Source organism: Harpia harpyja, chromosome 22 (genome assembly GCF_026419915.1).
Source record: "Harpia harpyja isolate bHarHar1 chromosome 22, bHarHar1 primary haplotype, whole genome shotgun sequence".
Taxonomy (NCBI): Eukaryota; Metazoa; Chordata; class Aves; order Accipitriformes; family Accipitridae; genus Harpia; species Harpia harpyja.
This window is the reverse complement of record NC_068961.1, coordinates 17,433,199-17,577,377: the sequence shown is the minus strand read 5'-3', so window position 1 is coordinate 17,577,377 and position 144,179 is coordinate 17,433,199. Positions and strand designations below refer to the sequence as shown.

At 42.2% G+C, this 144,179-nt stretch overlaps 2 protein-coding genes across 8 annotated transcripts; one reads left to right on the top strand and one right to left on the bottom strand.

The window, feature by feature from the left end:
- The first annotated feature begins 43,756 nt into the window (after positions 1-43,756).
- UXS1 (UDP-glucuronate decarboxylase 1) lies at positions 43,757-106,456 on the top strand. Of its 5 annotated transcripts, XM_052773762.1 has the most exons (15): positions 43,758-43,962; positions 57,928-57,955; positions 60,662-60,710; positions 62,452-62,495; positions 66,538-66,598; positions 72,687-72,867; positions 81,173-81,277; positions 82,625-82,684; positions 85,032-85,153; positions 95,578-95,697; positions 98,116-98,159; positions 99,349-99,409; positions 100,874-100,931; positions 103,442-103,545; positions 105,610-106,456. In XM_052773762.1, the coding sequence occupies exons 1-15, from the start codon at positions 43,866-43,868 to the stop codon at positions 105,739-105,741; spliced, it is 1,266 nt and encodes a 421-aa protein (XP_052629722.1). In that variant the 5' UTR covers positions 43,758-43,865; the 3' UTR covers positions 105,742-106,456. The 5 variants fall into 5 exon arrangements, with proteins under 5 accessions (XP_052629723.1, XP_052629722.1, XP_052629725.1 ...); XM_052773763.1 differs by lacking the exon at positions 66,538-66,598 and having other exon boundaries at positions 43,757-43,962; positions 72,785-72,867; XM_052773765.1 differs by lacking the exons at positions 43,758-43,962; positions 57,928-57,955 and having other exon boundaries at positions 60,686-60,710; positions 72,628-72,867.
- A 7,885-nt stretch (positions 106,457-114,341) lies between these two features.
- On the bottom strand, positions 114,342-132,368 carry ECRG4 (ECRG4 augurin precursor). Of its 3 annotated transcripts, XM_052774021.1 has the most exons (6): positions 132,152-132,360; positions 120,002-120,066; positions 119,216-119,316; positions 118,463-118,510; positions 116,668-116,825; positions 114,342-114,729 (listed from the first exon to the last, which is right to left on the bottom strand). In XM_052774021.1, exons 3-6 carry the CDS (start codon positions 119,301-119,303, stop codon positions 114,568-114,570), a joined length of 456 nt encoding a protein of 151 aa, XP_052629981.1. In that variant the 5' UTR covers positions 119,304-119,316; positions 120,002-120,066; positions 132,152-132,360; the 3' UTR covers positions 114,342-114,567. The 3 variants fall into 3 exon arrangements, with proteins under 3 accessions (XP_052629981.1, XP_052629982.1, XP_052629980.1); XM_052774022.1 differs by lacking the exon at positions 120,002-120,066 and having other exon boundaries at positions 132,152-132,368; XM_052774020.1 differs by lacking the exon at positions 132,152-132,360 and having other exon boundaries at positions 120,002-120,215.
- Between the last annotated feature and the right edge of the window lie 11,811 nt (positions 132,369-144,179).

Here is a 144,179-nt window from a genome sequence, read left to right as displayed (position 1 = left end):
TCCTTCCTCTCGACTCAGTACTGGTGAGGCCATACCTGAAGGGCTGGGTCCAGTTCTGGGCTCCCCAGTACAAGAGAGACATGGACATACTGGAAAGAGTACAGTGACAGCTACTGAGATGATGAAGGGACTGGAGCATCTTTTCTATGAGGACAGGCTGAGAGAGTAGAAAATGCTTACAATTCCTGCCTTGCTCATTTAGCTAATTAAAATTATTATGTATTTGGCAGGCTAAATGCATATGAACAGCCCCCCACCCCTTCCCCCAAGAGAGGGAGTCTGCCTATTTACAGATCATGAGGGTCAATTTATCCCGGTTATCTGCTTGATTCCTTGAACAGACTTGCCCTTTCCAAAACTCCGTTTTACATAGCAACTCCATCTTACAGACCAGCTTACACATCTTGCAATCCTAACTCATAAGGAGTGTTTCCCCACCAGGTACATGTTTCCAACTGCCATGGAGACATGGCACAAGTAAGGTGTAGTTCCCAAAGAAGATGACCACAGCCACAAGCTGAAACCAGCTACGTGGGAGCTACCAAGCAAGACTGCAGAGGAGAGGACAGAAGAAGCTGCAGGTTTTCCGTGCAGAAAGGAGACTCAACAGGGCTTTGGCTTCCAGCGGGGATATGAGCAAACCTCATTATCAAAGGGCTGAACTCAAGTGAGCATTTTGGTCTAGCAATGTTTCTTTTGCATTAGCTTTCCTAAGTTGAGGGAAATTCTGATATGAGAGAGAAACTAAGTGCCGTCTGCTAGAAACTCCTGACTTAAAGCACTACAAGACAGAGGACATACTGCAAGTAAGACTGGTGGAGGGTCTCATCAAAGACATGACTCCTCAAGTGAGTTCCAACAGCTGGAGTAGCAATGTGGATGCAGTAACTGCATTCAAAACAGAGCTAGCCCTCCACTCTGTGAGCTGGAGAGGTCGTTTTGATTTATTTCTCATGTGTTTCTCTGCTTCTACATCTGCACTTTAGAGCTATAGACACTGAATATGTGCTTTCTATAAGCAAACACTGGACTCTTCAGAAAGATGGCAGTGGAGAATGACTTTTATAATGAATGCAAATGTATGCATGGAAATTGCTGGTCTTCAGTAGCAAGCTAAGGGTTTTGGAAGCATTATAGCATTTGTATTTGATTGTGTGTTTAACCAGCTGTTGAATGTTATTCTGACACACTGTTCGCAGAGCAAATATTTCTTTGTTTTAAACACAGAGGCAAATATTTTGCAGATTTGTGGATTTGCAGGCTATGATTATTAATGACTATCTTCAGTGTAAGTTGTGATACTGAAGTTCTCAAATATTTTAGTCAACAAAAATAAGCAAGCAGAATTTGTTTATTTTTGATCAAAAGTAACAGGAAAGTTGAATTCAGCCACCACTTGCAGGACAGATGTAGCTTCGCCACACATATCGGGTAGTAGATTCATTTTATAAAGCTACCTTATAAAGGAAGCATTAATTTCCTTATTTTAACAATTTTTTTCTAAAGAAATTACTGTTCTTAATCTAGAATATCCCAGAAGAATAAAAACATATGTAAAAATGACAAGTGTATTGGTGGGCAGAAAGAAGCTGACAGCTGAGGTCATCAAGACAAAACCCTACCCCACCAGAAGGAACGTTGCGAGTTCTCCCACATTATGCTGGGGGGGGGTCACAACCAGCGTACCACACGGACACAGGTGACCATAAAAGCACCGTGACAGGAACCAGCCAGCCACGGTTTCTTTTGTCTCTTTTCACACTTTGCACATTATGCTTTTACAAATGCCTCAATCCTTTTAGCTGTTTTTGTTGGTTTTAGCACTTTTCCTATCACAACATTTCATGCTGCCATTCCAAATCAATTCCACTCCTCTACATTGGATTCTCTCCTTTTCTGACCTTTTCTTTTCAGAATGAATGAAAATAAACACAAACAGGCATATGACTCTGGGAAAGTGTGTCCCCACATACAGCTAATCAGCAGTAGCTGCAGTACATTGAATTCACGCTTGAAAGAAAAAATTTAGATTAATTTTCAAGTAAAGCTGTGCTTGGAAAACATTTTAGTTCAATTTTCAAGGATATAATAAAAAGTAAGTACTTTCTACCACAGCTTTCTTATTACCCTTTCTGTCTAAAAACTAAAAATTAAAAGGTGCATTGAAACAACCATCAGAGGGTGCATATACACCACCCTTGGCTTGATCCTTATTTCAGTCTTAGGTCCCAGTACTCTAGCTGCCCATACTGTGTCCATACCAGCTCTGCGACACCGAGCTCCCACCAAGCTTGACTCACTCTCCCTGAGGATTCAGCCCCAGCCAAAAGGATGTGGGCCAGATCTCATTAATTAGTCTGAAGGAGCAGGGCTTCCAGCTCACAAAAACTGTATGGATGTACTCAAAGCTTTCCTTTCCTAAAAGAGAAGGACTTACCCTTAAAATCTATAGATTGATCCAAGTGTGAAGGATGTTTCCATCTCTGTTGACAGATGCTTTGAGATAAGAACAGACTTGCAAGGTATAAGTCATTTTTTCACTTTCTACTACATAGCCCATGAAAAGAGAATCAGAGGAGAAGGACTTAAAATATAAACGTGGTGATAATTTAAATTGCTGCGTACCAATTCAGGGAAGCATTTTCATTCAGGCCAACATTGCAAGTCTCATTTAAGGTAGCAGACTTGAGGGTATTTTTAAATGTTTGCATAAATCAGGACATAAAAGACTAGTAACATTTATACGCTATTTATACACTAATATTTATATACTACATTCTCGGACTGTAGAATATGGGGTTGTTAATAGAAGAATAAAACCCTGGAAACTTTGGGGTCAGTAATTTCTGCTGGTGCATCAGTAGCACACAATAATTAGGCATCCAGACTTTTGTTAAAATATTGAAGTAAATTATAGATACACTTATTTTGTATACGTGTAGGTCTATACATACATATAAACATACATGCATATAAAAAAATGAGACAGACAGGTCTTTTATGGTTGAAGATTTAAAGGGCTCACTGATTTCTTAAATGAACAGCTTGGTGACCTGAGTTACTTGCTCTCAGCAGCTTGACAGCATCCACCCAGTCTCAAGGTGTAGTCAAGGCTAGAGGTAGAATCTCAATATAAAGAAAGGAGGAACCCAAAGAAATCCAAAATAAAAATAAAGACAAGATCCTCAAGAAGGACTTGTGATTCCTTATGCCTTCGTTACTGCTGTGGTGAATAGGTTAATAGCGAACCCCCAGCTACCCATCTCTAGCTGGCTTTAAGCCAGGTCGTGGGTCTCACATGGTACCACGTCAGTAGATACGGAGCCAGGAGCTACCAGAACTAGAGAACAGGGAACTCTGTCCGAAATCACGTAGGTTTTTCACACTTAAGCATGCACCTGCGTCCAGGCTGCAGGCAGGCACATGCGTAAGACCAAGATTCCTGGTCTACATGTCTGACTGTCTGAAAGAAGGCAGCATTGGTGATCCTTTCAGAAAATGCCAGGACCTTCTGTTCTGTACTGGTAGTGCCCAGAAGACCAGCCTGAGAGTCCACTTCTAATGCTGTGCTTCAGTATGTCACTTGCCAGGCTGCCCTAGATGCCTGGCTGTTAGCTGTTCTGAGCAGAGCTGAGGCTGAGGGAGATCTGTGCCATACTCAGGATCAAGGTTCAGCTGCAAATCCAGCATTTGGTAGTTGTTAATCCGAGGAACTAGGATTTTGTTTTTCATTTTCCCCTCGCCCAAGTATGGAGCTTACATAGCTGCAAGCAGCCACCAGGAAATACTTAAACGTCCTCACAGCCCAGAGCTCATTGCTGGAAAGTGAAAGGTTATAAATGAGTCGTATTCAGATTTTTCTGCAATGGTCCAGATATCTCCCAGTCACATGCTACCACCTACAAATGTCAAAAGCTGCTATATTAAAATTGAACAGAAACTTTAAACTATAACAAGAAGCAATCAATCAGGAGAAAAGCAAGAACTCATGCAAAAGTTACAATGAGACACTTTTATGATTTTGCAGCTGGGGTAGTTCTCATGATTACTGATCTAGCCATGACTCTCTTTCTATGGCTATTAAAGAAACAAACTCAAACTTGTCTTGTTTTGTAAACTTCATAAAGAAGTTCCAGCTACAAAAGAAATAAGGTACGAGTTCTCTTATCACATAAAACGAGACAGACAAAAATTTTCTCTTGGACAAACTCACTGGCACGTATGTGGATTTATTTCACAATCTTGTTTCCCACGATTCAAAGAGTTTTACTCAGGTCAACAAGGAAGCGACATACCAAGTTTCATCTTCAAAATTTGGCTGTCTTTCATTTATGGCTGCCAAAAGACAGCAAAAACAATATTGTTATGCTAGAGGGGGAAATTAATTTTTCCACTCCCTTCTTGATTGAAAAAAAATAAATTGAGGGTTAGTCATGTTTTTCTAAAGCAATCTATTGTTGGACTGAAACCAAGAGAGAATGCCATAAACTGAAAAGTAGCAACCTGATAATCAAGGGTTTGATCTTTCACTCTTGATGTCGGTGGAAGTTCACACTCTTACTCCAAACTATGTTCTTTGAGCCCAGTTCAATACAAAATGTTGGACGACACTTGAAGATAGACTTGTTCTGAGGTGGTCTGCTGAATAGAGGTAGTTTCATGGCTTTAGCTTATGCACACACCCCCACTGCTTTATGTTGTTTAGCACATCCATAGATCCATGTCCATAGATGTGCTAAACATCCATAGATAGAGCAATGCATAGAAGTATAGTCTGATCACAGGAAATGCCTCTTTTATAGCAAATATTAAATGTAGTGAATTATAATAATGGGTTAGGTTAAAGAATCTGAATACAGAATCACAGAACTGTTGAGATTAGAAGGCACTGCTGGAGACAGTCTAGTCCCACCCACTGCTCAAAGCAGGGTCAACATAAGCAACGCTGAAGGCTGACCAGGAAGGGTTTGAATATCTCCAAGGATGGAGACGCCAGAACCTCTCAGAGGAACTTGTGCCACTGTTTGATAACCTTCACAGAAAGGTTATCAAGAGAAATAGATTTTCTTCTATTTAAATGGAATTTTCTGTGTTTCAATTTTTGTCCATTGCCTCTTGTCCTGTCACTGGCCATCACTAAGAAAAGCCTGGCTCTGACTGCTTTACTCCCTCCCTCACACATTTATACAGTTGACTAAGATCCCCCTGAGCCTTCTCTCCTCCAGGCTGAACAGTCCCACCTCTCTCAGCCTCTCCTCATACGAGTGATACTCCGGTACCTTAATCATCCTAGTGGCCCTTTGTTGGACTTGCTCCAGTAAGTGAATGTCTTTCTTTTACTGGGGAGCCCAGAACTGGACCCAGAAGTCCAGAAGGGTTTCATCGGTGTTGAGTAGAGGGGAAGAATCACCTCCCTAAATCTGCTGGCAATGCCCTTCCCAATACAGCCCAGGATGCTGGAACTATTGTACAACTTTCTAATATTTACAGTACTAACATCCTACAGAAGCTGTCAAAAAGTCAGTGTCTTCACAGGCACTTGACTTTTTATACAGGAAAACCAACTGGTTACATACACAGCAGTTATATAATAGAATCCAAATAAAGGAAGACCTCTGCTTCAAGAATGTACAGCTTGAAGAAAAAAATCCAGTCCCCTCAATAACTAAAATCCTTTGTCTTGGAGCAACTGGGAAACACACAAGCCGCAGTTATCTTTAGACAACAGTATCTCATAAAAATCAAACCTGATAGTCTAAGCTATTTATAGCGCCTAAGATTATACAACTTCAGAAAAAAGTCAGTCATCAAGAAACAAAACTCTGCTCAGTTTCCCCAGTGTATTTCTGAAGTTGTTTGATCTACATAAGCCAAATAAATAAATTTAATTAGTTGAAATAAAATAATAAAACTGTAAATATGATCAGAAACATCTTTCTTTCACCTGGGGCCCAAAACTAGATGCAGATATGGTGCAACATGCACTAAGTAAAAGGGAATAATCACTTCCCATGATATATGACAGTGCTTTCTGTATGCTTTCTTGGGTATTTCTGCTGCAATTTGCAATGGAGAAATACCCTAACGAGTGGCAGAGGCTGTAAAATCTCTCACCTTAGAGGTTTTCAAGACCTGACAACTAAGTCCTAACAAACTTGGTCTTATCAGATAGCTGATTCTGATCCAGCAAGTGGCTGGACTAACAACCCCCCAAGCTTTCTTGCAACCTGAATAATTCCATGATTCGATGGTTCAGATGATTAGATTTCTTCTCTTGCAATATATATATAGTGTTTGGAGACCTGAAAGGCTATGCATTCCCATATTAAAAAGAAGTTCTTTTTGCAGCTTTGTTGTACCTTTCTTACTTTATCTGTAACTCTGCTGCATCCAAAGGAGCAAGAAATATTCTCATTTGAAAGTGGAAATGTACTCAGAAAATTCATTGATGTTACTTACAAATAATTTCTTCTTTTCCTCAACAGCGTCAACAAAAGATGAATAAGCTCTAGTATGACCATCTGAGGAGATTTTCAGTTTTTGCAACCTGCCAAAATGGGAGATGGGAGAATGTATCAGAGCCTTGTCCTATCCACTGATCCTGTCAGAGGATGTGAATGTCCTATATGTGTCATGGATTTAGTCCCATTCCTACTGATTTTCTCTGCAGCCTCTGGTACTCAAAGAATTAGGTTCATCTTCCCCTGCACCCCCAAAGTAAGAAGTAAGATATGGAATAGCTCCAGAAGGAGAGGTATCTCTCTAGCTTAAAACACATGTGCTTCCTTGAATATGCTTGCTTTTTGGATAATAATTTCACAGAGATGGAATTTTACATTATACTAAAGATTTTATGAAGCAAACACAACTGAAAAGCTTTTAACAATTGGGAGCAATAGGAAGCTATACTCTAAGGAGAAGAAGCTGTTACAGGATAAGAAAAGCTTTTACAATGCAATCCAAAGCCAAACATCCATTTCACTTCAAACTTCCCTTCAGCCTTTCCTCCCAAGTGTTTTGCAGAGCTTTACAAAAAGAAAAATAAGTTTAGTACAGAGTAACCTTGGGATAAAAACTCTGGAATCAAAATACCATCACTGCTTTAATCAACTTTTTAACTAGATCTGTCAAAAGTGAAATTTGCAAAGAACTTTCCTCTGAAAATTTCCATTAGGAAATAAGCTGATTCTAATTTAAATCATTTACATAAGGAAAAAAAAAAAGATTCAAGAAATTCTAGCCAAGTGAAACTGCTAAACTTCACACAGCTTCATCTGTGAAGGCCTATTGACCTAGTATCCCTAGAGCATCATACTGTTGTCTTTAAGATTTGCTAAGTATCTGATCTGCAAAATAAACAAAACAGTGAATCACACCAATGTAGTTTAAGGAGTGAATTTAGACATAGCAGGACTAATTCAAAGGGAAGTATGAAACTCAATTTGATAATTACAAATATTTCAAACTAATGGGGAAAGTTGAAGGATTTTTTTTCCCTTCGCTGTGCCTTCACACACACATAGTACTGACCTTCTACCGTAACCTCCAGCTCTGCAACTCTCTTCCTTCTTTTCTCACGTTCTTTCCCCCTGCAGACAAGAATCCAAATCTTGTGACTCCTATTTATCTCACTTCCCAACCATTCCCCCACAATCCTTACCAAATGAAGTAACCATCTGCTTTCTCATCAAAATAAGACTGTGTCCAACACGGTCCTTTTTCAGCAGCTTAACTATATCTATTATAAAAGCCAACTAATGCTATACCAGCTCATTTTTTTGTAAACTCAAGCCTTCTCAACCAGCTGTGAAAATTGACAGCGATACCAGGCAGGTAAAGCCACGTTGACCTCTGCATCTATTATTTTCACTGTTCAAGCCAATAATCCACATTAGCATTTAGGATCTTCATTACAACGGAGTGGTTCCTCTCCTCTTAGTCTGAAGCACTGGAGGTGACATTGAGCACCAGTGCTCACTAGCTCCAGTATTGTAGGCAGACAGAAGAATTTCATACATATCACTTAGCCTTTTGACAGGTTTATCTGTGGACAGACGGCTTAAGACAAAGTACATTTACCTCCTGGCATGTCATTGTCAGGCCTCCGACCAAGGGAAACCACGCGATGCCTAAGTGAAACAGCTTCTATCGCATTCACTTCGTGCTGAGCAAGGAGAGATTCAGCCTTGCGTGCCTCCTCAGAGCTATCGTCCTTATTTCTAAGCATGTGGGTGCTCATGCTACCCTGTGAGACCCCCGGTTCACATGGGAGCCGTGTGTGTGCGTGTCAGTGTTTATGCCACAGGCAGTGTCTGCGTGTACGTGCCACAGCCAGGGCAGCCAGAGAAGGATGCCTGTCCAAGAAGATAGCAAAAGAGGGCAAACTTATTTACAGAACAAAATCTTCCTCCTTAATCTGTGTTTGCACAAGGGGCTCAGCAGGGACGATTCTCCATATCACCTTTCATCGAATACAGCCTTTTTTCAAATAAGCTTAGGAGTTAGAGCCATCACCCTGACATCCAGCCCCAGGCACCACGATGCCACCTTGGCACAACCGTCCGTGTCCGTGCCGGGGTGTACCAGCGAGGCCACGGACCTACGGCCTGTCCTGCATGGAAGCGGGAGAAGCTGGCTCAGGATCCAAGTCCCTGGCTTTCCCTTGCCACAGATCAGGAAGGTGACCAGCTCCAAATACTTAACTGTCCTGGTTTCAGCTGGGATAGAGTTAACTGTCTTCCTAGTAGCTGGTACAGTGCTATGTTTTGAGTTCAGAGCGAAGAATGTTGATAACACTGATGTTTTCAGTTGTTGCTCAGTAGTGTTTAGACTAATGTCAAGGATTTTTCAGCTTCTCATGCCCAGCCAGTGAGAAAGCTGGAGGGGCACAAGAAGTTGGCACAGGACACAGCCAGGGCACCTGACCCAAACTGGCCAACGGTGTATTCCATACCATGTGACGTCCCATCCAGTATAGGAACTGGGAAGTGGGGGCAGGGATTCGCCGCTCGGGGACTGGCTGGGTGTCGGTCGGCGGGTGGTGAGCAATTGCACTGCGCATCATTTGTACATTCCAATCCTTTCATTATTGCTGTTGTCATTTTATTAGTGTTATCATTATCATTATTAGTTTCTTCTTTTCTGTTCTATTAAACCGTTCTTATCTCAACCCACGGGTTTTGCTTCTTTTCCCGATTTTCTCCCCCATCCCACTGGGTGGGGAGGAGTGAGTGAGCGGCTGCGTGGTGTTTAGTTGCTGGCTGGGGTTAAACCACGACATTAACAAACAGGAGCAAACAGGTGCCAAAGGGGAAATGCAAAGAAGCAGTTTTTAAAAGCAGTTTGCAAAGCCTCTCTCTTCTTATTTATTTATATCCAGAATAGCAGAGGCCAAAGATTGAAAGAGGGAATGTCACCAGGGAGTGACTGGAGACCAATAAATATTCTGCATTAGAAAGCAAACAAGCCAAAACAAGGTGCTTTTTGCTCTGTGACTATTCCCTGTAGGTCTCATTAACTGTCAGAAATTAAGCAAAGATATAAACATTTTCCACAGCGGCTCTTGCTGCTGGGAGCATTCACATTGATGTCACCATTTCTGAAGTGACTCAGAGCAACTTGCAGGCAGCAGTCAGACAAACTTTCCACTGACAATAATACCGTCTGCTGTCATTTTACATTTTAATTATGTTCCCTGTGCTGCAGCAGTGCTCAGCCCCTGTGACCTTGCTGGTACTGAAGTGTCAGACAGAAAAGCCCAGGCATGGCTTTTATGTTTGTTTTTGATGAGTTCTCACAGTGGCCTTGCTCACCCTGGGGAGAAATGGGCCAAAAGTTGCCCTTTGTTGTTACTGCCGTTTAAACTCTGTCTCTGCTAGCAGCTTTGGGGACCCTCAGGTAGACAGTTATTGGTTTTAGGACTGTGCCATGCTCTTTTTCAGCTCAGCTCTTCTGGCACTGGAGTAAGAGGGGAGTTATGCTGGAACACCCCTTTTATTTCATATTCCATGCCTCTGAGGCACAGATACTCAAAAGTACATCAGTGGCTAATGCAGCCCAAATAGACAACCTGGCAATTCCAGGAGGTGCCCAAACATTTTTAAAAACCCAAATGAACTACGGAGGGTGAACACACATGGGTCAAGCTGAAGGTAGCTAGGACTACAGGAATCTATTCTTTGATAAATTCAGTCCCCCTGCGCTTACAAAACAAATACTCTTAATAAAATTAAGAGGCTACCAGCCCAGCTAAGAAACAGCTCAACAACCATGTTATTTACAGCATTCAGCTCTTCTGCTTCTCACTGTACCTGGCATTACTGCTCCATAGGGAAGGTGATCATGAATAGTTTTCATCAGCGAAAAGAGAACAGCAGGATGAGGAACAAGAATCTAGGGCACAGAGTCACTGTGGATAAGATGAAACCAAACGAGTTAGTTGCTGATTTGCCATTTCTCAACTTGTTTCAAAAAGCAGGAGTATTAGCAATCTATACATTTTTAAAGAGAAGTAAAATGTATATGTTGAATTACATGAGTGTGGCAGTAGCCCAGTTAATATGCCATCTCTGCTATATCAATCCATCTATTATAAGCAATAGAAAAATTTTATCTTTCTGAAAAATATAATTAAGTCTACCAATGAATTTTCATCACAGTGCTCAAAGAACCTATTAAACAGGACAAAAGCTGATTCTAGAAAGGTCTGCTCCTCTCTTGATGTGGACACCCTGCTCTCACCAATCCTAAGGAGAACTGTGTGTACTCGGTAGCTTGGCTTCACTTAGAATTTATTATTACAAGTCATATTGTCAAGATCAGTAATTCTTCTGTGAAAGAACAATTTAACTAACCTTGTGTAATTGGCATTTAACTTGAAAGAGGGTACTGAGTATAGCTGCAGTCAGGTGTTTAGAGCAAATACCAAAGGAAACCGACAACTTTGCCTACGATCTCCATTAGCTTCCAAGGGATTGGTCTTGGTTTTGTCTGTTTGCAGCAATGAATAAGTGAGCAGTGAGAATTTTCTTAACACTTTAAAATCTAAAAGAAGTTTGCAGTCTAATTTTGTTTTCAGAATCTGAGCCAGAGCTTTATAAAGCCCTATTCTAGTATGGCTTTATAAATAATAGAACTTTAAAAGTCCTATAAGCTCTATTCTAAAATAGCTTGGAGTGATTTCTTTCAGAACTGAACTTAATTGGATATGCCAGATGTTCTCTCAGCATTTTCTCCAGCACAATTTAAACAGGTAAGAAAAAAAAATCCTGTGGCCAGCAGCTCAAAGCAAAATGAATAAGATTACTGCAAATTAAAACACCAAGTTTAACCTGGTCACTCTTTTTGTTGCACCAGCTATTAAATAGAAAAAGACCTCAGAGTCAAGCAGGAAGTCCCATGTTGTGGTTGGAAGAAATCCAGGGGTGTTGAGTTTACCTACGTATAATTTGTGTAAAATGGAATTTAATCCATTCTCACTGCCCAGCTTTGTAAACACCAAACAGATAAGTTTTAAGATACTACTACCTCTGAGGAAGGCACCCATCAGTCACCTCATCCAATACGGCTATGTACTGCTCCTTCATTCACACTACATGTAGATTAATGAGAAAGATTGTTCATATACCCTTTCTAATCCATTAAGTAATTCTATATGGGTCCAAGAATGTATATCTTACAATAGCAAAGATGCAGGGCTTTGGGGTTTTTTTGGGGGGGGGTGGTGCAGATGGTCATGATGAAAAGCAGTGGTAGGAAAATGGAGACTCACATTATATTGCCTCACCTCAGTGACAGGGTGTTGGTAGGAAAAGTCAAGCCTCAGTCCTATGCAATTTATTATTTATTCACTGGTAGACTAGTACGTAGTTTTAGCAGCGAAAAAGCAATCTGGGTAGAAATAGAAAGCAGTAGTATACAGGCACATGAAGATACTGGCCAGAGGCAACTCTAATTTAGAAGCATTAAAGCAAGATTGTATTATTTTTTTAATGTGTCCACAGGGCTACAACGTACACCACCAAGTAGTGCAGCACAGGAGGCACTAATGAGCACGGGACAGCAGTTGTGCCTGGCTCTCTCTACGGGGTGTCACCAGGGGGGTTGGTGGTGGGCTGGGGGGGTCTGTGGGAGAAGTGTGGGGGGGAGGCAGCTCTGAGGTTGACTGCTCAATACATTTTTAAACTGGTAAGTGTCTGTATCTTGCTTGTGCAAACAGGTGGAAGTTACCCAAAGAACCTGCAATGTAGGATATCCTGGAGCAAGTCCAGTGGAGACCACCAAGCTGGGCAGGGGCTGGAGCACTGGACATATGAGAAGAGGCTGAGACAGCTGGCTCTGCTCAGCCTACGGAGAAGACGGCAGTTGTTCTTGAGCATCACAAGGCATGAGCAGCAAAGGTCTGCAGGATGCCATCTTGTGAAACACATTAACCATTGTGCCATTCTCTGTCACAAAAAGGGCAGTTACTGAAGGTCTATACTGCACAGCAACCTCCTCTCAAACGTGGAGCCACTCTTCATCTCCTGTCAAAGATTGCTGGACCTGTTGCTTTCTTCACTGGATATCAAACTCTTTTTTCTCTGACTGTGACCCCACCTCCAAAAAGGAAAGAAGCAGCTTCTCATATGTAACAGAAAACATGACATCTCAGGTACCATGAGGCATGATGAAAGGTAATTCATAGGTGACAGGAAGGTGGTGGGAGAACCTTTACTTCTAAACTGGCAGAGTATACAGTGAAACAGCTGAAGTAACCGAATATGGGATGATACAAGAAGCTATTAGTGGGCTATCACCTAACTTCCTTGTCTAAAAAATAGGTGTCCAGTCTGAGTCTAAACATTTTCTCCAGTCAAGAGAGAGCAACTGGCACCTCCACAGGGCAAGTCCTTCCAGTTATTTTAGATACTTGCCTTGAGATGATTAAGAAAGACTGTGAGAAGTAAGTAAGATCAGCTGCCCAAGTCCAGCTGAGGTGGATCCATCCCTTTTTCATGCACTGAAACAGAAGAGGCAGCTTCGTGGTTACGCTTTGCAAGAGGTGCTGGCAGGGCAGCCTTGCCAGACAGCCTCTCCATGGAGGTTGGGTCTTCCTGCCAAGCACTTGCCTACTGAGATAACGCTTTTGTGCAGGCCTTGCTGTCCGAGGAATGAAAATGACAAACGGCTCCCCCAGATGTGTGGTCTCTTCTGCAAGAATCCCTTTGACAAGCAAACAGCCTGTTAAAATTAAAACTCCCACTTGACAAGGAGTGCTTTATGGTGTTGGTGGTATTTTAACAAACTGTGAGAAGAGCATTAGATGAAGATGCAAAGGGAATTACATTACAAGCTTTCCGGTTGGTTCTGCAGAACCAAGCTTCTACATCTTTAAGCAACTCTTGCTTATGTAAATGCCTCTTTGTTCTATTATTTGTTTGAGTAGTATTAGTAAAACTCTTAACATTTCTTCCTCTCTGAAATGTCTGGGTACAGCCTGAAGATTGTGGCACAGCTAGCAAAATGGACTAACCGAAAATATCCAATGTTTTAGCCATTCTGAAGAACGTAACTTGCAACGGGCAAAACTGGCTGAAACAGCAAGAAAACCACACTGATTCGAACACCACCAACTTCTTCAGGTCCACAGTATTCCAATGTTTTTTGGCTGCAATGTTGGGACTTTCTCCTAGGAGAATGTTGCTGTTTTTAAAATACCCTTTTGACTGGACTTTATAGAATGTTGTTACTGATGTTTTGCTATTGAAAGGCCTCATCATGAAAAGCAGCTCTTTCTGTCACATATGGAAGGACCATGCAGGGATGTGAAGAATTAAGTTGCAGTTGATGGTAAATTTAAGCCCAGCAAGATGTTGCTCTAGCACCTAAGGGCAAAGACAACAAGGGAAACAAGTGGAATTAATCTGATGTAGAATAGGTGCTTTTGTATTTCCAGATTTACTCTGGGAATCCGGGGAACTATAAACGAACAGGCACAACCATTATAAAGGCTAGGACTGATTTTCCCTAACCATGAGATAGAGACTTACAAAACCAGTAAGAAATACATCTAGTTTCCTAGTAAGCCAAGAAAAAGAAAAAACGACTCTGAAAATGCATAATTCGCTTGCTAAAAAGACTGACATACTTTTCGGAAAACTTAATTGTTACTTTATTGATATTTATCAGGAGTACTAATGTGATGGACTACATGCTGAGCTGATACCAATGGGGTACAGCTCCACTGACTTGACCAGAACTATTTATGCCCAAAGATTTGGATGACTTTCTTTTTGTTTTTTTACAAAAATATGAAGCATTGGAACTCTTACTACAGCAAACCTTTCTGTAACTAGTGTGTATGCCAGCTGAGCAACATTCAGTAACAGCCTATGCTACCTTAATTATGCAAAATAGAGTTCTGGGTACTGTGAGCTGAAAGTGAGAATCACGATTACGACACTACGCATTGTGAGACAAGCTTTTTATAAATCTTGCTCCTCACAAAGCATTCTGTTTTGACTGTGAAAACTTAACTGTTCTCATTAACCATTTGTGCCAGACAGTTCATTACTTTATGTTATTACCCTAACAGCCATTCAAGGCAGAAATGGCACAGGTGCTTTATTCTGTATTATAATAATCTTACCATTCCAGATGTCAAAATCAATCCTTCATGTGTACCCTGGGTCATTGGAACTGATTGACTCAGGTAGGGATTTTGAAAATGTGCTCAAGAGCTCAATCAAAAGTAGATTTTGATGATACCTTCCTGAGTTATAAAGTACTTTTCACAGCTTTGACGATGCTGTGCAAATATCTTAGAATAATACACATTCAAAACAACCATAAATACTCAAGAAATATTTAAGTTTCACCCTACAGATATTAAGCGGATTCATTTGAAAAAGTAAATAAATCAGAAATTATCATTAGGAGGAAACCAAAATCTTTAGCAGGGATTCATTCTGGCACTTCTTACGCAACAGAATTTCATAAGATTGATTTAAATACTTTCAGTGCAGTGTGAATTACTATATGTATCAGGCAGATTTTGGCAGCTGATACTGAAGGCTGAACAGTATCTTGGGAATAGCTGGTACAGGGCTTCCATTCCCCATCCTCGGTGGCATATTCTGGCTTAAGAGCATGTGCTGCTTTTTATCTACTCTGCACTTTTATACACATACTGCAAATTCTGGTCCAAGTCTGACACAAAATCTCTGCCTCCTGTCCAGCCACTCTGATGTGCATTCTCTCAGTTGGCAAAAGGGACTGGATAGGAAATGGACTGTACCATGCTAATCCTTGGGCTTCCCTGAAAGATGATTTTTGGACTGATATTTGTGAATGAAATAATACAGATTTCCTCCCATGGTCCACAAAACAATTTTAGTTAGGGTAACAGCATGAGCAGTGAATTTGCAAGAAGTAAGGAGTGTAAAAGTCTCAAGTAACGAAATACAGCAATGTACAGCAAAATACCAGAGCACTAACACTGGAGATGTTAAGTGAGGTGAAAGAATAAATCTCATAAAGCATAACCACAAACATTCTGCCTCTGGTCTTGTAGAAAATTATCTCTTTGCTTCCCTTTTCCCTTTGGACCCTTGTCTAGCAGTACATACTATGCAAAGTTTGCAATACAAGATACTGTAAAAAGATCACGCTAAAACTACAGCTCCAGTGAAGTACAAAAGTTTTGACATTACTAAACTATGTGAAGTGAATCAAACAGAAAACAAATTAAAACACTTTCAGCACACTGATGGGTTCATACATTTCCTTCCTGAGTGATGCTGAGAAATGTTGAATTGCAAATTCTGTCTTCACACTTAGATATGTTTATGGTTTCACCGTACATAAAGCTTTTCACAGGGAGAAAGAAATACTGCATCTTTTAAGAGTTTAAATTTTGTATTGTAAGCGTACATAAAACCAGAACAGACTGCTGTGACATGGCTCTGAGATGCCTTATTGCATTAGAGGGTTAGAATTTTGTAACCAAGACCATGTGGGCAGAGCTCTGTTCATTTTAGGCTCCCTGTGGGCACTGCGTTTAGTATCTAATTATCCAACCTCAGCAAGATCAGGAACAAAACCAAAATGAAATGTACGATGAGATAAACTGTAAGGTCTTCAGGCAGGTAAATTCCCATCCCTTCAGATACAAGTGCAAGGCTAGTCTTCCACTGTTGTATATACACAAAGATTAGTGTTTCTGCAGTATTTCTTCCTCGCCCACTGCTCCCATTGGCGATAGCATGTAATCAACGGTCTGAACTAGGAAAGGACCTATTTTTAGTGTGGTCATCTAAGGAAATAAAGCTTGTGGAGTCACATTGTGTGTTTGGTGCTCCCATTAAGGGGAGGTTTTACTCTCCATTAGACACCAAAAATTCCCCTAGTAGGGGTGAGGAAGCAGGGAAGAGATGAGGAGAAGCAGACACTGGAAACTGGGTGACTTCAGTTCTGTGGTGCACAGAATTACTTGCTTCTCGTGTTTTCATTGACAGGTGGTCTTATTAGACACAGTTTTCATCCTGAATGAGATGACTGTAACACTTGTGCCTTTGAAGAGTTAATTAGAACTACATCACTGAAAAATGCCTTTTCCTGTGCCCCTTCGGGAACTGAATGACTAAGGCTGCCTTTGGATCATGTCCGTGGGTTTCTCTCCCTGAGGCTTTCTACACCTCCAAATCATCCTGAAGCTGCTGTGTTCTCCAGAAATTACAAGCTGAGGTGAAGCAAGAGTCACCACATCACAAGGCAAGTCCAGACTATCTAGTCCCCTAAATTGATTGCTGACACCTCAGGGAAACAAATTGTTATGTGCAATCGGGGGGACGAGTGGCTACATTTCTATCAGGCTGTGTCCCCAAAATCTGCCTGGAATGGCTGATGTCCTATGAAAGCTTGAACCTCCTATAAGAGAATTATTCAAACTTCACGTGGCATTTGCATACTCATCTTTTTACGCAGCTTGTTTATTCAATCAGTCACTAGGTTTATGCAAAGTATAGTTCACTGAAGACACACTCTTTAATCCTCTCTTATTCTCTAGCATGGCCCAAGCCCTCCGGGGTTTCCTCAAAATACTACGTGACAACTGTGCTATGTGCCACCTCACAACCCACGCTTATCTCTCCTCCTGCAGTAAAAGTGTGCTTAGCACAGTCCTTAGCAGTAACACCTTTTTATAATGCTTATCACCGATATGCCAGGACCCTCAATTCACAGCAGTTTTGCCACTGCCAGTCACTGGCAGAAAGACCACACTCCGGGAGCAAATACTTATTTCACCATGAGGCAGCATGGAGAGATCTACTTCTTGTTGGTTTGTATGACAGTTCTCACTGCCTAAACCACCCTTACAACAGTGTTGGCCATCTGAGAGGGACCTGTATTTCTTGCTTTTGTAATGGCCCCTCTGAGCGACTGCAGAGACACAGAGGTCCTTAGTTTAAAACCACTGAACCGCTTGCGCAGCTGCACCCCGCTCATTCCCAGCAAGGGGACCCCTGAGCCGCGGGCACGGAGCAGGACATCTCCGGCACCGAGGACGCTTTCCCGTGTCCTACTGCTCTACAAGCACTATGCCTTGCTCAGAAAAACAGACTTCTCCGCTGATTTCTTGTTATCCTAGCTCTGTTAAATCAAATGTGGGTGCTGATATTTGCTAACGAAGGCACATTCAGCAGTTATTTTTGCTAATATTTGCTAATGAATGTACATTCAAAAAATATCCTATAGCCACTATTAATTTAGAGTTACCAGGTAAAGCATTCATTTGCTCACGATATAGATTACAGGGTGGGGGGGGTGTGTATATAGGTATGCGTGTGGTCTTTACATGCCTATAAAGTAAATACAATGTGTAAATGAACCACATTGTCCAATTTAGCCATTGAATTGGTCTCATTTAAAAAAAAAAAAGAGAATTGATAAGATTAAAACACAGGAAACAATTAACAATGGTAACGATTCAGAATAATAGCTAAGCCTTCTGCATATCTTGAAAACACTGATGCCAAAGTAAGCATTTCATTGCTTTCAATTAGAACTGGCTCCAACCTAGCAGTCACTTGGACTCCGAGGAGAGTAGCACTCACATGCATTAAAAAAATCTTCTTTTGGAAAAAAAAATAGAATTAGATTAAGCCTTAGATTTAGATTAGTCCAAGGAGCAAAGGTGTATAAATAGGAAAAGCCAGAGGTGACATCGTGAAAATAAAATGCAAAATGCAGCAACATTCTGCTTTTCATAAAATAATACAAAAATGCTGTGCTAGCCAACTAATTACCATTTCATTTTTTCCTGAAGTGTTTTCCCACTCAGATTGTCCATTTGTTCTTTTTAAGCTACTACTTCAAATCCACTCAATTATATGATTGCATTTGTAACACATATAGTAATGCAGTTGGCATTAAAAGGAAAATCATGTTCAGAACAAAAGTTTTAATTACATCTAAATATAGAATTATAGTTATTTCAAAAGGCTTTTGAATCATCAGAGGTTAATTGTCAACACAATACTGATGTGATTAAAGGGAATAACTATGTCACATTGACTTGGCTCAACTATAACCCACTAAGTAAATCCTAAATTACTGCATTCCCTCTAAATCAGCCTGGTTATTGAAAGTAGGTTCTTAAAACACTATGATGAAATTATCTGCTTCAGTCCCAGAGATTATGGTAATATTGTTCTAGATAATTGGAATGCTATATATCTGAACAAGCTGTCAATGCATGAAGGTATTGTGCTGATTTAGCAAAGCACTTGCTAGGTTGGGAAATCCCATGGGTTTTGAGTTCTTTCTGAGGCATTTTGCTTACGTGAGGACAAGTTACTCAATCTGCAGCAGAGCTGAGCCCCAAAACTCTTGACAGTGTTTAATTTGGATGTGGATCTTGTATCACTGAACTCAACTATTTTTTCAAAGAAATGCTGGAATTACACCTGGTGCTGCCGAGATGACAGAAATTGCTGTTTCCAAATATTCACAGCAGCAGCTGATTCTCTTCACGGAGAGGCAGGGCCTGGCAGTGGCAGGCAGCAGGGATCGGATGGGTCTCAGGCTCTTGAATTGGCACCGTGCTAGCTGCTGTGTCTAAACCGAGCACCCAAAATGAGGGGATGTGACTGCGGGTACACAGCCGCCACCCCAGTAATAACAGGATTGTCCTAGACACCTCTAGAAAAAGGTTAATTTAAAGTATTGCCCCCCCCCAACTTAATGAGGGTGAGCATTTCTTCCATCGTTGGGATGGGTAGGAATTTCTTCAGCGTGGAAAGCAGTCCTTCAGGTGCCCTTTGTGCCAGCAGAGGGAAAGAGGCACTTGGAGGTGGAACGCATCCCCAGCTGGAGGTGATGACCTCGTTCCCTGGCCTACAAGGGCAACTTGGAAAAAAGACTAGACATTTCACATTTGTGGATTGCTAAAATTAGCCGAGAAGATTACCGCTTTGTGGGTCTAACTGGGTCTAATGTGATTCTTCCAGCTCGTATCATGAGCAGGCTGGTGCTGGACCAGCGTACTCGGCAGAGGCAGGCAACGCTCTCGGGAGTTCCTGTTCCTCCTTGCTGGTGCTCAGGGATGCAGCAGGCACCGAGTAAAGCAACCGAGTGCCTACTGCTGCCGTCCCAAACAGGTTCCCATTTCCCCACAAGAAAAGCCCCGAGGACCAAACAATGGAAAGGACACAAGCTCTTCTTGAAAAATTCTGTATGGCTTTGTAGCCAGCATTTTTAGCTTTGGTGAGGGCTTTGGGGTTTTTTTAGGGGTTTTGTTTGTTTGCTTGCTTGTTTGTTTTTTCTGTATTCAAACACAGCAGCAGGGAAGAGTTTTCTTCCAACTTCAGCACATTTCTAAATTCCTAGAGCAGGGAAGCCCCAGCCTGTCTGAAAACACACTCCTCTCTTTCCAGCTATTGCTGCAAGACCACTCTAAAACTTGCAAAGCAACTTTAACTATATCAGGTGCAACTTGTCTGTCATTGGCCTGTACCAGTACCTAAATGTGCTGTGGCTGGTACCACTCTATAACCGCTGTATACAAAACTGCAATTTTTGCATATACAAATAAATACAAAAGCTCCAGAGCATCTGAGGGGAAAAGTGGTTGTAAGAAATTAAAAAGTAGCCACACAGCACAAAATTTAAAAAGCTGGCATCCACCGCTAAATGTAGGCCACTTCCTCCTGCCCAAGGAACATCACTAAACGGATTTTGGTTTATCTGCTTCTAAAGATGCAGGGGAAAGGGTAGAAGGGTTTGGCTAGAGATATGCTGAAGGATGGAAAGGGAGTTAAAAAAATCACTAGCTCACTTTGTGAGGAAGCACAAGCTTAAGAGGGCTGGAGCTGCGGAGCCCACTGCTGTCAGGGCAACTGGGGCACCCACAGGACAGCGCAGGCGGATGAAGTGGTGCTGGGTCATGAGAAGCAGATTCCTGAGAGTGGATAAGAGCAGGTACAATACCTCTCCCAACTATCGCTCCACATCCCACAGTTCGCATTTGTCTTCTGGCCATTTGTCCGGCCCTCCCTTGAACCTGTGTAAAGTTTTAATACCCAATTACACTGTCTGATAATCTAAAAAGATAGTGTGGGAAGGAGATTGAAGCAAAACCAGTACAAAAGGTCTAAGAACAAACTTCCTACACAAACTGTAACCATCTATGAGTGACATATAAACAAAATCCAGTCAAGGGCAGAGATGAAGGCTTGCTGCAGTTTTACTTCAAGCATATTAACATTTAATAACATTTCCTGAATTATGCCTTTGTTACACTTTTGCTATACTGTAATATGTAATGTGTTAAGCTCCGTAAGTAATCCGCTGAGAGTGCCTTGTTCCCAAAGAATTTTGAACATCAGCTATTGCAAAATGTGTTAGAAATGTAAGTCAAGGGAAGAAGGTAATTTATAAGCAAACGGCTTCCTCATTTCGTGCCACTCCACTTAACAGGGAAATGGGCATTTCAAAGACACAAAAGTGATACGCAAAACCTTCCAGGAAGGGTAAAAACAAAAAATAGAAAGTGATAAATTATGTTTAGACAACACATGTAAACTGGAAACTGGAGAAGTTGCCCGGGCCACTGGTTTGTTTCCAAGAACAAATCAGAAAAAAATAAGTCCTATTATGGCAAGGGGCTAGTGTATGTATTAATGAAAAAAAGGGAAACAGAGGCATGTAAGAGGCGAAAATAGGGAGATTAAAATACTTCATAGAAAGTAAAGAATCAGAGGCAATGTCTACTTTAGCAAGGACTCAGGTGTAGGAGAAGTGGCTCAGCATGGCAGCAATCAGTGCTTATCTTACATAGCTATACGAGATGGTACAGGGCTTTTACTTCAGATCAAATTTTACCCATTCCCCTGGCTGTGGACTGAAGTTGTCCAAAGCACTGTCATCATTGATTCAGACCCTTAGGTCTTTTAGGTGTTGAGGTGCACTTGATGCACAGCAGGAGCACAGCTTATGGTTTAATATTCATCAAAAGGATATTGGGTTTGCACACATCCAACTGCTCTACAAGCCAAATCAATCAATGCACATATAGGGACAGCTGGAGGAATTCACTACATAGCTTCAATACTGCATCAAAGCAAAGTGTGACGTAGATGCAGCTATAGATCCCCATAACGTGCTCCAGCAAATGTCAAGTAATGTCTTGTATGACCTGCTTGTCTTTAAATCAGGAGAATTAGTACGGAACCATTGAAAAATTGGAGATTGAAACATAACTTTTTGGTGGGAACGTTAGTATTTTTTCATATCTGGTAGGAATGTAAAATATTCATGTAAATGAGGAGCTTGTGTGGGGAGGAGGGGATTGTGGAGATGAATCCCACTACTGCTTTCAATTTAAAATCACAGTAAAACCAGTACAACTTTGTGATTTCACACTGAATTTTGGACAGACATCAAATCATATGTAAGTCATATTGGATAAAAACTCAACTTGCAGAAAATTTCTTTAAAAGCAGAATAAACAGAATCTGTGAGGAACTGCATAATTTTTCAGTCATTGTTCTCCTGGTTGAAAAGATTTAGAGGTTATTCACTGTGCATGTCATCAGTTTTGTCTGTCACATTAAAAAATAAATAAATCAGTTTTCAGCCACATGAGAACTTTTTCTAAGCTGAATTTTCTGTCTCCACAATGTGTTCTCTTCCCAAAGTGGGATCCATTCTTCCTGTTACTGATTCCACAAAGCAGGTGCTTGTTTAACTTCTCCCGGGACACCCTTGGAAAGCTGTTGGTGTGTATTATTAAGATAATGAATAAATAAAATACAAAAATCTCAAATTCTAAGTACAGCTTGCAGAATTTCAGTTTCCTTGTTGGAGACAGTATTTCAAAGTCCACATTTGTGAGTTCCTTGTTCTTTTTGTATGAGTTTGGGATCAGAGTGTATTATTAGACTTGCGAAGTCATGTTGCCCTTCATATTCGATACATGGCTTTTGGGCTTTTTTTAGATTATATAAAAAAAAATCCATTAATTTTGGTCTTTGCCAGACTACAGCACTGGATTTAAACACATATATACCTGGTTTCATAATTTCTGTTTCAATTTGAATAATCAGTCCAACATAGCTACAGTTTAAAATATGTATTCAAACTTTCTTCATCATTATCTGCAAAGCCCCAGAATAAAATTGCTTTGCAAGCAGTGGATTGAACACTGGCTGAAAAACTGGGCAGAATAGGAAAGATGCATCAGCAAGTGGAATTCATTGCTTTCAGTTTCCTCTCTGATTCAGCATGGCAAAATGTGCTGAGCAACTGATGCCAAATCAAACAAGGACAAGGTGGAAAGTGGAAAATAATGACTAAGCAGAAAGTCTTTGCTTCAATATTAATTTTTTCTTATCACTTATCATGTGAAAAATTAGGTGTTATGAGTTTTTCAGGCTTATTCTTGGTCAACATGTTCTCCAACCATCTATCTATGAATGTAAAATAACCTTTCAGTTTAACTAACAGACTACACAAAGAGTCAGCATCGCTTACCATCACACTCTTGTATTAATAGCATAGAAGCAGGGAAGACAATATTCTAAGAAACATTAAAAAGTCAGTGCTCTAATCATCCTAGATACTTCCTGCTGGCTAAAAGAACTGTGTGAAAATTTTGAACAAAAACACTTTTTAAAGTTTTCAATTCCAAGTTTTCAGTCAAAATCGTGAACAGCAGCAAATCTCTCTTCTTTTTCTGAAAAAAACCAAAAATCCTGAAAAGCAAAAAAGAATTTATTTTTTGAGAAATTAAATATTTCAGTAATCAAAAGGGTCTTATTTAAGAAGCCCTAATGTAAAACATAATGCAAATCCATTGTCTCAAGTGTCCTTGTTTCCCTTGGGTCAGAATCCCAAGCATGATTCCTTTTCCTGGTACGGATTTCATGTGGGTACTCCTAGTGTAACCTCAAATGAGTCTTCAAGATGGGAGACCACAAAACACAGCTGGGACTTTATTTGAATGAAGGAGCCTCACCTCTACAGAAAAGCCTGCCATGAGAAACCCAAACAACAGGTCCTGTGGGTACCTCTGAGTTAATCTTAGATCTTTTATTTTTAGTATTTTTCTAATTTCTGCATTTTCTTCTAATTCTTCCATAGGTAAAAAGATAAAACCATTGGCATAAAATAATAGAAAACAAAGTTGAAGGTTCTCAAGAAGTTGTTCAGTTCACAGGATCAAGTAGACACACACCAATTCCAGAAAAGTCAATCATCTACCATGTTTTTTAGTTTTCAGTGGTGTAGTTTCATAATGGAGTTTAAAAGAGACACAACAAATCCCAAAGTATACAGCAAATGAACAATGTGGATGTTCTGCAGCACAAGAACCATTTTCCTTGACAAATATTCCCTTCCTCGCTGTTGTGAGGGCAGTATCTTAAATCCTGGTAAAATCCAGAGCCTGCTACAAGACCTGTATTTGTTGACACATATACTATGTTTTCTGCCTGTTATGGCCAGAAAGGAGAAGACATCTGCTGTGGGAAGTGCCTCATGGTGGAGAAGAGGTGGTGGACAATCTGTAAAAGGATGTGGCTATTTAACATTTAAATGTTATCCTCTCCATCATTTTTTACTGACCTTGTCCACTTCACTCATGCTAAAGTTTGAAAAGTTTTGAGAAATACAGAGTTGCAACCTGGGAAACAGACATGTGCTTCCCTGTGCTGGTAAAATTTGTTAAAAAATAACCTTTGTTCACTTTTTAAAGAAATAGTAAATGCCTCTGGTAGAGAAATTGTAATCTCAAACTCATAAAAAATTGCTGTACAGCACCCCATTCTGAAAAAGACAAGACTTACTCAAGTGCCACCCAGCTGCAAGTCTTCCTCCAGACTCTAATACCTGGACAAAGTCAGTAAATATGAAATAATTCCCAAGCTGCAATATATGCAACAGCTGCCTATGTTCTGGATGTCTTAGAGGGCTCAGGTGAGGGCAGAGAGGAGTCATGGTGCACTAAGTCCTTTTTTTCCACGGTCCTAGAGATCTCTGTGTCCACCTTGCTGGACCTCTCAGCAACAGAGTAATTCTTAGCAATTGGGTATTTCTAACTTGCCCATAAAACAGAGTATGAAGAGAGGACCCAGAAACAGCTTTCAATCCTTTCTCTGCAGCAGAACTCAAAGAGGTTTGAAAGAGAACAGTTCCTCCTCTCTGAAATTCTTACCACTAGAGACTTGTAGGGTTTGTTATTTTTGCTGCTTCTTTCCAAAAGCATAAGACCACAAGATGCTGTGAGTTTAGCTGTGTTGTCCCGAGGTGGCTCATTCTCTGCTGATGGAGAGAATGAGCCACACTAGAACTTCACTGCAATTTCTGAAGCTTCTGAAACCTTCCTCCCCAAAAAGCAATCTTGGATGGAAGGCAGCTGTTTCAAGGGAAAGAATGGTTATCCTGACATAATCCGGTCTAGAAATAATAAGTGCTTTGAAGAACCAAATGTACTGGAGATACAGTTTTCCCCTTCCATTGAAGGAACGGGACTAGTGCAGCACTTCAGTAGATTGTCTGAGGGCTCAGAGTCCCCATTAGCTGCTCAGCAAGTAATTCCCAGGAATGCAGGGTAGGGGCAGCGGGTAGGTGAATCCTGAAGGCTCCTGCCAACCCCCTTTGGCATACTACTCTGATGGCAATCAAGCATCCTCCACAATGGAGTAGACCTGAAGATTTTGGTAATCTTTAGCAGATTTCTTCGCTGTTTGATCGTCTCCAGAACTGTTGGTGCCACCATTAACATTACTTCAGAAGTCACTGCTATTCCAAAATTTTCATTTGCTCCTAAGCCAGAACTCTGGAATGCTTCAGAAACTCTCAGCAGAGGTGTCATTATCAACCCAGCAACATCACAGTGGCAACAGGAATCAGCATGCTCAATTAGTATTAATGTACCATATTTGCGTTCCTAATTTAATAGCCTTGCAACCTTTCCTGCAGCAGCTGTTAGCTGCAGCAAGGTCATCAACTCTTTCATTAGTGCTGAATGGCAGAGAGAACTGGCAAAATGCAGTCTACTCTGAAGACCCAGTTTCCTGAGTGTCACTAATGATTATTAGTATAGATAGCACTGCTTTCCTACAGAGTCACTCTGCCCTTCGGTAGGGTTGGAACTAGGTTAGCAAATGACAATTCTTCAAACTACACTAATTCCAAAGATGGGAAATTCGGTGAAGGAATGACTATAGACAAACAAAAAAATGGTGAGTTTAATCATATGTACCTTACTTTCTCAGCAATAGGAAAAAAAGTCAGAGAGGATGTGTAAATCTGCAAAGTATCAAAGGTACTGGTAGGGATCACTTCTGAAGCTTCTAATTAGCTTTGTTAGAATTCAGTTGCCCATAAGGAATCCTTGACAGAAGTGCAAAATAAACTAGTTAGCTCAGTTAAAACTTCTAAAACAGCAGCATAGGCAGGATAATTCAGAAGCATATGTGTATCTTCTCTGGACCAATTGGACGTTGGTCATCTAAACTGAGGTTTGCCGTGGTTAGCTGGTAATTTATTAATTCTAATTGTTCAATATGTAGACATAGAAACATATATAGAACTAAAATCATGGAACTGTGGAAGTTCACAATTCATATGCACCAATAGGTTTTAAACAAGATATTTTTATAAATATAGACTGTTTGCTGAAATGCTATATAGATGAATAAGAATAGAAAGCAGATGAATCAGCACAACTGATATTGCTCTGGTTGTGGCTATCCCTGGAAGATGTTACAGTATCCTGAAACTGAAGCCATAGTTTAACTGGTGAAGCCTGCATAAGCAGCCCCTCCAGCTAAATAATCACCCCAGCTGTCTGCCAATCCCCAGATTTAATAGCACACTAAAAAAACCCATCTGTTTTCACCAGATCGGTTCCCAGTCTGGTTCACTGCAGCTGCATGAAAGGCAGGATTGCTTCTTTCAGCACACGTACGGTGCCTTAGATTATACAATAAAAATAAAACAGCTCAGCTCTCCAAAGGTAGGTAGGTCACTTACAGCCATGCTCTGCCTCCCGTACTTGAGCCGAGTGTCTGATAAGTAGTCAGGGAGAACCATCATGGAACGAAGTACTCGGTAACCTGCACAGAGAAGTAGGCTATGGCACCTTTGTCCTTTTTGCTTCAGCCTCCTACTTGTAAAATTGGAGTAAGAGCAGTTCCCTATTCTGTGGGGCTTACTGTAGGTTGCCAGTGTCTGCGGGGCATTCAGCATCTGAGGCAGCTTGTAAAATCATTGGCACCAATGCAAAATGAGTACAGCCAAGCCTGAAGGCTTGATGAAGGGAAGCATGCAGGACAAACCTCAGTAGACATTTGGATATTGTTTTAAGAGGACGTCTGCTACACCACAATCAACTCCGAAGAGATGCCTACTAACACCGATTCCTGCGCATTCTTGATCTAGGTAGGGATCTTTACAGATAGTGACTGCCTGAAAAAAGCAGATTTTGCGCTTGTTTAAAAACATCTTTAGCCAGGACAGGTCACATTCCAAAACATATATCCTGTGGTATAAGGATAAACAGAGTTGAATTCTCAATCTGGTAAAATGCGGAAGCATGCACATCACCACCACCAAACACCAGTTCTCTCAGGGTCAAAGTACTACTGATTTTTCTTTCTGGAACTATGAGAAAAAGCCTCAGTCTCAGGAGAATACAAAATATAACAGGAGCAATTACCTATTCAGTGTTCGGTGTACTCTCAGAGACACTGGAGCTCTGGATACAGTGACTCCCTAGTTGTTCCGTGTGTTGCGTTTACTCATCCCAGCTCCTTTACCTTGATTGCACATGTATTGACCAGAAAGGGTGGTTGTGAAAAAAAGCTACCAATTTCTGCTCTTCTGAATTATCTGTCTGTACTTCAAACAGAGGTAGCTGATGATGATCCTATGAACATAAGTTGGCATAGTTTCTGGAGGGGAGGGTTAAATTATAGTGAGGTTGATGGTCTGAAAAACTTCCTCTGGGAAAAAACAAAAAGGATTTCAGTTTTAAATATTTGGGTTGTAAAAAAGAAACACTTTCAGGGCTTGTTTTCCCCTAGAGTCTCAATGGAAAGCTAGAGAAATGGCAGGGCTGTGATACGACACATACTAAGAACTCAGAGTGATCAAGTAAAGCAGATGAGATCATCATTCACTGTTTGAAACACCTCGGTTGTGCAATTTGTTGTTGTTTGATTAGAGTTAGTTTACATTCATTTAATTAAACTATCCACAAGAAATACTGTCTGTGTGAATCACTCAACACCTCTGCTTTTTTAACTAAATGCTGAATAAATCTTTCAGCAAAGGTATAAGATTTCTGTTCCTGATATTTCCAACATTAGAAAGTGAAGCAGAAAAAAAGCCCAGGAAGTGCTGCTCATTCTCCAAACATGAGACCTTTTATGGTTCTGCACTTTGTTCTCCTGGATTTTTGAAAGAGAACTGATAAACATTATTCTTCTTTGCAGATCACCTGTAGTGAAATAGTAGATACATGCTGACTTGCTGATCCAAAGCCAGCTGAATCTGGACCGAGAACAGAGCACTACATTATTTTCTCTCTGTGGAGCCACACAAGATGGTATTTGGCATGCCAAGACTCAGTGCCACCTGCCAATTTTGTTGAATAACCTTTCCAAAGCAATTGATGCATCGAGTCTTTCCAGCCATTTGATAAAAATGTTTTACTGTGTCCAGGTCAAGTTAAAGCCATGGGGGTTTAAAAATTACTTAGTTCCCTTAATCTTGAACTCATTTCATTTCTGTGACAGTGAATAAGCGTGAGTAAAGGAAGTATCAGGAGTCTTGATCAGGGATCGTGCCTATCGGCTGTTCTTTGCCACCTGTTAATACTCTGCAAAGCACCCACACAAGTAATGGCCTGTGTTTGCAAATACATCCAATGAGTATGCATGCAAACTAAATGTTGATATTGCTGGTCCTCCAGTTCCAATCCCTGTATTACCAGGCTTGTACTTGTTTGCTGTATTTCTCCTGTGTTCTGCATTTTTCATTTATTTCTGTTCTATCTCTGTGACACCAACAGAGAACACAGATTGCCAGGAGCTGACATCAATCTTCTGATAAGTTGCGGTATGGTACCAGTAAAACACATCAAGAGGGAAAATATACTTATAATGACATTTTTATGTTTAGTAGCCAAAAAAAAAAGAGGCAAAGAGGCAGGGAAGTCCACTTACTGCACTACAAAGCACTTGCTGGTTGGCAGACTGAATTCCTTAATGACATTCTTACTAAGTTCTTGCTGCCAAAGGCGGTTTGCTTTTGCTGTCAGAACTGTCTGCATTAATAATGAGTAACTGCTTGGAAGCTACTTCCATAAAGCATTGTTTTCATGTCACTGCCATAGACAGCATCTCTGGGCAGACGAGAGAGCACCTTGTGAGCGAGTTCATTGAACAGTCCTTTTTAAAGCATTTAGGCTGGGACAGCATTTCTATGGACACAGTCACATTGGTCTAGACTACAGCACCTCGAGGATGATGACCTACCATAAGAGCTAAGACCTAAGACCCAAGACCCAATGTACTCTTCATCTGAGTGGTCTGATATCATACTTTCACTATGTTTGCAATTGAGTTAACTCTGCTGTGAAGACAGGCTCTTAGCAGTAGTTATGAGAGTAGCGAGTGAGGTAGTCGTGGGAGACCCTCCAGACAAATGTGAACACACTGAGTAAGTAGTGTAATACCGTCTCAGAGGTAGAAGCCTCTTGGCAGATGGGGAAGGGTTGCTACACATAAGTGAGCTTTCTGGGAAGTCTTGTAAAGCTTGCAAAAATTACACTGTTTCCAGAACAAATAAACCAAAGGAAGATGTCCCTTTCCTTCCACACGCTGCAGTTTCTATCTTTCTGCTTTTGCCTCAAATGTATTGATGCTTTTATTTCCCGCTGGTCAACACCAGCTCTGTATGCAGAACATATAAAGAAGACATAATACAGAGTGAATGTCTGACAGTGAAATTTCCACTGTGGAGCTGATTTGCTTGCAGTAATTTGTTACTGTGATGATGTGGTCTGTGTGAGTTCTGGATATTGCTGGGAAGTTGCTACCAGTAAAATTCTCTCTTTGTGAATAATCTTGTGTGTAAATGTAATCCAGTAACTGTCGATGGATCACTAATATGTCTTTTCCAGATAAGGTCTGATGCAGATTTAGCTGTAGGCAGCTGAATTGTTTTTGAAAACGGCAATCTAGGCTTTTAAGAGTGAGCAGTACATAGCATGTGTTAAGAGTCCTTCTCAGCTTTAGCAAGGTATTACCAAGAACAAGTTTTAAAAAGTGGAAAAACCATGTACTAGTAATGAGAATTTAAAGGGGAGAAAAGCTATAGGAGAAGCCTACAAACCTCTAAAATGTCAATCCCAACAAGCACTAGTCCAGGTCATACAGAACTTGTGCAAAAAGGTAGAAAAGAGCCTTGCTAGCTGAAGCAAAGCCACAACTATTTACTTATCCTCAGATATGTAACCCACACATGGCCCCCTGGCACATTGGCTCCAGTGTGATTGTATCACCTGCATGTTAGGTAGTTGTATTCATGCAGTGTAAGGACAAGCATGACTGAAAACTGCTTAGAGAGACAGACAGACAAAAAGAAGAGATCCTGTCTGTACTTCCAAACATCTCTGTATAGTGTATATAGGACAAACTTTCACACCTGTCCGGATTTGACTTTACTGGAAAGGAGCACAGTAACACTGCTTTGGTAACTCAAATACCAGCAAAACTACATCAACATTAGAAACTGAAGCCTAACATACATTTCAAGTTTTACCATTTTTAAGTATGGTGGTGAGAGGGTGTATGACTTTTTTGACAGGTTGGTTAGTTCTAGGTGCCATGTATTCATACAGTGGATAGAGATTGTTGCAGTTCAGGTGACATCCATCCTATTTCTCAGTGACAGATGAAAAAAAATATCCATTCACACAATCAAAACCAGACAAGCCTTTATTCTTGGTGTTGAAACCAAACAGATTTCCTTGTCAATGAAAAGCATTGAATCAGAATGTGAGCTGTAGCTAGCTAGCTAGCTATGCTTTGTAGAAATAGAGAATAACAGCTGAACTACCAAATTAATTTAGATGCAAAAATTAGTGAAAGACTGAGAGAAGAGCCTTGTTATTAAGTTCTTTATAAAATCTCTACAAACCTATAGTCATTCTTCCAAGCTTACACAGACCACCTTTGTTATTTAAATCATGTAATACTGATTTTGCTAGCTGTTCTGCAACCACTCCAACCTGCAACCCCAGGGTATTTTAGGTTGATCCATTGTTTTCCTCTTTTTCATGAAACAAGGGGGAAAACAGTTTTGATCTAGTCCCATGATGATAACCGGTGCAAGAGAGGGCTAGCCACAATGAAGGATGTTCAAAATACAACTAGTTCTTGTGGGAACCTGGTAGGCATTTTGAGCTAGAGCTGATGAAGGACACAATCACCTAAAATTTGAACCCCACAGAGTCTAATATTTAGACGTCTGACCCCAAAGTTGAAGCTATACCCCTGTGCCTTGAGTTCTTTGCATAATATATGAGGAGACTCAGCTAACTTAGGGTAAAATCCATCTGAACAATGAACTATAAAGTGTGGTCCTGTGGTCCTGGCATCAGGTAAGTTGGGTTCCCAGTAGATTCAGGACCTTCAAGGAGTTCCCCTATATCATACTAACTGTTTTGCTATAATGCTGTAGGGTGGGTGAAGATTCCACTCACATTTTTCAACTTACTAGTTGCCATTCGATCCTGCAACACAAACAATTATAGCTAAAGTGGGGTTACAAAGAATATAACACAGTTTCAAGACGTGCTTACATATGAATTGCAGATACAGCCCTTAGGAAACAGGATACAACTAGCATTCAGCAAATGCATTTTTCAGTGGAAAGTACAGAAGACTAGGGCTTCTGGAATTCATGTTTGGTAGTGGGGTTAGTGTCTGGAATTAGTGTTTTAATGTTTATTTTAAACAACAGGAAAAGGTCTGAACAGAAGTGATGCAGCTTCCATTAGAACAGCCAGACAAGATTCTGCTTCAGCATTCATGGACCCTTTGTTATCAACCCCCAATCCAGAGTTTAGTTTGTGTTACACCATGTCCAAAAAAGAGCAACAAAGCTGGTGAAGGGTCTAGAGCACAAGCCCTGCGAGGAGCAGCTGAGGGAACTGGGGTTGTTTAGTCTGGAGAAGAGGAGGCTGAGAGGAGACCTTATCGCTCTCTGCAACTACCTGAAAGGAGGCTGTAGTGAGGTGGGTGCTGGTCTCTTCTGTCAAGTAACTAGTGATAGGATGAGAGGAAACGGCCTCAAGTTGTGCCAGGGGAGGTTTAGATTGGATATTAGGAAAAACTTCTTCACCAAAAGGGTTGTCAAGCATTGGAACAGGGAAGTGGTGGAGTCACCATCCCTGGAGGTATTTAAAAGATGTGTAGATGTGGTGCTTAGGGACATGGTTTAGTGGTGGACTTGGCAGTGTTAGGTTAACAGTTGGACTCAATGATCTTAAATGTCTTTTCCAACCTACATGGTTCTATGATTCTATGATCTGGTCATTAAACATGTGGCTTAACACTGTGTTTACAACAAATCACTCTTAGTGATTCACTCTTTTGAAATTTACTTTCCTTATTTTCCTTGCTTTTAACTTGTACCTCAAGGAATTCACCTGATTTCTTCTATGAGGCTATTTACTGACTTGGCAGTGACCCACATTCATAAAAGGCATATTTTGTATGTACAGCTTCCATTAAATTCACGGGGATTAGAAAGACTGTTAAAAGGTGTATTCTGGAAGAGGGGCAACATATTAAATATTGAAGTGTCTGACTGAATAGCAGTCCCTTAGCTCCTGTCTTCCCTCTCCCTGAGTTAGCTTGCTCCTGCAGTATTGGAGGGAGGTAGTGCTAACATAAATAAAAAATTATTCCTCTATCCAAACCAAGCAGTGAGTAGGTAGATTATAAATAGACCTTTCTGAATTTTATCAGATTGAAATAGAATTATATAAACTATATGATCACTTCTGCTGACGGAAGAGATTTTAAATAACATTTCTCCAGGTCTTATTTGGAAAACTGGATGGCCAGATGATAATTACCCTATTTCCATTTTGAAGTTATTGCCAGAGGAGGCTCAGCTATTGCAGTCTAGCAGAGATCAACACCTCATCAGGCTCAAGAGGCAATTAAACTACTGAAGTCTAAAAAAAATGCAAGCATGAACACTTTTTCAGTGGCTTGCATTAATTGTTCCAAAGGCTTTACTTACCTTCTTGAAATCGTCTGATCCGTAAACTGGGAAGATCTTTTTTTGCATGATGCTAATGGAAATACTATATACATCAAAAGGATGAAAAAATTCCCCTAACTAACTGCCTCACTTCTAGTGATTGATTTCAAATAATAAACCTAAGCAGGTTCAAGGCAAAGTATTTTGATGGGTAAATCAAAGATCTGAGCTGTAGACTGAGTGCTTGCTCTGACTTTACTGCAGGGATGCATAAATTCTGCACTGGTTACTTTACTATATTCAGAGCTCTACCTTTCCACTCTGTCCAGAGGTATAAAAAGGAAAGACAGATGAGGAAGGAAGTGTCTGTGTGTTTGGGGGAAAATTAACTCTTGAAAAGTTGAAGAGTAAAAAAATAAAAATCATCTCAAGCAGAAGCAGTACCCAGGGACAGGCTCAGTGCTGGAAGTAGCATTTTGCAGACAAAGTCATTGAAAATATAAATTAGAAAGTATAAAATGCCATTTCACAGAAACACCTCCTAGCACCCTCTCCCTCTCCTTTCAGCCTGCATTTTTCCTATTTGATTAACAAATATCAATGGCCTTCTGAGTTTCCAAGCCATGTGGACCAACAGATGGGAAGGAAGCATTTGCAAGAGCAGTGAGCCATTTCACCTAAGCGTACGGAAAGCCTGACCAGACCCCTGCCTCTAGCCGGACATTGTAGCCATGTCAGCAGCACATGTCTGCCTACAAGCGCCAGCTGGAAAACCCCATTCAAGACCACAGAGCATACTTTTGTAGCTCCTTTCGGTGGTCTAATCACATCTACACACAGTCTGGAACATGCTAGGCTGTGACGCCTACGCTACAAACCCAATCAATATCCCACACCCTTCCAGGGCCATTCTCCCCTCGCTTGTTCGCACACGTACTGGTTTTGGCTGAGACAGAGTTAATTTTCTTCACAGTAGCTCATATGGTGCTGTTTCGGATTTGTGACCAAAACAGTGTTGATAACACACCCGTGTTCTAGTTATTGGTGAGCAGTGCTTGCACAGCATCAAGGCACTTTCTGTTTCTCACCCCACCCCACCAGCGAGCAGGCTGGGGGGGGCACAAGAAGCTGGGAAGGGGCTCAGCCAGGACAGCTGACCCAAACTGGCCAAAGGGGTATTCCAGACCGTATGGTGCCATGCTCAGCAATAAAAGCTGGGGGAAGAAGAAGGAAGGGGGGGACGTTCGGAGTGATGGCATTTGTCTCCCCAAGTCACCATTACGCGTGCTGGAGCCCTGCTTTCCTGGAGATGGCTGAACACCTGCCTGCCCATGGGAAGTGGGGAATGAATTCCTTATTTCACTTTGCTTACATTCAGCTTTTGCTTTACCTATTAAAGTGTCTTTGCCTCAACCTATGAGTTTTCCCACTTTTACCTTTCTGATTCTCTCCCCCTTTCCACTGGTGGGAGCTGGCGGGGGAGTGAGAGAGCGGCTGCGTGGGGCTGAGCTGCCTGCCGGGATTAACCCACAACACCACACCAGCTCTGTACCTCTCTCTTACATAAAAAGCCTTCCTTTTTACTCACTTTGCCCAACACCTTAGCTTAGCTGTCAGTTGGGCAGATGAAAATTTTGGGCAGATGAAAATTTTGGCCAGGTGTCCACGTCTCTGGACTATTGCCATTCTCTACTGCTTGACTATGGTGTCCCCAGGACCTGCACTTGGCAGCCCCCAGCTGGAGGTGTGAGCATTTGAACCCATAGGAGTCATCAAGACTGGCAGTGGGACATGCTAGATGGCATGTGAAAGCTGGGAAATACAAAGAGTTTTGTGCTGTTGTATCAGCTGTTGCACTCTAATGGTGCTTTTATGTGTGGTCTGAGACCAAAACAGTGAGGACCATCAGGAATTTGGTAGTAGGGTGTCCTTCAGCTCCCAGTGAAGGACAATGGCCCTATAGATAGCATCTTAACTAATTGTAGGATGCAATATAGATAGCAACTACTGCTAAAAAGAGAGGTTTCTTTGTCTCTGGTAATACACCGTAACTATTTCCCAAAGTGCATGACCATGTTGAAGGGCATCAGAGGTCCTTAATAGCTGGGGTTTTAATACAGTTTTTGTTCAGGTATAGCTATTTCTATTCAGTGACCACACAGAGTACCTTACCCCATAAATGTACAAGTATAGCCTTTACTAAAGCTAGACGAATACAAAGGGTGCCACCTGTAAGAGTATTACAGATTTTATAGTCTCACAAAACTAATTTAGGTGCTAGAAGCCATAAGTCTACATGGCTGTAAACATTGAAATAAATAATAAAGGTAGTCGGGAATGTCTTGTTGGAACTTCTGTAGACAAGCACACTAATCTCTAGACAAAGCTTGCTGATGTAGTCTTTCGGTATGTCATTTTCTTTAAAAAACAAAAATGGAAAACAACTTCCAAATGCATTTTCTTTTGAAATGACCATTGGCATGTGACAAAACCATACAGAAGAGAAATGAATGGCCTGACAGATGGAGTACCAAACTGGTTTTACTTGCACTTGCTCTCCAGTTGGCTGGAGTTAGCAAATGATGGCTGCATGAGATGCTTGAGTAATCGGAGTCTCTACAGCCAAGTTCATTTTGGGTGAGAGTGGGTGGGGTGAGCCAAGGCACACTACCCAAGTGCCATTCATGTGGATGACACCCTTCCTTCTTCTCTCCTCATACAACCTCTTCTTTGTAAAAGCCATGGAGTACTGGGTGTGGGGAGAAAAAGGGATCAGAAATCTACTTTAGATTGCTATCATCTGGCATTCTTCTCAAACTCTGTGAGAGAAACATTGATAATTAAAACTTCTGCTTCAAGATATTTGGGCGCAGCTTCTTAGTTTCAACAGACTACTTTCTTTTCCTTTCCCCTTTCCATATTACTTTCCATCTTCTCCTGCAGATTTCTCTGCTCCTGGGGCCCCATTCATTTGTCCCAGGAAGCTGGCACTGCAGGCTTTGCTCTTAAGTTTTGCTACAACAATTAGTAACTCCAGAAACAGAAGAGCTAATTAAGCCTGGTTTCCAAAGAATTTGTGTCTTGTGGTCGGATTGTTTAGTATCTAATAAATTGTGAGCTCTGATTGAAATTCTCATAGTCGCAGTGTTCCTATGTCTTTCTCCTGCATGGACTCTTTGCTGCCTAATAAGAGTTAAGCATAACCTATATATTTTCCACCCACCTACCACCAATAAATGTATAGGGAAATTAACATCTCTGAGACCTATGCTATTTCAGATGAAACAAGCTGGTGATTAACAAATTACTGAGGGACTAGAGAGACAGGAGAGCAGGGAGAGAGACATAAAGAGACACAGGAATGTGTACATACATTTATACAGGTATGTACCCAGGCTAAAAAAATCACAGCCATCACCAGCACAGACATTGGCAAAATGTCAAGTAACAACTCATCTTACTCACATTGCTTGATCCTTTTCAGGGTACTAGTTTAAGCTATCCTGGCAAGAGACTAATTTTTCCAATATAATCTACGTGGGCGCAGTTGTGCTATCTGGAAGTGAACCCAGTAAAACTAGGTTGGGAAATGCTTCTGTATGTACAGTAGACATGCTCCTGAGCCATATATTTGTTGAAATTAACAATAACTTGAATCAACATGATGATTTTCCTTTTAATAGGCACTAGAGTTTGAGATCCTGTTCCTACCTAGTCAGCCTATCGCATGTGCATAGAAGAAAGGTTTCCAAACCTTTTTAATCTACAGCCTCCCCCAGACTTCAAGATGTATGTCTCCTGATAATAGCATTACTTGTTTTTCAGAACCTTTTGCAGAATGCTTCAAAGCAGTCCACATGTTGAAACTTCAGGATCTAAGAATACTTCCCAGATGTAGTTCAGGTATATGTTCCAGCTTTGTTTTCATTGCAATCCTTCCTCAGTTCACCATTCACCTCGCAGTATTGTTTCCATAGCTAAAAAGAGAAGGTTGCACATGGTATTGTCCAGGCCTGGCCTAACCAACTTAGCCTAACTGCCTAGTGTGAAGCCCATGATAAATGTAAACTTGCTCATTTATAAAACCTTCCCATGGAGCACTGGCATAACATGAAAAGATAAATTTCTGATAATTATTTTTGATCTAATAATGCAAATGCTGTATGCGTTAGACCTTCACTCTCTTTTGTTGGTTGCTTTTAATAAGCACTGCAGCAATAAATCTTCAGTGCCAACGACAGGTACAAGGTAAAAGTGTGCACATAAGAATTGTCATAATTTTGTCTACGAGTAAGTTTCATATTCAATTGTTCACATTGCTTTTACATGATTTGGATATGTATGGGGTATTGCTTTCACCAGCAGTGAATTTATACTCTGTATAACAAGAAAATTCAAGGTTTGGTTGGTTGGTTGTTGGGCTGCAACACAATTTCCAAATTCATTTAACTGGTATTCACTAGGGGAATTTACTGTTTATGTAAGACCATAATTTAACTTTGGAAGGCAGCAATGAAAGTTTATTTGGTTAAAACTCATTAGCTACTGGAAAACTTATCTGGAAATTCCTAATCCTCCTTACTTCAGAACAGAAATTTGATACTGTAATTTACCTTGACCATAGGCTATAATTCTAAAGCTTGTAATTGCAAAAGAGAGTAAGGTTACACAGAAGGCTGTTCATTAGTTTCTTTACTCACATGAATATTTCTATTGAGATAACTAAAGCCAATTTATGCAAAGGCGGGCACCCGCCTGGTTTTGTATCTATTCAGCTGTATCCAGAAAAAGAACAAAAGCCCACAGCTAAGTAAAATATGTGGATCTGTGCTTTTGTTTGCTTTGTAAACACCAAACCACAGAATGATTGAGGTTGGCAGGCATCTCTGGAGGTCATCTGGTCCAACCCCCCTGCTCAAGCACGGCCACCAAGAGCTGGTTGCCCAGGACCATGTCCAGACAGGTTTTGAATATTTCCAAGGCTGGAGACTCCACAACCTCCCCAGGCAACCTGTGCCAGTGCTGGGTCACCCTCCCAGTAAAATAGCATTTCCTGATGTTCAGAGGGAACCTGCTGTGTTTCAGGTTGTGCCCACAGTCTCTGGTCCTGTCACTGGGCACCACTGAAAAGAGCCTGGCTCTGTCTTCTTTGTACCCTCCCTTCAGGTATTTACGTACATGGATAAGATCCTTCCTTAGCCTTCTCTTCTCCAGGCTCTGAACAGTCCCAGCTGTTTCAGCTTTTCCTTATAGGAGAGATGCTCCAGTCATCATCTTAGTGGCCATTCATTGTACTCTCTCCAGTATGTCCATGTCTTTCTCGTACTGGGGAGCCCAGAACTGGACCCAGCACTCCAGGTGTAGCCTCACCAGTGTTGAGTAGAGGGCAAGAATCACCTCCCTTGACCTGCTGGCAGCACTCCTCCTAATGCAGCCCAGGATACCATTAGCCTTCTTCTCCATATGGGACCATGGCTGGCTTTTGTTCAGCTTGGTGTCTAGGACCTCCCAGTCCTTTCCAGCTGGTTGGCCTCCAGCCTGTACTGGTGCCTGGTGTTGTCCCTCCCCAGGTGTAGGACTTTGTACTTCTCCTTGTTGAACTTCATGAGGTTCCCGTCAGCCCGTTTTTCCAGCCTGTTGAGGTCCTTCTGGATGGCAGGACAACCCTCTGGCATATCAGCCACTCCTCCCAGTCCGGTGTCATCTGCAAACTTGCTGAGGGTATAGTCTGCTCCATCATTCAGATGAGCCTGCTACATGAGGCTCTTCTGTTTGCAGCTGTCCTAGATCCTTCTTCATTAGGCCATGGACTGTCACAGCTATGGACCGCACAAACTTAATAATGCTTCTGTGCTACATTTCCAGAAATGTGTGAGTGTATGTCTTCTCTCTGTCATCCACCTAACTTCTCTGACACTACAGCTAAGGAAATTTGTGGGAGAGGAATAATATCAAACATCAGTAGGAATATGTGCACTCCAAATACATTTCAACTGGGCTGTGATACAGACATTTCTCAGAAACTTCTTTCTATAAATTCAACTGTACAAGTTCTCCAACACCTTTAATGACCTTGTTTACTTTCTGCTTTATTGACAGCATTAGAGTAGTTGAACAGCACTAAGTCTTTTCTGCCTCAGAGGACAAAACACCAATAGATATATCTAGACTGCAGAGCAGATGTGCTCTCCAGCACCTTGCAGTCCTGCTCCTCCAGTTACTCAGCATCAGCCCCTTAACGGAATTAAGCTGATAATCCTCACATTGGTGTAACACAGAAACACTGTCACTGGGGTGGCTTGTAAACCATCTGCCTGAGGCTTGCATGAGGAAAGGAGAAGCAGACCTTTTTTATAGCATACCGCTAAAATGGCTAAAGTCACATCCAGCTAACATTACTTCAAGTAAAGATGCAGGAGAAAAACAGCTTCCCTGTTCCTAGTGCTGCGGTGGCCAGCATAGACTTCCAGCATAAGCCCCAAATGGGTTTTCTTAACAAAGAGCAGTCCTCAGCCACTACATCACATGCATATTACATGCATATACATTCCTGGCCCACCCCAAAATAGGTTTATTCTTGTTCACTTTCTGGGCCGCTGATACACTGGGAAACAGGCATACAGTTACGACTGCTCTGTACCATCATACAAAGAAGCCATGGGCTTCTTCGGTACTAATTCCAGCATGATCTGGACTGAATCCAACCCCAAATAGATCCATTCAAAGTCACTACTTCCCAAGTGCTGTAGGGTAGAACGATGCCAATTAAAAAGCTCCAAAGGGCTCGGGGAAATTATGAAATGTAAACCAGCAGTGAATGAATAACTTACTTGCTGACCTAGCCTAATAAACTAGCTTCTTTGATGGGCGATAAAAGAACTCCAAGGAACAGTGGTTTTAACTGCTCACAAGTTTTTATAATCAGTAATTTAGCCACTATCTCTGCTATTTCATTCTGACCCAATTACCAGAGAATCTTGCATGTGGCCTTCTGCGCTTTCAGAATAGATATAGCACCTTAAAATCTTTTTCCAACTTTGAAAATGTACAGGGTTGTCTTCAGTTGCCTCAGGGGAAAAATGCGTCATGAAGAACAAATACTTTATGGAGGTAATGCTACCAGTCAATTTAGGAATGTTGTTTGACTTTTTTTAATCCAGTCAGTATATCAATTTCAAGCCTGCAGCCTGAAGCAACTTTTCTGAGTAGCGTTGTGTGTTGGGTTTCTACATACTTAATGTAAAAAGGAGAGTTAACTTTTACAGAATGAAATCTTGGGACGACTCCTGCATGATACCTAACAAAACGCGTTAACAAAATACATGGACTGCACTGTAGTTTGAAATACAATTATTTCCTTATATGTTATAATTTATTCTTTGCAAATAGCTGTCTAAATCATTAAATGATTCACCTAATTTCTGAAAATCTGTATTTAAGTAGTCATTTTCATATTATGCTTTGACACCTGCTTGTTTGTTTGTTCACATTCACTTGATGATCTGTCTCTTAATTTGTATGTTTTCAAGGTCTGGGATTGTCTCAATTCTGTATTCACATAATACTTAGGGCAGTTGTGATCTAGTTGTATTTAAAACTGTTTATTGCCATCACCATCCAAATAATAAACAATAACTGTCTGAAGCACTTGGCAGCTTTTTTTTCTTTTGAGATGTTAATATTAAAAGAATTGACTCTGTTCCCAGAACTGCATGTTCTCTTTTCATCAGTCTTATAAAAACACACACAAACCCTCAAACTTCTAACTTTCCCTGAAAAGAAACACTACTAGTTTTAACTCTTTTTTTTGATCTGAGTTCCCCTCCCCACTATGATCTGCTGTTAAAAGTAGAGTTCACCAAAAAAAGACTCACACTCCAATCTTTTTTGAAAAAAAACTATTTTCACATTTTTACTATCTGGCATTAGTCTTTCAAGATTATCTAGGGCTTTGTATGACTGGATTGTGCCTATGCAGTACAACAGTATTACTCCACAGAATCATCTGTAGATTAGAGGAGGATCAAGGTATCAGAACAATTCCTCCCAAGTAAGTGTCACTACCTGTAGGATGCAGCTGAATGGTGAGGAAGGGCACACATAGCTGTGTAACTCCGTGTTGCTTTCTTGGCTACTTTCAGCCTTAACTTACTTAGAGACCAAAGTCACAAGAGATGATAATAGCATGGTAGTAATGGCTTGTTTCTTATTTTTGCGTTTTTTTTTCAGTGCTTTGCAACTCATTTCCTTATCTCATACCCAGCAGTTCTCTCTGCTTGGGTCTCAGTGCCCAGGGTCCACTTCTGTCTCCCAGATCATGCGATGGAATGTCATCTCTTGTAGAAACATGACTGGGACAGAAAGACAAGATCTTTCCTGTAATTCCACATGGCAGAAGAGTCTCTCTCATGTGGCATCACGTGGAAATTGTGCAAATTGTGGCAGTTGTTTTTTTTTCTCCGATTCTGGAATGACAGCTGGGTAATTGCATGGTTCTGATCTGGTATCAAGGAAAAGTACGTTGCAGGGGTGCTGTGAATTCTAAGTTCATACTGGTCATTCAGGTAGATACACCTGCACATTCACATTTTTATCATTAAAAAAGTAATTTTAAAAAATTCTGTAATTTAAAAACCCCCATCATTTTACAGGCTGTGTTTTAGTGAAAAAAAAAAAAAAATAATCAAAATGCTCTCATAAAGCACTTTGAGATCTAAAGTTGAAAACTGCAGTATGGGAGACAGAGAACATCATTGCCTGCAAACCAGCCCAGAGAGAATTGCCATTAGCTGAGGTCACGCTATCAGCCTGAATAAGATAATGACCTGAAGGCAGATGGATGCCTGCTTCCTGATCTATACCGCACTCCTAAGAGTCAGCACTCAAAACTGTACCATCCCTCAGCCTTGGCACATTTAGCAGCCACTACACACCAGAACCTCTGCTATCGGTGCCAGTCCTTGGCACAAGGTTGTGAATGTGACCAGCTGTATCCTGAAATAAGTGTCCCTGCTGTTGGCCATCATGTGCCTGGAGAATTTACAGTGCTTATAAGGTACATGCCTATAGTTGTAGTTGAGATATGACAGACTTACGCTCACCTCCCTGCAGTTAAGTTAGATGTGTTCTGGCTCACTTGGAGTCACATAGACACAGCTGGCCCTGGTGTCACGCATGACAAACAGCTGGTGCTGTAGAGAGCACGGACAGGCTGCCTCCCACGGGGTTCGCGTCTCCTCCACCGCAAAGTTCCATAAAGCATCCTGCTCCTTTGCTCTCCTTTTCCCATCTTCATGGATTGCAGCCTGTCTCAACGTGTTTCTGCAGCAAAATTGGCCTGAACACCGAGCGTGTTGCCAAGAAGGGTGCCTTACGTAGGCAGCTTGATCGAGTCACGGATTGTGCAGCCCAACTTATGGCAGGGCAACTGTTAAAAGCGTCTTGCCTACCCCTAAAGGCTTGTGGAATTGGTATTGTGTATGTGGATACCATTACGGAAAATCCTCACTGAAAACAATGGGAGTTTGCGGTGCAGGATGGGAATAAGACTGTAATATTCTCTAGCTTTCGTGCAGCACTGTTCATGTATAGCTTTTTGATGGCCAAATTTACTCCTGGTATAAAACTCTGTTACTAGTTGAGTGATCACTACGCAGATGAATTTGGTGCTCCATTGTGTTTTAGATGGTGATATTTTTATTGCCTTTTCTCCACATAGCTACAAGCAGTGGAATTAACAGGCAAGTAAAGTATATCAAATACAAATCAAAGGAAACAAAAGTCAAGAGGAAAGGAGTGGCCTTACAATCAAAGCACAGGGTTAGGAGTTAGGAAATTTCAATTCTCAAGGCTTCCTGAATAAAGTCACTTTGCCTCTCTGGGCCGCAAGGAGATATTCTTAATCACTCTGAACAGCATCTTACTGCACCTCCCCTTCCCAGACTCCCACATTTGACTGACTTTACTCCTCGTAATAAGGAGGGAGTTAACTCTTGTTAACTGTGTGGGTCTCTGTTTGACAGAGGTCAGTGTTTCTTTGGTGTAAACAAGCTGTATTTCTATACTGAAATTAAAGGAACAAATCTGGTCATTTAATTCAAGAACACTTGTTCTCGCAGTCTTCCCCTGTGAGAGAAGAGTGTGAGAAAGAATATCCCTTAGAAACTGTGCGAAGGCCGCACTACTCAGGGGGGAAGGTTGGGTTGTGGAGGGACATTTCTCTTCAGATCAAGTGAGTGTATTTTACTGGCAGGAGAACACGTTTTGACACGCGAGGAAGGTGCCTGCCGTCCCAGGCAAATACGAATCTGCAGTTTGCAACAGGCCACAAGGACTTTGGATGGAAGCTGCAGTAGGAACGTAAACCATTTTAAAGGAACTGCAATCTCGTTATCCTGAACAGAGGCAAATTCATAAACTATTACTTTTTGGGGGGTGGGGGAATCCCAAGGTTTTTCATTTACCATAGCAAAGAGATGTGTGCAGCTATGGAAAGCACATCTGGGACGAGGCAAATGGCGCCTCCGAAGTACGACGCGCTGAAGGAGACAGCGTGACACACATTTTGTCTGTGTGTGCGCCCATGTCTGTCTGTCCGTCCCGGCAGGCCACCACCCCAGGGCCACCACAGGAGGCCACCGGTGGCCAAGGCCGCCGACGCTGAAGCACCCCGAAAGCCCAGGCCAGGGGCACGGAGCGGCTGCGGACGCCCTTCCCTTCCCTCAGGCACTCTCTGTGGGAGGCGGGCGCCCTCCAGGCAGCCTCTAGCCGAGCACCCGTCGCTTGTTACGAAGTAAAGGCGACCGCTCCCCGCCGTAACGCAGCCCCACAGCCCGGCCCGGGCGCCGGGAGAGACCGCGGCCCCGCGGCCGCCCCGGCCCGCGCATGCGCCGCCGCCGTTCCGGCCGCCGACCGCATCTACCGCGGCTGGAAGGGGAGGGGGGGGAGAGAGGACAGGCGGGAGAGCGGGTGGGCGCCGCTGCGCCTGCGCGGACGGTTCCCGGGCGGGGGGAGCCGAGCGGAGCCGAGCCCAGCCGAGGGGAGCCGAGCCCGGTGGCGTGGCCGGCCGTGCGGGCTCCCGGCGCTGCGTGCCGCTGGGCATGGTGAGCAAGGGGCCGCTGCTGCGCCTGGTGACCGCCATCAACCGGAGGAGGATGAAGCTGCTCATGGGGCTCGCCTTCGTCGCCTATGTCGCTTGTGAGTGAGCTGGGGGTGGGTCTGGCCCGGCCATTCATTGCTCGCTAGCCGGGCGGCCCCGGCCCCCCGCCGCCGCGGAGGAGAAGGTGGCGGCGGTTCCTCCCGCGCCTCCGTTGCTCTGTCCGGTTGCGAAGCGTCGCACAGCGGCTGCTCCGGCCCCGGCGGGGAAGCCGGGGGGGGGGGGGTTCCCCGCGTCCCCCCGCGTCCCCCCGCGTCCCCCCGCGTCCCCCCGCGTCCCCGGTCGGCGGGGCTGAGGGCTTCCTCCCTCCGCCCGCCTCCCCGCCCTGCTGAAACTTCCCCAAGTCCGGCGGGTTGCCGGCTAGGCCGTGGCGGAGGACGCCCGCGGGGCCGCCGTGCCGTGCCGGGGGTCCCCCGTCAGGCATCTTTCCCTTGCCCCGTCCCGGGGAAGGACCACCCGCCATGCCGCCTCGGCGGCCGTTGGGGCCGGCTTCCTGAGGGGACGGGCGGCCGCGCTGCTTCCCGCTCGGCGCCCCGCGGGAAGGGGCGGGCGGGCGGGCGGCCTTCAGGCCGAGCCCCAGGCGTGAGGTGAGGAGAGCGGCCGAGGGGGAGCGGTGACAGCGAGACGTGGCTCCAGGAGCGAGTATTTCCGCAGGCGAGCTCCTCAGACCGCGCTGTGTCCGCCTTGGTCTTCACCTGGTAGCAGCGTGAGGGAAGTTTTCCAGGGCAGGCCTCGTGTCTGGTTGTTGTAGAATCCTCCGATGTCCTTTGGGGGCTAAATAAATGTTTGTTTGTTTGTTAGCTCAGCACGTAGCTGGAGTCTTAAGAGCCTGACGAGGGGCACGAAGGTATTTGGGAAGATCTTAGAATAACCACCGACAGGGATGTTTATGGCTTCAGTTATTAGGCGTGAGTCAGTCTCAGATTTATAACATTGTCCTGTCAGCTCTCTTCCTTTTCTGGTCCAGATTTTTCTGTTGCACTTTTCATATTTAGTTTATTGTATGTTGGCCTGCTTTGTTTTAAGCTGATTTTATGTAGATGGAACATCGTGAGGAAGGATCTTTGAAGCATTGTCAGCTTGGCTAGGGACAAGTGATTCTCTCGATGCTTCAGAGCACATATAGGTGAGCTAGCTTTGGGGATGGGTGTGTGCATCAGATTTAGGATCCTCCCTTTGCCTTTGGGAGGGTGGAGAAGTACAGCTCAAGTTATTTGTCAGAAGGGGTGGTGTTTCCTACCCCAGAAACACGGCGTAGGAATTCACTTTACTACCATATGTTACCATGTTAGCAGGACCTCATTATTTAGATACTGCTGTTATCGTTGAAGTTGTGTGCCAGCTCTGACTCTTAGGACAGTTTGTTTGTCCAAGTGACTTCTGGTCCCATGCATATTGAAGCAGGGACAGCTTAATGTCTGTTCTCATTTTGAAAGAGTTTGATGTTTTGCCAAAAATGATACTTAATTTTGAAAACAATGTTGCTAGGCTGCTGTGAAAATACTGGAACTGAGTGGCAATTGACATGGTCATTGGGACCTGGCTATTGATTAGATTCTATGCATGGTAGTTGGTCTTTGCTTTCTAGCTTTGTGAGTAAAAGCCTTCAGGAAGGGAAAAACTGCCATATGATTTTGGTTGTCTGGGCTGTAAGTCATAGAAGTCTTCTTGCAGCTTGTTTCTGGTTGTTCTTTGGGATTCAGAAAAAATGGAGGAGGAGAAGGACTACAGGTCAGTGTGGCAAAAAGTAGCTTGAAAAGGGAATAGGTTGGTGTCTGATGGGAGTATGTTTTTTGCAAATGTAACGTTGTTGCTGTGCTTTTCAATCTTTTGACTACTGGTCAAAAGTAGTGGAATCATTAATTACGGCTCTGTCTTCAATATAGTATGCTAGCAGATGCCACTGGTCTAACAGATTGTAGAGAGACTATTTTTTGTTTTCTTTTCTATGGAGGTGATTATGATCCCATCCCCCTATCCTAAAAGTGTACTCCTTGCAATATTACTGAATCATCACTGTGCTCTGGTTGCAGTCAGATAATGCCAGACTAAAATAGCATAGAATCTGAGAAAACTGAGCTGCCGGTGTAGGTGTATGTGCTAGCACTTCTTACATTCCTTCTTTCTCAAGTACTCTCCAAAAGACTAAGTGTTTTCAGGCTGTGCACCTCCTTTCCGTGAATTTCCATTCAGTGTCAGTACATGGGGAATCAGATTTGGAGCACATTGTGTTACAGGGAATGAAATACTTGGCAAGTACATGATTTTTTTATGAACTAGGAGATAGGACTTTTTTGATAGTGCCATTTTGTCAGTTTGTGTGTGAAACCTTGAGAGAATGTTTAGGGAGTATCTTTTCTAAAAGTGTCTTCATAAAAAGCTTCTGACATTGAATGCAAATTTGTTACAAACATGCCTGAAGAACTTCTCTGTGAGGGTTTGCAAACTGGAGGAAGAGCTTATTACAGGCTGTTGAAAGGCTCTCTGCTATCTCACTCTCGAGAGTCATTGAGGGGCTCTCTTGGTAGTTTCGCAGTGCAGGGCGTTGGATGGCAAAGCTGGCTTAGGTATCCCTGCTCCACATCTCCCATTTCCCACCAGCATCCACCATGTACAAGGACTTAAATTTCTGTGCTGTGCTCCAGCTAAAGGCAGTGGTCTGGACTAAGATCACCTTTTCAGATTATAACCATTTGGCAGTGTGGGTGTTCAGGCAGCTGTTTTGGCCCAACTGAGGAGGCTGTGCAGTGGTGAAATGGGCAGCTGGAGTGCTGTTTGCAGCATTGCCATCATGTGTTTTGCAGGTCTTCAATTAGTGTCTCACCTAAGGAGTCTTGTTGACTTTGGTTAAAGTGCCACCATGACGTGAGGTGCACAGTCAGGCTCATGTTAAAGGTACCTAGAACTCTTTTTATGGACTTCACTGGTTTCCCTAGTGGCACTTAGAGTAAGAAGGATCATTACTTTACATCTGGGTTTGAATTAAAGTGATATTTGATGTCTCATTTCTGTAAAACTAATTTCTATTAATTTAAAAAAAAGTTGTTGACTTGAAACAGTGTGCTATGCATAGTTTGTCTGTATGAAAATAGAACCCAAAAGGAGCATTTCTATGCAGGAGGCAGTTAAAAGCTGTTGTAATTTAAGCAACTGTTCCCTGGCAAAACTGAAGTGAACAGAGTTTAACTAACGTTTACCTTCCCTGTAGGCCCTAGTTGAAAGGGGTGATTTTATTCTCCATCACCCAATTGATGAATCTGGAGATAGTGCAGCTAGGGAGCTGTCTGAATCACTCTGTAATCTGGTAGGATGCTACTTTTTTTTTAATGTTTTTCAGAATTAGCTCAGTTGACTTACTTGCAGTGCTATCTCCTTCTGTGAACATTGCATAGCTATACTGTGCTATGTATGATGGGAAGCCTTGCCCAAAGGTTGAATTTTCATTGCTCTTTTAGAGGGACAAAGTCTTCCTTTACAGATTTTCTCTGGTTTAACCCCCAGCAAGATACTGCAGGAGTGCTAGTGCTAACCAAAGGAGAGGGGGAGAATGTGGAGGTGGCCTGAAACAAATCCTTTCAGTTACGGGCTGCACTTGCATTGTCTTGAAGCCTTTGTGAAACCACAGCTTAAGAACATGAGGTGATTATAAACACAAGTGAAGTGGATTTAATTGATTTTTGTTGTCTGTAACAAGAAATGTAGATGGATCATAAAACAGCAACCAATTAAATAGATATTCTAAAAAAAAAAAAAATCCAGTGCCATCATAATATGAGTAACTTATGTGCAGGCTGAGAGTTTGGTTTGTTTGGGGTGTTTTTTTTTTTTTTTTTTTTAAAGCCCACCTGTTTGTGGGTTGGTATGTCAATACATAGACACCTTCAACTCATTCCCTTTGAAGTTTTAAATGTTTATTCAGCTTTATGTAGGCATACTGAGATGCTTTAGTGAGGCTATCTTTGTAGAATCAGGACTTTAAGTTGTTGGAAATAACACTGTAAAATCTTGTAGCCGGAATTAAAAGACCAGAGCTTGTCAATCTGTATGGTTTGCTTTAATCTTGGTGCTACTGTAAATAATCTACTGATGTCTTGGTATAACAAGGGAGTTGCATGTTCTTAGTGAAAATAAAGTTAGAGTGATGTCTTGGTATAACAAGGGAGTTGCATGTTCTTAGTGAAAATAAAGTTAGAGCTCTATTTCTGGTAAAGTATAACAGTTTTCTTTGCTCATTTGTAGATCAAATGGTTCTCAGGAAGTATGTCAGTATCCTTGTTCCTTCTCCAAGGGAAAAAAGAATGAATAGTAGGGTGCTGTCATGAGATCCAAGATTAACACCTCGTTACCTTTATAAGATAAATTACAGCACAGCTACTGAAACAACTTAAAAACAAAATGTCAAAATAATGTGAGGGAAGTACATCCTGCAGTGTAGTGGCTTGACTTCTCCCAGCATTGTTAGTTTCCAAGGTTGTTACCCTTTGTTTTACAAGGTTAGCCATTTGGTTTTGTCAGATTTCCATCAGCTGGGAAGAATGTAATGTGCTCTTCTCAGAATATCAAGGTGTGGGTAAGCTTTTCGGTTTGAATCTTACCAGTCCCTCGCATGTTACTTGTCCTGCATGTGTTCAAAACAAAGGTTGAATGCTACTTAGTGTCGTGTTCTGATAAGCTTTTACTTTCACTTTTCATAAAAGTAAAGTAGCTGTGAATTTGGTCCTGTCCTATTGCTTCAGGCTAGCTGTCTGAAAGTTATTCAGCACTGCTGTGGAGAATACCAGAAATCTTCCTTCCCCAGCTGTTTTACAACTAGACAGCAGGATTGACTGGCCGTGGAAGAGTTAGAAGTGGTCTGATGTGACATCAGGCTTGCCTGCTTTTTGTGTCAGCATGCCATGGATTCTCCACCAAAAAAAACCAAACCAAAAACATTTGCTTGCTGGCTTCATGTCCTGCAGAGCTGCCTTTCATCTGTGGGTTTATGCAAATAAGTTAACTGTCTTCAGCAGCTTCCAATTCCCTGCTCATCAGGCTTCCAACTAGCCGTAGCCATGTAGCTTATGAAAATTTGTTCATGCTTCAGCTGAGTTTGTCAGAAATAGATGGACTCCAACTCTGCTTGGCTAGCCATGATGTTTTAAACCATTTTTTTGGCATCCTGGAGAAATTCACCCTTACAGTTCCCAGCTTATCTCCATTTAATATTTGTCTTTAGTATTTGTCTTTAATATTTTATCTCCCCTAAACATTTGTCTTTTCTGTGGCATGTGCAGGAGGTGGTGCTGTCGTCATTCTACTCAAGGACAAACAATCTTAGGGCTTTCATCTTCTTTCCCCTCTGTTTTTGCAAAGGGGAAATGTTTCCCTCTCATTTATATTGCTTGTTTCATTTCTGTAAGGTTGGTTGACCAAAGCAGAGTTCAGCTGAAACTGGTAGTTTTCAGCTTCTCCTTCGTGGACCCGAGGGAGGGAGGGAGGGAGAGGTGGGGGTTACTGCACCAACTTACCTGAAGGGGTTTGTAAAAGTTAACTGGGAAAAGTGAGTTTGTTTCAGTTACAGTGCTGACCGTTGGAGCATGCGGTGAGTCTGCTGAAAATGATCTTGGCAGTCAACAAACTTAAAATGCTGAAGATAATCGATTTGAGTCATGACCCCTCATTTGATTGCTACCCTAATTTGAGTCATGTTACTTTGGGTGGCTGCTCAGTTTCTGGGGTTTGACATGCATGCTGGTGTATCAGCGTTATCTTGGGAGTGTGGAACATTCTCTGCCTCTTTGCGTTTCTTGAAAAATGTCCCACAGTTTTGCTAGCCATGTCTGGGAAACCAAGGGAAGGTCAAGGGCTAAATTAAAGAAGATAGTGCCCCCCCCCCCTTTTTTTTTTTAAAGGCATTTGAAAAATCAGGGCTGCTGTCTAGATTGGGGAAAGCATGATTTGTGTAAAACTGCATATGCTATATTCCAGTTGTTGAGATAATAGTTCTGCTGCTTTCTCTTTCCTTCACTCAAAATAGGGAGATGTGTGGCCCTAACAACACATGCAGGTCTGTTGGCTTAGAAGGTTTCTCTTGGTTTCTTTAATCTGCTGTGTTGCTTTACAGCAAAGGGAGAAAATGCTTTTCTCAACAAATTTTGTGCCTTTGAATTGTGTAGATCAGATTTATCTGGAGACAGATGTCATTTCATAGGTTTTTTTTTTTCATCATCTGCTGCTATTTAAGGAAAGACACTCAGGGTTTTCAGTTCTTTCTCTATTATTAAGTGAAAAGGGGACACAGGGACGTTAGCAATTTAGATTGCTTAGCTTTCACATTGCCAAAATAATTTTGACCTGATTCAGAATGTAATTATTACATGGTACTCCAGTCAGGCATAGGTCAAAGTCCTTCTGTTGTCTCCTTGGGAATTCAAACCTTTTGTAGGCAGTCAACGTATTTGCAAACCACTTTGTTGTTTCAAGCCAGTAAATTCAAAGCTAGAAAGTTTTATGATGTTCAGGCACACTCAAGTATATGTGGTGATGAAAATTGAAGATCCTGTTTGGAACGTCGTAACTGTGAGTTACATGCATTCTGTGTTTTTGTTGTAAATATTGGATATTTTTTTTCCTGTTTGTAGTAACTGACAATTGGAGTCTATTACCTTACTTGTGGAAAAATACAAAGGATAGACAAAAATGGATGAGTAGTGGTAAAGAATGATATGCTAAAGATATGAGATAGGAAGGAGTAGAAACACTGAACAGAGAACTGGAAAAAAGACTTAACAGAAGAGCTCGAAAGAATTTGCCATCAGGGAAACGAAGAACAGAATTCAGTCATAAAGTGATGATGGTAACTGAAACATTAGAATAAGTATTCATGGTTAGCTTCCCACCCAATATGAAGCTCCATTAACTCTTGTAAAGAAAGAAAATTTGCATAATGTTATATCTCACAGCTGTAGGAGTGTATCAGTTTGCCGAAGTTTTTGTTCTTAAGAGAAGATAAAAAAACATTCTGGTGACTGTTACCTTTGTTTTGCTAGGTGATGACTAGCTGAGGGATTGACATAGGGTAGTGGTGTTATCCAAGTTGAAGAGAAAGCATCTTCCCCTTCAGAAAACCCTGTATCCTGGTGTCTAGGGTACTTCCTGTGTGGGAAAACCTACAGTTCCTATCTGCTGTCTTTGATTTTGTTCCTGTAAAGCAGGAACTTTACTGTTGAACACTATGTCAGTTCAGGAAATATAACAGTAAGAACTACTTGCCGTACAGAAATCTGTATAGACATACCAGAGGAGTAGACTTTTTTATTTTTTTATATTCAAATTATTGTACATTTCCCAAAGGCATAACCATAAACATCACCCAGGAAGGTGACATTCCATAATACAAAGTTATGATGAGTAATTGTATGTTGTTATTGCCACTAATACTGCAACATACTCTAATCAGTCTAATAATTTTCTAAAAGCAAATTAACAAACTACTGGAACTACAGGTAGGATGCAATCGAGTTGGGCTTTTTTGTTGTTAAGGAATCTAGACTATAAAATGCAGTTTGAAATGCTTTGGCCAGCCAAATCACAGAATGGTTTGGGTTGGAAGGGACCTTTAAAGATCATCTAGTCCAACCCCCCTGCTGTGGGCAGGGACACCTTCCACCAGACCAGGTTGCTCCAAGCCCCATCCAACCTGGCCTTGAACACTTCCAGGGATGGGGCATCCACAGCTTCTCTGGGCAACCTGTTCCAGCGCCTCACTACTCTCATAGTAAAGAATTACTTCCTTGTATCTAATTTAAACCTACTCTCTTTCAGGTTAACTCCGTTGCCCCTTGTCCTATCACTACAGGCCCTGCTAAAAAGTCTGTCCCCATCTTTCTTATAAGCCCCCTTTAGGTACTGGCAGGCTGCAGTCAGGTCTCTCTGGAGCCTTCTCTTCTCCAGACTGAACAACCCAACTTGCTCAGCCTTTCCTCATAGGAGAGGTGCTCCAGCCCTCTGATCATCTTTGTGGTCCTCCTCTGGCCTTGCTCCAAGAAGTCCATGTCTTTCTTGTACTGGGGACCCCACAGCTGGACACAATACTCCGAGTGGGGTCTCACGAGAGTGGAGTAGATAGAGGGGGAGAATCCCCTCCCTTGACCTGCTGGCCACGCTTCTTGTTATGCAGCCCAGGATACGGTTGGCTTTCTGGACTGCGAGCGCACGTTGCCAGCTCGTGTCCAATTTTTCCTCCACCAGTACCCCCAAGTCCTTCTCTGCAGGGCTGCTCTCAGTGCATTCATAACCCAGTCTGTACTGATACTGGTGATTACTCCGACCCCCGTGCCAGACCTTGTGCTTGGCCTTGTTGAACTTCGTGAGGTTCGTATTTGCCCACTCCTTAAGCCTGCCAAGGTCCTTCTGGATGTCATCCCTTCCCTCAATGACACTACTCAGCTCGGTATCATCTGCAAACCTGCTGCGGGTGTGCTCAATCCCACTGTCTGTGTCTTTATTAGTACTGGTCACAACACCGATGCCCAAGGGACACCACTTGTTACTGATCTCCCTTTGGACGTTGAGCAGTTGACCGCAACCCTTTGGATATGGCCACCCAACCAATTCCTTATCCATTGAGTAGTCCATCCATGAAACCCGTATCTCTCCAATTTAACGACAAGATGTTGTGTGGGAAGTAATAGTTTCCTAAAGGAAATAAGTTTTCTTTACATTATTACATATCTAATTGAGATCTGTAAAAGAATTAAATTAAGACTTTAATGCATCTCTAATAATAAGCATTTTATGAGCTCCCTTTGCCTACTTTTCCTTTTTGTCAAGTTTTTCTCTGGAGACAAAAAGCTTATTCCTACCAGGAGACTGAAGCTGCTGAGTGACTATGGAGAGTCAGATTTAAGGAAAAAAACAAACAAACAATGTTTTGAATGACATTGCATCCCTTTGAAATAGAAAGTTTGGCTGAAGCAATTCACTTTAGACATTCAGAGCTTACAATCTTGCTCTAGAAATTCAGGTTATGACCGTATATCAGTTCATATTGTTCCTACATGCTGTTTCTGTTGATAGCGAGATCTGTTTGAAATGAACATCGTCTTGTACTCTTTTTATTCTGAGGAGCAGAGGTTGTAAGGAGGGCGATACAGGGAGAAATTCCCGTGTTTTCAGCTATATCTACTTAGACAAGAATTTGTGTAAAAGTTTTTTTAACTGAGTGTCTTGAAAATGCAAACAACAAAGCCATTGGGAAAGAAAATGGTTTTAAAAGAGATTGCATCTTTTTTTTGGTACGGTTGGATCTCCTTGGGCATCGTGGTCTCTCTTTTCAAACCATCTGTTTTAAAATGTATGTGATGCTGAAACTAATATTGTCACTAACAATTTCAGATTATGAGTGGTTATTACTGTCAGTGCCTTGAGATAGTCTGTGACTTGATTTTAATGTTGTTTAAAGAGACCCAGAGAAGAGGGCTTGTCCTGGGGTAAAGGCACAGGCTTCCTTTGAAATTCTGTTTTTTCCCACCTTCAGATTGTGATAGTGTTATTCTTCTGGTTCCCAGCCTACTGTGGATGAGTTAATTAAGGCATGCAAGGTTTCTGGAGTAGTAATGTGTGGTTTATAGAAACCTATACAGTAAGTATTATTGCAGATGACAGACTCAGAGGACATTCAGGTGAAAGCATACATCCTGTTCCTATATTCTGAGGATCTAGAAGAATGATTCTTGCCTGCTATGAAGTGCAGCTGATCAGAGCTAAAATTCTGACTATGATAGATAGGGAAGTGTCCATTTAATCGTGGATGCTGAACAGCAAATTGCTTGGGATTTCTGTTGTACTTTATTGAGTGTGACTTAACAGATTTTGTGTTTGGTTTTTTTTGTTTACTTAATGTAGGCAGGGTTGGCTTGTATCCAAAGGATAGCTCTTGGAATATTCCTTGCTGAAAGTAGCCCAGTCATTGTACTGCTCTGCATCCGGCATAATTTCAGAAAAGGCCTTCTCTAGAAAAACTAGACAAACCTTTAAATTTCCAGGAATATAAATGTATTCAGTAGAAGGAAAACCATTCTTTACTCATCTGTGACTGACTGGCTTTTGTTTAAGGTAGTTTTGAGATGTTTTGGAAATCTACAATGATTTTACCATAAGGCTGTGCTTGCCAAATAGTTACAGCTTTATCTCTCAGAGGCTGGAGGGGAAAAAAAACCAAACAACAAACCAAACAAAAAAGAGGATTGGGGTTTTCTGAAAACCATGAGTGATTAATGTTTAGTTGGCAAAATGTAAATACCTCTTTAATAACAATACTGTGATTAAGGCTTTAAGAAACAAATCTACTCTTTCCTAAAAGTACAGCTCTTTTTCACTTCATCCAAGGCATATCATTATCCTCTGGAAGCTGTCACTTTAATGTCTGTGGGAGTGATTAATGTCTCTGATGTACTTTTAATCTTCTTGGTACTTGCAATTAATCCTTGCAAAAACGCTACAATAAATTGCTCTCATTATTTTATGGAAGGGATGCAGAGGGGAAGAAACATCCCAGAACAGATCGAGCCCAAATAGGACTACACCTTTCTCCTGCAGGCTGTTAAACCAGGCTTTCATGTGTCTCAAAAATCCAGATATTCTGATCTCTTCCCTAATGGCAATTTATTAGTACCTTAATCTGTCATTGGGTGAGGTTTACAAATAGTCTTTGAGAGAATAAGCAGAACCTTTATGTCTTCTCTCTTGTGGGTGAGTGTCTTAATTGTTTGGTTACAAATCATGCTTTTGTTTGTCTAGTTGAATTAATCGTGAGTTCTTCCCTTGCACAGAGTTTCAGGAGATGGCAGGAAGACTCTCTGTCCATGAATGCTCTCTAGCTCCATCAATAGGAAGTTCTTTATACAGTATGTACTGTGTGTGGCTGTGGGGGGTGAGGGTGTTAAATCTCTAAGGTTTGAGAATTGGCATAGAACTGTTATCCTGAATGAATACCTCTTGGCTTAAAAGATATGGCTTTAGAGTTGGAATTTTTTTTAATTGTATTTTTTTAAAACTGGCTTTTACAGTGAGATGCTCAGTTATGTTAGTGTTTGCTCAAATTGGGTCCATTAGGAGTGTGATGCTTTTGAAAACTGGGTTTATGTGGAGTGCCTGATTCATGACCTTGCTGGTATGGAAGCTTTTTTAACCATCCACACGTCTGCAGCTTTTGGTGCCTGAACTTGGTGGGCCTGTCAAGGGGTTTTATGGTGCCTGTGAGGGATTTCATCTTGGATTCAGGCTTGTAATTCTGCTTCATCCTGCTTGTGGATTTGGGCCCACTTGCCTTAATATGTCTCCATCATTCTTGCTTGAATACCAAACTGGCCTTGGCATAACCTTTAGGGCAAGAAAGCAACAAGTCAAGGAAATCTTCTGTAAGTCATAGTCACGCTGCTGGTTCTGCAGCTGTGTAAGCCCATTATATAAACAATTGTGATGTGCATTTAGAAAAAAACCAACAAAACCTTTATTCCACTGTAGTGCAAAACCTTACCTCTGATCCCTTCAACCTTGACATAAGCTGTATGTGAACATGCCGTAGCCGAAGAGATCCTCCTTAGAATTGTGCCTTCAGAATCCTTTGTGAGGTCTGTACATTCCAGCGAGTTTCTGCAGCACCTCTCTGCATGTGAGAGAGACTTCAGGGTTCTTCAAATCCCTCCATATGGTATTTCCGATGTGGTTCATTTTAAAGTTTCATTCTTTTTTGCAATGGTACAAAAATACACTTCCTAGAAGTTTAATGGAAGGTCATTTCCTCCTACAGAACTGGGATATCAAGCATAGTGTTTCTAGAAGTACGCAAATGCCTCTCTGAGCTCCCCTTCTGTGCTGTGGACACTGAGCACGCACAATTAACATGTTTTCTTTAGAAAGCTCATTTCTTGTATGCGGTATAGCTGTGCTGTCTTTGCAACAAAACTGGCAGGATGGTATCTGTGGTGCAGCTGGCAAGTCATTTTTTCATCAATTCCTACTTCACTATCTAAGCCCAGATGTTTCCTGCCACTGTGTAAACAATATGTTATGTTATTTGTTCGGGTTTCTGTAGCCCAGAAAAATAACTGCTTGTAAGTATAGCTGAGTAATGTATAACTTGAGAATTCTGTACCTGTAGTTGCCAGATGGTCATCATTCACTGAAAAAAAAAAAAAAAGTTTTTCTATTAAGGTTATCATAAATAATTATGAAGTCCCAGCCAGAAGGTGAATAGCTTGAATTTAACTTAGTGCTCAGCACTGTATCCCTTTTCCCGCAGAGAATTTACTTTATCTAATTAACATAAAATCCACAGTGTTTTTTAAATTTGGTTAGATTTTATTGATCATCTGCTCTAATATAAAGCTTCCTTATCTTTTCCCCAGAAGACGACAGAGGTTTTGTGATGACACTACAGATATTGCAGTGCCCTCTTACAGTTTGTTTGATAGTCTGTCATGGATTTGTTTGAGTTACTCTTTGAATTACTCAGCGGCACACAGTAGTTAAAAATAGTTCAGTAGCTTTGCCATCCCCTGAAGGGTGGAACAGCGACTGCATTACTGCATTCTCACTTGTGTCCTCCCCACTCCTCTTTCCTGGGTATGTTTCCTTTCTTCTCTTGCCTGGGAGGTGCCTGTGACTGTAGCAGAATTTTTTGTTTTCTTCTTTCTGTAACACTTCATCATTTGCTTGAGATCAATAAGTAATAATCATGAAAATGTATGTGCAAACCCTGAATCTAGGCAAAATACTTCATTAGCTGCTACGTGAGGCCTGAAGTGCAGCTTACAAAAACCGAGGACACTTCAGAAGCTTTCTATATGTATGTTAATAACTGTATATAGGCTACTCCTCCTTCTTAAGACCCAGTGTAATCTGGATCCTTAGGTTGAGCCTTGTCTCTTAAAGAGCAATTGCAGAATGATTTTCTGGAGATATTCGGTATATATTTCCTGTGTTGCTTATTGTTGCAGAGTCCCTTACGTAACTGTTCCATATTAACCTTGTTTTGACGATCTGAAGTTGTCAACTCTGTAGTTTAGCCTGATTTATGGCTTCTCCTTTTTTTCACTTTAAACTACATTCTCTATCCTAGTTGAAAGTTAAAAGGAAAATCCATGTTCTGATAGTCTTCGTGTAATCACTTAAACCCTGAACAGTTTCAGAAGATTTTGTTTTCTAGTAGAAAATAAATTGGGCAGATGAATCTTTTTGTGAAGGCAGAGAAACAGCTGATACATGTTTGCTGTGCTATTTTATACTGCGGTTTGTCTTCCTTAAAACTTTTTTCCATACAAACAGTGTAATAAATGAGCTTTGTTTGCTTAGTGAGGCGTTATATTGCTTAGGTACTTTTTGTGTCTGCATCGCAATATATATTATATTTAGAGAGACAACGCGTGTGCACACAAGCACTTGCTACCTTTAATGCAGGACTCTTGTGGCACCTCTTTGGACTGGTTCAGCTATTGCCTGCAGTGGCCAGTGTTTTTACTTTTGTCAGTCTGCAATTTCCAATTTGTGTGGTTCAGGTCTACAAGACTCCTTTCTTGCTCTTGCCATTTTTTTCAATATCCCTAATAAACAAGTCCAGAATTGTGGTTTGTTTAATCTGTGTGTGGTGACAAATCATAGTCCAGAGAATTCTTGTACGTTTTGTTTATGCAGTATAGTGTGGGGATAGTGATCAGATAAGTGTATCTGCTGATTTACTGGTCAGGTAATTCCAGGTGTGCACTGGAATAGTCTAGTCCTTTTTTATTGAATTACTGTATTTTCCTACCTTTTTGTAGTGTCATGTAATTTCATCAGAATGCCTCCCATACTCTTAAACTGTGTTCTAGTCACTTGGTGTGTGTATATATACCTTGTATCTAACTTACTTAGAGAATTTGTGATTAACATAATATAGTTTTAAATGTCTTCTGATGATAACAGGAAAAATGACCCCATGTACTGTTATATGACACTGTAATGTTCTCCCTTTTCTTGTTTTCCAGCTGTATGGGGAAACTTTGTCAATATGAGGTAATGTATATCATTTTTTTATTGAATATCCTTATCTGAAATAAAATTAATTTACCTTTCCTATCAATGTGTATCACTGTATATCAAGTAGGGAGAAAACAGAACAGCAGCTCACGCTGTTGTTTGGCTAAGCAGCTGATACCAATTTTTAAATACAAGGTGTTCAGTCTCAAAAATGGTTACATGTTCTTTACATAAATTAATCTTCTGATTTTAGATTTTTCAGGCAAGTTAGTTGGCATAGCTGGGCACATAGGCTTGGATTCTGCTTTTCCTCAGCACAGGTCTGACCATATGTCTGTGACAATACAGGCTTAAACGTTGAAGACCGGCAGATCCTCCACTGCTTGCCATAATTATGTTTCTGTACTTAGAATTAGAAATGTGGTTTTGAGGGTTTTTTTCTCCTCCACAATTAATTGGGGGAGAATCTGCTGAAATGCAAAAAAATCCTGCACTGTCCCCTAGAATTTTTGCCCTTAGAAATAGGAAGGTATAGCATACGTGTGCAAAACATGCAGATTTTCACAGTGTTTCTGCTTGCGTGTGAGTGTTTGTCCTCTGGGAAAATTCACCAGGAAGACACAACTGGAAAAAGTGAAAAGAATATAGGGACAGTCTGTTCCCTACAACAAAGTCTTTGGGCATGGAGGGCAAAATATTTCACCATGTTGTTTTGCGAGTAAAGGGTTTTGGTACTCTGTTGCCATGCTTAGCAGCACAGAGTAAAGAAAGTTTGAGGCAAAGTAAGAAAAATAATGAATTTTCTGTGGGCTCTGATTCACCCAGGACAGCTTACCCTGGGATCTGTTCCTGTCCCAAGCTGTCCACTTAACTCCTCTTGGAGTTTCCCACCCTTGCTGCAAAGAGTGTTCAGCTGTTAGGCAAACAGCTGCTGAGCTGCTGCAGCTTGCAGGTGGAGATATCATTTAGATTACCATGTTATTGTGACCAGCAAACTATGGCAGCTTAGCAGCTGTTACGTGAGCAGCTGAGCATTTCCAAAGGAAGGACAGGAACCTCAGAGAGAGGTTTTAGGAGGGCAGGTGGACATGGGATCCAGTGTGTTCATTCCCTGATAAGCTGTCCTTACAAATTCTACCATTAGCTGCATCTGACTTCTTATTTGAGATGTCCCTTATAGAGCTATCGAAGGGGAAAACTTTATTTCTGAAGGTCTGATGTTGGTCCTCGGCCAATAAGATTGTCTTTGTTAGGAGAAAGAGCTCATTAAAAACCAAACTGCAGAGTGCCAGTCCGTAAGTTCCAGGATTTGTGAATAAACAATAGTAGCAATCGTTTTTGAGGGGACTTTTTAATATTCTAAGGGGTTTTCCAAATTTTCCTTGCTCATTTAGCAGAGAGGAAAGGCTATGTATTCCACAGATTGTTCGCATAGCTTTTTGTAGATTTCTGTTATTTGGGAAAACATGTGAAAAATTCACAAAAATTACTTAACATTGCTTCCTTATAATAAATTGATACTATGTTAACTGGAGGGATTTTATTTGCCACTGGTACAATAAATTATAATTTGTTTTGAAAAGATGGTTCAGGGTCTGTGTGTCTTAGTGTAGGAATTTACTGCATTCTTTACTGATACGACAAAACAAATCTGGTCAATAAGATTTTTGCCTCAGTAATAGACTGAACTGACTTTTTAATAAGAGAGTTTTACAGAGGGATATGAAGGGAATTGCTCTAACTTTAACAGTGTGGCATATATATATCTGCTTAACAAAGGATCTTCTGTTTCCCTAGGTGTAATGACTTCAGGTCTCAAGTAAAGGAGCTCTGTTTTATTTGAAAGAACTCCATTTTATGTTGGATACCCATGAATCCTCTAGTATGCAAAAACTTACTACTGTAAGATAAATAATTCCCCTTTCAGAAGGTTTAATTGAAAAAAAGAATTATGCAAACTTAAGGAAAATTGCATAGACTAGATGCAAGAGGTAAAATTTAAAAATACATATTCTACACTTGGAGAAGTTTACTCAAAGAATAAACGCAACTAATTGATATACTTTACACAATTAGATGCTAAATAAGACCACACAGATTTGTGCGAGACACTAACTTCTTAGACAGTACTCTGTTTTCACAAGTTACCTTGACATCCTTCGCCCTTGGCTTCATTTCAAATGAGGAACACTGGTGTGAGAAGTCAGTATGGCCCATCAGATGGTCACTTAAGTTTTAGTATAGGGGTTTTTTTTATCCCTTGTGTTTGGAAAAGTTCAAAGTCAAAGCTAGATACTTTTGCCCTCTTTTGATTGATATTAGTTACAGTTGTGGCATTAAGGGAAAACGTTTTGCTAGCGTACTTGTAGCATACAGTAAACAGAGACCCTCAAAGAAACACCTTAGGAATTTGCATAGTAAAGCTACACTCACAAACAGTTCTGCTGACCCTACCTTAGTGCAGTGATTAGACACTTTTCTACAATGAAATTAATTTTCTCTGTAAAATGAATGTCATTTTTATTGTTATTACTCTTTCCTGTGGGCTTGGTTCAGTTTGTGCCAAACTTCATGACAATGGGAATTGGACCATCCGCTTTCATTTGCTCTGAGTATGTCTTTGAAATAATACTAACTTGGGATGTTTTGAAGATACTGTTTTAACCGGAGAAGCATGATGCAGGTGCAGTGGAGCAACTATCGCTTAGGTATGGATTATGTTCTTTCTCTTCTTGCCAACAGGTCTCTTCAAGAAAATGGGGACCAGAAGGTGGAAAGTAAAATAGAAGAGGTTGGTTTGTTAACAGCTGTAGTCTGTTTTGTTTTGAGGACTCTGTTTCACTCATTTCTTATTGAAAGGGTATATTTAGTTCTATCTCATTACTCTCCATTCCACTAAAACCATTCAAAGCATTGGATTTATGTCTGTACGTAAGTTTTTGAACTGTTCTTTGCTATAGAGGAGTTTGACATAGATCTGTGATTCTCATTTTTTTTATTTTTTTTTCTTCTAAACCTTTCTTGAAAGTAATAGCTCTACTGTTTCATTCGCTGCAGTGACTGTGGTACAATCCTCCTGAGAAATGTTTTTTTGTTGCTGAATGAAGGAGATACACAAATTCTTTCCTCTGTCACCCTTACAAAATGTTAAGTATATATGTTTCATTAGAAATTTGAAACCTCCCAAAAATGCTGGTAAACATTGCAACAATCGTTCTGAAAATCCCAGTTGTTTAAGAGTGGTCAAATGCTTGAAATTCAATGGCTAGATCACGGTTACTGTAGGGGCTGGGAAGTTGAGCATTTCTGGATCTTGTTTTTAAAGCTTTAGTTGTACAGTATCTTCAACCATCAGAATAAGTGTAAGTGTTTCAAGAACTATTTGCTGCTCCACAGAGCTAGATATCACCATCCCTGGAGGTATTAAAAAAGCAAGTAGACGGAGTACTTCAGGACATGGTTTAGTGGGCATGGTTGATGGTTGGACTCGATGATCTTGAAGGTCTTTTCCAACCTAAATGATTCTATGATTCTATATTTAATGAATATAAATGACAATACTGTATTACTCTTAACGTGAATATGCAGCTTGTTTCAGTTCATGAAGTTCCTGAATTGTCAAGCTCTAACCAGCAGTATTTGTATAAAACAAATTAATGGTGGTTGGTGATATGTTGCTATGTAGTACTATTTCAAGTGATAACCCTCTGAGAGCTTTCAACTTATTTATGGCCCTAGATGGTAAATTTTGTGACAAGGTTTTAGTAAACTTAAAAACAAGAGTTCAGGCACTTGTTGAAATTTGGCAGGACTGTTAGAAATTTGGGTCCTGTGATAAAGAACCTGAAACTGATGCTGACTTCAGTGATTCTCTCTTTCAAAGCAGTGAAAATGCAAACAGAAGTTGTGGTAGGTGAACTGTATTTTCTAACAAATTTCCTTTTAATATTTTTTTTTTTTAAAGCCTAGATATACCCTCAAATCATGATGGAAAATGTATCTTAGATTCTTAAACATGATTCTTTAACATGTTCTGAGAGAATTACAGCCTTTGCACTGGAGCTAATGCCTCTGTTTCTGTGTCTGTGTACTCTTAAGTATGTGTATCTGCTGTCCATCTAAATAGTTGAGGTTTTACCGACTGTCCTGTTGTGCTGTTCTCAATATAGATTGCCTTTGACAACCTCAGACAAGTCACTTGTGACTTCACTTTGCCTAAAAGGAATCACAACATTGGATGTTCTTATCAACAAGGCTGTGGCACTCACAGCCTTGAGGTGTTTTGTTTTCAGTGGTTAGCTAAGGGATTTCACACTGTATTAGGTGATTTGATTTTTGGTGAAAAAGGTTCAAGGATTTTTTGACATAAAGGATGCTTTAAGATACAAGTTGCTTAGAGTGTCTTCAGTGAACCTGTTCATAGGAGACTGTTCACCATGATTTTTGCTCTAAAGTAACTTCCTATATGCGTGTTTTGTAAGGTGAATCTTGTTCTATTCTTCAAAGATTAAGTATTATTCCTCTCTTTTTAGGCTGTTGCACCTCTAAGGGAGAAGATCAAAGATCTAGAAAAAAGGTATGTCTCTTGCTAAATTTGGGAAGCAGTTAAAAAGTACAGTGTCTGTTCTGTAGCAGTCGATTCTGTAGTTGTAGGCTTGAGATAAATGTTTCGTATATACCCTCAGTACCTTTGGACTTTTATATCTAAGTGAGGATGGCGCCTTGAATGCTGGAAGACATTAATGCTTAAGGTATTCAGGTTGATTGATCCCACTAAAGTAAACTGGGAGTGCTGGATTTTTGTAAAGTTCACATCCTGTGGAGGAATCTGCTGTTTTGAGTCCAGCTGGTGAACAGATTGCCATGGTTTAGTAAGTCCAACCCAGGTGTGTGCTAAAACATATTGGTTTCAACTTCAAGAGACTGAAAATATGTTTTACCTCACATTTCCCACAGTTGTGATCAGTTACCATGGTTCAGCTCATGTACAGTGATTTGCTTATGAATCTTAGTCTGTGCATGTGCTTTGGATGAGACTGACTGACTCACCCCTCTCAGGATTTGTAAGGGAATGTGTTATCTTGGATTAAACTGGATGATGCAATTGAGGAAAAACAAGCTTTTTGATGAGCTGCAGATATTAAATATGTGCTGCAGTTCCACAAGCACCTTAAATTGCCATAGTTGTTAAAAAAGAAAAATAAAATTCAAGCCTGATCCATTTCTCCCTGGCTGCTTGTGTCTACCCTGCAACATCATTTCCTCATTTTTATGCCAGCAGCACGACTCGAGTGCTGATAGTAAGCTGGATGGGGAAACTTGGCATTTCAGTCTCTCTTTGCAAATAACTCCCTTGCTCCCCAGCCTGGTTGCCTTTCCTCCAGATCAGTTCTCCCATCTGAGCGTCCTCCTGGGCAGATACTTTTCATCACAAAATAAGGTCTAGAATAGGGGTGAGAATTGTCAGCTCTGACAAGGACACTGCTGCTGTTGACAGTGATACTGGCTCACAGGTGGCCCTGTTGATGTCTGAAGCAAACAGCTAGCTAAGAATGCTGCCTTACAAAAGGTCAAGTCTGGACTTATCCAAGCAGTACCAGTAAGCCTGGATGGTTATGTATGGCATACTGGTGGTTGTGTGCTGTTCCTCTGGAGAGGGGGGCAGAATCCCATTACTCTTGGCCAGAGGTATGCTCGACACCTGCAGCGTTTTGGTGTTTTGAGTTTTGTCTTGCCAGTGAGCAGTTGCCCTTCCTCCTCCCACCACTCCTGTGCTGTTTTTAAAAAAAAAAAAAAAAAAAAAGGAAAGAAAAGAAAAAAAAAAAAGTTGTCAGTTGTTTTTTTACAGTTGATTGATAGATTCAGTGACCTGCCACATGCAATTTATTCCATTGAGAATACTGATCTGATTGCTCATCTCTTAATACAAGTGTGAACTTCATGGATCAAACTAGGCGACGTATTGGCAACATGAAACAAATTGCAGACTGTGTCACCTGTAGTAGTTGCATGGGAAACTACCATACCAATTACAACAGTGAAATTATACAGTAAAGATTTTATGTTCAGATGAAATTTTTTATGTCCTGCCTCAGTTCAGTTGACTTATTTAATCTTTATTGATAGCCCAAATATCTTCAGCTTCTGTTGTTGACAATTCAGGTATTTCCTTCTGCCATTCACAGAGGACCTTTGTGGGCAGGTATCCTGATTGGCTCTTTTTTTTATAGTTGTTATATTTTTCCAAATGAGCAATGAGTTGCTGGGTGGAACCATTAAGTTAAAACTTCTCCCAGGAGCTATCTAAATGCTCTTTTCATTATGAGTAGTGTTTACAGTGTATTGATGAGTCTTGTTTCAATTGTCTAGCAATGAGGAGAAAAAATCAAAGTATTTTTTTTACCTCTGTATGAGCTGATCTGGGAATTACACTTTCACAAAATGTGGGATTATGGGTTCTTATAGCCCATACAAAAAGTATGGACTCTTATTGTTATTGGGTTTTTCAAATGGTGTAGCCATTTACCTCTGCTGGTTCAATGGCATAGGGATTGTTGCAATTAATAATTTTTGAATTCTATATTTATCTAAAGTGACAGTAAATAACTACTCACTGTCAGATGCCTGCAGGGTGATCCTGCTTGCAAAGCTTACTCTCTAGTGTCAATGGAGTTTTTTTGCCTCTGATAAAAGCTGATAAAACCTGAAAGCAAGCCATCATCATGCTTTTGGGAAGCAGGAAGGACAAGAATTCCTTAATGCTAGTCTCATGACAAGAGATTGTTTAACTGAAGCTAAAGCTGGAAAGTTTTTACTAATAATTTGCACAGCAAAAGAATTGCTGTGTAGTCATCAAAGCAAGCATTAGGTCAAGATAAACTCAACGATGTTGCCAAAAGATGAACATCCAGCTGGATCAGTTCTAGACTCCTGCCCACTGCCCTCTCAGCTAGTACTGGTGTAATGGAAGGTGCAAAAATGGTTGGGAGGTCCCTTTGGCAGCAGTATGACTTCATGCTGTATTAATGTGACTTTAAAGTAGTGGTCCTAAAAATTGAGGAGACTGACTTCTACTTTGCATCAAGTTATTTGGCGCTTAACTTCTTTTTAAACTCCATAAACCTCTTGTTATTGATGGATTTGCCTTTCTGTTACAGGAAGGCTGTGTTTTACATGTCTGCATTATACTTAAGCACTGCTGTTTCTCGTTGCTTCAGCTTAAATCAAAGAAATAGGGTTTCTGTTATAGTTAAGTGTAGGTAGCTTATTTCAGTCTTGCTGTATGGGTAACATTAGAAGATTCCACTGCCGTATTTCCCCTATCCAGGAACCTGAAAACGTCTTTCACTCTGAGATGAAAAGTTGACACAAGTACCGAAGCATCTGTGCTTTGCCTCTGAAGGATTCCTGTTGAGCCAGTACTGCAGGTTAGAAGCAGAGGAGGTGCTTCAAGATCAGAGGTGTAGGGTCAGTTCAGTCAGAGTATATTTGTGAGTAGATGAAAATGTAATCTCAGTGTGAACTCTTGGCGTACATGCCTCCTGCACGCTACATCCAATTGCATCGTTAGCATGTGGACTTGCTGGAGGAGAAGAGTAACTGTAGTTTGATTTCTGTCCAGTGTCACGCTGATTGTTAAGAAGAAGCTGAGCTGTTGAAATGTTGCCAAGACTACAATGCTAATTACTGAAATAACTAAATAAAATTCACACCTTCCTTCAGAGTTTGTTGCTGTATGCAGAATGCATACCAGTGGGGGGAGAAAGAAGTGATAGAATACCATGTCCATGAAATCATCTAAGGTTCTGAGCATCAAGAGCTTGAGAGAGCACCTAAGATTCATATGTCACATAATTCTATTTTAGGATGCTTTCGTTTTGATGTAGTTCCTGTAAAGAAGAAGGTGCAAAAAATTTAAAGTGAAAATAGTTTGAAGACCATCAAAACAATGGCAGTCTAGCTATTTCTGAGAAGAAAATTAAGATTAGCTTTCATACTGAATAAGCTCTCTGGTAAAAATTGTTGAAGTACCTTATAAGAGTTTCTTTGACATTCTGATTGTAAACTTTACATTGATTACTGTGAAATTTTAAGGAGAATTAAAACTTTATATTTGTAAACTCACATTGAAACTTTAAGAAGTGTTTGAAGTCAGTGTGGTAAATCGCCACAACTTCTTTCTTTTCCAGAACTTTTAAGAACATTTTTTGCTTTTTAAAACTTAAAAAAAAAAAAACCAAACCCGAAACAACCTCCAATTGCTGCTCATGGTTTATTTTTTTTTTTATTCTCTTGTGATGTCATGTCTGGCACCAGTTCTGCTCTCAAAAGATAGAAGTCAAGTGATTCATTCTAGAAAATCAGTTAAGCAGAAATTTTAAAAGCTCTTTCTACAGATCAATTTTGATATTTCTCACAGTGCTTTTATAAAGCATATGCATTTTCTCATGTTGGCCCAGGTCTTTCTTTAGAAAAAAGGACTAAATATACCTTTAGCAGAACTTTAAGAATGGGAGGTTGTCAGAGTAGTTTTTCGTATTTCAGAGACACATATATGAATGAAGAAGCAAGGCTGAAACTTATGTAGTTTCTCTTCTTTGTTTTGAAATGTTCTGTAGTTTCACCCAGAAATATCCACCGGTGAAATTTTTATCAGAAAAGGATCGTAAAAGAATCCTGGTAAGTTGGTATTTAACTCAGGGGTTGTTTTTGGGAAATACAAAAAAATTCTATGGAATGTATTCAGTCTTGTAGGATTAACTAGAGACATGAGCAGGAATAAAGTAAATTTACCTTGGATGTTTTATGTGCTGTACAGGGTTTAGAGTAGTGCTTCACTTACTCTGTGTTGATATTCTCAAACTTAGCATATGGATAATAGTCCTGGGCTCTGATTTGGAGGTTCAACTTGCCAATTAACCTACCGTTCTCTGCTTGTAACATCTCAGGAGTGCGTTGCCAAAGGGTCTTTGTGTATGCTTCCAGACGGCTTAAACTTACAGAGACTGGGAAGCTTTTTAGGCACATCTTGATGGAAAGCTTGTGTGACCAAATTGGACAAAATCTAGTCATAAGGCTAGAAGAGCAGCTGCTCTGCAGCACTGTTAAGAAGGACCAGTTAATTAGACTGAGGGAATGTTCATCTCATCTTCTCTGTTGTTTCTGGTATTTTGAAGCATCATACGTGTTTTAGGGTGGAAGAGGAGGGCAGGTAGTCAGGACAAGTAGTTGTCCAAGGCATTCTGAAACTCAGCGAATTGTGCTGCAACATCAGCTTTCCAGTTTTGTCTACAAACAGTTTTGAAGTTAGCTGTGTCCTAAATTTTTCCTTGTTTCTCTCTGTCCTGGGGGGGGGGGGGAAATTGTCCCCACGTTTTGAAGAGGCAGAGAAAGTATAGCTACTTGAGATGGATAAATATAGAGCTTGAACTTCTGCCTCTGTAGTAGAGAGCAAAGCCTGAGAGAAATCCCTGCTAAAGTGCCTAACTTATCTGGTGTTCTCTTTTGCTTCAAAATTTTGAAGAAAAACACTGAACATACGCAAATTAAAACAAATTTTTTTTACTGCGTTATTAGACAATAGTCTTCGTTGCTATTGCAAAACTTCATAAAGAATAAGTGTTATCAAATTAGTTTAGTTCTGCAATGTTATTCTGTCATTTTTATGACAGTCTGAAGGAGATAGACCTGCAGGCTCCCTGTTCCCTTGTTGAATATGGAAGACAAGGTTACAGACTTGGTGCACAAGGGAAGAGCAACTGACGTCATCTACCTGGACTTGTGCAAAGCGTTTGACACTGTCCCGTGTGACATCCTTGTCTCTAAATGGGAGAGGCATGGATTCGACGGATGGACCACTCGGTGGATAAGGAATTGGCTGGAAGGTCACACTCAGAGTTGCAGTCAATGGCTCGATGTCCAAGCGGAGACCAGTGACGAGTGGCGTTCCTCAGGGATCGGTATTGGGACCGGTGCTGTTCAACAGCTTTGTCGGTGACGTGGGCAGTGGAATTGAGTGCACCCTCAGCCAGTTTGCCGACGACACCAAGCTGTGTGGTGCAGTCAACACGCTGGAGGGAAGGGATGCCATCCCTAGGGACCTTGACAGGCTTGAGAGGTGAGCCTGTGTGAACCTCATGAAGTTCAACATGGACAAGTGCAAGGTCCTGCACACGGGTCAGGGCAATCCCAAGCACAAATACAGGCTGGGTGATGAGTGGTTTGAGAGCAGCCCTGAGGAGAAGGACTTAGGAGTGTTGACAAGAAGCTCAACATGACCCAGCAATGTGTGTTTGCAGCCCAGAAAGCCAACTGTATCCTGGGCCACATCAAAAGAAGTGTAACCAGCAGGTCGAGGGAGGTGATTCTGCCCCTCTACTCTGCTCTCATGAGACCCCACCTGCAGTACTGTGTTCAGCTCTGGGGCCCCCAACATAAGAAGGACATGGACCTGTTGGAGTGAGTCCAGAGGAGGGCCACGAAGAGGCCTGGAAAATCTCTCCTATGAAGACAGGCTGAGCGAGTTGGGGTTGTTCAGCCTGGAGAAGAGAAGGCTTCAGGGAGACCTTATAGCAGCCTGCCAGTACCTAAAGGGGGCCTACAAGAAAGCTGGAGAGGGACTTTTTACAAGGACATGTAGTGATAGGACAAGGAGTAATGGCTTTAAACTGCAAGAGGGTAGATTTAGATTAGATATTAGGAAGAAGTTCTTCCCTGTGAGGGTGGTGAGGCACTGGAACAGGTTGCCCAGAGAGGTTGCCCAGGATGCCCCATCCTTGGCAGTGTTCAAGGCCAGGTTGGATGGGGCTTGGAGCAACCTGGTCTAGGGGAAGGTGTCCCTGCCCATGGCAGGGGGGTTGGAACTTGATGATCTTTAAGGTCCCTTCCAACCCAAACCATTCTATGATATGCTGAGGAAAATAGCAGAGAGAGTCTTAATCCTGAAAATTCCTAAATTGTGTGCTCACTTGTGCAAGGGTAATAAAGTTGCCTTAATGTCATGTTTTCTGTGTAAGAGAGAAGGTGCTTTCAAGAAAAGTATCAGTGCAAGCTATTAATAGCTTATAGAGCTCTTAATATTAACTTTTAGACTTTGGCACTGAAAGGTACTGGATATTTTGTTGAAATCTGTTGCTTCAACAGAGGTGGCAAGTAGTTGGAATAGCAGTCTTTTCTGCTGACCTGGAGGTGAATGGTTTTTTGGTGTCCAGATATTTTGTAGAGTTTAAATTATTAAAGAGAAAGCTGGCCAAAAGGATGAGCGAGTTGTTCAGTCATTTCTTTTCTGTCGGGGACTAGTTCAGTGCAAACTTGGATGGGCATTCCCAGGTGGGCAGTTTCGTTCTGTTACAGTGTTGCTGTCATAATCCTACAGGAAATAATAATCCGTGTTCTTTTGAGTAGCTGAAATCAGTGCATAAAGGACTTGTGTAGACCTTGCATGACACTTGGAAATTTCTCAAGAATTGGCGAGCCAAGCGAACTTCGGTAGATGATTTGCTTCATATTTTGTTGATGCTGCATCTTTTCCTAGAATCCACTCTAAATTCTGATGATTTTTTTTTTTCTCTCTCTGAATGCACTCTGCAGCTGCAACCTGGAGATACCCACAGCACTGATCTCACCAGACAACAGTTCTAGCAGTTATTTTTTATTATACTGCATCTGTTTGGAGATGATTGCTAGTAGGGGTGGTATTTCAGCTGAGACTAGATACTCGGGCACTTTTGTTCAAAAGAGCTCAGGTCTTCATCCTGTCATGCATGATTTATCTATTTCCTCTGTTCCCTGAAGTGACTAGGCCACAGGCTTTCATATGCAAGAGAAGGAATTCTGTTAATATTATGGAAGATAACGTTGACATTGGTTCAATCTGTTGTATGGATTTTTTCTGAATTGAATATGGTAGACCAATAAAAGCATAAAATAAAAAATTAATATAATTTCCATATGGGACATCAGATGTTTTGAATCTGACTGCAGACAGCAGAAATGAACCTGTGTAACAAATACACAAACTTTTAAGTGCCTCTAGTGGAGGAAATGATCAGTAATATTTGTGCCTTTTAGAAGATGCTGAAATTACCAAGCATATTGGCACTACTAAGTAATTAAATATTTTTATTAATGATGTCTTATTAAAGAATGCCTCTTTATACCCAGGTGCTGGTGCTTCAATTCTGATATGGAAATGATTCACATACAGTACATGATTTTGTAGATTAGTATGTCATTGTGATTTGCAGGAAGTCATATTTAGAAATGAAATATATTGACCTTGCTTTTATGAGTGATTACAGGAAGGTTATACAGAGAGCTTCAGTGATAAACCATCTTTTTTTTTTTTTAATGTAGTCTCAAGTAATGATACAAAAAATAATTTACGCAGTTGTTTACTTTTCCAGGGGAAATTCAGCTCCTTTTCCAAGTAGTTCTTTATCTAGTACCTGTGGAAGTGATATATTAATAAAGCTAATGTAGATTTGTCATGAAAACTACTTACAGATTTAAAGTAATTGGAAACTTCTTTCCAGACAAAATTGGTTTGTGCTTTTTTTTTTTTTGTCTTTTTTGCTTGCATATAGCATAGAAGAGTGCTGTAAGCAGTACTTGGCTTCACTGTGTTTTTTTCCAAAAGACGGGGAAGGAGACAACACTTTCTTTTACTGCACCAAAGACATACTGCAAGCATCAAGTTTGTCTTCTCTGGAATCCTGGAAACAGAAGTAGCAGCAGGGGGATTTCCTTGGGCCTCAGTTGAAGGAATAGGTTCAGGTCATCTACAGAAAACTTTTGTCCTGGTCACCACAAAAAGGCAAAACCCTTGGAACGTTCAGCAAGGCTGCAGCTCGCTTCCAAGTCAGGATAAGCTTATGGCAGTAGGTTTTCCATGTATATTATTTTTCCCTTGGTAAGTGGTGGCACCTGGCAGAGGGCTGTTCTCCCTCAGTTACTACTACTCTTCTTTACTTGTTCACAGCATTCAGCCAGAAACCTGTTCTTCACTCCTGTCTGTTCTGGGGTAGTGGGAGCCTTAAGATAATTTCTTTCTTTCAAAGATGGTTTCTCCTAAATCCTCTTTCTCCTTCAGGTTTGTCAAGGAACTGAATCGCATATTGAGTCTGCTACAAGGAAGCCCTGACAAACCCAGAAGAATACTAAACAAACCAACTAAATGATTCTTTTGTTAACTGGTACTTACAATGTCTTTGACACACTGGTGGCCCTGAATTTTTAATAAGAAAAACAAATGTGAGAACAGAAGAAGTGGACATTCAAGTTTTTACAGAAGAAAATAGATGTAGTTATCTTTTTTCCTTTTCAGTTGTTGATAGCTTTCTCTTTGCCTGTGTGTCTCTCCTAGTTTAAGAAAAAAAAAAAAAGAAGAAAACTTCCACTAATCTGGCTTTTTTCAATAGTGGATGGTGGGGGTGTGGACAGGATAAATGTTTAGGCTTTGATTAGCCCAAAGTGAAAGAACTCCAGACATCTACATCCTTCTCCACACAGCACTTTGTCATTGTAGCACACCATCCATTCATTAGATTCCTGCTTGACAATTGCGCTATGTCCTTTTGTTGTTTGGTTAGTTGTCACTGCAGCTGAAGAATGGAGATTAACAGCTGACTCACTTTCAATATGTGAATTTGATCATGCAGTCATATAATATAGCTGATGCCACATGGGACTTTTACAAGTCCCTTCATTCTTTGGCAGTGGTGATTGTCATGTCTTTGGTGTTCTTGAAAACAGCTTATGAAGTGCAGAGAAAATAATGGCTTCTGTAGATATGTCTGGATGTGTCACAACTTGCAGTTCTACTACTTACTGTGTTGACTGCTTCAATACTGAGTTAGTGATTTTTTTTGTTTGTTTGTTTGCTTCCTGTTAAAGACTGAGGTCCAGAAAGGGAAAAAATAACAAACTTCCTTGCTTCTTCTACATCTGCAATGGAACAAGAGTACAAGGTTTTAAATATTTTATTTCTGCTTATTTCTTTGCAGTAAAACATCATAAAGTTCTAAGACGGGCAAATGCTGGATGTCAGAGCTAGTGGTGTAGAATAGAGTATTTTCAGTTGGAAGGGACCTACAACAATCATCTAGTCCAGCTGCCTGACCACTTCAGGCCAGAATGATGTGGGCTATGGATGCATTAAAACACAAAAGGAATAATTTTGGCTTTAGCAGATATTTCAAATGAGAGGTCTTCAAAGACTTGCTCTCATCTAAGAATACCCTTCCTTCCTTCCTTCTCTGAAGGGTGAAAGAATTTGTAATACTTGCTTAGAACACCCAACATGTCTTCTGCTTAAGCCAGACAAAAGCTGGATTTGACATGTCTGATACTATAAATCTTACATGAGAATAACCTGGCATTGTGTCATCTTTTTTCTGAGAAATGGGAATTGCAGGGAATTCTCCTCTTACCTTTTTGGATCTTTTTAGGCCTTGCTGTCGCATAAAAGGGCACAATCCAATTTGAAGGAAAAAAGGAAAAAAATCTAATCTGAAAAAGAAATTTTGTTGATGTGAACGGTTAGCTGAACTCCTAGCCTGACAGTGATGAAACATGTCAATCATGTCTCTTGAAATTTTAAATGCTGTAAATATTGGAAAAAAAAAAAAATTAAGCATGGAAATGGAGTTGTTTCCCCTGGAGTAAGCAAAGATCTGAAAGCTACTGTTCTTCTGTCTTCATGTTTGTAGACTTTGTCTGGTGTTTCTGTAAAAAGAAAAAGAAATTTATACCAACTGTCCTAACGCAGATAACTGGAGGAGCAGGGTTTGTGGGTTCTCATCTTACTGACAAACTAATGATGGATGGCCATGAGGTTACAGTTGTGGACAACTTCTTTACGGGCAGGAAAAGAAATGTGGAGCACTGGATTGGTCATGAGAACTTCGAACTGATAAATCACGATGTCGTTGAGCCCCTGTACATTGAAGGTGAGTAATCTCTGCTTTGGTATCTGCACTTCGTTGTGCTTTACCCTCATAAGTATGTATGTCTGTTAAGAAATGGAATTTATGCACTGACTTCCAGATTGATCTAATACCTTTATGCTTTGCTTGTTATTAGCCTATTTTCTGTGACCAGTGTGGAGTGAGAGGTTCAGAATGCTTTTGTCTTTGAAATCAGCTCTTCTTTTCTGAGTGGACGGAAGGAAGGAAATCTTAAAAACTTCCTAATGTGACTGATTTTGTGAGAAGGCAAGATGGCAATGGGTCAGTCTATCTGTCCCATCCATTGTCTCACGTCCCTGTGTGCCTTCACAGGCTTATGCACAGTCTGTGGTCTATATATGTAATGAACTGAGAAGTTTAATTCAGGGTTGCAGTTACACTAGGTGACGTGCATCCTGCAACTATGTATGGTCAGGTGAGAGGAGACTAAGCTCTTTCAGAGGGCAAGTCAGCTTACTTTCCTTAGTTGCTTTAACTGTCTTCTGTGGAACACGTTGCTCCTACTTTAGGTACAAGCATTCCACAGTCTGTAGAATAGGAAAATGGCAGCACTGAATTTCCCCAGTTTCCAACAAAACAAAACAAAAACCTGAACAAAGAAAGAAAAAACCATTCTGCTTTGAAGAAGTAGCAGTAACTCAACATCTGAACTATCATAAAACTCAAACTATTATGCCAAATTGTAAGACAGCATTAACACAGCCATATTTGAGAGAGAGATGTGTTTATAGACTTCTTTGGGAGTATATAAGTATATAGTGAATCAATGAAAACATTACTCAAATTACACTGCAGTTCTGGTGGGTTTGCTCCATCCCTTTAAAACTTTGTAGCAATGTAGTAGTTTAAAAAAAAAAAAAAAGAAAGAAAAGAATGAATCTGAGGTATTTTTTATTCTTGCTAAATTCTATTGGATGGATTTTCACAGGGAAAATCTCTAGCAATTGCATCTCTTGTATTATTGCTTGTGTTGAATTCCTGACAACACTACTGAAACAGTCCTGCAAATACATGCTCCTTCTCTGCTCTGACAATGCACTGGTTCAGTTACTGCCTGCTATTTTACTTCAAACTCCTGCTTCCACTGACAGGATAATGGGACTAGGATCTTATTAATTGGCTCCAGGTGCTGGTAGCTTATACCTCACCCAGTTCAGTTTGTCAGCTTTCCTAATCTTTCCCCTGTGTTACCTTCTTTCTGACTGATTACACTTGAGACCTTCTCAGAGAATTATCATCATTGCTAATACTGTTGCCCAGTTACTAGGCACTAATGAATGGGAATTTGGAGATCCTTCAGCTACCTCTCCCATGTTCTATGTAATTAAGACACAAATTCCCCATTTTGTACTGGCAAGAAATTATAACATGTTATTCAGTGGGTAGTTTATTGAATGTCTTCTCATCCTCCAACAGCATACATAAAAGCTGGCATGGCTTAATGTTAATTTGATATACTAGTATAGGAACATGATAAAATTTCATTTCAGTGCGGAGTTTATAGTCCAACGTGGCGGGGGGGGAAGATGAGGAAATGAGGGGTAGTTATTGTAACCAATTAACAAGTTGGCATATGGACCAATACTTCTTTTCTTAGTCCCAGTTTCTCCTTTTAGTTGTAAATAGAAGTTGGAATGACTGTGAAGTCATGACAAAAGAAGGTTTGTATCTAAAGAATTTGTGTTTATTTGCTGTCCTCTTTAAACAAGGTCATATAAGGTTGTTTGACACTTAAATTCCAGAGAGAGTAATCAGTGCTTCATTTCTGAGAGAGACCTCATTTTTGATCTAGAAAGAACAGTGTTTGCACTTTTGATATGGAAAGTGAGTTTAGTCTCAAGATGCATAGCTTTCACTGAATCTCTTGATGCATTTTTTTTTTTTAGCTTCACAGTGATGCCTACGCACAATCTGCCTTGTCTGAGTCATTGTCTTTGATCCATGACATGAAGTGGCACTCAGCATTTTTGGATCTTGATCTAGATTGGCCAGAGACAGTAATAAATCACCTAAACACACATTTTATTTCTTAGCGCTGTGGTAACTATAGTTAACTGTAGTGCTGAATGACTTTCTTCTCCACTAGGATTTCCTTTACTTCAGCATTTGGAGAAGATGTCAGTAGAAAACGCTTAAGAGCATAGGCTTTTTCAGCAGAATAACAAAGGCTCTGAATTTTTTAATGGAATGAAAGTAGTTTAGGAATCTTGAAAGACAGAAAATAGTAAAAAAAGTTTCAAAAAAAAAAGGAAAGAAAAGTCTGAAAAGAAAGTTTTCAAAACTTCGTATAATAGTTGTATTAACCCTTTTTTCTATCATAGTTGAGTTCTGTGTTTTTAAAGTACTTGGGATTTTTAAAGATATTTTCATTTCAGCCTAACCTGTATGTTGAGGTTTAATCCACTAATAAATGGGTTTTTTTGGTGCAGGAAGACAATTTTTTTTCCTGAAGAGTGGTGTATAAAGGAAAGAATCTCTTACTACTCTTTTCTGTATTATCAGCAAAAAAGTATAGAAATCCACTTTGCTTATTTTCTGCCTCTCATTCTCTACATTATTTAAGATTTCAAGCTCCCTAAGATGGTTACTTGAGAGCACTGTGGCTCAAGTTCCTGCAAACCGTAGTATAAAGACACACAGGTATTAGTTGGAGAACAGATGAGAATGAATGCTTGATCTGGTGTTACTGTGATCTACCACACTTCAGGTTAATAGATAGAATTGCATTAAAAACTACGAAATGAAATTTTAGATTAAATAAATGTAGGTCAGGTTTCATTTCCCTAATCACAAATGCACAATCTGTTCTGAATGCTTTATCGTTATATCAAAAAATGATGTAGCTTAAAGATCCTCTTCCCTTGGAAAGATGTTCACAGTAGTCCTCAAGGGTTATGCTTTTAGTCATAAGGCTTCACTTAGAGGTTTTTCTTTTTCTTTCCAACTTAATTAGATCACACTGCCTGCTTAGGTTTTGAGCCAAAGGAGCACAGTTGCAGAGTAGGAATTTTGTTCATGGCCTCCAACATTTCACTGCTTAAACAGGAGCTCTTGGTAAAATATTAGTACAATACTTCTAAAATTGCAGTCTGTGGCAGCTGAAGGCAAAATAGGTTATTTATTTTTGGACAGAGCAGTGAGGAGTAGTGTCATTCTGACACTCAAAGGCAGACTTTTTAAAACAAATGCAAGTGCACTGCCTAACTAATGTAATATGAAGTGACAGAGAAGAAAAGTGTTCGTAAGTGGTAGGTAAGGATGAACTATTTCATTACCTTTGTCCTGAGATTAATTGAAATAGTTAATGCAAGGATAAGTTAAATAAACCTGTTCGGTTTTGGTCTTGGTTTTGGGGTTTGTTGGGGGGTTTTTTTATTTTTATTCTTAATACTAGCAGTCTGGTTTCTGGCAAAACATTTCTTAAATGTTGGCTCTATTTTCAGTGACTGTTGTGAATGCAAAGGTAGTTTGGGCTCTTCTGACTTTCATTGAAAAGCTGTCAAAATGATAGAATAAAAACATGTTTTGCAAGTTGAAAGTGCTGTAAGCACGTGGCATACATAGTAACAAAGAGATTGGCTTTCAGAGTTTTCAGAAAGTATGAAGTTGTTAGTAACAGGCACATAGGTATATAAAATAACATTATTTATAGAACTTCAATAGATCATTGGCTTGACTGGGACTAAAAATGGTTTTATTCTCAAGGACTTTGCTGGCTTGTGAGTCTGAGTTGACTTTAAGGCTAAAACCAACAGTCTCATAAAATTGGCCAAAAGAATAGGCTATAGCCGCCTTGTGAAAAACAGCCTTCCAAGATGATAACATTTTACTAAACACTGTTCTACAGTATCCCGGAATTGTTCAGTCTCCAAGTCATTTCACAAGTAACTTAAGCGACATACAAATACAACTTCTAATTTTTTATGTGAGTGCCTTCAATACATTGCCTTTTTTTGCTTCAGTACTTCCATCCCAGATTTTTCTCCCCCTAGTCTTCATTCCCTCTGCCAGATACTCAATACATTCAACCTGATGGTTTTAAGTTGGATGATTAGGGAAACTTATGGCAAGGCAGAAGATAATACATGCCACTTAATTTTGTTTGTCCAGAGTCAAGTGCAGTGGTGCCTGGGTCTCTTGTGAAGCTCTGTAAAACTGCTGCAGTATGAGCAATATGGTAAACCTTTATAAAGTTATTCTAGTTTGCCTTAAATTACAGACAACATTTCTAACATCAGGAAAATGGATTTGTATTTGTAGTCCTTTTTAGTTCAGTGCCATAGAAATGTCTCGCTTCACTGTGTCAGCTTCTCTGGCCTGACCTACCGTGATGGAATTGGCATAGCTATTCTTTACAAGAAAAGTCCGTATGTTTAAGCTGTAGAAACTTGTTTGTACGCTTCTGATCAAAGCTTTTCTGCTTAGTGCTTCCTGACTAGCAAGTAGTGATGGATGCAGGTGCTTAGTGGACTTAGTGACCCGTTTAGTCCTTTCTGGTGCCATGACACGTGTTGAAGGCAGAAATTGAAGATGAAGGTCATTGCTTAATAGGAAGGAATGTCATTTCCTGTTGTAGGAAAGGTGATAGATTCTACCCTTACTATTCACTTAAGAAGCACGCAGAACACATGCAGTGATACGGCTGGAAAATAAAGATAGATGATATGAAGGAAGGTATTTTTATTGCAATATTTTGTAAAAGTGAGTGGTTATATTGATCGTATTTGGTTAGCGTTAAGGAAAACAGAAGACCTGAATGCTTGTGTCCAGACTTAGGTATTACAGGTTCCACATATACTAAATTACAGGGGTTTTTGAGCTTTTCACCCAGAAAAGGACACAACTGACAAATTCTAGTTGCTGTTGATCTTGCAATATGTTACTAAAACTATTTATGTTTATACTGTGTACCTGATGGCTTGAATGTTTATGCCAGCTTCTATGTCTGTGCTATTTTGAAATGGATTTAATTTTTTTCTTTTTTTCAGCAAAATTGTAACACAAAAAATTTGTTAATGTTTCTTTGTTTTATCACTAGTCTACCATCCTGTGCTTGGTAAACTACTGCTTGCTGCTGTGTTCACCGTGGCTTACAGAGTTCTAGCCCCTGGTGCGAGTTACATACAAAACTTGCAGAATTTTGTTATCATTTGTTCTTTTGTGGTCCTTACCTATCTATGTAAAGCTTTGCACAACTTTTCGCACAGTTATTTTCAATTAATTGCAAAGCTAGCTCAAGGCTTCTTAGTGGGCACAATTAAATGTTGTAAAACATTTTTCTTTACCTCATAAAAAAGGAAGAGGTGTGGAGGTCAATTACAAGATGCATTTGTTCCTATCCTTCAGTGGGTGCTGTCCCAGGCACCCAAAGAGTTAATCCTCTGAAAAATTGTAGCTAGGATAGCCTTCCACAGTTCTGGCTTGAGGAGAGTTTAAGTTCCCTGCTGTCTTAAATAACTGCCAACTTTGTGCCAGAGCACGCAAGGTTGTCAGTCAAGCTAGGTAGATGGCTTTGGCTGTCCTGCTGAAATTCTGAGACAAAAAAGTATGCGTTTTTTAGACCTGACGGTTAAAAGAGGGAAGGTGGAAGGAGAAATAATTGTACTTGTCTCAACATCCTCAGCTTGATGGATCAAATGTGACCCATTTGGGGTAGAAACTTGTCTTTCCACCCTTCTGAAATGTCCAACATTCTCTAAATGTTTTGGAAAGACAGTGTCGTTTTTAATTGGTCCTAGGGCTTGATACTCTAAAGATTTCTTCCTGGGCAAGAGGGAAAGGTCCCGGAGCTGCCTGGCTGCCTGTGCCTTTGATGTAGAAGATGGCCATCTGACACTTGGCAAATGCCTCATCTTCCACCTATCTGCTAGTTCTGCTCTTGCTGAACCTTTTCATCACGGGGCTCTATTTTTGCCTTTGTTCATATGGGAGAAAGTACATTGAGGCAAACCAGACTCAGACAGGCAAGACTGTATCTCTGGCAAGGAAAACCTTCCCCCCCCCCCCCCCCCGCAGCTCCTTCTCATTGTCAAAATACAGCTTTATTCTGTATTGCTGTCATTTGCTACTGCTTGTTAATTATAAAACACCTGAGAAAAGAGTTGAGAGAAATGTTTGAGTGTACCATTTGACCAATAGTGTTCTGTTCTAGAGTAAGACAGCCTTATGCATGTGATACTGTCTTCTGTCAGAATAGTAGCTAGCCTTGACTTTTCCAGGTTCTTTCAGGTTTCAGTGCTGAGTCTTCTTAAAAAACCCAAACTTTCCTTTTGTAACACAAAGAAGGAGATACTTTCCCTTTCTTCCATCCTGCCATTCTAATTCTTACATCACCTTTTGACTACTTTTCTTGGATGACCTTGGTGTAGGGGACTTGTTCTTTTTATTTCTTAAGCTTCACTATCTCTAATTTGATCTTGTGTTTAATTTTTCTGGCATTTGCTCATCTGTGGGTTTGTTGGGTTTAGATAGTTCTGGCTAACTGTGATTCATGTTACATAGAAAACAAAGACATTTTTATATTTGCCATAGTTGTGTTATGAAAGGCTTGCAGATTAGGTTTGTTGAGTATCGGATACTGCTTGTGAAAATGAGTCCCATTTTCATTGGTTTGTTTTTATTATAATTTAACAAAGAAAATCTTTTTTTCTTATAGTCTCTCCAACCTTTGCATTCTTACCTTGTGCAGTGAATTTTGCAACCCTGATATGCTGAAGCTAGTCTCAAATTAGGATTTGCCAAAGATTTTCGTGATTACCAATGTTAATCAACTACTATCTTGGGATTTTTTTAGGTTTCATATTTAAAACTGATTCTGGTGTACTGCACAGCTTATTAAGGGGGTTTTTTTCAGTTCTTTAAATTTGCTGGGATGAGCTGAGCTCTGAAGTTCGGAAGTACAGATAGCAACTTTCCTGATGGCCTGTTACAAAACCAAAGTTGAGTGAAGTCTTGTGTGCTTGTGTTCCTTGTATCAAATACCATTTATCATACCCGTACCCATGCATGTCTTCTGAAGTATAGATACTTGATAGAAATGACTGCCACGCTTGTTCTGGAAATAGACCATTGTGTGAAAATGGGTAAATTGCTGAAAATAAACAAGAAAGCCTGAGTACTGGATGAATAGACAGCAAACCACAATTCATTTAGCTTAAGATAGAAATAAATGAAAGTAGAAAAAGGTGGAGAGAGAAAGAAGCCCTGATTAATGATACATTTGGCCTTTGAACTTAAAATATTTTACAGCTTTAGTTCTTTTCTTTCTCTGGATGTTTGTGCTAGGAATAATTGTTAAATAAAGAATCCTGGGATTTTATCTAGTCTACGCTCATGAAAATGGTGTAACTGTTTAGTTTTGTGGTACTGGTCTCTTATTTTGCTGTTGTGTTGAATATGTGTTTCCTATGGGTGATATAATTCTTTACATTTGTTTACACTGCAGTTGCAGAAATGCAGCAAATATAATTAGTTAAGATTGGGACTTGTACTACCTGGGCAATCTGTTGCCAATACCCAAGCTACCTTATTTTAAATTAGGTTAGGAATCAGTATACCTTCATTCATTGTAAGGTACTGTCTAGTGTGTGTGGTTAATTATATTTCATACCTTGGGCAGGGAGGGGAGGCTGGAATCTCTGTATTGGGGATTTTTTTTTTTTTTTTAAAGCTAAAATGCTGTATTATACAAAGTATGGCATAGAACAAAGGTAACAGGAAAAATGACGAAAGTTGCATGCCTATATCTTGGCATATATATTTAAAATATAAATGTGATACTAATCCCATTAATATTTCATTGACAAGTGGCTTACAAATAAAAATACAGTATTTATTTTTCCCCAAAGGTTCCTCCTGGTATTAAAAAATGTTTCTACCATCTTTGCTTGGGTTTCTATTTGAGAAAAATATTCTGAAGCTGGTAGTCACTTAAAAACTTCAGGGTAATAGAATGTTGCTTATACTTTTGCAGCTTCTAAACATCTCTGAAGTACTCATAACTAAAATTTTTACAAGTGGAAAGTGTCAACACTCACGCAGACTTCTGTATCTGTGTCAACAGTGTTGATATATATTATGCTTTAGGTTTTGTTTTACTAAAAATTAAGTCTTTGGGTTACAACAGGTTTATGTACATATCATCTGTATGTAGCAATATAGGAAGTGCTGAGTTCCAATGCTAGGAAATGCAGGAAGAAGTACTTGTTTCTTGACTAATGCTTTCTCATTTAATATGTTACATGGGAAAATAATAATGCTTTCTTCCCTCCTCTCTGGTTTTCTGTAGTGGACCAGATCTATCATCTCGCATCTCCTGCTTCTCCTCCAAATTACATGTATAATCCTATAAAAACATTGAAGACCAACACTATTGGGACATTAAACATGCTGGGTAAGTGGAAATTTTTTTCTTACTTAACTTGGTTAGACATAGTATAACCTGGACAGAGTTATTGGGGAGAGGGGAGGATGGAGCAGATGACTTGTACATTTTTAAAAATTGTTTCTTTAAGAAAAATAAGGTGGGTTTTTTTCCCCTCTTTGAAGACTTTTGTATTTTTCGTTTAGATATATCTGCAAATGAATTCTGACAACATGCAAGCTCGGCTGTCAAAGCACAAGAACCTCAAGCCTGTAACTTGGCTATTGAGTGTGCAGTAGTTACAGAGGTCATAGGAACAATTAAGAGCATGGGATTTCTATAGCAAAGTTGTGTCCATGACTGCACTTCTCACTCTGGTGACTGTGGAACATTCCCACATTTGCCATGAGTGACTGTTCCTTTCCACCACCGGAAACATTCAAATAGGTGGAACTGTGCTGGCTCTGTAAATCCCGAACATCAAGAGTACTGCACCCTCTTGTGCGTGCCTTGGCTAGCAAATTCTGCAAGAAAGTTTAATGTCTAGCTTCATACTAGATAATTACAAGGCAACATTTTCAGCTTTGTCTATTGGTGTTGATGCTAGGAGTGGGCCTATGAAAAGGTGGCCTCAAGCCTTCACTACTTTTTCCTCCCATCTTTGATCTATTTGGCATATGCTGCAGCTTGAGCTGGGTGTCAGTGATCCTGTTGTTATGAGGCAAAAAAACTCCTGGGCATTAGCTCAGCTGAGTTTCTCATTTGAGTGATACTCTAGTGAGTACAATTCAGAGAATTGAGTGATTTAGAAGCTATTGAGGTACCAGACAGTTGTACGGCATAGGTGAGAGATTTCTTTGATTGGCCCTGCCAACATGAAGGCCAGAAAGTCATTGAAATGGAGTGCAGAATAATCTGGAGTGATGGGTAGGATCATCCAGGCAGTTTAAAGGGGCATAATGAAGGGAAAATGATTGTTTTTGTCCTATAACATTATTCTGTATCAGTTTCTTTATGTAGCTCATCTTTTTTGGTAATCATAATATAGGGTGTTGTTTCAAGATCCCGATTTCATAACTGGATTGGTTTATGCTTCCTTGGCCTTTATTTAGAGCGTAATATATTTTCTTGGATCTTGGTTCAGTGTAACTTTAAGTCCCAGAAGTAAACACATCACATGTGGGCGCTGCTCTGCTGTTTCCCAGGTTTTCTAGCTTGGGAGTGGGAGCTATGGATGTAATTTACAGCTAGGTTTATCTAGTGAGAGAAATTGAATTCTCTTTAAAAACATGTAAAACAGGATCACACTAAAGCAGTTAACTAAAAGATTCTTGCACTTGCTCTAATTATGTTCTTTCGCTGTTGCTTAAAATTTAGGGTTGGCTAAACGTGTTGGAGCACGGCTGCTGCTGGCCTCTACATCAGAGGTATATGGAGGTAAGACGGATAAAACAGTGTTCAGAGCTCTTGAGACGTGACTGTGTAAAAGGGTATTTACAAACCTTTTGTCAGAGGATAGAATGATAGATTTTCATTACTTAGCTTGATTTCTTTATCGGATGTACTTCTCACAGTTTAGAATGTGGGTGCTAGTACTTGCTTTGAATCTCTAGTCAGAGTGGTAAAAGGAGGCTTGGACTGTTGTCTGTAACTTTCCTGTGTCTTAGTTTATGTCTCTTTTTCCAAATGCTTGCGGGGGAATTTTGAGTGTTGGACTCTAATTAAAATCCAGATGCCATAAGGAAAACATGTGAAGAAAGATAATTTCGGTAGTAAATCTGCATCTCTTTTCCCAGTCACTTATGGGTTGTATTGTTACCCACCAGGGCGATTGCTAAATTCTAAGAGACAAGGACATAACCTCCAAGCTAAGAAAATAGTGATTGTGCATGCAGGCTCTTGTGGTGTCTCTTAAAATGTAATATTCAGCAATAGTGCCATATCTCTCCATCTTCCTTTTACTGTTACTAACAAGTGAAGTAATGAGAGAATGACTGATAGAACTGCTAGCTGGATGCAGTGAGAATCTTTAAGACTTCCTTGGGGTGTGTAACAGATCGTGTACCTGCTAGACAAACTTCTTGCTGTTATGAAGTCATGCCTAATTGATAATAGCAGTGTTGCAAGATTAATGGAGATAATGTAGGCACAGTCACCTGCTGAACATTAGTAGTTATGAGAGTCTAGGCTTTAAAGAACAAACAAGCAAACAAACAATACTCATCTGTGTAACAAGATACAAAACTTCGTGAGGAAAAAGTGAGGAAGGACAATGAACGTAACTCAAGGAGTACACTTTTGGTGGAATAACTTCAGTCAAGAAGATTCAAAGCAAATATCCAAGCAAGAGATCACCAAGATGACTGGCCAACCAAATAAGTGGCTTGAGCAGGGTTCCTGCTGCCTCCCTTGCCTTTGATAATCTGTGGTAAGGCTCCACAGAGAAAAGTGGTAGCCCCAAGGACTCTTCTGTAATTGAGCAAGCTCCCTTCTGGAACAGGGGACCAATAGCCAAAAAAGGCCCCAAGTTTTGGAGCCTCACCACTCCGCTGCAATCTGCCTGCTGAAGTGGAAAACTTGGGACTCCTATTATCAGGCTTTGTTGCATCAGTATCCAATGTAGCAAGGAGAGTCTACTCACATTATACTCTGACTAAACAGGCAAAGTAATTTTGCTGAAAAATAAAGGACAGAAAATAAAGTCAGAAAATATGTTAGCTGTTTCCACAGGATTTCTCAATGCAGTGCTGTACAGGGAGTTTCCAAGTGCTTCGTAGGGCTGCCTCTGCCAGAAAGGAGGCAAACTGCAGTGGCCTTCCAGATCACAGCACCTTCTGGGGCCTTTTTAAGAATGCTACAGGCTTTTATAGTCATGTGAAACATCTCTTCATTTACCATTGCTCTGTGGCTCTTGTATGACAGGAATTCATCTGTAATCATGTCTGAGCAGCATAAAAACTGGAAGGGTTAATTGGAACTGATCATCAAAGTTGTTTCAAAAATTAGCCTGGAACCCTTGAAAGTTTTGTAGTAATGTATGCAAACTTCAAACCCAGTAAGAAGTATAGGGCAGCACAGATAGCAAAGTGGGGAAATGTAACAAAGTGATTGTATTGTTTCAAGCATATAAAGCGCATACACACAGAGATTCCTAGGAGATTTTTGGTCGGTTGGGGTTTTTTTTGTAATCAAGAACTCCTGTACTGCATCAAACCAAAGGACTGTCTAACCTGATTGTCTGTGCCCCAGTGATAGCTATTAAAAATGCTTAGGATAAAACAAAAGAAACATAGCAAGTGCATTGTGGTACATTGCTCTACTCTTTCTTCTTTAGGAAATGCAGAACTTCTCCATTTTTCTTTCCTTGTTTCTTATTTTATAAAACTTGAAGATGCTTTCCTTTTTTTCTTCCAGTAAAAAGTGCTGCCTACATAACCTATAATATTTCCTCTGAATTACATTAGATAAGAGTCATATTTGTGCCCTTGAAGTAGTCTGTCTTTGCAGAGAACAGTTGAATTTAACCCTCTGTTAGCACAGTCTTTTAGGGGAAAGCAGATGACGGCCGTTGTTTGCCTGCATTCAGGCAATCTCACATCTTTTGTAACTGTCATCTTCATGGTTCCAGTGAATACGCTTCTAAGGAATGGTGTTGAAACTTAATATTTTTAAATGCATAGTTCAGAGAGAAGCTGTTGAATTGTATAACACCAATGATCTACTGAAAGATTCATTATATATAGTCACTTTTTTGATAGAAGATTATTTTTTTTCCCCCCCATAGATCCTGAAGTTCACCCTCAAAATGAGGATTACTGGGGCCATGTGAATCCAATAGGTCCAAGAGCCTGCTATGATGAAGGAAAGCGGGTTGCAGAGACCATGTGCTATGCATACATGAAGCAGGTATTAAACTTGTACCAGATTCAGTGGATTTTCTGTAATTAATGAAGGCCAAATATATGGCAAAACTGGAACGTGTATTTAGGGATAGGAGGGCAAAAGAGAATGTTTTGAGTAGGAGTGCTCGTACTGTAGCTGCAAAATCTGTTTTCTGTAATGCAGAAGTTTTATTGGTCCCATCTGTTGTGTTTTTTCAGATGAGCAGTGTTCTTCAAGAAAATGTGCTTTAGTCTTCTTAATAGACATAATGTGTCTTTCAGTATCGTAAATAGTTTTTAAACAGATTAAACTGAGGTGACGTTACTAATTTGGGAACCAGATAAGAGTTGTTTTAAGTTGGTCCTGTGCTGAGAAGTGCTTTGCTGAATAGGTCCATTACTGATAAATGTGGAATGTTTAATGAGGATAACTGAAATCAGAATATACAGGTAAAAATGAGGAAGTTATATAATGAGTACCTACATAGGAGCAACGTATTTTAAATCACTTTAGAAATGTCTTAAAATTATGTGGGTATAAATACAGACCTTAATGGAAGATACGAATACTTAACTTTGTAATGCACTTTTTCAGACAAATACAGTAATATGAGGATAAAATGCAATTTAAAATATGTTTGTGAAATAATACATGCCAGTTTCCCTGGCTTTCATAATCAACAAGTAGAAACTCATCATTAACCCAGCATCGACTCTTTACCTGTATGTGAATCTTATTTAATTGCTGTTCATCTTGTCTCTGGGAGACTTCAATTGGAAAATGTGGCACACTGAAGAAATCATATCGCTATTACTTGGTGTTTGGAGCCTTAATATACAAAGGTATAAATCAAATGTAGTATATTCTGTAGAATTTTAAACCTTTAAATGATAAAATACAAAGTGCTTTTAAAAACCTTGAAAACAGAATTAAACTTAAGTGGTAAGACTTCAGGAATGGTATTTTAGTACAGAGGTTGTAGTAATTTTCTCTCATCTCTTCAGCCAGACAGAGAAGGCAGAGGTTTGTGTCTCCTTTGTTCTCTTTTAAATCATTCAAGGTCCAACATGGTGGTACTGCTGTTGTTCAGGATGATGTCTTCTATACTTCACTGTAGCAAGATACTCCTCATGGGTCTGGAAATGGGTTCGCAGTTGAATATTGTAGTTCTTAATGAGAAATTCTTGTGCTGTAGAGTATTGAATTTTTTGCAAGTTTGTGATACACTCTTCAGTATTCTTTTAGAAGGGCAAGACTGTAGGTCATTTTGAAAACTGTGGGCTGTATCTTAAAGCCACAGGATGAGTCATGATACTATCCCATAAATTTTATGCAGGATTTACAAAGGATAGTAAAGGTACGTAAGGTGGAACAGCAATGCACACATACAGTAAGTGAAAACTCATGATGCAAATGAGCTCTCTGTCCTAGGGACAGCTCTATGAGATATTTCTTGTACTTTATCATGGGTTAGCGAAGTCTGCCCAAGCTTGTCCCACATTCACATATATTCTGAAACACTGTCGAGCTGTTTTGGTTTGGTTTTTTGTTTGTTTTTTTTTTTCAGAGTTTAGATGATACGCTGTTATTATTGGAGGAAACATTATCTTTTGCTAGTGGAAAGGTCTGACTTCTACTATGCAAATAAGTATTCTGCTTTTAGGAGGGTTTTCAGATAGGAGTAACCTAGCCCAGAACAATTGGATTTACAGGATTTCAGGCTAAAATATTTCCAGAATCTTCTCAGCTTCAATAAAAAGAAGGAAGAAGTGAACTTATTTCTGAATTTGTCATTTCTTCCAAAGATTTCCATCATCATGCACATTGTTAGGTACCTTAAATACCTAATCATGTTTCAAAAAAATATAAAATAAAAATTAACTTCTACATTATACTTCCAGACAAGCTGTTTGAATCAGAACAGTTCTTGAATCTAGTCAAAGATGACTTCTATTCACAGTTGTCAGAGTTTCTCAGTAGCTCGTCCTGACCAGGATCTTTTTGGTGCACTCTTTTTCTGCTGGCAACATTGTTTTGTTCACTTATTTTGACCCTATGAATTAAGCATTTCTTGATTTTTATCTTCACTTTACAACTGCTGTCTTTAAACAAGCCCAGCAGTACTTCCTTATCAAAGAGTCCAAGGGCGGTAGTAGCATTCAGTAATATATAAGCATCTGCTTGAAAGGAGAGGCGGGGGGTGAAACATTTGCTGGAGAAATGCAGGGCTTACAAGTTCAAAGGACGTACACAAGTTCATCTCATCCCCATGAGGCACCTGAGTGTGTGGTTTGAGAGGATATTTGCTATAGGCTTCTGGGAGCAGCTCTTCCTCCATAAATTCATGTGGGAGCGTAGGTCAGCCATGCTCCGTAGTGTGGGTGGAAGCACCTACTTCTGGAACTTTTCTCAAGCCACAGGAAGCTTTAGTTCCTTGGCCTGTTCATCTGGGAACTCATTTGCATCCTGTGATTCAGACTTCAGAATTCCCTTCTCTTCATCTCTTTTGCAGGGCTTGCTAGCACTCCCTCCTGGAAGGCCTTTTTCAGTTCACTCAATTGCCTTAACAAGATGCAAAGCATAGCTTTGAAACTCTCTTATAATAACAGCTTGTCGATCTGTTTGCTTTCTCCATTCTGTACTCTTATCTTTGTTATTATTCTGCCTATCCTTCCCTGTCCTTCTGAAGTGCTTTTTTGCATAAACTTCATATACAGGTTTGTGACTTGCTATAGATGTGATATGATTGTACAGCTAGTAATTTTTCTCCTCCACAGAACTTCTGTTTTACTAGATAAGGTAATACAACCATTTTCCAAAATGAACAGTGTTTTCCAAATGCAAGTAAGGTCTTCCTGGACATATATAGTTGGAGAAAACATACAGGTGCGGGGGCGACTAAAGAGGTGGAAGGGGAGTTTCGGCACGTAGTACTGCAATGTGAATTTTGTGCTTTGTTCAGGAGTTGCCATTCAGTATGCATTTAACTTTTAAAAAAAATTGCAGTTGGTATTATGGAGCTACCTGGAAATCCAAATATTCATGTATTCTCCAACTCTGGTTTAATTTAAATACTAGTCAGAACCTGACACTACCTTCATGGCAGGGATCTGGTTGTTTGCATAGGCATGTCGTAAATACAAATACACAGCATTTTAAATGCTTAGCCTGTTAACGGTGCTTTGTGAACTAGATTTAACTTCTGCTTTTACACTGTTGATCTCTAAGGAAATTCTCCAGAGCTGAAGCAACACTTCAGTTCACCATGGAATGTTGCGGGGAAGTGTTTCATCTCTTTCCACTTTCTTCATCCTTTTTTTCATATCAACTGCAAGCTTCAGTGGTAGCAAATGGGCTTAGTTGTACATGATGTGATGTGATAGTTTTGAAATCGCCTTAGAATAGCTTAGATCTTCCAATTCAGAATTCCACTGGATGCCTTTCTAAGCATATAGGAGTGAATTGAGTTATCATAATCAAATATTAAGTGTAACTTTCGGACAAGTGTTATGCTCTGCATTATAGAGTATTCTACAACCAGGACTGTGAAGACTCGAGGTGCCAAAAATAATAGGTAACAGAAGAAAGGAAAGACATGTTAGAGGTGAAGTTTATTATATTAATGTGAGAGAATAACACATGCAAACTGACGTTGAAATTTGTTAAATATAGAAGTGCATTGCAGTTGCAACACGAGGGTGATTTTCTGGTTTATATTGAGTTGTAATTTCCCCCTAATCTTTAATTCACAAATTGAGTTGGTTTCAGTAATCTTTAATTCACAAATTGAGTTGGTTTCAGTAATCATAAAAAGCCTTGATGTAAAATGTAGGGGTAATGAAAACCGTTGATTGAATTGCAACTGAAAAGGCATTGGATAGTGAATAACCAGGTAGTTACTGAGTAATCAGAAAACAAATAACTATGTTGAATTAAAGCAGCTTGCTTTAATGTCTTTTGGGAGTTCATCCTGTATTCTCTAATTATTGCTCGTTGTTTTCTTTCCTTGATATTCATTATAGATTATTTTTAAGCATGCAGCATTCTCTTTTGGTGTTGTCACATGAAGTTTGCTAGCAATTTGCTTAAGAAAAGGTGCAGAATTGATGTATTTTGTGGAAGAATGGAACTGAGTTGTTTGTGGTTCTGACGGCACAGGGGGAGAAGCAGCAGCATTGCATTTCCTCAGGGCCATAGTCAAAAGCCCAGACACAGATGGTGGTTACTGTTGGATGTGTGCCAGGCTAAAGCTAAATTGTAGTGATAAGACCTATCATGGATCCTTTTAGCTTTTCGAAGCCATGCAGAGGAGTTTCATGTCCAGGAATATTAGTGAGGCGAAGGTTGGAGAGGGGAGTCTGTAAGATGCTACAGGCAGTCAGCCACCTTGGGCGCTGCCCGTAAGGTCAAGTTGAGATGCTGCAGCCCCTCTCACTGCTGACTGAGAGGGCATTGACACCCCTGAAGCGCAGGTGTCAGCACCACAACTAGTGTCCCATCTGAGTTGTTATATACCAAGTCAGTGAAATTCAGAAAGAAAATAAAAAATCGTCCACAATTCATTTCCTCTGCAAAGTCTGAGAGGTCACACAGTCACAGTTATATTAACGTTCTCAATAAATGTGGCAGTTCCATTGAAAATTTCAAGTACTGTTTGCTGTTCGTCACTTTTATCTTCTTGATTAACTGGCTCCACTTCCAAAGAGGAAGCAGTGCTGCTTTCAACCATTGTAACTGCATGGTTCACAAATAGGCTTGTACGCTTTGGAAAAGAGAAACCGCAGATAAAAATGTTTCCCCATAGTTCAATAAAGTTAAGTCCTGCAAACTAATAATTTAGAGATTAAATAATGCTAAGCTTTTGAAACTGTCTTGTTCCAGTTACCCTCATACAACCCTTCTGATAGTCCTGCTATTTTCTAAAACCTTCATTTCTCAGCCCTATTGGTTTAATGGATCTGCACATTTTCTAGTGAGGAGTTAGAGCTGTCTGTAATAATTTCTTTTTGCCATGTAGGAACTCTGCACATGAACCAAACATTGTGTTTGGTCCTATACAAATGCAGAAGTGGCATATAGTTTTCCAAAGCTATCTGTTGCTTACGTTCAGTTGGAGGAAGTGAGGTGAAAAGGGGAGGAGGACGCTGAAGTAACTGAGGCAGTATTATAAAAATGCAACCTGTTGTTTCACTGGGTCATTAGTAATAGGACCCCCTCTGTAAGTGGAGAGTTTCATTAAGTATCTATTTCTAAATCCTGTTGTTTTTTCTGAGTTGTTAGAACTTCCTAATACAAACGTAGTATGGATATGATAGGAGGCACTTTTTTCTCTCAGTGGAGCAATGCTTTTTCCAAATTATATGAAAATAAAGCAGGAAAAAACTGTCAGGTCTTCTGGCCTGTATTCAGACACAATGGTTTTGCTAATGCTCTATCTTTACTGTTTCTACGTGCTCTGTGCTGTTAACAATTGCAAAATAACCTTGTACCATAGACAAGGTTAGAAGACTGTATTGCAATGATTATCAAAGCCGTGGACTAAACAAATGCAGGCAGTTTCCTAAGAAAAGTCTGAATACTTTCCGTAGTCTCTGTGCTCTAGTTTTTTGTTCTTTTATTTTCTTTCCTTGCTGTGCTGTAAGAAATGCCACCTTCTGATTTCCCTCAGGTAATTGGAGAACTTCTTTGGTTTTGATATTGCTGCACTGTTGTGTAAATTGAATTTTGAAGTCATCAAGACTTCAGACTTTTTTTGGAGGTTGATTCACTTCAATAAGTTCAGTCAGTGTTTGAATAAGAATATATCTATAGCAGCATGCGCCTTTTGATGCAAGGTGTGTTTTGTTTCTGATATTCTTTTCAATTTGTTATACTTCTTATTTTTGGCTATAAGATGCATCCTCCTCACACAGCCACCAGTGCTCTAAAAGCACTGGTAAAGCATTTTCTTTTACTTGTTACACTAATTCATGAGTATAACTCTGAACTCTCTGTTATGCAGATGACTAAAATTAAATTGTTTGGAGTATATGTTGTTGTTTGTTTGCATGTATTCCTGACCCTTACTGGAAACTGATACCGCTCTCATTCACTGGGTATTAGTGCACTGGTTATATTATCTGCTGCCTTATGCTCAGAAGCCATGTTGTGCAGTAAAATAGTAAAAAGCCCTGTCTGAAGGGAGTATCCTAGTAATTCAGGTATAGATGCACTTAAGTGGGTACACGTCCCTTCCCAATGGCAATGTCTCCTGTCAAAGTGTTGGTGGAACAGGCCGGTGGCTGTTTGCACTGGCCTTGTAGAGTATGCACAAGAGGTATGCAAGCTGAGGCAAGTGCTAGAAATAGGACATACTTTTAGGAGGGAGGTATAAATAATGGTGTGAAGAGACCTCGAAGAGAAGTTGCAGCTTCTCTAGTCTGGGAAGTGTTGAACTAGAAGCATGGTAACGTTTCAACCATAAGATAAGACTATTGGGGGTATGCCTTGGTTGTGTTCAGGGAGCTGCATTATGCCAAAAGTAGAGTCAGATGATTGTGATTGTGCTTCCTAGCTTGTTTAGGAGCTTTACTGTTCATGAAATTCAGATCTCAGCATCACTATTTTTGCAAAACGGTTTTAAAAAGCTGTTAGTAATCAGGAGTTAATCTCATTTTGCTAATACAGTAGCCAGTGCATACATATAAAATACCTTGGACCAAGCCTTAGTGTAGAGTATTGTAGCTTAAACACGTCACAGATGGATCTTGGTGAATGCCATGCTAGTAATTCTGCTGTGATTACAATTCAGGGCTTTGGGAACAAAATTTTGAGAGTTAGTTAATGATCTCTGAAACACATGGGAAAGAATATGAATCAGTGAGAAAGTGACTAATAAAGCAAGCAATGCAGGCAATAATCTTAATAATTTTAGCTGAAACATTGATAAACACTTGTATCAGGTCACAGTGATATCCATGCAACTGTCTCGGTTTTCCCTGGCAGATTTTTTTAATCCAGTTTTCTGCTGGAGAGCAGACAATTGCAGCTTTCCCTTTCCTGATTTTGTATGCAGGAAGGTCTAATTCATGCTTGCTGTTCAGATATATCCACAGACTTCACAAAGAAGGAAGTGTTAATTAGTAAGAGAAGCTTGCCTGATATCCTTATGAATTATAGCCACAGCATATGTTCAAGCTGTTTCAGTTAAAAGAACCTCTTGACATTTGAGTTGTATTCTGTATTGATCTATTTTCTGAGACAGTCAACACAAGGAGATATATTTTCTTAAAAGGCTTATAAAATTAAAATATGTCCTTTTAAATTAAGGTGTTGTTATAGCATCCTTGATATCTTGATACTTTCTGGAGCAGAGATCTCTAGAACTAAGTGGCAAAGACTCATGCTGAAGACCATGGACAAGTTTGTTTTGCAGGGGAGACTGCGTAACTAATGCTACGTTTTGACTGACAGCTATAGAATAAGCTGAGTATTTCTTCAGAGGAGGTATCTCTGTAAGCCATAACAATCTTTCTTGCATCTTTCCTGTCTTCCCTCTCCACCTGTACGGGCATGATGTCTGTGAACGTGGTAAATAATAGAGTGAGCTAAAGTGTTTTTATAGCCCACAATGCTGCATTTTATTAGCTTGCTCCCAGGCTCTTTTTTGGATTGCTCAAGGAACTTTCTCTCTGATTAATCTGCTATAGGAAGGCATAGTCTTAAACTGTGAGGAAAGAAGCCAGTTGACCACGTTTGATCTCAGGGTCAAGGATTAGTCTCAAGCTCTCTTTTGTTTAGCAGTGTAAATGTGGGCCAAAGAAGTTTTTCTCCATTCTCTAGGATATAATAAAATATTGTATGTGACTTACTGCCACAAATCTGGAGAATTAATTGGCTTTGCTAGTGGGAATATGGTGGAGGTAGTCATAATTAACATGTTGTTGATATTCAGAGTAACAGGACATAGGTAAGAGTGTACCATAAGTGTTCATAGGCAGTTAATATAAAAAGGAGTGGAGTTATCAACATGAAAAAAGATCACTTCAAAGGAGACATCCGTGAAATAGTGAAAGGAAACTTAGGACAATTTTTAAGTTAGTGGCTCCAAAATCTCTTTGTCTTTGGAAGAGTTTCTTTTAAGATGATAAATCCCAGTTTTACAGGCACAAATGATTTTTTCAAAGCAGTAGGCTGCAGAGAAAAGCTTTGCTAGATGATGCTATAAATAAAAAGTTACTCATTTTAAAAGACAACATTACAGTGAGGGGAGGGAAATAAATAGAAGGGAAAAGAAATACTGGATTCACTGTGGCTATGAGTAAGTGCCTATAGAGAATGTGTTGCTTTTCTTTTCTAGATCCCTTGCTAGTTTCCAACCAATACTGGAAAACAAGGCTGCTGCTGTAGCTTGTGCAGTATGAGAGAGGCTTTTTGGTCAGCATTGTTTAATGAGTTATTTTTGTCTAGAGTACTGGCTTCCAAGTGCCTCATTTTCTGTACTTGTTATTAATGGCAATATCTGGAAAGCCCACATGAAATACAACCCCCCCCGAAGGAGTCAGTGTCCTTTTTAAGGTAGAGTGCTGGGCAAAACGAAAGAACGAGCAATGCTGTCAGAGTATGTATTTCCAGAAACAATGAAGGCATTGGGAATGGCTCTGCAATATGCTGCTTGGAAGTATGTTTGACATTATACACTGCCATGCTTTTTTAGCTAATAGGAAATAAAGAATATGTTCCCAGCTGATGTGTTTTGTGTGGGAAGGGGCTTCTACTCTTTCCAGGGTCTCTCAGCAGGGCCAAGTGGATGTTGTGAGGTTATTTTTTTGGCTCTGTTGTGGATGCAAGCTTGTTATGTGACAAAGACCCAAGACTGTAGCTTTTCCTATGGCACAGCAGTTACGTCCCTGGTTACTGTTAGTTTACAGTTTAGTTGCAAATATAACTATAATCATGGCGAGTGAAACCTTACCTGCGGTTAAACAGAACTGGATGTTGTTTGGCCTTTTCCATACTAGGAAGTGTTGGGCTTCACCTATAGTACTTGATGTTTCCCATTTCTCAACACCAAGTAATAGCTAAAGTGTTAAATGTACCTTTTGCCTCTCTCACTCTCTCATCTGTAAAAAGCTAATGCTATTGCTTTCACAAAACTTTGAGGATTCATCTTTTTATGAATCACTTAGAGACCCAAGAGAGAAGATCAGATTTTCCTGCAAGTTTCTCTTGTACATGAGCTACACTTTTTTCCAATAAAAATGTTTCCAGGTCTCTCCTGAGTGAAGTGTGTGAGCTGCAGCCTTCAGCCACAGATGTGCCAACAACACATATCTTCCACACGCTTGTCTTCCAAGAAAATGGCAAGCATTGGTTTAAGCCTTAGTAAAAGGCATTGAAAATACAAGATGTTCTGTGTATCCTCTGAAGGAATAACTGAATGTTTGCAACTCCAGAACATTGTGGTTGTGACTTCAGTTGCTTCAGTTGAATCAGCAGCACAAAGTTTGCTTCACATGGGAAGTTTTTCCTGTGACTGATACAAGGATGGCTTTTTCTGGGAGAGGGGAGGACCAGGGAGTATGAGGATGCACAGGCCTGGGCTGAAGTTGACATCTTCCTCCCTGCCTTGTGGCTATCACTCTCACGTGGTAGCATCTATCTGTTTACAGCATACCACACTGCTCTGAACTCATCAGGAGCCAAGTGCATGCTTCAGCTCACAAAGGCCAAACATCTTTCTTGTAGGCTTTATCATGAACTGTGGCTTGTCCAGATGAGTAAGTGTCAATAACCAGAAAATACCTAGAGAGAGATTACTTCAGTCTGCAGTCTCCCAGTGTTAAAATGTTTTGTCCCGACAATTTCCAATTTCACATATTTGTTGCATTTTGCTTTGAAGATTTGCAAAATATCCTGCAGAAAGGACTTCTGGGAATGATAGAAATGTTTCTTGGAAAAAACTAAGCCTAATAAGTTGCTGGGAGCTAAGAAACATTTTGGCTGTGGTTACAAAGCCACTTTATAGCACTCATAAAGCTACTTACCTGAAGTGTTCAACTTTTCTAATAGTTGGAAATGCTACCTTGGTACTGTATCTGGTGATTGGGAGGCTTCACTTACGGGCAAAAAATGAAGGTAAGTCCCAGGTGAAATAAGTTGTTGCTGGAAACCTTAAAGTTTTTGTTGGAAGAAAATGCACGTGCTGAAATCATCAGCTGTCCTAGCACTGATTTTGAATTTGCATTACAACTGAGAGCTAGTATAAATTACCTTGCTGTATGCACTACTACAGTTTCCAGTAGTGTTGAGGAGAGGTTAGAAGTACTTCACGGTGAGAAAACAATGCTTGTTAAAGCTGTAAGAGGGATTCTTAAGAAAGCTTTTGGGCAAGGGAGAGTTAGTTTGCACTTTCAGGAAGAAAGACACTCCTATTAAGGTAGTAACAATTCTTTTTTCTTTGCCTACAGGAAGGAGTTGAAGTGAGGGTTGCCAGAATATTCAATACTTTTGGTCCTCGAATGCATATGAATGATGGTAGAGTTGTCAGTAATTTTATCCTACAAGCTCTCCAGGGAGAACCACTAACAGTAAGTAATGACCTCTCAGTGTTGCGAAGAACCGTTTGTCTCTATGCCCTCTCCTCATGTGCTATGAAAGAGGATGGAATTTAGAAAATACTGAGGTTTCTTCCCCAACACTAAAAATCTAGTCTTTCAGTATATCAGGTACAAAAGTATAGAACTATATACCCAAAGATGTGCTCTGTGGATGGTATCAGTGTTCCTTTCCCAGAGAGAAACAAGGCTACCAGTTCTATCTGAGAAAGTATTTTATTCATTCTGAACTTGAATCTCTGTCTGTTACAACTCTTCTATGGGGACCTGGCGTTGACACGGCTTACAGAATCATGTTTTGGTACTTATTGCTGTTGAGGAACTTTCTCTGAACCATTTTTAGAAGTTAGGCATCTAAATGTCTTTTTGCAAGCTTGGAGATCAGCCTAAATTTTCCATGTATAACGTAACATTAAAGGCCTTCAGGCTATGCCGCATATTAGTAAATAAAGCCATCCAGGACTTCTTTTTGTTACCATTGACAAACTGGTTGGCATGACCCACATCTATACAGCTAAATTTTCCTGCTGAAATAAGTTGCCCCAACCAGACTGTTTGCTGTGAATGGTCCGTGGCTCTTGATAATGCTTAAGCAATGTCACAACATGGTGTGGGAGAGCAAGAGCTGGCACAGGCCAATACTCTGCCAAAGATGCTGTTGGTAATTCAGCAATACAGACAGTGCCTCACCTGTGCCCAACATCACTGCTCTGCGGGGAGGAACTGTCTGACATTGAAAATTACTGAATATGAGAAAAGAACTAAGGGGTGAGTTGTTTAGCTGACCAGGTCAAATAAAATGAATTATCAGCAATAAGCAGTAGTTGAGACCAAAAAAACATTTCACCCTTGCATCATCACAGAATTTGGCTCACAGGAATACCAAGTGTTGACCTCTTTAGAAACTGAATGTATTCAATCTCTTCAGTCAAAGTAGTTTTTCAAATGGTGTAAATAATCTCTTGAGGAAACAATGTCTTTAATTTCAAGAAATTATAGCATACGACCATTGTTGCTTTGTATTATCGTAAAGGAAGGGTTTATTAAGAGAAATTGGGAGGTATTGAGAGAAACCAGGAGGAGGAAACTACATTGTATTTTCCAGCCACTGCCTGCACATAGGAAAGGTAGCCACACGGATGACTTTGCAGAAATCATGGCCAAATGCCTTTGTTCTGTAAAACTTATCCCACAAGCTAAAAGAAAACAAGCAGGATGCTCTATATACATACATCAAATCTGCTTCCTGATTGCTTTGGGAGTCCATCAGGCTGTCAGTGTGCTCTCCTGGTGCATTCCTCTCGGAATCAGTTACTGGGTAAACTCTTAAACCACTGATCTTAACCAATGCCTACTGAAATGTGAACTCTTCTGGTTCCAAATTGGCCTCAGAGAGCAGCAGGCTTACCAAGTGACACATGACAGCATGTATACCGATTGTATTGTCTTTCCTGTCCCCTGGGAAAACAAACATGCTTTCTATTCTGCCCTTCCAAAAAGCTTTTCTGTCATAGCAGGTTGATGGTAAGATGTGTGGGTCCCCAGTTAAACTGTAGTGTTTTCACCACTTAAATATGCCTACTGATAGCTTTCAGAATTTAAGTATTCATGTTCTAGGCACTTTAGTACTGCACGCAATAAAACTGTGAAAAAAATGTTATCTGTTACCATTATGTATACTTTAATGTCTGTTTGAACTTAAAACAACTTGCTTGCTCCAAAGTGCCAGCACACACAACCTCAAAAAACTTCTTCTTTTTGCCCTTCTAAGATTTAGTACAAATCTGTACAGGTGACTCTGCGAGTCATATCCTCTAGAAATTCTACCTCCATTTCCCCAGATAGTAATATTTAGAGCTACATGATTCTTTTTTTTTTTTGGTGCTCATTACTTTATACACTTGCAGTGATATTTTTCTTGACAATTTTTTTAGAGACCACTAACTTTTGGTGGTCTCTTTGAAGTTGGCTGTTGTTAATGAGCGAACAAAAATTACTCGTCGTAACCACATCTTAGTAGTCTGAGGTTTGCTTTAAATATTTGGTGCTCTTTTCTGGCTGAGTACATGCTGCAGCCTCTTTCAGCGTTCCAGGAGAGGACAAATCATCACTCTGTCCTACATCCCCAAGAATGTTTCCTACATGCAGAGTCTGGATAACAAAATGCCTAAGGATATGTTTACTGGAGACACGTCCAAGAGGAAGAAGACCTTCAGAGAACTGATCCTTTGCCAAAGGTTCTGCAAGCACATCTTTTTCTATTCCTGTAACATTGAGCTTGTGTCTCAGGTGTTTTTTCCTTGGGATGTTTTTCTAGAATGGTGAGAAGATAATTGAGCTCAAGAGGACTTTTATATGTATGTAACTTTTCTAATTTTCATCTGGTTTTAGGTCTATGGACCTGGAACTCAGACGAGAGCTTTCCAGTATGTCAGGTAAGCCTTGTTTGTACTGTCTGATATTTACTTCACTTGGCCAACTTTGTATGCATGTGCATTTTAGTCCAAGAAATTATGTTCATTCTTAGTCCAGCTTTACTTCCAGAAGGGAGACACTGAAGTTTTTTAAAGTACCGAGGAATAAAACGTTAGTCGGTTTAGAACTTTAAATTGAAATATTAATGTGTTCTTTCCTTCAAGGAACAGCAAGTAAGGGGTAGGTAAGTTTTTAACGCCGAGCAGTTTGTCCCTCCTTGCGTTTTAATGCAATGCTGCCACCTCGTGTCTTTGGGGTGCTGTGGTCAGCGTGTCTGCTGTACACATGCCCGTGTCCCCTTCTGGGCGAAGGAACCGGTTGAGGGGGTATTGCTGTAGCTCATATTTGCAGTATAAGCAATGCCAGCAGGTACTTTCACTACAAAAAAGTGAATCTGTTCCTCAGAATCTTTTGTTCTGTCGTGCTAGCTAAACTTCTGTGCCAGGCTTCTGGGTTGTTTTAATCATTCTGTGCCTAGAAACGTTCTTTCTCTCTGCTGAAAGTAATAATAGCAGGGATAGAAGCTATGGAAACCCCATCAGTTCAAAATAGCCACTCCTTTCCTGATTATGAAACATAATGAAAGAGAGCTGCTAAATTTGTTGCCGATAATCCAAAATAACTTTGGATTATTTTGCTGGGGGGAGGTAGCACCAAAATACTGAGTTTTAACAAACTTGATTTAAGAATTTCTGAAAGCGAGAATACAATTCAAACAACAAACTGCAAAGCAAGTGGTGGTCTTCTGCCTCTGTATTACAGCTTACTCTATTCTGTTTGAAATGTGTTGGAAATGGGCCTCTAAATATGCTTGGGTACTGGAGGGAAGAGGAAGTATTAATTGTTTTTTAGTAACTTTATTTTTTTTATATTCTTTCATATGCTCAGGTGAACTATAGCCAGTGTATCCCAAAGATAATCACCCTTTCAAACTAACTTCCAGTTCAGTAGATCTTACAATAGGGACTGTGGAACAAACAGCTAAGAAAACATGCACCCATTGAAGTATACACCATAAATCTGATTTCAGCATTCCTCAGCTGCCTGGTCTGCTTCATAGGAGCTCTGAGGAGGCAGCTCTCTTTTTAGACAAAAATAATATTTATAGGGAAGTGGAAATTGCCTCAATCTGTTCTTCCTTTTTTATAGTGATCTTGTGAATGGGTTGGTGGCGTTGATGAACAGCAATGTCAGCAGTCCTGTCAACTTGGTGAGTATGAGAGTTCCACCCTACTGTGTTTACTGTGCAGTGGCCAATATCACCTCTGTTTTCCACTTCATCACTGCTGCTGATTTGTAGAAGAAATAAATGGAGCAAAAAAGCTCTTTCCATTATGAATAATGTATTCTTCCATGTTTTTCCTTTATAAATAAGAAGATTAAGTCCCTAGATGTTGAGATCTTGTTGTGCCAAGAACAGGATAAATTTTCTAGAGTTTTTCATTTGTTTTAGTAAAAAGATTTATGTAATTAAAATATGGAAAAACCCGATCAAAATACGAGCGGGGAGGGGACACGACAGTGGACACGGGACACACACAAAATACACTAAGGAAATGATTGAAGTCTGGGTTTAATGAAAAAAAGCACTGAAGGAATACTTAGCTCCAAATAATTAGAAATCACTTCATACTAGCCTTGATTAGAGGAAAATGGGATAGTATTTGATGGTATAATTTTCTAATATTGATTAAGGCTGCTTAGAACTTAACTTTCTTATAAGATTTTTTGTTCTGTCCCATTTGTTGTCACCTTACTCTCAGCAGTGGATATAAGACTAGAAAAAGGATTGTGTATGCCAGGTCATTTCTGTGTACACCAACTTTTGCCAAATCAGATATTCAACTCTGTGGGGCAATTGTTCACTAGATTGTCCTTTTTTACTGTGGCCATGAATTCATTTTTATGTTTCTATCCAAATGCTTATATTTTTAAACCCCATCGCATGTTCTGTCCCAGAAAACTCAGTGTTTAAATCTATATGTACCTAAGTGTTCAGCTTTAGGTCAAACAAGATGTAGTAAAGAACAGTTTTGCAACAAGGAAAGCTAGGAATAAAGGGAATTAAGTCTGATGAAGGTGAGTTAATGCTAACAGGAAGCTTTCAGCATTTTGTCCTGAAATGTTCATCAGGAGTTCATGTGCAAATTGGTTATAAAAAAAGTTAAGAAAAGGAATATTGTATAGGAAAGCAAATAGCCCTTACACATATTGACATGTAAGCTGTAGTAAATATGGAAGCAATTGCTTGCAGCTAAATTAGTTTGGTTTCCTAACTTCGGATGAACTGAGAATTTAGCATACTTCTTCATTTACATCATTTGTCCTCAACTCAGCAAAGTCCTTGAATCCAGATTTCAAACTGATGATGTGGTTTTGTGGGCTGCTGAGTGGCATATGCCTTTACTGTGATTGAGGTGCATTTGCCCATTGTTTACAGACTGATTATTTTTGGGCACCCCCTACATACATTGAATTACCAAGGCAAATGTAATGCAGGGCAACTTTTCTAATGAGTAGAGCTTGTCAAAGTTACATTTTTTTCATCAAAGTAGGAGTAAGGCATAATGTGTGGATTTATCAGAATTTAACATGACCCTGTTAGAATTGTCTCATGTCAGAAAGCTAGCATGTTGTAAGGTGTTATTGTAATGAATATCCCTTCTATTTCTAGGGAAACCCAGAAGAGCACACTATCCTAGAATTTGCCCAGTTAATTAAAAAACTTGTTGGTGAGTTTGATAAGTAATTCTTAGTAAAGCTTATGAAGTACTTACTGTCATTAGATGATTATTACTTGATTAGTGTGTGTAATATACGGATAATTTAATTGGTCTTTGGATTTCTTAGTAACTTTATCAAAGGCATTTAATTGTATCCTGATCCTATAATTAAATATTAATAAGATAATCCAAATACTCTCAATTGTATGTAAAATATTGCATGAACAGTAGATTGAATACATACTTTCTGTGTATCTGTGCAATCTATATCCATTATTTTGTATAACACATGCATTTTTTAGCTTTGTTTTGGCACAAGGACAATACATAAATGAAATGTAAAACACATGAATGAAAATGTCTTGCATAACATCTTAGCTGAAATACAGATACTTCAGCAAGGTGATTCTTCACAATTACGCAGGCTGTTCTCCTTCACCTACGATTAGAAACCTCATGCTGTGGTGACAGTCTTTCTCTACTTTTCACTGATCTACCAGTGATGCTTGCAAGGGCTGTCAGCACCTCCCTTGTATGTGGATGGGAAGAAAACACTGTGGCTTTCTCTGCATTCTTGCTCTGATACCTGTAGCAAATCAGAGCTCTCAAGAATGGAAGCGAAGGGCTGTGCTTAGTCTTCTAGTGTGGCTTCCTAATGATATGAAACATACTGATGCCACTAGCCAGGGTTTTTAGTCTGTGGATTCCAGAAGTGCTTCTGAGGGATCTGAAAAAGACAAGTTCAAACATACAGTACCGAAGTACGTACATGATGCATGTAATGTTTCTAATAGGAGACTATCCCCTCTGGAAAACTTCTGTGAATCCACAGATCAAGGAGGGAAATTGAAAATCACAGCACCAAACCCATCAGGCACATAGAGTAATTGTTACCTCCATATGTCTGTCTGTTCACAAACAACTTGATCTGTTTCAGTCTGCCCAGAGAGGCAGTTTAGTTCTACATCCATAAAATCCCACAGGAACATGGCATGTAAACTACTTTCTAGATTTGGTTAGAGAAATTGTCCTGTTTCTGTGTATTGTCATGAGGAAGGGCAAGTAGTAGGTTGGCTATTTAAATCGGACTGGAGAGTAGGGGCAAAGAGGAGAGAAGAAACTCCTTTTACAATGCAAAAGGGCTAACAATCACAGAGTGGTTGAGGTTGGAAGGGACCTCTGGAGGTCATTTGGTCCAACCCTTCTGCTCAAGCAGGGCCACCTACAGCTGGCAGTGGCCCAGGACCATGTCCAGACAGCTTTTGAGTATCTCCAAGGCTGGAGACTCCACAGCCTCACTGGGCAACCTGTGCCAGTGCTGGGTCACCCTCCCAGTAAAATAGCATTTCCTGATGTTCAGAGGGAACCTGCTGTGTTTCAGGTTGTGCCCACAGTCTCTGGTCCTGTCACTGGGCACCACTGAAAAGAGCCTGGCTCTGTCTTCTTTGTACCCTCCCTTCAGGTATTTACACACATGGATAAGATTCCCCCTGAGCCTTCTCTTCTCCAGGCTAAACAGTCCCAGGTCTTTCAGCATCTCCTCATAGGAGAGATGCTCCAGTCCCTTCATCATCTCCATGGCCCTTTTTTGGAGTCTCTCGAGTACGTCCATGTCTTTCTCGTACTGGGGAGCCCAGAGCTGGACCCAGCTCTCCAGATGTATCTCACCAGTGCTGAGTAGAGGGGAAAGATCACCTCCCTTGACCTGCTGGCAGCACTCCTCCTAATGCAGCCCAGGATACCATTAGCCTTCTTTGTGGCAAGGGCACATTGCTGGCTCATGTTCAACTTGGTGTCCACCATGACACCCAGGTCCTTTCCTGCCAAGCTGCTTTCCAGCTGGTTGGCCCCCAGCCTGTACTGGTGCCTGGGGTTGTTCCTCCCCAGGTGCAGGACTTTGCATTTCTCCTTGTTGAACTTCATGAGGTTCCCATCAGCCCTTTTCTCCAGTCTCCTTTTTCGAGGTCCCTCGGGTGGGGTTTGGGTATGTGTATCAGCCCTCTGGTGTATCAGCAACTCGGTATTGACCCCTGGGGTACACCACTAGTTACCAGCTTCCAACTAGACTTTGTGCCGCTGATCATCACCCTCTGGGCCCAGCTGTGCAACCAGTTTAAAATCCACCTCACTGTCTGCTCATCCAGTCCACAGTAAGGATGTTAAGGGAGACAGTGTCAAAAGCCTCACTGAAATCAAGGTGGATGATATCCACTGCCCTGCCCTTGCCTACTGAAGCAGTCATTTCATCATACAAGGTTATTAAACTGGTCAAGCATAACTTCCTTTTTGTGAATTCATGCTGAAATCTTTGTGAAATGCTTTGTGAATCCGTGCTGCTGTGAGACAGCTGGTTCACCCAGCTGTTGCACGCAGTGCAGCTGTGTCTGTGGAAAGTATTTCCATGGTAGAATTACGAAGCAGAAAGCTGCAGAAAGACCTGATGCTCCAATAGGTAGGAAAGATGTAAATGCAAAGCATAGTGAATTGCGGATGATAATGCACAGTCTCTTGTTTTACAGGCAGTGGGAGTGAAATCCAGTTTCTCTCAGAAGCACAGGATGACCCTCAGAAACGAAAACCTGACATCAGAAAAGCCAAGTTATTGCTTGGCTGGGAACCTGTGGTATGTACAACTGTATTACTGTTGTTGTGTGCAGAAACACAGGGAGGCAGAGGGGTATGAGGGAGGACTTACATACATGATAACAATACATTTAAGTTATCAGAATATCTGCTTAACACAGTCTCCAGGACAGTTGTTTAAAAGGCTGTCTCTTGCATGTTGCCCTAGCTCACGATTCAAGAACTGCTGGGTAAGATTGTATGACCTGTGCCATGCAGAAGAGCAGATTAGCATTAGCATTTGTAATAGACTTAAGTAGAAAAAAACATTGTTAAGATAGACATCTTAACTTTTTCACATGCGTATTATGAAGTGTCTACCTTTCTGTAAGCCTGGTGAATCCTTTGAAATGTGTGGTACATAGTTCTGGGAGCTAATGAGTTTGCTGTTGTTGCTGCAATCCTTATTCCTCTTTAGTTGTAGTAACATGCATTATGGAAGAAGAAAATTGCTTTTATTTAATTAAAATATTTTTAGAAACATCTTTGGAGTAAGACTATTTTTAAGATTATCTGTAACACCATTGTAGTCAAAAAGTTTGTTTGGATTGATAGGGAGAAATACAAGCACCAGAAAAATGTTCTGGGTTTTAGAGTTTGTTTAAAGGTAAGTATGTGAAACTCAGGCAAAACAGAAGCTAGTCAGAGAGAAATTATACTTTTTAAATTCTGGTGGACTGAAGTAAACCAGAATAAGAAACCCTTATTTTGGACTACAGGTATTACACGGTGGAGATGTTCAGGGCTTGTTCTGTGTGTTGATAAACTTGAAACATACTCAGGGTTAGTCTAACATCTCACCACCCACAATAATGTCTGTCCAACTCTAAAGGTTAGTTATCAGCCGTCTGAGGTGATGTCAAGATTGTGGTTGTTCTGCACAGCTAATATGCAAGAAATGCAAAATGCCTGTGGTTGCTGGTTTTTTCCTTTCTCAACCTTTTTGGTGAAGTTAGCTGTGTATAACCATGCATAGCTGATAAGAGCTGATTTGTTTGGGGAGGTAAGGTCTACTTAATCCCCAGAAGGGGCATGACTTTTTTAGCCAGCTCCCCATTCTAGCTAGTACAGTGGTTTGTAGGCTTCTTTAGATTTGCAGACAAAAATCTTTGCAGGAAACATGTGAAACCTGTCTAGTAAATGTAAGCCTGTTGATAGAAAAAGGTCGCTCCGGACCCTTCTGAAAGAATTCACAGAGGCACCCGCTATTAATAGACTGTGCCTGAAAGCACAAGGATGATGGCAAGTGTTACAATCACAAAAGGTTTAAAATATTTAACTCGTACTTTTGACCTTCTGTGTTTGGCCCAGTCAGTTACAAAACTTACTCTGAAGTAGCAGTACAGTGTTGGTACATTAAGGCAAGTAGGTTTGGGTTTTTTTCCTGCTATTTTATCCTCCTGTATCAATGATGGTATCAGGAAGCATGTCAGAGCATATGGCTCCTGAGAAAAGTGGGTAGTATTTCTGTTGTTCCTGTCTACAAATCGTAGTGTTTAAATACAGGCATAGAATATGAAGAATTACATTTATTTATGTAGGATTAAGAATATCAAATGAGATACTGGATGATAATTTGTATCCCTTTATCTGTATATCAGTGGAGTGCTGAAGAAATAAAAACTAAAAAAAAAAACCCACTACCTTTATACCTTTCTGTGGTATGTACCATTCTGTGAGATTCTGTGAAACAGAAGGATCTGTAATCATTAAAAACAGAAGGGGCTTAAATTTCCGTGTGCTTATCTCTTTCAATGTATTAGGAGATGAAAGTAGAATTATGTAAGTCTGTTTTGACACTAAACAGACCAGTCATAACCATCTGATGAGATCTAAATTTGCTGGGTTTTTGGACTTACTAAATCAGAAAATGTACCTGATGTTTAAACATCCATTAGCAGTGCAGAGATGTAACCAGTATGTGGTGCTGTTAATACTTACATTGGCTAAGAATGAGACTTCCTAGCAGTCTATTGATCGCTGTATTTAAAGAAAAAAATACTGTTGTGAAAAGAGCTGATGTGAACTTAGAATGATATGATTCTCTCCTCACTTTTGGGAACAGGTCCCATTGGAAGAAGGTTTGAATAAAGCAATTCATTACTTCCGTAAAGAGCTTGAGTATCAGGCGAACAACCAGTATATTCCCAAACCGAAACCTGCAAGGATGAAAAAAGGAAGAACAAGACATAACTGAAGACTATTAGTTGGACAGGAAATTCCCTGCTTGACATTTGACGGATGTAATTTTTGTTTTCTTCTTGGGGTTGTTTTTTTTTTTTTTTGAGAGAGACTTTGAAACAGGTATCATGAAGAACAAACTGGAATTTCATTCTGAAGCTTGCTTTAAAGAAGTGGATGTGCCTAAAGATAACAAACAAATATTCCCTTTCCCCTGCAAATCTTGCCTTGCACTTTTTAAATCTGTCTTTTTATGTAAAATAGAGTAGAAGCATCTTTTAGTATCTTCAAGTTTTATATCTTGCTGTGAGATCATTTTGTTGTGACTGTCCTTGACAGTTTTATTTACTGGTTTCTTTGTGAAGCTGAAGATAAACACAAACGGGATGGAAAATGCCAATTTATTTATAAAATGGGTACTATAAAATATGAGATGTTCTACTATGCATAAGAAAAAAAGCTAGTGGTATTGTCAGGTGAGAGACACTGACATCTAAGTATAGAGGAGTTTAAAAGAATTCTGTATGAGAGCTTTATGTATTCTTTAAAGGAGAGATTTTTTCAAAGGTTTAGTTTTAGTTGTACACTTGAATTTGAGATATTTTCATTGATTACCATGGATAAGGATATTTTGAATCACTACTGTGTTGTGCGTACTCTGGGAATAAAGTTAATGTATTATTGGTTACAGTGGTTGAATATGCTATTTTAATAAAATATTGAAACTTCTATTTACTAGTTTCAGGGTTTCACTGTGGGCACTTCTCTGGCATTACACATCTGTGCATTTATTGTATATTAATTAGAAAGTAGCAGTCTGTAAATACTTGGCTCAAAGTTAATAACATCGGTCTTTCATTGCTTGTCTCTTAACAGATACATAGGAAGGGCTGCAGGATGTCTGTTGAAATAGATCGGACAAAAACATCATGATTTATTCCGGTTCAGGTAGTTGATAGTGATGCAGGAGTGTAAGATTTTCTTTAAACTGTAGAGTCTACGTTCAGCCTCCCTAATGGAGGCAATGTTTCTATTTTAAGCTGTTATTGAATTGCCAGTAAATGCTTTCAACTTTGATAACTATGCCTGTCATCTTAACAAAAAACAAACAAAAAAAATCCAATTCCCCTTATTTTTAATAGTTCCTCTTTAGTTTTAATACCCAAGACTGGATACCTAGGAGAGGAGATTGGCAGAGTTTTTTAAAAGGTATTTTGGCTTAGTGCCACTCAACATTGAAAATCTGAAATCTCATCAAGCAAAGTGACTTGACTTTATCTCATTAAAGCCTGATGTTTCATTAGCTTTTGAGTATCTTTAGGTTGATGGTCATAGTGGAAGTTACCTGTAGCAACGACTTGATGCCCGGACCCAGGGAGGACTCTGGGACCAGTGTTCTATTTAGGCCCCCTCGTCCGAGCATGCCATCTGCCAGAGCCTCCTGGAGTTTGAAGGCTTGGAGTCCCATCCAGTCTGTCTGGTAAAGTTCCCTAGGACTCCAGCAATGATGGGGCTGCTGCGTTCGTTTGTGTGCCCTGTGTGGACCGGGTCTGCAGTGATTCTTTTAAGACAAAACAGTTTCTTCCCTGCTCACGTGTGCAGGTTTTCTTCCAGTGGAAATCTGCCATGCAACTAAGATGGGGAGCCAGGGAGCATTTTCCTGTCTGGACTCAGAGGTAGAATTTAGGTATTATACATCGCCTCCATTTTTTCACAGCTGAGCAGCTTGAGGTCTGCTTTTTGTTTGAAGCATTTTTCTAGGTACTTGATCTGGGCATTTATTCCATATTAAATTGCCTGAAAAGTACACCGTGGTGCGCCTGCTCCAAATGTGACTGTAACCTATCATTACTGATACACTCTCGAAGCACAGCTTCTCTCTATACTCAAAACCACAGCTGGATGTATGTGAAAGTAGTGCCCCCTGCTTTAATAGTTCTGTGGTGAGAACTGTTAATCAGCTCCCAACATGGTGTTTTTAACCCTTGAGCTCTAGATTGTATTTGGGGGAAGGTGCTCTTCCTCCTTACGTTTTACTCCTCGTGCAAATTGTGCCATTGGATGCCAAAGCATCTGTGAAGAGGTGGTGCACAAGGGTGCAACCCTAGTCCAGCATTTAGAGCGGCCATTGAGAATAAATGGGAGCTGTGGTTGCCAGCTGATACTTCCAGGGCTGTTTTTCAATTTAATCCAATGACTTCAGTGCAAAATACATAAACTATACTGGAACACGAGTGCTTCTGCAGACTAGCACAAAATGTGCGTTTTCAGAAAAAAAAAAAGAAAATCCCTCAGGATGTCAACGTTTGGATACTACAGATATGAATTTAAAAGCTTTTTAGGTTACTTCACAGCCTGACATCCTTCATAAAAGGAGCAAATTGGAGAGAGGGCAAATGGCTGGTGTACCAGTACAACCCATCTGTGAGTATGTGGCGTGCCTCCCACTGGGCCTGAGTGACAGACCATATTGATTTGCTACTTGCCTTGTACTGTTTCTAGCTTTTGTTTCAGAGGTTCCTGGTTCAGTTCCCGTATTCTTTCTTAATAGTGTCTTCCAGAAACAGCAGCTGAGGCAGCTGTTGCCCTTTGTGTTTGAAGCCGGTGACTGGCCTTCTAGCTGATTTGAAAGGTGTGAATTGTGGGTGTTTAAAACAGTCGGTTGGTGCTCAAGACTGAAAGTCTGGGGTAATTTCAAGTTTGGTCTGGTCTGAACTGAGTCTTTGAGAAGGCAGGTGAGGGTTTGCATGTTGGTGCTCTCTGCTCCCATCTGGGGTTACACATCTCGGTAGGAGAAAGGGGCATCAAGGTTGCAGGGAGCCACAGGCAAGAAACAGCTGCTGTCTCTCCAGAAGAGCCACTTTTGATGGAGGGCAGTGGGATACAGCACTGAAAGCTTGCAAACATAGGACTTGGGAGGAGTAAATGAAGCTGAGACATGTTCTCATTTTCATGCCTGAACACAATGCATTGTAATTTTTTTGTTTTGTATTTTGTTCTAAATTTTATTTGTTTTTAAACATGATGTACTTTTGCTTTATTTCTATATGTAGGCTGCTCAGAAGCATTGTAAACCACATTGCTGGTCTACAGACAAGCTACAGTGGGGCTTGCAGACCTAATTTATTTTGAGTAGTTCCGTGAAGGTATAGTCTAGAGAAGCCTCATGTCTATCTTTAATTTAGATTCTTTGCTATGTGGGGAGATCATGATCTGACAGTCTTCCTGTGTCTAGGGTGTTTGCAGCTTCTCTTAAGCTATATAGACTCCGGCAGGTTTAGTAGCCAGTGAGCTCACTGCCCTCTGGGCATTTACAAATGTCTCTGTTGTCTATTTTTTCAATAATTTTTTAGAAATGTAATATATTTGAAAAAACTTTCACTTTCATCAGATAGGGTTGGAATTTAGTTTCAAAGTTGAGAGAAAGAGGCAAGGAGGAGGGGGAAGACAAACACAATTGCATAAATTCGCTAGCCTTGGAGAACAGGCTACAGAGGGCAAAGCAGGGCTTTGATTAGTGTGATGGATTGAGCTAGTCCCCAGTCTTATTAGTATTAAGTTTAATGCTACTTGAGACCAAGAAGTCCTTGAAGGTTGTTAGAGGCTGATCGGAGAAGACCTGTCCATAGGAAGAAGATGCTTTGTTAATTGCAAGGGAAGTACATACTCAACATTGCTAGCCCTAACATCCATATGTGCCCTCCCTGAAATCAGTGGGAATGTAGCCAGCACAAATCCATGATTGCTCTGCTGTGAACATTTCCCTGTGCTTGGATCACAGACTCTGGTTCTCTATTCCTTTTCCCAGTCGCTTTCCTTCCCTCACTTGCCTATTCCATAATTGCAAACATGGCAACAACTTTTTGTCCACCTTGTTGCCATCTACAGCCTGGAACAACCAACAGCTGGTTCATTCATACTATATTTTCCCTAGTTTGATGTGCTCTTCAGCAAGGAGGGGGATCCTCTGAATGCCTTGGTCCATGCCACGGCTGAAGCAGCTGGAAGGTCCAAAACATGAAGCCACAGGGAACTGTGGAGTGGCCTTAAGTGCTATCAAATTCAAGCACAGCCATCTGGGTTCTGTCCAACCCATTGCAGAGAAAGCTGTTTTGAGCAAGGAAACCTCCATCTTCCACCTGGGAAACAGTCCTGGGATAAAAGTGCCCAATCCCCCATCCCCAATGTGTTTGTGTTACAAGAAGGAACTTAAAGGGAATGAAGGCCCCCCAAAAAAAGAAAATATGTATTTAAGGCTGCTGCTGAAGACGCTGGATTTGGAGAGAAAAATTTGTTGAGACTTGAGGGTGTATACGAGAGTGTCTGGGGGGGGGGGGGCACGGCAGTAGTACTTCCATGCTTTGACAGAAGGGTTACCTGGCAGGTATTATCAGCAGAGGAGGCAGGACTGCCCTATCAGTCCGACCGCTGGACTTGCCTGGCTGACACCTGCAAACGGGGATGTGGCAGCATCGGGTCTTGAAACATGAAGCGCTGGACCGTGGCCAAACTGTTCTTGTTCTGCAGGGAGCCACAATGAACAATGGCTGCTCTTCTGTCTTGCAGGAGAGGTTATGTGATGTCAATGCCAGGATGGCTGGGGATGATGATGATGATGATGATGTGAAGCAGTCTGTGCTGTCTGCACAGCAGAATAGAAAGGCTGGGAGGGGGCACGCAGTTTTGTCTGTTTTGGGACAGGGATAGTGTATTGGTTTTGTGTGGCAAGGTTTTGGTAGCGGGTGGGGTTACAGGGGTGGCTTCTGTAAGAAGCTGCTGGAAGCTTCCCCTGTGTTCGACAGAGCCCATACCAGCCGGCTCTAAGACAGACCCGCCGCCGGCCAAGGCCGAGCCAATCAGCGATAGTGGTAACGCCTCTGTGATAACATTTTTAAGAAGGAAAAAAAGTTGGGACGGCGGTATTCGGCAGCCGGAGAGAGGAGTGAGAACATGTAAGAGAAACAACCCTGCGGACACCAAGGTCAGTGAAGAAGGAGGGGGAGGAGATGCTCCAGGCGCCGGAGCAGAGATTCCCCTGCAGCCCGTGGGGAAGACCATGGTGAGGCAGGCTGTCCCCCTGCAGTCCATGGAGGTCCACGGTGGAGCAGATATCCACCTGCAGCCCGTGGAGGACCCCACGCCGGAGCAGGTGGGTTCCCGAAGGAGGCTGTGACCCCGTGGGAACCCCGCGCTGGAGCAGGCTCCTGGCAGGACCTGCGGATCTGTGGAGAGAGGAGCCCACGGAGCAGGTTTTCTGGCAGGACTTGTGACCCCGTGGGGGGCTCATGCTGGAGCAGTCTGTGCCTGAAGGACTGCACACCGTGGAAAGGACCCATGCTGGAGCAGTTCGTGAAGAACTGCAGCCCGTGGGAAGGACCCACGTTGGAGAAGTTCGTGGAGGACTGTCTCCCGTGGGTGGGACCCCACGCTGGAGCAGGGGAAGAGTGTGATGAGTCCTCCCCCTGAGGAGGATGAAGCGGCAGAAAATAACGTGTGATGAACTGACCGTAAACCCCATCCCCGTCCCCGTGTGCCGCTGGGGGGGGTGGTAGAGAATCCGGGAGTGAAGTTGTGCCCGGGAAGAAGGGAGGGGTGGAGGGAAGGTGTTCTGAGATTTGGTTTTATTTCTCATTACCCTACTCCGGTTGATTTGTAATAAATCAAGTTAATTTTTCCCCAAACTGAGTCTGTTTTGCCCGTGACGGTAATTGGTGAGTGATGTCTCCTATCCTTATCTCGACCCACAAGCTCTTTGTTATATTTTCTCTCCCCTGTCCAGTTGAGAAGGAGGGGGAGTGATAGAACAGCTCTGGTGGGCACCTGGCGTCCAGCCAGGGTTAACCCATCACAGATAGTCAAAGGAAATTAACTTTGTTAATGTAGTTAACTTTGAAGCACTCTGTCCGTATTTAACAATTTTCTTTTTAAGTTTTCCTCCTTTTGCTCAAACCTGTGATGGCTCACACCTGCTTGCATTCTTTGTAGCTTATTGCATATACTTGATGGTTGGACTCGATGATCTTGAAGGTCTTTTCCAACCTAAATGATTCTATGATTCTACTTTTGCATCATTGCAACTGCTGCACTTCAAATCAGGTGGACCCCTCTGCAAGCAGGAGGGTGCCCTCCCCTCAGAGCTATTGCTTTGTGGTGGGTTGACCCCAGCCCGCAGCTAAGTACTCAGAGCTGCTCACTCCCCCCACCCCAGTGGGACGGGAGAAAATAGGAAGAGCAAAAGTAAGCAAACTTGAGAGTTAAGAGTAGTTTAATAAGTGAAGGAAAGAAGGGGGTGAAAAAAAAGGTGATGCAAAGGGCACTGACCAGCAGACTGATGCCTGGCCACTCTCTGAGCGATGGCTACCCTAGAAGAAAAAACCCCCACCCCCTTGTTCCTCTCCCCAGCTTTTATTGCCGAGCAAGACGTTATATGGTATGGAATTGGTCGGTTTGGGTCAGCTGTCCCAGCTGTGTCCCCTCCCAAGCTCTCGCCCACCCTTAGCCTACCTGCTGGGGGCCGGTGTGGGAAACAAGAAGGCCTCGATGCTGTGCAGGCACTGCTCAGCAGTAACTAAAATATTATTTATATGTTGGGTTATCAACACTGGTTTAGTCTCAAATCTAAACCACAGCACCATACATGTTGTTACAAAGAAACTTAACTCTAGCCCGGCCAGAGCCAGTACGTGGTGGGAAACTTCAGCGTGCAGCACAAAGTAATGGAAAAGATTTCTTTCTTTTTTTTCTCTTCAGACCATCCAAAAGAGAGAGATTGTAGTCTTCGTTGTGAGTCTGCAAGGCACAGAAAGCTGCTGGACTGAGTCAGCCTGCAGGAATGGACACAGTTTACCATGGCCTAGGGAGGGATGGTATTTATTTACAGCACTTTTTTTAATTCTTCCTTATTCAGCAGGTCTGAATTCCCAGTTGTTTTATATTCTGGGAAATGATGGAAATTATCAGCATGTTCAAACATTGCCAAATTCGGTGCATTTTTTCGATAGGACACAAAATGAAAGTATTCTTCTAGGAATAGGTGTTTTCCAACTGTGCAAAAGAGCGTGTGCTTGACTCAGAATACGATTATTCCGTATTTGGAATAAAGGGTCTTCTACCAAGGAAATACGCCAGTTTAAACCGATTAAACTGGCAAGGATTCCGCTAAGAGCAAATGCTCCAAAACCTAGGGGAAAGCTGAGTTTTTGGAGCACGTTAGGCTAGCGCGAATCTCTGCGTGCAGAGGAGAAGCGACTAGCATGTTTGTTCAATTTGGCTCCCTCGGCAAAAAACCTGGAAGGGTTGCTGCAGGGAGCGGGATAGTGCTGGGCTGCCTCTCCTGGACACCAGTCCATCACGCAGCAGGGGCTTTAAGTGAAAGATTAGGAAATACTTCTTTCTTAACTCTGAGTGTAAGTGAAGTGTAAAGAATGGTGTTACCATGATCCATGCTTTGGAAATTTCTTGTAAGCTTTAGGTGACAGACAGCTAAAGCATCCATGCTGTTTTCTCTGGCTGCTAGAGTTTGCAGTATGCATTTCATCTCTCTTTTTATCCCGATTCTTCAGCTCCAGAAGTCACGGAGCAGCCAGCCTTCCTCACTTGCCCCTTCCCCGTCCTCTGTGCTTGTCAAGCTCCAGCAGGGCTTTCCCCCACCAAGCTCCTCCTGAAGCCCCGGACAGCTGAAATTTCCCTCCCAGGCTTAGGTCTGCCTGAGGACTTCACAATAACGGGAGAGAAGCAGCGACATGGCTGATGTTGCTGTGGTAGAAAAGTTGGTTGTATTTTGGGGTTCTTAACACATGCAACCCCACCAACCGACCCTCCCTTTAATCCGCTCTACTTCGTTAACAAATGCCTAGTCTCTGATACATGTTGATGTGTCTAGATTCCAGTTTGAATTGGGGATAGAGGGAACTTCACGGTAGGAAATGATGTCTGGGGACTGCGTTGGATACTATCTGATACTAACTTCATTTTAAATAGCTTAGTTTGTTATTTTATTCCCTGTTTTGAGCCAGACTGAAAGCTTGCAGCCAAGTGGAAAGGCCACAAAGGGGAGTATTCGTTAAAGATAACCTTTGGGTTATCGTGCCCGGGAGGGGTTGCAGCCATTCAGGTTAGATGCTCTGTGTCTGGGCGATTCCTTCTGACGGCCGGTTGCTGCACGGAGCCCTTTCCCTGGAGAATCCTTTCCTTTCACAGGCTTTGCAGGGAGGTGAGCTCCTCTGCACTGAATTTAGTTTTTGTGAACATCTGTGTCCTTGCCCCAACAGGCACTAGACGTGCCATGTCACACAGCTCTGGAGGGCTGCACGCAGTAGGTATGGAAATAGCAGAGGAGGCAACAAGGCAGCACTTCAATTGAGAGGAATGGGTTTTTTTTTTTCTTTTCTCCCCAAGAATAATAGGATTTATTTGTTGACACAAACCTGAATGAGCAGGCACGTCTGAAATGTATTGGCTTATATTATGTATTCTATATGCCAAACCAGATGATAAAATGTAATTTTGCAATTGATTGTAGGAGAGCAAACAGAAAAGCCCTTTGAAAAGGAATCTGTAGTAATACAGTTGGAATGAAACTTGCTGTTACAAACTCTACTAAATAATGGCAACCTGTTTATTTTATCAAAAAAGCTTTATTTCTATAGCACTTTATATATAGTGTACTACTAAGTAATGATAATTAAAAAACCCCTCACGTTGCTTGCTTCGAAGTCTGGCAGTTCCTTTACTCTTGCTATTTTACATGAATAGAAGGAAAGCAGGGTCATTCTGACTGAGGGAGGACTCAGCCTCACCCAACGCAGCCCTATAGGCACCAGCTATAGTAAGATAAATGGCATTAGTAATCATCATAGTTGACACCTGCTCCGTGCCTGAAGGTGTGTGGATTTCGTGGGCCAATTGGGGAATCTTCATCGTAGTGGTGTTGGTAGTATCCACCATAGTATTCATTACGAGCACGCCCTAAGCTTGTCCAGTAGGAGATGTCATCTTCAAATTTCTGCCAAAAAAAAAGAAAATACTTGCTTTCCAAGCCTGGAACTTTACAACGAAGAGAGTGAAACAGAAGCGGTGCGAGAGGTTCTCTTTCAGAAATTCAGATCCTTTGCGTATTTGTCAAAACGAGATCTTTAGATCTGAGGGGTTTTGTGACTTGTACCTACCTCTTCTATGGGATCATCAGGGTCCAGAGTGCAGGAATCGTCCTGCCCAGCCCCACCTGGGACCTGCCCCCTCTGCCTACTGTCAGGTGCTTAAACCGAGAGCGCCTGCAACTGAAACGTGCACTGAGCACCTTTAATATTTCTATTACCTTTTCAGTGGTGGACTATAAAAACATGTCACTGTTTTGCACTTTAAAGGTTTGGTTCTCCATTGCCCCGTGCCTTTAGTTACGATGTCCCTGACTGCAAAGTGGGTGCAACAGGCTTTTGTTTTATGCCTGTGATCTTTCGCTCCATTTTGCATGGGTAAAAACGAAGGTACAGTGCAGCCTTCTAGCTATGGAAACGCAAGAAGCAGTTCAATTCTGCTCACAACAGCAGAGGAAAAACTGTGTGCAAGGATATCAAATACTTGCCAAGCCAAAGCCTTTCCATCTGAATGACTCTTTGGAAATATTTTTGGCTGAGATTTGAAAAAAAAGTTTTGCAAAATACACAATGGGTAAGTATGGCCCAAGTCCTTTGCTGGAACAAACAGTTATTTCATTGTTAAAACTGTGTCTTAATACCCAAGAAAACCTACTAAGTGGATTCATTGTATCCCACAACAGACCTCATTTCAGTTTTTGAATTGCACACAGGAACTCGGAGGAGAATTCATCTTATGTGCATGGTTTGTCCTTATTACTTACTTCTTGGTATTTGCCCCCAGTCTTCAGTTTCTGATGCATAAAACCACTTTTCCCATTTTTCCTATTCCTATTGGGGGAGGGGGAATATAGCCATGCTGTTAAAAAGTCACTTTTATCTGTGTAATGTCCGGGAGGATACAAAAAAAATGTATCCTTCGTTATTTCAGTCCAAGCAAAGGATTATTTTTCTAATTGTTCCAGCTTTGAAAATGAGTGCATTCATCTTCTAAGCAATCCACGTAGCATGAAGGTCCAAAATGTACTCCAGTTTGCCTGTGCCAATGCAATCTCATTAAACGTATTCACGCAGCTGACAGAAGCCAAGAATTCAACATCTATAACTATTTTTACCTCTTATTAATGTAGAAATTATTCTACATGTGGGACTGCAACTAAATGCACATTTTTCGCCCTTTATCGCCTATTTCAGCATCTGTTTAGCAGAGCTGGGAACTCCTGATTCCACTCCAGTGTTCTTACATGTTTTTTTTTTTTTTAAACAGTTAATTTGTATCCTCCTCATTTGAAGGGAGGTTCGCTGCATGTTATTGAATGGTTTTCCTTTGACATTTAGAGTGGAGGCACAGCTGCCAGCGCTCGCGATGGTCAGGAGCTGCCCGCGCCACGGAGGCACACGCCTGCATTTGGTGGGTAATGTTAGTGCAGTTTCATTGAGGAATGCCAGTCACAGCCAGCGTGGTGTGGATTTCTCACCATGTTAAAAAACAAATTGATAAGGTTGAGGCTGCCAAATTAATTTCCTGGAATACGATTGATTGCTTTGGGTCTGGCCACCTATTTCTCAAAGCAAACTTTGGTTGCAATTCATTAAGCTTAAGTTCAGTAGCAGGCAAGAGCTCCACGCAAGATTTTGGTGTCACTTTTTTTCGATTAACGCAGGAATCTCTAACAAATAACGGAGCTTATATTTCTGTGCAACATTTGCTACCTTAAAAAAAAGAAATGGCAGTATCTGTGAACAGAAGCCGGGCAGCTTCTCCCCGGGTGCCCCCGTGGCTGTGCATCCAGGCTCGCAGCCGCTTATTCTAAAGCTTTTCCAACCCTTGAAAGCCTTATGCTCACCGCCTCGTCGAATCCCAGGTAGAGGAACTGCTGGTACCACTGCTGTACGTCGGGCTGGCTTCTGTCCCAGAGCTGACGCCTCTGCCGTCTCAGGCTGCTTAGGAACTCCTTGGCCACCGCTTCTTTCACTGAAACCTCGGGCTTCGTGGCAACAGGGGCTGAAATTAATTGCCCCCCACCCCCCCCCCCCAAAAAAAGGCATGCCAGGAAATTTTTAGTCAGCCCGAAGTGTACTGCTCACAGCAAGTAAGAAAATGCTTCTCGTATTATGCCATCACCTTTGTGCTTGGCAGCGCGACGCGTGTAGCAGCAGTAACAGTAATAAACCCAGGAATCATCAATGTAATAGGATTTCTCAGCTGCCCTCATTCTCTTGGATTTTCAAAAAGCTCTTCTGAGCTCAAGGACAGAAGCTAAGTGAGGTATTTAAATAAATAAACCCAACCTCAAGGAGCATATACACAATGCGTTTGTGCTTTGTGGAGAGAACAGGAGACCGGCCTCTGCGTGCTGCTGTTGCAGAAATGGGAATGAAGATGAGAGGTGGAGTTAAAAAGCATGCAGAAGCTGGAGTAACACCAGTAACAAGCTGGTGAAGGGAGGTGTACCTCGGAAAGGTATGGATGTGAGGACTGGCTAGCCCCCTGCCGTGCATAGAAATGATAAAACGTGGTAGGATGTTTGTTCTTCCCGTGAAACAAGAAGCACGAGTAGGAGGAATGTCTTGGCTTCAGAGGGTTCACTGCAATGAGGGAGAGACCAAGAACCTGGGTGCAGATGGGTATTTTCGGAGGATGCGAGGGAAGAGGCTGGAGCAGACAGGGAAGTCAGGTGGAGACGTGAAAACCATTGAAGCAGGAGCCGGGCAGACTCACGGGGGAGGCAAAGGACTGCAGCGGGCAGGAGAGTCGAGAGGTAAAAGTGATGGATGAGTTGTCTCGGGAAGAGTGGGAAACGGCAGGCTGCCCTGCAGCGATGAGCTGGAAACTGATAACTCACCGTGCGCTGGAGCTGGGTGTTAGTACTGGGAAGCGGGACAGCTGAACAAATGCCGTGTGAATGAGCCTCACGCGTGGGACGCTGCCCGCGAGGGAACCAGTACTGCGGACTTAGCCCGCTCGCTTTAGCGCGCAACTGGAAAAGGGGAGCGAGGCTGGAATTAAGGGGCACCACCAATTCAAGGCTTTGCAGCTCTTCCCGTTCTAGGCCGTGTTGTCTGCACGCTCCAAAAGCCTTCTCCTGGATGGTCCCTCTCACCAGGGGACCTGAACAAACAAGTGGACTGCTGTAGAAAGCAGTCTTCCAAGAAGGGGCCAAGAGAACAAAGGGAACAAGTCAAAGCATCGCGAGCAAGCCCGCTTTGCACGTTTTCTTCTCTGCACCTGAGCCAGCAGTCTTTCCATGCATTATAATTCCTTGGAAAAGCTTGTGACTTCCCAGAATAAACCAGATAAATGCCACGGCTGCTGTGCACGTGCTGGAAAAGGTAGGTGCTGTACGCTGCGCAGAGCAAAACATAGGCATGCTGCCTGAGGCTGGGAACCCTGGTTTTAGGAGGGGGCTGCGGTAAGTAGAGCCTCCGGCCTTGCCAATTCCGAGTCCCAAACGGACACGCCGGCACAGGCTCCGTATGCGCGGAGGTTTTGGTACCAAAACTGCCAGCTTTGAACAGAGTGTTGTACGCTGCTCCTCTGCCTGCCTGCTTGGAGCCGGAGGCAGAGGGACAACGCTTTGACCGATAGCAACTGCCTCAAAGGAAAAATAAGGGAAAGCACTTTGCTGTCTCTTTACTTACCTTCGCGTTTCTGAAGCATCAGTTTAAGCTTATTTCTCCGTGAAACATCTAGACAAGTAAAAATAGAACACATACGTTTACTAAGAAGGAAATAACCAAAAAAAGATCGTATCTCAAAAAATACTGGAAGTATTTTTGCCACAGTTCCAGCTCAACAGCCAGTTTCTCCCAATGCCTCCCTTTGCTCCCGTTTCCATGCTCGAGCACAACATATGCTGCAGGGAAGCTTCTGACACTCCAGCATGCTCTCCCCAGTTCTTCTTGGCTAGGGCACCCCGATACTGGCCTTCTTCACCAATTAAATTATTATATTTTTCAGCACAAGGCCGCAGCTGGTGCCAGTACCGTGACACAGCGTCCAGGGTGGCATGATAATCCTGTAAATCCCTTGTCACAGGGAACGAGGGGCATGCTAACAACCGATGCTGCAAAATTTTTCCTTGCAGAAAAGTCCCAAAGCACATACATCAAAGCTGTCGTCCTGCTGAAGCCCTTTCCCAGAAGGGATCCAAGGCTTTAATTTAGCCCAGGGCTGGGCAGTGCAACAGGAGACCTGCGAGTACTCAGCTGCTCCCAAACGCTTTATTCACTGGAAAACAAGCTCTTTAAAAAAAAAAATGTTCAACTTGCACAACTTTTGGAGGGACCGAAAGCGTTCACCCACACGGGAGGCCAGGGGAAGGCTTTTTCCCACTCCCCGGGACATTTCGGGTTAGAATTTCCCTCCCCGCGCCCCAGCCCGCACTCACTCACCGGGGGCTGTGCAGAGCAGCGGGAGGAAGATGAGGAGGAGGAGGAAGGCAGCCCCAGGCAGGGCCCCGCGGGGGCACGGCAGCGGCATGGCGGCGACCCACCTGGGTGGGAGGAAGATGGAGATGATGGAGATGATGGAGCCGGAGCCGGAGCGGTCCGACCCGGCCCGACGCCGCGGGGAGGGGCAGGGAGCGCTCCCGGTATCGGCAGCCGTGGGCTCCCGTGGTCGCGTGCCCTTTGCATTCGAAGGTGGAGTGAGATGAGTTTCGGCAGGACGAGGCATCCAGGCTTTTGTTTGGCATGGCATAGTTTGCCAGTTCCCAGCAGCGCTTTTTTTTTTTTTTTTTTTGGTGGTTACACATAATCCAGTGCAACTGGCAAAGACCTTTCAGCAACTTGTGCAGGCTTTTCTTACAGGGGAATTAAAAAAAAAAAAAAATAGCTGTAGCATGTCATTTAACATTTCTCTACACGTAAAGCCCGTTTGTCAGTTGCCTGTAACAGCAGACGAAAAGCAAGAGCTTGTCTTGGTGGGAAAACAAAATCAAAATCGACCAAAGGTGGCTTAGTTCAGTTTTTTTTCTCCCTCTCCCTCCCTCCCACCCCTCAAGTCCACAGAAAACCGCAATGCATTTTAACCGCTCGGCTTTAAAAAATAATTCAGCTTTCTTTTTCTACATATAGACAGGTTTAGCTTATAGTAAGACCTCAGGGACCAAAAGCCGACCTCACAAACTGAAAGTCCTTGCTCAGCAGGATCGTAACTGTAACGGTGCCTAAACTTACGCTGCCTTTTCCTAATTCGGACTTCAGCTTCCCTCGGTGAATTCAGCTTCTCTCACCTCCTTCCCCTGCAAGTGCCAGAAACACCCCAGATGAAGCCTAGCGAAATCCTTGCCCGTCCTCGGACACAAACCTCTCTCTTCCCTCGCGGCAGAGACCCGCGACGCTTTACGGGCGTCTCGCCTCCTGCCGAAGCTGTGCCAGGGTCCGGCCGGGAGCGCGGGGGGGATTTAAGGGGGGATGAAGAAGAGCCGGGCTCTCTCTGTAACCTGCTTGTGAGAAATCTGGCAAGCGCCGGGGCCTCGGCTCCCTGATCCAAGGATTGTTTCCAAATTGGTTGCAGATCAGTATGTGCACACACGGTGTATGTATTGTAGTTGTATATAAATGCGTATATCGGATACGCGTCTATATATACGTATATGCGTGTGTACGGCGAGGGAGCTGCGCGGTGGTGTGGCAACTCCCCGTGACGAGATGAGGAGCCCGTCAGCGCTATTTCAGGCACAGCTAATTGCGGGAGCGGGACGAGACCCTGTGGCTGGCTTTCCCACGCATCGTAAAACGCAGAAGCGGCAGCGGCACGGGTTCCCCAGCCTGAATCGTCGCTTCAGGTGACCGTCCCCATCGCCCCGCGCATTTCTCCCCTTGTGAAATCCGTACTTGGAGCTGCACCCGAAGCCCTTCCCCTGCCTCCCTCCATCCCCCAGCACCCTCGAGCTCACGCTCAGGCCTCTCTGCTCATCCCAGCTGAAGCGGCAGCAGCAACAGCTTGAAAAATCAATGTGGTCGCTCCGGCCAAAGTGGCTCGGAGGGGCAGAGCAGGAGGGAGCAGCAACTTCCAGACCCCTGTGATGGAAGCACTCGCATAGGATGCTGGTGTCCCAGCTCAACTCCCATACAACTGGGAACCAAAATTAGTTTGTCCTTTCTGTCACTGCTTTTGAGTGTTTGTTTTTTTTTTTCCCTACAGCCCATGTTTCAAGTGGCAGCGGACTTAACACCGTGTCAGAGCAAACGCCCCTTCTGCTGAATCAACACACTCTTTCATCAGCTTAACGTTGCCAGCCTCTTCACTAAAACCACCCGAGGTTTTTGGATAGCTAGTTGCAGAATATAGCTAGAAGGCACAGAAGCGAAGGGCACATATGTAAGGCTACATGAAACAGCCATGATGTAGGTAATTTATAAAACCAGGGCGATAACTCATGAATATTTATATAAGGTCTGCTGCTCTACTGGTAATGGCAAAGGGTGTTTTGTTCATCTGGTTGGTTTGTAACAACCTTGCATGGGAGCTGGGCCTCTGCAGGACTTCAGGTACTTGGTGCCTCTGGGCCAAGGGAATACAAAGCACAAAACCTCCTCTGTATACCAAATATATCACGATGACTCAAGAAACCGCTGAGATAAAATGCTATCTAGTGAAACCCAGAGAATGGATTGACTCAAGTGCAAGGTTATTGTAGAAAATTGTTGCTCTAGTGGTGGAAGAAGTGATTGACAGAAGAATATAATGCTTAGGGTTAAACTGAGTGCAGTATCTTCCCAGAAGAGGTCAGTTTCTCAGTTCAAGGCACAGAAATTTTTGACATAAAGTAAAAAAGTTGTGTAAAAATATAACACCACTTATTTTCAAAGGTAGCGGTGAAAGGTGACGGGTATTTTCCCAGTAGCAATCTTTATTTCCTCTCTAGGTTGTTTTAAGGACTAAGGCGGCGTTGCCCTGGTGTGGTAGTAAGACACATTTTTTTTCTGCTGAGCTTGCGACTACTGCACCTTTATTGGAAGTATTTACCTTCAAATGAGTATCTGTGTTTATTGATATGCCTGCAGTACCCCTTTCTGCTATTTGCCACGTAAAAACACAGCCGCTGTGTGTGCAACTGATACTGCGCTGTTTTCCTCGTCTCTCTCTATCAGCAGTGGCATCACCCTCTTTAAAACAGCACGGAGGAGTTTAAGGCTTGTCTTAGGGCTTGGTTTGCTTCCACTGGCACGCCGGTGCTGGGAGCTCTCTGCCAGCACGGCCCCGCAGCATCCCCGAGGGCTCTAGGTAAGCAAGTCTGCGCTAATGACGTCATTCGGTTAACTGTCTTTCATCACCACTGGTGTCGAAAATTTGTTGAAAGATGTTAATTAATGTCGTCAGCAGGACTGTTCCCCAGACAGCTCCGGGATGAGGAGCGGTGAGCGGGGCCCCTTTCGTGCACCGTGTAAAACTCCGTCAAGCCCCTTAGCGTAATGAGGAACGCTAATCGGAGGGATGCCCGCGCCAGGATAGCAGGATGGAGCTGGCGGGTTTCGCCCCTTCCCCAGCATGAGGCTAGGCTGTGGTCTTGCAAGCCTGCGTGTTGAGGCAGAAATCTGGGAGCAATCCAAAAGAAAGCCACTCTGAGCCTGGCCTTGGGAAACAACGGGCAGGAGCCAGGCAAGGAGCTCGATGGAGCCGGAGAAATCCCGATCGCCGAGCCTTACTGCCAGCCAGTGTTGTCTTCGGAGCCTGCAGGACTTTGTGTACGTTTTTGGGGGTAAGCAGATAAGATTCTAGGTGATTTTGTTAAACAGTTCTGCAGCTCGCTGCCTGTTTCACCAAACTGCTCAGGTGACCCCCTTTCCCCTGTGTCATCTCCGAGTTTACGTGTTGTGGTTTTAAGCCTGGTGGTTTCTACAACTACCTAAAGCGGTGTGGGCCAATCTCGGTGCCAAAGCATCACTGAATTTGTGTCTGAATGCCTTTATTATTACTGTACATTTTGCCTAAAATTAAGTACAGAGAGATTCCTGAATAGCAGAGTGACAGCTCTGCTTTCACATCTCATCACAGGAGCTGTTGAGAACTGTGTTGTGTTCATTAAAATGTAAGAGATAGCATCAGTAATGACCATTCAAGGATATTCAGAATTTCAAAGCACAAAAAAGGGTATTAAAAAGGTTGATCTTGGTTTCTTTCCTTCTTCTTTTATTAAGCTTCATGTTTTCAAGCATTTCAACACAATAATGTTTTTAAATGTAGTGTAGATTAAATGCTCATATAATCACAGGACTCCCAAAGCTGGATTTTCAAGGAAAAAAACCCACCAAATATAACAAGACTTATGGTAAAATACTGGGACCTGGCATGAGCTTACTAACTCAGTAGGCAAATAGATAAGCTGGAAATTGGCCAAGGATTGCAGGAGATGACACTTTGTCTTTTGCAAAGAAGCACCATGAAGATTTTGATGATCTGCTAAAATGACCCATTTGATCAAGAACAGGGCAGCATTGAACAGTGTTCCTGACACCGAGAAAATTATTATTTTCTGTTTATGAGGATTTTACAAAATCTCCCAGCCATATAGGCCTGGTCGCTAGCCTTAGGACAGAGGCACTTGGCACTCCAGATTGCTTTCTGCAGCCTGTTCCAAGAAAACTGCAGGAGTCATGTTTTCCTTCCAAACAGAAGGAAGAACATTTAAGTCGTTGGTCAGTTCTTTCCAAAACATTTTGAGTTTCATACTATTTCTCCCACTGCTCCACAGTCCTCCTGATAGTGACAGGACCAGCCCCAAGTCTCAGGACAAACACCTTTGCTTTAAGGAAAGTTTATTTGTTGCTGGCTATGAGTCTCGTTGGCCTCGACACGTGGTTTGGGACACATTTCACCCACTGCATCTCATCTGGTCGCACCATTACTTCGGTCCATGTCATTAATTAATATTAGTGTTTATATTTTCCATAGAAGATAGCTTAAAATACAGTCTTTCCTTTTTTTCCCCCTGTGCTTGGCTACTGCTGGTATTTTCTGCAGCTTCTGGCTCACCCTGTCAGATAAGAAATGGTGTCTGTTGGTTTGTCCATCCTCCTCCCTTCACTAACTGACAGTGCTTTGCTGCCCTCACTACAGAATTAACCTTATTGCTCTCGCGATAAGCACAGTGAGAAGCAGATTAGTTCGGCAACGTTATCTGATCACGGCTGCTTCCTTTCTGCAGAGGGATACAAAAAATTCTCTCTCTATGAAATCCTTCCCCTTTTTCTCTTTCACTGCCTCCAGTATATTTTTAGGATAAACCTGTAAGTATATAGCAAGTCTGCAAGTCCAATCTAACAGGAAGGGAGATGGAGAGGGACTGTAGAACATTACATTACATGTCTTTTTACCACAGCCTGATTTCATTCGAATCACTCCTTCTTTTACTGCTGTCTCTTGGGACTCTTCTTTTTATGCTTCAGAACATTTTTTCTGGACTCTTATTTCTAAGCTATTTTTTACTTATTTTCATTCCCTTATTTTATTATTCACAACCAGAATGCACGCACACTCTCTAAAAAAGAGAAGAAAAAAAAAAAACACCCAAGAAACAGGCTGCAACTGTTCAAAGATTAGTAAATGCAAAGTCATAAAATCTTAAATTTAGCAATTTGGTTTTAGCATCCCTCTTCCTACACATTATTGCTGTCTTAATGGTTTGTACACGTTCCGGTTCTTTCCCCAAAACTCTGGGCTTACTCATGGGGTGGGTGTTAATGATATAACAAAAAAAGCTCTCTGACCTTGTGCTACATCATCTCATCAGTGACCACGCGCTGTTCGCGGTGACCAAGCCCTTCCCTGAAGAACGTCCCATACCACCGCCAGCTGCCCTGTCCTGGCTGTCACGGTTTCCCTGTCTTCCCAAGCCCCCAAGCAAATCCTCATCACGAGAGCATAATTTCCTCCCTTGTGCTTCACCAGAAAGCTGTTTTGGGGACACACCACCATCACGTCAGCAAATGCGAGACCAGGGGAAGCTGCGAGAAGAGGAGTTTCTTGCAAGCCCAGCCACCTCCAAACACTTGGGCACCTTCATCACAGCTGGAGGAATGTTCCTCCCCTCACCACCCGCAGCCCTAAACTCCTTCGCAAAACAGCGTACGTGAGTCTCTTCCTTTGTAAAGAGTATCACCAGAGGAGCCAGCCTTTCCAACGCATGGTTCGGTACCTTGTGATGAATCCAGCACAAACTGGAGGACAGCTGGGAACCAGGTTGGTCTTCCCAAGGCAGCTGCCTTACCCTGAAGAGCTTAAGTCAATGTGGTGGCTTGCTACCACCAAGAGAAGGAAGCCTCTCTGCCTGCTGCTACCTGGTCCTCCCCTCTCGTACCTGCACTGGCTCTAGTCCTTTTAGGAGCCAATTCAATGTGCTAAAACAGCAGACCCATAGTCAGGTTGACTCTTGCTGGGTTAGTTTTCTTCAAGACTAGTGAGCTGTGATGGCTCAAGTAGGTGGTTTGCAAGAGCTGGGGCCAAGGAAGAAGGGAGAGCGTGGCCAGAAGTGGGACTGGGGTGAAACAGGTGAAACAGAACTTCTCCTTTTTGCTGGAGGAAGGTATTAGGTCTACCGCACCCTGCGGAATAGCTGGGGGTCGGGCTCACTCGATGCTCGGTAAGCGCTGTCCCTGCAGATCTGAACGCACACCGATCCCATCCCGCCCGAGCACCCCACGCAGATCGCTTCCTCTTCCCGGCTCGTGTTTGAGGCTTGAGCAATGCCTAAATCTGCTCCCTGCAGGCCAAATTAGTGTCTTCGTGACCCTTTAGCGATGACTCGGATGCCTGTTAAATTTGGGCATGCTCCAGAGTGGATTTCTGCCTCTGCGGGGAAGTTTACGAGCAGAACGAGTTTGCTTGCTGAGGAGCAAAGGGCTTTGAGACAGTGACAGGTTAGCTCGACCCAAGGTTTCCCTCCCTGTGCCTCAGCCCCAGCAGCGATGCACGACAGCGTGGGAGGCAGGGCAAGCCCTACGCATCTCTGCTGCAACCTCACCAGCGTGGACGTAAGCCTCAGAGACCTGCAGGGACGCAGCGCATGCCTACCGAGCGTGTGCTTTAAAACTAATTTTTTTTTTTTTTTTTTAATTTGAAATGGGACAAAGTGGGTTCGTTTTCACGGGGAAGGCAAAGGGGCGCATCCCAGAGAGCTGCTGCCACCCCTCGCTCCGTTTGAAGCCCCTGTTTCAGAGCACGGGAGCCAGAACATCGCCTGAAGCCCGCCAGGCATTTTTAGCATAAACCAACCAACCTGCGATCCCCTGCCTGCCTTCTCAGGCAGGTAGGAACCACACGGGCTGAAATCTTCAGCAGCACCGCCAGCCTGCCTGAGGCAGGCCCCCGGCACGCAAAACGTCTGCCCGAATGGTCGAAATACGGCAGAAAGTCATCCGCGGCGGAGGGCAGGCGATTGCTCTCTCCTCGGGTCGAACGTGAGCCTTAATAACAGGCAGCGCGTCCCAGCTCGGAGCACGGTTCTCAGGTTATCAGAGCAGAAACCTCACTTGTCTTCCTGACATTATCACGTGTGACCTTACACCTCTCTTGATCTGCTTTGTGGCCGCTCTTGCTGGCTCTGCTTTATATCTGCGCTTTCCAGTTTCACCAGTGCCTTGCCTGTGAACAAGCCCGCGCCTCTGTTCATCTGATGTTAGATTACCTTTCTGATTTACGGTTCGGTTTGTTTCCAGGAGAATGCACTTTCTGTAGTCTCTCCGTGCTGCTGCCGCTGAGTAAGAGATCGTGACATCTTTAATCTTCCCGTACGAAGCCCCGCTGCACCCGGCTGTGCTTGGATGCCGGAGACTTCAAAGGGCGCGTGTGCCAACCTGGCAGAACCACGGCTGCGGGGTATGGAAATTTAAGGGGAGATTTTTTGCCCGTTGTGATCATTTGGGCGTCTGTCCTGCAAGTATTCATGCACACCTGCATTTTTAACCATAAGAGCCCTACAGAATCCCGTTTATCTCAGAAAGATTAAATCCCAGTCTGCTGCCGCTACGCCTGGGTCTCGCAAAACGCCGTCGTACAGAAACGCGGCTCCCTCGGAAAGGCAGGCGTTCCATCCCCGGCTCTTTGCTCTCCTGGGGCTGTGTTCGGTGGGTGCCGGAGGGGAACACCGCCGGGCTCCGATCCTGAAGCCCGGCACGGGGCCTGACCCAGCTCACCGCAGGGCCCGTTAGTTCTGTCTGTGCTAATTGGGGCTGCACAGCTTCTGAACTCAAGCGGGGTCTCCTTCACCCAAGCAGAAGAACCTGCCCGCATTTGTGGATGTAGACAGGCTTCTGAAGTCCCTGCTAGCTCCTCTTGGCGTTGACGTGATTGCTCTTACGCCCTGGAGCTCTTGCCACGGGGGATGGCTGCGGCACGGAGGAGCTAATATGCTGCCATCCATCTCCAGCACGTGGTTTGCTCTCCATCAGAAATGTCCTGGTGGGCAAGACAGCCCCGTTCTGGGCCAGACCAGATATACGCTTTAACCAGAAAGCTAATCTGCTTCAGAAATAGGAATTCTGAGGCTGTAATTCTTCAAGGTGGGGTGAGCGATTTAATCGCTTACTTCTGCCAAAACCAACACAAAAGTCTTTTGCCTCCTCCTTTCTCAAAATCTGCCACTATAAACCCTTGTGTCCAACTCTTTTTTTTTTTTTCAAGGACGACTGCAGTGATTTTTGCTTTAAAGAACATTTTCGTGGTTTAACATCTCTTCACACCCTGCACTGCAGATCTGTAGTACTCCTCTAAGCAAAGGACAGTGACTGCCTTTCTATTAGGTAATGTTACCACCTAATGGCCACAATGGATAGATGCTTTCACCTGGTAATTAGTAACGATGCAGAGGCTGTAAGTCTAACACGTATTAGCTGAATATTATTTGGAGCTGCAGAGGACCTGAGCAGGGTAATTACACAGTGATGCTCTGGTGACACTCATCTCTTTCTCTCCCATGTGTGTCCAGGTTAGCCATACAGGAGTGAGTAAACACGCAGACAAACCTTTGAGGACTTCTTGTACCTTAGAGAAATGGCACAAGCACAGTAATGAGTACGTGATAGATCAGGAGAGGCCGTGCAGTGGTATTAGATTGTTTCTTTTCACTCAAGTAATAACTCAGTTAGGAACGTCTTCTTAAAGATGGTCATTTAAACTTTTATTTTTCACATTGATTAATGCAGATGCAGGGACAGTATGTAACATCCAATATAACTTTGCTGTTGGTAATCACTTGTTAATCAGAGGCGGTAAGATCATAGAATCATTTAGGTTGGAAAAGACCCTTAAGATCATCGAGTCCAACTGTAAATCTAACACTGCCGAGCCCACCACTAAACCATGTCCCTAAGCACCACATCTACCGGCTTTTAAATACCTCCAGGGATGGTGACTCCACCGCTTCCCCAGGCAGCAGGGAGGAGACAGGAGCAGCTAGGAGGCTTGCTGCCTTTTTCTTCAATGAAGAGAAAACCAGGGGAGCCCAGATCAGTCACGCTTTGAAGCATGCAGTACCTGATGTGGGAGCACATTTTTCAGAGACCTAGCCCGGCCTGCTGCTGAGCTAATTTTAGGCACCAGGACAAGAAGAATCCTGGTCCTGTTGATTCAAATGCAACACTTGTCCTTGTGTTTAGTAAAATCAACACTTTACCCTTGATCACTTCATAGGAAATTTTTGTCATGGGGTTTGGGTTGGCCATTTAATGAGAAATAGTGTTACAATTTAAGAAAAAAAAAAAAGCCCAGTATAACCAAATCACTGAATCATTACAAAGCCACTAAATATGCCTATGGAAAAGCTTTTCCATAGTACTAATCTTACATGACGTATTAATTTATTTTTTACTTAAAACAAGCCATACTGAAATGTTTAGAGAGGAAGGAGAGAAATACACAGAAGAAAGAGAAGAGAAATGCACAGCAGAAAGAAGGGAGGAATACATAGCGGAGAGAAGACTTTTTATCTGAAAAACAGGAGCATATGTTGTAAGGTATGTATTTTACTAAAGAAGCCAAAACCCTCAAATCTCCAGTACTGTCACCATTCCTATACAGTTCCTATCAAACCTACAGTCTCAATATGTGAAACAATCCATCAGTCTCCCCTAGCCATGGAGAGATCTCGCTGCCCAAGGCACAGATTGATTTCCCTGCGAGCGCACAGACAACTCCAGGCTAGGCTAAAAAAAGAAGCAAAAAGTAAAACAAAGGCTGACAGAACACCTTCATTTTGGTTTCATTATGGACAGATTCCACCTCTTCTTATTTCATCAGAGGTTTCTCTCCCGTATTCATCTCTGGTTTTCACTTAAACATCACATACTTTCATTTAAAAATAAGTAAGTTCTCACACAGAGAACTAAACGCTTATATGTAAATAAACAATACAAACCAGGAATATTATGCAAAGATCTAAGCACGTTCTCCACATAGCAATATATTGGAAAAAATATATCTGCCTCTTCCCTCCCCAGACTATGTGAGCAGCTTCAGGAATGAATTATCCAAAATGATCTGAGGCTGAGTTTGTGACAAGAACAATTACAGTTATGAAACATGTATATTTTTTTTTACCAATATTTGAGTTCTGTGCACCGGCAATGCCTGTGCAGGTAGCAGAGTAGCCTCCCTTCTGGAGTGCTTATAACCTAATTGGATGTGTAATGGGCTCAGAGTCTAAATTGTGATGGAATATCTATCTATCTATCTCAGATGGGTGTTAACAAGCACGTGGAAGGTATAAGACATTTTTCTTGGACAACACTGGAACAACTTCAGAAGGATTGTCTTGGACTACGTGGATCTTTCTTAATCAATGAGGGAGGGAGGGAGGGAGGTTCTTGCTAAAAGACAGTCTCTGTCACAAGTACTCTTCTTGACCCTGAAACATGAGTTTACACAGGGATGTCAGAGGATCTGAATTATGTAGGTGGTCAGCCCAGAGTGATGCCTTCTAGCCTTAAAATAATGCATCTCTCTCAGATGCGAAAGGAAGGAAAAGACAGGCGGTAGCGTAGAGTTTGTACATTTACAAATCACCCATGAAATGGATTGCTCCATATTTACACAAAAATGTCAGCCAAAGCCAACTTTCCTTCAACCTAACCGTTATCGTTTTCCCATCAATTGCACGGCAGTGGTTTCAGGCAATATCTGAAAAAGGACGATGGCTGATGACAATGCTACGAGGAGCAGAGGGGCTGAAGGTGAGCAGCAGAGCAGGCAAAGGGTGGTAGAGTAACAGATCGGAAAGACCAAGGGGCAAGAGTGGGACCCAATTCTGCAAGACCTTGACAAATTACATTTAGTCTCAGAAGTTAAAGACTTGTGCCTCCTGCTGAGGATGAAAGCTGCGTGGCGAGTGGTAAGAATATTCTCTGCAAGCACAGCCCTCACAAAGCAGAGTAACAAAGAAAGAAAGATGTGCATTTTCCCATTGCTACACCGAGACCCAACCATCAGACTGGCTGACTGCCATGGGGATGGACTGACATAAGGGCTTATCCTTCCTATAAGTGAAAATCCAGGTTTGATCCACACTCTGTTAACTGTTCAGTGCCAAAGGCTTTAGCATCTTTTCTCAGTAACCACACTTGGCAATCAATATTTTCAGAAGCTGTTGACACAGCCTTAAAGGCATCCCATCTACGTCTGTCAGCAGAGAGCTGCTCATCTCTGTGTATCCGCATTAGCATTCACAGGGAATGAAGCAGTATTAGAAAAAAGATATTGAGTATAAGACCTCTAAATAATACCCGCACAGATTTATTACAGTGTCAGTGTGTTGCAACATCCAAATGAACATTCAGGAGAGAAGCCCCAGAAAATATCAGACCCCGCACAGCTTCTTTCAGACAACCCTTCTGTACATCATTAATTCTTGCCTATAGTAAGTCAAGCCAAACACAGCATGCAAACATTTCTGTATTCCAGCCTGCGCTAAATAAATGTTTTTCCCTATTGTTTTTTAATGACAGATGTTTCCCTTTGAATCTTCATGCACTAGCACAGGTCATCCTACTGTGCCCTTAAAATTCTGCACTTTTGTACATGAATGCAGGTGAATAAACTGCAACAGTCAAACATGCAGACAAGTGAATAGACCCTTGCATGGAAAATTTTCTTAAAACACTGTCTGTCCATCACCGTTCCCTGCACTTGTTAGGGGACAATGTTCTTCCACCCTACTCTTACATTAAAAGCTTCCTTAAAGCAGCTAGATTCCTAAAATGCCCAGAGTCAGACTTGTTCAGGAGAGCTCTCCTCTTAGGCATTTGTTTGAGGCCAAGAATATAGCTTGGCCTAAAACAAGACCTTGGCAGGTCTTGGAAAGAGTTCAGTTCAAAGAGTTTAGGAGAAGTCAGTGCCTGATTTAACTGCGTGCCTCCAAACAACAACCGCAAAGCAGGCTGCCTCTCCCCCGGTCCCCCAGCCCAGCATTTCCCTGCACGGCCGCGTTCGTTAGCCGGGGACGTGGTGAATCGTCACTTCTGACCCTTTTAATCAGTCCAGCCGGAGGGATGCAGCAGCTGGGCTGGGACACGCGTGCCCTGTGGCTACGACTGCATCGCCACGCTGGCAGAGTACGCCTTCCGCAGACCTGGTTTAAGTCCTCAGGTTATATCTGGACTACGGGCTGGTAAAAACCAGCCTTGGGAGGGGGAGCAACCGAGCCGTTACAAACATATTAACTGATGATCAGATTTGAGGATTAAAAGTATAGTGTGGCCGCTGCCTTTGGCTTGCTTTTAGGAATCACAGTGAAGCTAAGCTACTCAGTCTCCAAGCTTGCTTTTGTAAAAAATAAATACTTTCCCTTTATTCCCCAAACATGGCATTCTTAACTGCACCTATCAATTACTTCTTCAGTCCTCTTGTGCAGCAGCACGGAAGGCAAGTTTTGAAATGGAATCTGACAAATCTACAAAAGTACGTAAACCATGAGGCATCGGTGCTACAAACGGCAGCTTTCATTAAAGTAGTGATTTTTAGTTGTTTCCTCATTGGTCAGCTGCAATAAAGAAAATATTAAGAAACAAGCAATAGCATTACCAGACTGCTACTATCCCTCTACATCCACTCACTTCTAGTATTTTCAGCCAGCTCCTCTGCTATGGAGTGTGTATTCACACCCCAGTGTGCACACACACACGGGTGCACAGACGGACAAAGAGCATCCTTCCAGCAAGGAAAATACCCTGCATGAGACTACAGACCGCTGAAGACTAAAACATTTATTTACGACACCCCACAGTTGTTGTCAGGGCAGGAGTAAGACGCCACAATAATTTTTTCTAAAGAACACTGACATGTTTTTGACATTCCTCCCCTTCCTCCAGCAAACAAATATTTTATCAGTTTACCTTTAAAATAATATGCTTCCTGTCTCCTTCCCAAATGCCTGGCCAGAAGAAATGACCTTTCCTGCCACAGAACAAGTTTCTCTTTATTTCAGCATGTCTTGCCTCCTGCAAGCAGGGCAAGAAGCGACCAAGGCTGCGAGCGCGGGAGCCGCGGGACTGCCGGGGATGCCGGGCGTGAAAGGCGCGTTTATTCTGCTTCTCCCGAATCCCAGCCCCTCGGCTGCAGGCGTCTGCTGAGCGCTCCTTGGACCAAGTGTGGAGAATCACATTTCTGCTTAATCAGGCCGGCTGCCTGGAGAAAGATGATTGCAAGCAGATGTACCCATGTTCTCATGTGAAAGGAATTTAGGTTTTTGTGTCCGCTGTAGGATGAGCGACCGGCTCCAGGGAGTATTTTAGTGGACTTTAATTTCTTGCAGGTGCTGGAGCCGGTATGCATCGGTACAGCAGAGCTGAGACCCAGCATCCAGGAGGTGCGTGGAGGGATGGCACACCTAGGGTCAGCAGAAGGGCCAGAGGGAGAAGTCGTGACCGGCAGGCTCATTTTACTGCAGGAATTTGTAAAGTCCTGTGCTCCAGGTAAATGCCAGCCGTGCTCAAAACCTGACAAGGCTGCAGCAGCAAAACTATGTTTTACTCCAGGCGCAGTGGTTTTTAACCTCTTGTTACGGGGCATCCAGGAGGAATTAACAGGATGGACATCAGTAATACCAAAATAATTTCTCTGAATCGAAGTAGTCAGGGACAGACAATGAGTGTGGCATCTGCATATTGAAAAGCTCTGGTTTTCAGTGGGACATCCCAGTAATGTTGCAAATGGCCCAAGGAAATCACAATGAGTTTAAAGAAACTTTTGAGGCGTTACAGTTGTATTTTGGAGGCACATTATGTATTCTAGGCACCAGAACAACTAAGGCAAGATGCATATCCAGGCATTCAGTGGAAATGGATGTACCCTTTGGATCATACCTCGGGATATCTGACCACATGAGGGTGAATGTTCATAGCCGTGGCACATATCTGGACGTACAGTGGCGAAGCAGCTGTATGCAGTCCATATGGTCCCAGATACTCCACACGGGGTTCACCTACAGGCAACCAGCCACACGTCCACATTCATGTAGGAGTACTGAGAAGTGAGGCTGTATTTACTGCTGCCTCTTGGGAGTAACATGATCACGCAGATCTCAAAAATAACACTGCTGTGGCTTGCTGTTTACTGTGCAAAACCCAGTCCACGTAGCCTAAGCATTTAAACCTAAAGGAACAGGACCTGGAAAACTCCAAAAGGTTTGTTTTTTTTTTTTCCTTTGCTGACTCCACAGGAAACATCAGCACTTACTCAAAGAGATGCCCTCTTAGAAACCTAAAATTTAGGTTCAGGTCTGGTCCCTGAGGCTCCGATGAACATTTTTTAACAGCAGAGGTGGGCTAAGCAAACCCTGCCCTGCCTTTCCCCACACTGTTGTGTCTGCCCATAGAGCTCTCCATAAAGCCATGCAGCGATCCAGATCAGGGAATTGGCCTTGGCTGCACATATCCCAAGGGAAAAAAGAGAAACAACCTCCCCACCATTTCACCTGATCTCCCGATCCACCCTGTCACTGACTGAGCCACAGCACAGCGGACAGGAGGGCACCAGGCAGGGACAAGGACCAAGTTAGATGAGACTGAGCCACCCTGACGTCTCACCACCATGGACACCCTCTTTTCTCCCTTCATCCCTTCCAGGAGCTGCTCTCACTGCTTACACCACCGTGGCTCCAAGGGCATGTCTCTTCCCCCAGCCAGTTTAGCTCACTAAGCCGGCAGAAGAATAATCCAGCAGAAGACTAACCCAGCAGCAACAGAGGTGGGCTGCTCTCCTAGCTGGCTTCGTGAACCAAGAGCAGTGACGTGCCCAACAAGCGTATGACACGGGACCAGGGAGGACGTGGAAATGGGCAGCTGAACTCGAGCGAAGGGGCTCTCCTTCCAACGGCAGCGAGGGGTGAGATTGTTCCAGCCGCCCGGCAGAGCATTATCCCGAGCACAAGAGGTGACTTAGGAAGCATTGCGTGGTGGTGTGGCCGTGGCGGCGGCTAAGGATGGTGAAATCAGGCAGTCTGGATTCATCCCTGATTTAATCGTGTGCTGGCAGCAGCCAGATGCTTCGTGCTAAGGGCTGTACAAACACAGGGAGGCACGATGCCTCTTGCTCGTAGATATTCCTTAAGAAGCTCTCGTGACTCTTCTGCCTGGCTTGCTGGAAAATGAAGAAGCCTCTGCAGAGATACCTGCTTGAGAGCCACTTGATGCCAGCCCCTCCGGTATTTTGTCCTGCAAGGGCTTTAAAATCCCTGGCCCTCTGTCCTGCCCAAAGGTCTTGTCCCTTGTGAGTCATTTCCCTGCAGTAGGTGAAGGGCTGCCAACCAGAGCAGTTTCAGGAGAGAAATCCAGTCCTCAGGAGGCTTTTGGGCTGGAAGGAGGAGAGACAAATCTGCCACTGGTATCAGTCTTACAGCAACAAGAATGAAAAGGGACTCCAGTGGCTTGGTTGCTTTTTATCATCTTGCTAACTCCGAACTTTTGCAGCGAGAAGAGAGCGCACGTCCCTCTGTGTCCCCGAGCACTAATCTTCATGCAGGTTTCTGTCTGCACGCAGCCGGCTGGGTATTCAGAGACTGAAGCACGTACCAAGGAGTTGCCCTCGTGGTACCTTATGGCAGCATGCAAGAGACACCCTCCTCCGTGGCCCCACAGCCGGGGCTTCGTCCAACTCTCTCCTCTGCTGTATTTACCCGGCTCGTAGCATCCTGACCCTTGTCGCCCAGGTGCCACAGAGTGGGGGACACTGAGGGCACCCAGCCCTTTGCCGTAGGCTCTCATGGGTAACTGGTTACACTGGCGTGGCTGAAGGCCACTCGTGGGAGAGCTTCGCTGCTCCCGCGTCCCACGGCACCGTCCCACGGCCAGAAGAGCCCGACGGCACCTCGGGGTGCCACAGCCGGGGGGGCAGTGGGACGGCTTGGGGGGGGCAGCTACATGGGACAGACACCGCAGCGAAGTGAGCCAGCGAGAACAATCCCGGCGTATGGTCCCATCCCGGCTCTTTCCGCGGGCTGCGTTTCCCAGCCTGAACATTTGGTATGTGGATGATAGAACAAGTCGCCTATCAGACAGAAACCTAATTCCCTGCCTGTCCGGATAAAACACTGATAGGTAGGAACTCCAGGAGAAACCTACAGAAACTGATACTTAAGCTAAGCGAAAATTCTTGCATAAAAGGATTTCTGATTTTGTACACAGCCGCCTTTCCTATAGTCCGTGACTGTAAGTCTGTGTTTTTCCTAATCAAAACTTTCCTGCTTAGGTCCAGTGTCCAGGAGAACAGCTCTTAAGCAATACCTCAGTTCAGAGGTACAAATCTTTGAATGCTACAACCAGTTGCTCAGATTTTTTTTTTTTTTTAAACTAACAAAATAAGGATTATAAAAACAGTCATGAGACAAATCAAGTAAGACTGGGTGAGAATTTCGCCTCAGTAGATAGCCTTGTGTTATTAAGCCGGTAACTGGAGCAGAAAGCTACTTCTAGACAGATGCAAAAGGAGGAAAAAAAAAAAAGGGGGGTTGACGAGTCATTAGTCTGAATTACTGGAAAATGGGCAGCAAACTGACAGGTAGCTTCCAGCAAATTTCTACATAAAGGTTTACTAGAGCCTTCCCAACCAAAGCTTTGAGAGGAATTTCACTCCTGATCACTAAGAAAGGCTTAGACATTAGCCCGAGGAAGCTTCAATATTTAGAAATCTGATGATGCAACTCTGATGGGGAAATGTCAGAAGAAGGTGTCTGCTTTTAGCACTGCAGGAGATGGACAAGAAGGGAAGGAACACAAATCCTGTTCATAAAGATATTTTATTTCAGATTTCCTGACCCATATTATTTAAATAGCACGTCAGCCCAAATCAGAAAGAGAGACAGTTTCTTTTTTTTACATTTGCGATTTTGCTTTGTGTTGCCTATAATAGCGGTAAAGAAATCCTGCAATTACTGACCTATACAGTAACTAAATCAGCTATTTTGGGGAAATTCTTCCTGTCCTCCTGTGGACTCTGCCTCTTTTGGCTGCTCCCCCTGCCTCCTCACATTCCAGCCACGGCTCTGTTTATATGCCTGTATTTTGCAGTACCAGTAACTCAGACTGGAACGCATTTGTACCTCTCTCCCTTATGCTAATGGACCACGCTATGAATGGCCCCTTCTGTGAGGACACGCGCGAGCTCTCAGAGCTGAGCAGCGTTTTGTTGAAGGCATCGGCACGCAGGTACCCTGCTGCCAGCTTTATTCCATAAATGACGACAGCGGTTTTTTTGGGGGGGGAATAAAACCCACACCACCCCCCGTCCCAGTTAAAGGAGCGCATTCCATCAAAATCCTCCTCTCCTTCAGACTTCAATACTTGTCTAAAGCAGATGGCCCCATAAATAATGCATCCTAAGAAACTCGATCAGCCACCTCTGGGATATGCTTGAGCTCCTGTCTCTCATCATATCATCACTAGATTAGCTCTGGGAATTCTTTTAATTTAATCCTTTTAACAGGTCATGTGCGCAAGAAGCGGTGACTGGGAAATTACACGCGTTTGGTTGGGCTACGTCGTCGGTAATCTGGAGCTGGCAGGTCCCCGCTCGCTGCTTTTTGGGGCTTTTGCCACCGCGCTCAGCTGCCGACCCCTCGCGGCCTGAGCCCGAGGCAAGGGAGCCCAGGACTGATGTGGCCGAACACGGGGGAGGCCGGGAAAGAGGGGCCAGGGGACAGAGCATGTGAGCAGTGCCATCACAGGCAGCCAGAGCCTTCAGCAGGGAAAAACGTCCTTCGAGCAGGGAGGCACTTGCTGCCTTCACCGGGAGTAGAAAATGTCATATTTATTTTAGGATAGAAGACGGAAATCTATGAATTCCTTTTTCTTTGTCTTTAGTACTCCCCGCTTTTTCAAATTACTGGATTTTAGCAGGTGCTCAGGGAGGATCACAGGATTTATTCTCACCCTCACCCAACGTCTCACCAGGCCCCTGGGCAGAAATACCAAGTACCAGTGATGAGGTGGGTCCTTCTTCCAGTTACCCCCTCCGGGCTTCCCGTCCTCCTCCCCTGCTCCAGCCTGAGCTCCACGCACATTGGCAAAATCGGCATCGGGGCAGTCCCGGCTTGGCCGGTCAGGTCCTTTGCGAGCTGAATTCATCTCCCCAACCTCCACTGCGCTGGGAAATGTGTTTACAGCACTGCTCTGTGAACAGCTTCACCAAAATAACCCCAACTAAAAAAACCACAACCCTTCCTCAAAGCAAAGCAAACAAAGAAAAACCTCCATTTGCTATTGTTAAGCTGGAGCTTCCCAAGGCCTCGGTGGACAGAGCTGCTACCCAGTTTTATCTGCACAATTCAGGCAGCAGCAAACTGCGATGCAGACGATGGAGAAACGGGACTCTCCTGAATGATTTCCCTGCCAAGAAAATTGCGTTGCAGACCTACACGCTGACACTGCACTCCTGGCATGCAGCTTATGCTTCTAGCATGGGAACCACAAACCAGCCGTCTCCCCTCGACGTCCCCTGCCACTCATTCCCTCTCTCCCAGTTCCTCCCAGGCACCAGGGAATGGACGCAGCTGAAGCCCTGGCCGGGTTTGCGCTACCTTCATTGCAGGCATCCGCAAGGATGGATGTGCGGGATGAAGCTGGGGGAAGAAGAGCATCCGTAGGTACGGGAGGGGAGACTGATTTTCATGCCTTCATGTCTGTGGAGCCACAGCCTGGTCCCTGTGGTCACAGGGCCAAGCTCAAAGACCCGTTTCCAAAGGGTTTGGAAACCATTCTGTGTCTTTAACAAATGGGACCGGAAAAGAAAAAAAGCTGGGCTTGAATCCTTATCTGGAAATGCCTGCAGGGTGCAAATATTTGAAAGTAGCACTGCTAAACCAGAATGGCTTTTAAATCATAACAAATCATATCTTGCATTTCCGTAATGCCTTTCATCCTATGTTCTGTTCACAAACATAAACACATGAAGTTCAACAACACATCTGGCGAAGTATTGTGCTGTGTGGGAGCTTTCACATCCCAGTTCGGTAGATGCGCAGACATGTGGGGTGGGTAGTGACCCCCTGCCCCGCGTCAGACAGGATATCTGCGGCAGCAGTTGGAACGTGACCGAGATCTCCTGACGACCAGCCTTATGCTCGAGTTGGGAGATATCTTTCCCTGGTAGACCTGCGGCTCTATTTGTCAACAGACTGGGTCACAGATCCAGAAAATAAAATTGGGGGGGGGGGGGAAGAATGCAGGGGACAAAACAAACTCAACTTTCCCAGCTATCTTTTTTGAGCTGTTCAGTGTCCGTCCAATGCATTGGCAATGCAGAGATGTCACCCCATTTAGGCTTCTGCCTCCTGCATGCCCCGTTGGTATCCTACTGGAAACCGATTATCAAGAGACACGTTTACTGTGTGGCGAATCAGAATTTGTTATTATCACCACCCCATTAATTTCCACACACATCTGCTGGAGTACTTGCTTCTGCCTGTGTCTCACATTTATCTTCATCTAATCCACTTTTTACTGCCCTTGTCTTAGTGCCAGCAACTATCATGAGGTGCTGTAAACACTCGTTAGTTAACCATTTGCGATCGCCAGCTCTTCAAACTCCACTTTACGCTAGCCCTTGGAGTTTAGCGAGTTTAAGTTAAGTTCTGCAATATCACGATTATTTGACTACATTATAAAATAAGTCACAGGCAAGCACCCCGAGCCGGTCCCAGCCCCCCCAGGGGCAGGAGGGGAGAGGAAGTTTGGGATTTTCAAAGATGTCTGGGAACTAAGGAGCCAGTTCCTCCTGGATGTCAGCGGGGCTGGGCTGGGCTCAGCCCGTGCCAGCTTCTTCTAGAAAGCTCAGCCTAAATCCTTTGATAAGCAAATAAGTCAAGAGGTTTTTGCACATCCTAAGCCTTCTTCAGGTCCAACACCAGCCTAAACGTGCCCACCGGCTGCTGCCGCCCCTCCGATGCGGCAGGGAGGTGGAGTGGTGCCGGCTGGTAGGAAACCTCAGCCTCAGCAGCTTTTTATCTCCTGGCTTTCGGCCACTGTCCAAATAGGACACGTCCCCAGCGAAGGGGAAATGCTGCTGAAAAGAGAATGCATCCCGCTCTCAGGCACGCCGGCTTCCTATCTGTGCCTACAGGACACCTCAGGTTAAAATGTTTTCTGCTGAATCAAAAAGAATTTCTCCCATACTACTTGACAGCCTCTTTTCCTCTGTCAAATGTAATTAGCTTCCCCTAATTAAAGGGCTGCAGCCAGGCTCAGCAGGAAGCCGGAGGAGCTCAGTCCTCAACCAACAGCTTTTCCTTTCTACTCAGCGTTCAGGCAGCCGGAGGCCAGGGAAGCCCTCGCTGATCCCCTCCGTGCCACCGCATCGCGTTGGCCGTCTCCTGCTCGGAGGGACGAGCAAAACCCGGCTTCCAGCAGCCGAGGAGGCTGTGCTGCTGCCGGGGATGGGCAGCCAGCAGCGAGTCCTGGGCTCTGTGGGACACCAGGCTAGCAGCCGGTCTGCGCTTGGTGTGGTGGACACGGGCAGATGTCACCCAAAGGGTTCTTCTGGTCTAATTCCGTATCTGGTAATGGGCTAAATAAAATGTAAAAAGCGGTCTCGATACCATCTCCCAGCACCACGTGATTGCCTTGGTGTGCTGTGATCTGTCCTGTTTGGATTTATTGTGCCCAGCTGGAGTTAAATTTCTTCTTTCTGCCTTTATCTGAAATACATATCTAGTAGTTGTACACCGACAGGACAAAAATATCTGCCCAGAGCCCCTCGGGCAATTGCACGAAGCCTGGATGCAGGGAGGTTCGTTGCACTGATGGCCTTAGCAGCACATGCCAACACTCCCCAGCCTCTCCGTGGAGCAAGGGGACAACAAACAGGGCCATCGCCGTATTTTCATCCGTACAGCCCTCCGCAGCAGTGCCAATAATATCCACGTGCCTGTGCCAGAATCTCCTCTGCCCCAGTTTCGCCTCTGCACTGGATCTCCCGTAGCTTGCTCCCTCTCGCCTACTCGTCCCTCCGCGGCTTTGTACAGATGACGTGCAGTTGGTTTCAGGAGAGCAGCATTTCGTAAAGGGTGTGTGTTATCGTACACTGACAGAGGTGCCCAGTGTAGTCGTGAACGGAGCCCACCTCCTCCCCTGTTCAGGCGCTCCGACATCCCATTAACTTTCGCAGTAGGAAATCACATCTTGCGTCAAGGTCGAATTCGTCTGACTCCAGTTTCTACCCACCGGATCGTGTTATCCGCTTGCCTGCAACTTTACACCACCTCACCATTCCCTTATCAGATAGATTTTTCTGTGTATAAGAACGTAAGTCACCGCTCAGCTTCCTCCTCGGTAAGAAAGCCAGCCTGTCTACCTGAAGTCACACCGGGGAAGGCTTGGTCTCCAGGCTGAGGGTCACCCTGGCCGTCCTCCTGTGGGCTCTCCCCATCACCCTCCGTGCCGCGTGGACCACATAACGGGGCGTCTCCCTCCAAAAGTGGTCCCGCGCGTCCTGCACAGAGGCACGGCAACGCGCCTGCTTCTGTTCGATGCCCCTCTTCTTGCGCAGCGTTGCCCTGGGAAGTCACGTCGAGGAGGTTATTCGTAACCGCTCTCGCAGCCTTCCCGAGACAGACTCTCCTGTCTTACAGGTACTCCCTTTATTTTCCAAGCTGCAATTTGCCTCTGTTTTAGAAATATTTAAACATGTTTTGGATGGTGATTATTAACCAGACGTTAGCCTTTCTCAGTAACCTGTCATTATCACCGCAGTTTCGTCCACTAACTTTCCCACAGTGCATTTTATTTTACAGCACAGGTTGATCGTAACACTTAATGATTTAAATATTAGATGAAATTTTGCTGCTTAAAATTCTTGAATATTTTTTTTTTTTTCCACAGGTCTTCTTGACTATAGTTAAATATGGGTCTCTTCAAATCTGTTTCTGGTGGTGGCTTGGACTGTAATGGTGGCTGTCATAATGATGCTCCAGGCTTTTTTAGTGTAGAAGACAAGACGACTGTTGATCTCCATGCCAAAGGTAAGTCCCAGCAGCTTATTTAGAAGCAATTTAGCTTCTAAAGTTAACGTTTAATTACTAAAGTACCTGAACATTTACCAGGTTAATTAGACAGGATCAGCAAAATCTCATTCAGATGTAGTGGTTTCCTTATTTCCATTTAGATATGGATCTGTTTCGGCTTCAATGGAGTCTCTGCTGTGAACCTTCATATCCAAGTCAGCAAAAATGCCTGCAGCCTTTTTTCTCTTCTCACTTGCTTTTTTTCATTTCTTTCCAATTTTTGTCAGTGTTGGTTACATCGTGGTACTCTGCTTCACTCCAAATATGTAGTTCTATCTGAAACTCACTGAAGCTGATGAAAGTCCTTCCATTGGTCTCAGAAGCCCCTACCTGAGGCTCATAATCTATGCATTACCTCGGCTGTAAGCATCTGAGGTACGCAAAGAATATAATCTCTTTCTATCATGTCTTCTTTTTGTTCCTTTTTTTCAAACAAGCCATACAAGCTGTTAATGGAGCAAATGACATGGAAACATAATCTGTATTCCTGCAGGTTTTGTGGCTGTGCTTGCTGCTTATTCCTTATCACCCAAAGAGATAAAGCCGTGTTGGCGATACCATAGTTGAGTTTAGTGGAAGTGATTTATCAGGTGGCTAACGGAGAATGAAAACTTCGGGGTGGGGGGGGGGGGGACACACGCAGCAGGAGAATATGAACTTTTCAGAAATACGAATCTTGTTTTTTATGCAAATGGTTGTGTTAATGAAAACCAAAGAAAAAATCAGTCACGACAATTTTGCTTACAGAGCAGATGATAGCTTATCTAAGGAAAAAGGATTTCAAAGCTCTTCCTGAAATGTCATCTGGGTTTCATTATCTCTCCAATAACGCCTAGTGTGTAGGATCTATTCTTAAGTCTGTAATTCTTCATTATGCAGAGAAAACGTGGAAGGCTCCCATACTTGAACACAGGAACAACAAACATACTTTTAGTGTTTCTTTCATGGGAAAGAATAATTTTTCTCAAGAGCTAAATCGAAGTCCTAATGGGCTCAAAAGAAAAGCCTCACCGATTTCAACAGAGTTTGAATCAAGCTTTTGTTGAGTTTATTTTCCTATTCTTACTTTTATGAATTATTACCTAATATTTGCATTGCAGGAGCACTCAAAAGCCCTAAACCCGGGGTCCCATGGTGCTGAGCTCCAGATCAGCACCCACGAAGACATCAGGATTTGTAAGTGTATGTGCACCTAACGGCTGCTGGCGCTCGTGAAATGGCAGAGCCCTGCAGCCATCCTCGGTGGCCTCAGGCCTGCTGCCTTCCACTCTGCCGGGGCCGTGGAGAAAAGTCACGTCTCCCAGCAGGGACCATGACCACCAGCAGCTCCTGAGGGTGACACCAACCTGCAAAGGGGGACAGCTGGTCAGATGGCCAATACCTGCGGCCACGCGTTTGGTGAAACTGCGCCTCAGGAGTTAATGGGTGAGCCAACAAAGTTAAGCTGGTGCTTCAGAGTGGTGCTGAACGGCTTAGGGGGAAATGCTGAGACCTGGCACCGATAATTTAGTCATGCTCCAGACTGAGAGCTCATACAGTTTCTGGGCGCTGGTGCCTATGTATGCCGCTTACCTTCTGAGCTCACCAACTTCCTCACCAAGCCCCAAATAAATCCATTATCACAATAGGTTCGATCTTATTTGGCTGGGGAGTCACTGTTTTGGAGAAATTCTCCCTTTAGTTTAATTCATTGCTTTGTTTTCCTCTCTAAAGGTAGAGGAACTGTGAAACAGCCCTATCCAGAATTTCTAATTTTGATAAATTAATCGCCTCCCTGTAGAGTGATCAATTACAGGAGACGCTGGGAAGCGCACTTGCACGTTTCAGAATGTCTCAAATTCATTAGCTCTTCCACTTGACTTACGAGTTAGTGAGCAAGACGAAGAAAATGCCTTTGGAATAACTCTTTGAAGCTCCTGTGTTTTTAAATAAGCAGCTAACAATTCACCATTCTGTCCTTTTCAGTTGTTTTATTTTTCATATGTAAGAGAATGTAATCAGCTTTTCTATTAAATAAAAAGATGAGGATAAAATTCCCATTGTTAAATCACATCTACTGGCATCTCCTTATCTCCACATAATAATTACTATTTTCTAAATCTTCTGTTTCCAATTACCCTGTGTGCATGTAGCTGCTGCTTGTTCTACCAAGATTTCTCTAAGGCAGGCCTCCAAAATTGCTGTGGCAACATTTTGCCTCACATTTTCTTCTCTTGTTTGGTAGACAGGGGTGGCTTCCTTGCTTATAACTCATTCCAGAAGCCAAGCAGGGCTCATTACCATGGGACCGGCATGGATCTTTCCATCTCCCCTAGACCCTCCATGGAGCTCCCATGAGCAGCCTGCACCACGGTCCCTTGTGGTCTCCATTTCAGAAAAGCCACCGAGATGCTCAGAGGCGCTGGGGGGGTAGTGCAGGAGGTACGTCTGGTCTGTCATAGTTCACGCTGCATTCGGACCCTTTGGTCATGGGAATCCACGCTGAAGCCTTGAGGAGCAGCTCGGGTACCTCTGCCTCAGCCCCTGCGCGTACCCTGATCATTCGTGCCAGGGCGATGCCTCCTCCAGGACGGTAACGCAGCCGTGCGGACTCGTTAAACGATTGTGGAGTGAGGATGCTGCTCCCAAAGCCTCTACACGTCCGCTGTCTGAGAGACTGCATGATCCCACCTGGTGAGAGACGTGACAATCAGAGGAGCAGGAGCAAGGAAGCGGAGATAAGAAGAACTGAGCAGAGGCCTCCAAAACCCCAGAAGAGAAACAGGCGTGAAGGAGTCGTCCCACAAGTTCAGCCAAATTCTGCAGCAAACTGGTACGCAGAATAAGGAGGGGACTGGGTCTGCAGGATTGCAGTGGCTGCCAAAAGTCTG

Bases quoted from the DNA above. Each gene is read 5' to 3' on its own strand.
- ECRG4 (XM_052774022.1), bottom strand. From the start codon at position 119,303: ATGCCGCTGCCGTGCCCCCGCGGGGCCCTGCCTGGGGCTGCCTTCCTC. The intron at 116,826-118,462 runs GTAAGTAAAGAG...AATTAATTTCAG, and splicing joins GATGCTTCAGAAACGCGAAG to CCCCTGTTGCCACGAAGCCC. The intron at 114,730-116,667 runs GTGAGCATAAGG...TTTTTTTGGCAG, and splicing joins ACCTGGGATTCGACGAGGCG to AAATTTGAAGATGACATCTC.
- UXS1 (XM_052773762.1), top strand. From the start codon at position 43,866: ATGGTGAGCAAGGGGCCGCTGCTGCGCCTGGTGACCGCCATCAACCGG. The intron at 72,868-81,172 runs GTGAGTAATCTC...GGTTTTCTGTAG, and splicing joins TGAGCCCCTGTACATTGAAG to TGGACCAGATCTATCATCTC. The intron at 98,160-99,348 runs GTAAGCCTTGTT...CCTTTTTTATAG, and splicing joins AGAGCTTTCCAGTATGTCAG to TGATCTTGTGAATGGGTTGG.